The sequence below is a fragment of the Nelumbo nucifera genome, chromosome 1, assembly GCF_055504915.1.
Source record: "Nelumbo nucifera cultivar China Antique chromosome 1, China Antique-T2T, whole genome shotgun sequence".
Lineage (NCBI taxonomy): Eukaryota > Viridiplantae > Streptophyta > Magnoliopsida > Proteales > Nelumbonaceae > Nelumbo > Nelumbo nucifera.
Window position 1 is genome coordinate 100480178 of NC_142649.1, and position 144179 is coordinate 100624356.

Here is a 144179-nt window from a genome sequence, read left to right on the forward strand (position 1 = left end):
ATACAAGTCCTGAAAGTTATCATCTGGGTGGGTCGGGAATTGGATTTGGAACTGGGTGGATCGAGAATTAGTTTGGGTTGGCCTCAATCTGACCCAACCTGGTGTAGTTGCACCCCAAGTCCCAACCCCTTACTGGATGGAATGGCCAAAATATCAATGGCTCCTGCTACTGCTGGATGGTGGTGCGCTAATAGAATTGAATGGAGGACAAGTCAGTGATCAAACCAGAAGCGCATATGTCCAGCTTCACAACATTTTGACATTTTGCCGATTTGCGTCAAATAGATGCTTTGATACTTTAAGTACACCTATTTTTTTCTTTGTTTTTTTTCAAGTAAGAGAAACTCCGGTGGAGCAGAAAAGAAAGCGAACCTTTGCATCAGATGACATGAGATGAGATGGTTCATAGTGGAGTAAAGCATCGATAGCCGGCCGTGACGTGTTGGGAATTGAATGAATTGAGGGAATGAATGCTTTGAAGATTTGACGAGGTAGAACCTAGGGCTCTGGTCCCACCTCATTCTTCCATCCCATTTCCCATATGTAAAACTTGTACACTTTCCTTTCTTGTGATGACTACAAATATAAATATGTACAGTATAAATCTATATAAAATAATACAAAACTAGCAGGGCTTGCAAAAGATAAATTATTGTATAAGAAAAAATGAATTTGTAAAAAATAAATTTTTTAATTAATAGTTTTTAGGAATAAGGATTTACTTAAAATAAGTATAAACTTATGGATAATAATATATTTAATTTAATATAATAAAATAATAAATAAAAATTTTAATTTTGAAGTCAATTTAATATAAATAAATCAATTTTGTTGTTAAATAAAGAATACAAAAATATTTTTTTCTCAATTTCCTGGCTGGGCTTTGGACTTTATATGGGGGTCGAGCTTGGGCTCAAGATTTAAGCCCATTGGTTCGGTCATGCTCAGGCTTGGGCCTAAATATGTTATGTTGATATAAAGGCAAAGCCTAGCATGGCATATGAATAGGTTTAATCCCAACCCTGGGGCAAAGACAGAGGGACCCCAAGGAGCCATGACCCTCCTATGGCCCAACAAATCCCCACTCTTTATGTATATTTTCTCACTCCCCCACTCCCCACCCCAATGACCATCCATATTTATTCCCCCTACTCCCCAATCCACTTAGATTTTGGCACCCCTCATAAAGATTCCTAGCTTTGCTCTTGCCCAACCCAGACCTAACCTATTGATAGCCCTAAATTACCCCCATAATCCACTTAGATTTTAGCCCCCCTCATAAAAAGTTTCTAGCTCCACTCCTACCCAACACAAACCTAACCTATTGATAGCCCTAAATTATTAGGCTCGGGGAGAAAGAGAAACAATTTTTTGGTAAAATAAATTATTAACTAATTGAATAATTTAGTAAATTAAATAAATAAAAATCTCTAGATAATAATTTACTTAATTTTGTAAAATAAATAAATAAATTATTTATTGTAATAAAATAAATAAGTAACTATTCATTTATTATTTGGGCATGATTGGTCCAAGTTATCTAGAGCCAAACCCGACCCATTGACAATCCTAAGTATTGGGCTAATGTTGAATTAAATATATAAAAATTATGGATAATAATATATTTAATTTAATAAGATAAAATAATAATAAATAATTAAAATTTTCACTTTTGAAGTCAATTTAATATAAATAAATCAATTTTGTTGTTAAATAAAGAATACACATATTTTTTCTCAATTTCTTGGTTGAGCTTCGGGCTTTATATGGGGGTCGGGCTTGGGCTCAAGATCTAGGCTCGATGGTCCAGTCATGCTCAAACTTGGACTTCAGTATGTTCGATGGATATAAAGGCAAATCTAGATGTGACCTGTGAATAGATTTAATCCCAACCCCAGGGGTGGAGCCAAGGGGACCTAGGGAAGCCATGGCCCCCTATTCCACTTACATTTTGGCCCCCTCATAAATATTGGACTCAAACCTACCTATTGATAGATCTAAATATAGGACTATCAACAGGTTGTGTCTGGGTCGGAACCGGTTGGAACTGGAATGACCCAACATGAAATGTTGAGGACCTAGGATTTGGATCTAGACCCAATAAGGTTTGTAATTTTTGGACCATAATCGAACCAATCAGTTCTCGAGACAATCGGGTCTGACCCAATAGACCCAAAATAAATAAATAAATGTCTATTAAAATCTTTCTCTCAATGTCAAATCTTCTTTACTTTCTGATTTATAAATAATTTATTTACTTTTATTAACTAAATAAATGCTTAGATAATAATAATTAATTAATTAATTAATTAATTAAATTATTAAAATAAATAAATAAATGTCTACTAAAATCGTTCTCTCAATGTCAAATTTCTTTTATTTTATTGATTTAAAATAACTTATTTAATTTTATTAAATAAATAAATGCTTAGATAATAATAACAAATAAATAATTTAGTAAAATAAATAAATAAATGTCTATTAAAATCTTTCTCTCAATGTCAAATCTCCTTTATTTTAATAATTTATTTACTTTTATTAACTAAATAAATGCTTAGATAATAATGATAAAATAAATAAATTAAATAAATAATTTATTAAACTAAATAAATAAATGTCTATTCAAATATTTATTTTAATGTCAAATCTCTTTTATTTTATTGATTTAAAATAATTTATTTAATTTTATTAAATAAATAAATGCTTAGATAATAATAAAAAATAAATACATGAATAAATAAAATTTGAGATAAAGAATAGGAGGAGAGAGAGAAGAGGGATAACATTTTATTTTGTAGGACGGCATAATCATAAATAATATATGGCATTACTATAATTTTCGAATATCATAGAGGCATTGTTGTAAAGAGAGAAAATTTGTCTTATATGTGGCATTCCTATAATTTTTGAATGCCTTAGAGTCAATTAAATTGGAAGGTTTTATATGTAGGAATGGAAACGGGGCAAGTTCATGGCGGGGATTACATTCTCCCTCCCCAACCCCAACCCCTAAATTATCCCCCATCCCCCGTCACCGATACCTATCGGGGAAAGGAATTCTCTTCCATCCCCAACCCCGACGGGGATGAATTCCCTATTGGAGACCTGACTCCCTGATTACACGAAGAGTTTAGGAAGAGAGACTAAGACTGAGAGAAAGAGAGAGACTGAGAGGGAGAGAGAGAGAGGGGACCGTTGAGAGTAGCAGTCAGCGACGATAGACGTCTGACGGGCGATGACGACGGCGGTTGGCGATGATAGACGAAGGAAGAATTAGGGTTTTAGTTTTAGTCACCACCTCTATCTTGTAGTCTGTTCAATTCTTTCTTCTTTGAGTCTTTCTCTATCCTCTGTCAAGTGGTAGTCAGCGACGATAGACATCCGGTGTCCGACGGGCATCAACGACAATAGGCGAAGGAAGAACTAGGGCTTTAGTTTCAGCCGCCACCTCTGTTCTATGGACTGTAGTCTGTTCAGTTCCTTCTTTGAGACTCTTTCCCTGTCCTCTATTGAGTGGTAGTCAAGAGTCTAGTCTCGAGAGTTTTTTAGAATTTTAGTTTTTGTCTTTTAATCTTTTACTTTTTTAATTCTTACTTTTTTGAGTTTTTATAATTTGTATAATGTTTAATTAATTATTATTTGAAATTGTTTATTGTTATAATGTTATTTATAATTTATTAATCAAATAAATGAATAATATATAATATTATAATATATATATATATATATATATATATATATATATATATTGTTTGGGTTATGGTTGAGCTAGCCCCGAGTGCCACGTATCACCTCCATGGCCGCCTTATCACCTCGGCCACGTCAACACCACATTACCTCTGTGGCTGCCATATCACCTTGGCCATCAAGGGGTCTTTTATTTTGTAAGAAATTGTAAATAAACTTGAACCCTCCCAAACCAATAAAAAAACTGAAGAACAAAAGAAAGAAAGATAAAAATATGAAAAAAAAAAATACACGAGAAATTTGATACCGAAAATAACAAAGAAAATATGGAAAAAAATATAAGATTAGATCCAGAAAGTAAAACAAAGTGACAAAATCAAGCAAAACAAAGCATAAGGAACCATAGGTGGAATGCGAAAGATCAAAGCTTTAGAACTCCAAAGACAAATCCATACAAAACTGTGAAGAAGACCCTTTAAACAAAACAATAAACTCAGATTACAAAAGGAAAAACTCATAGACAGGGAACGAGGATACGCTTCTCGGGCTGTCCTTTTACAGCCATAGGATCACACCAGAAATCCCCAACGAAGAATCCTTGATTTCTTCCCTCCATTTCGAAAGACGGCTGAGGCAGATCTACGAGACCTCACCCGAAATCCGCTCTTAAAGGTCAACAACTGCCTCCAAAACAACCTAATCCGGAACGGAACCAAGATCATCCTATGCGAATAGACAATTTCAGGATTCAAACCCTCTGCTTTTGAGTTCAGGTCTCTGGTGAGTGGACACGGTAGATTAGGATTATTCACGGATTCTTCGGAAAATGGAGGATGCTGGGTAAATTTTTTCGAACATGGTTCTTTCGTCGTTTGGAGCTCATAGCGAGCTATCGGAGATGGCTTCATGGCTTCAAAAAATGAAGGATTTTAACATTCCCTTTTCGATACGGACGTACAATTCTTCATGCCCAACAATCACATCCTTGCTCAAAGACTTGAAATCTGTCCCCCTTTCGATAGAGGATCTGAAAGAAAGGCTACAAAAAGATGAAATCTTGTCGGTTGAACAACTAATCGGATATTCTGTACTGGTGGATCCCTTGAAATGGTGCCCTTCGGAGGGGAAGTTGGATTTACACGGAATGCACTTGGCTACTGCTTATTTGATCATGCTTCAGTGGGTACAAGTGCTAAGATCAAGGTTTAGTGCGGGAAGTTGGGTAATTCCGACAGAGTTTAGGGTGATATGTGGATCGGAAAAGCACAGCAGTGTGAGAGGGGAATCGCCAGTGAAAGCCCTGGTTAAACAGATGATGGTTCAGATGAGAAGTCCGGTGAAAATTGATCCAACCAATGTGGGATGCTTTGTTGGCAGAGGAAAGGCCGTGAGGGACTGGCTGAGATCAGGGAGAGAGAGAGAAGAGAGAGAGAGGGAGAGAGAGAAATGTGAAGGAACGGGGATTATCGTCTAGCGTAAGGTTGAGGATGAACAGTGTTTTTAAATCTCATAACGGTAGTATGGGGATTAAAAATATTGTAAAGGTTTTTTTGAACGAAGGCTAAAGGAAGGGGGTCTTTGTTACAGGGGGTCTTTGTTACAGGGGGTCTTTGTCGCAAAACAACGTATAGGGGGCTCTTTGTCACAGACTCCATAGTACAACGGGTATTTATAATTTACCCTAGTTTTTAATTCAAGAGTCTTCTTACATAGACTCATGGTTTAAAGTATATCTATACACCCAATGCACATGAACAGGGGTGTTTCACTACTTTATAACTTTCTTATTTTAAGTTTTTTTTTTTTTTCAAAATTGCATCAGGGGATCCAAAACAGCCCTTATTTGGGGTTTAAGACAGTTCCTGATACTATATAATATGATACATTCGATACGGGGCATATCGTATCGAAATTTTGAACCTTGCATAGATTCACATGGACCATTTCTCTTCTCCTTGACCATGAGCGTGTAAAAATTGAAAAAGAAAGCAAGTATTAAGAAAAATGGTAAATTACAAATTAAAACTCCCCCATACTATGGGGTCTATGATAAATACCTCTTGAACTTTAATTCACAACAAATACTACCTAAACTTTCACTTTGCAATAAATACCCCTCTGTTAGAGTCTGTTAACTTCGAAAAAGATTCTCATTCAACTATTTAAATTTTTTAATTTTCAAACTACCATTTTCTTATTTATTTGAATGATCTGTGATTTGATTAGTTTTCTAAATATAACATTGAAGCCCTCCCGGTTGCTCCAATAAATCCTTCATATTTTTGTTTGATGGATATAAATTTATAGTTTCGTTTGGTTTATCTTGATTTATTGGAGAAAGAAGTGGATAAGTTTTATATTTTAAGATGACGAAAGACATTCATTTTAGTGAAAGGAATAAAAAATTAAAAAGAAAATTCTATATCAATGAAATGGTTCTTGTTAATTTATCTAGTTTTGTTTAAACAAAATGGAGGTATTTTTGGTTAATCAGGGATTACGAGAAAATGGTGAGAAGAAGAAAATAAGAAAAGTTTAGGTGGGCATTTTGCTATTTTAATGCATTTCGTCATCTAACTTTATGGTTAGGGGGTATTTGTTGCAAAGTAAAAGTTTAAGGGGGTTTTTGTTGCAAATGAAAGTTCAGAGGGTATTTGTCACTAATCCCATAGTATAAGGTGGTCTTTTATAATTTACCTAAAAAATGAAAAAAAAAACTATCTTGCATCTCTACCCATTTCATGCCTATCATAAATCCACCTGGTAACTATGAATAGCCACTCAGCCCACTCCATGTCCTCTCTTTTTATTATGCCAATCAATGAATACATCTATGTACGTCCATAGATGGATATGCTTATTAGGGGTTGGGTTCTTCTATTCACCTAGCATGTATTTTATCCTATTGCATGAGTCTCATGATTAAGGGTGGATACGAATTGAGCTTTCACAAGTTATATATTCAAGCTTGGCTCATGTAAAGCTATATATATATATATATATATATATATATATATATATATATATAAAGGATTACACATGGACAATATTGAAACTATCCTTTCATAGTATTTTTGTTGTCTTTTTTTGTAGTTTTTATGAATCTCATTTGTAAACTATTCTCTTTTCTTTATTCTTTGTCATTATCCCGCACGGATACAAATGACCAAATTCATTAGCCTCAATCATTACATACATACATACAAGTATATAATATTTTTATTTGTATATGTATAATAATAACTAATTTTTATATGTAAAATAAAAGAACAATGCTTTATACGTATAATTTTTATTTCTATATGAAATTTGGTTCATAGTCGAGTTCAAGTTGAGCTGAGTTTGAACTTACAAACTTTTGAATCGAGACGAATTCGAGCCCAAATCTCTAGCTTGAATCGAGCTCAAGCTGGAGCTTAAGCCTCATAGTTTTTTGACGAACCAAGCTTGAATAGCCAAATATTTGACCCAACTCAACTCGAATTGACTCCTACCTATGAACTCATGTGCAAAATCATAAATGTTTGTTTTTTTAATATTACACATTGTTTAGGGATGGCAATTTGTTAGGGCGGATTTTTTGACCATTAACCAAACGTTGGGGCAAGGACGGTATTTATCCATATCCCACCCCTATACACACATACACCTAGGAATGCTATAATGTATCAAAAGCTACTTGATAATTGATAAATCAAATAATTGACAAACCCTTAAAAAATTGAAATGTAAAGATATTAGAACTTTAAGAAGAATTTAAATAGAGGCAAGTTCAAGTCCAACCCAAAATAAGAATGAAACGATGCTGGCCAACAATAGTTGGGGCAGGGCAAGGCAAATTCAGGGATCCCTATTTCTCACAAGGGCAAGGATGGGGTTGGGATTTCTAGCCGCATTGGGGTACGGGGCAGGGTATATGTGTTCAAGGTTAGGGACAAAGTATGTAAAAACTGGCCCACCTTGTCCTGCTCCATTGCCATTCCTAGCATTGTTTGTTTGTGGTGCAAATTTGATCAAATGCAAATTTTGCACCTTGGTTTGTTTCACGTCCTGTTTATTTGTAACCATAATTTGCATTCTTGCATACAAAATTTGTCTAATTGCCCTCACTATAGTGCAAATTTAGCATCCCAAAAACTGATGCAAAATTTGCACCACTTTTCTCTACCTCAATTCTCTCTCATATAAAATATAACATCGGTGGCACGCCATCAGGTAGAAACTATTGTTTCCTCTATTTTATTTCTCAAGAATAAATAATTAAATAAAACAATGTTAAATACATACAAAAGTAAACCAAAATTTACATTCAGACTTTTTTCTTTTTTTTTTTGATAAATAAGAGGGGCTACACAAGACGTATCCTTGGCAGCTAGTCTGCTAATTGATTGGCCTACCAAAAGACGTATTTGTAACGAACCTCTTTCTTCAAGCGATGAGAAACTGAAGGCAAGAAATCACGAACTTTGAATAGCCCTCTATGATGATGGAATGGTTAATGAAGTTTGCTGTCAGACTATGGGCCTCCCAACTCCCAAGCAGCCAAACTTCAGCCATATAGATGCTTGTGGAACCCAAATTGTAAGTTTTATAATCTACTACGGTACTACTTCACCAAGGTAGTTCTTTGCTAGCTATACCTTCTACCAGCACAACCCATTTCTTAAACGTAACGCATAAAAATTTATTTTTATACCCCGTTCATTTTTTGGTAAGTCATTTATCCAAGTAAATGCACTTATCTAGATAAGTGTTTTACTTGGATAAGTGTTTCTTAGGAAAGATTTATCCGGGTAAGTGCATGTACCCATGTTCTTTTATTTTCCTTGTAAATAAGGCAATGATAATCTTAGCTATAAAATTCCTTTTTTAAAGGGGCATTTTTGTTCCCATCCATGTATTGGCAACTTTCCCCTAGACGGGAAAGTGGGAAAGTTAATTTACCCACCTAGGAACAGGTAAGTGATACCGAAGAAAATAAACTTTCCCCTGATCCCCACATAAGTCTTAAAAAAGAGCATGAGCTTCTTAGTCAATGAAAACTAAAATTTCATTAACCAACTTTCCCCCTCTCAAAATCCAAAAAACAAATGCCCCTTGTTGTGCCAAAATTAGGAGGTTACTGATGAAGGGTGATTTGGCACGACATAACAGGAAGGGGACACGTAGGCGCGATCTGATTGAAGGATGACAACTCAACCAGGCATGCTCAGTTCGCAACATTTGCAGTTCGTGTACCCAGCCACCTCGGCCCAAAACCCGCCACGCATTGAGGCATCTCAGCATCCGATCTAGTTCGGGACTGAACAATCGAAGTTCCAGCTCGGAGCGAACGAAGTCGGAGCATCGTATAACCAACTCCAAAGGCCTCCCCAACAGATCCCGAATCTCTTGGAGTCACGATGAGCCAACAGATTCTTAATCTCCCGAGATCACGATAAGAACTCATCCCGGTCCCACCTGAATCGGAGGTAGACGATAAGCCTCATCCATGTACTGCTCTCCTTCAAAAATGGAACCAACCTTATCTCTACAGCCCGGAGAACCTGAAGCTCTTTCGTAAAGCCCACGGCTACTCCAATATATAAAGACTCGAAATCTAAAGGCAAAGGTACATGTGATTATTCTACTCACTAGCACTCAAGCTCTCAAACATTCAGCTCGCATTCACAGCATAATTACTGACTTAAGCATCGGAGCAACCTTGTCGGGTTAGTTACCCCGGGTTCTCTGATACATTGTTTTGCAGATCGATCCAGCTCGTCGTCCATCTAGAGTTCAGATCGCCCTCCATCTAGGAGTATCCAGATCGCGCACCATCAATTGGTGTCGTCTGTGGGAAATGATCGAAAAGTCTTCCCTATCTCTTTGCAGTTTCAAGCTTAACCTCAACCTCAATGGCATCCTCCAGCCACACCGGAAAAAGTGTCGAGATGAACACCACCGGGGGGCAAGCCCAACAGCCAACCTTGCCCCAAACTCCTATGGTGTGCATCGGCCAGTTCACCATTCCGCTCAGAGCGTCTGGAGTCTCATCACTGACTGCACCATCGAGCACCACACAAGTTGAAGGGATAAGAGATCCATCGTATGGATGCCCAAAGATTGCGGAATAAGGGGGCGAATTTCAAAAATTTCCTCTCCCTTCAACTAGGAATCGCATTCCCTATTTAGAAAATCATATTTTCAAGGATCATTCTTGAACCATAAACTGAACCAGATCTAAACCAAAAGGAGTAGGAGAGGATCATACCTGATACGGAGAAATAGTATCCCCCAACGAAGGTGTTCACGCCCAAGGAAGGATCCAAAGACTGCTCCCACAGAAGATGGCACAGTGAATGATGGAGCAGAATTAGCAGTGTTCTTCTCCAAGAACTCTGTCATTCACAAGAATCAGCAGGATGGCACATGAGCACAGCTTTCTATCAATTCTTTCTCAAAGAACTGATGTCAATATCGAATCTTGACTTCTCCCACAACTGGAGATCGAACTGGCAAACAGGAGCGGCAAGAACAGGGAGGCGGCAAGAAAGAATTATGTAGGGACGCTTAATTCTTCCTTCTGTGATTTCAGCACTCAAGAGGATGTGAATATCTCATACATCTAAAGGCTGCCGCCCCCTCCTTCTTTTGTTAGCCCAAAGGATTAGCTCCTAATCCAATTAGGAGCTGCTTATCCAAATCATATTTGGACCAGACCTCTCTTTAGCTGATAGGGATAAACCCTTATCTTATCTGCAGATTATATTAGCCTTCTCCTAATCTCATTAGGAGGTTTCTAGATCTGAATCAGGATTTTCTAAGTGGATTGGGTCAAGACCCTATCCTATCTGCTAATCCATCTCAGAATTCGCCCCATAATTAACTAATTAAATAGCCCAGTTCAAAATGGGCTTTAGGCCCATTAAGCTTATGTACTCACATAACCTTCCTAACTGCTGCCCAGTTGGACTTCCTTGTATGGCATGGGGCCCAAGCATTGATCTACACATCAGCCACATGGGTTCGGCCCAACCTTTGTTACAAGACCTGGCCGAATACACCGTTATGGACAGTGCACCCCCTGAAACCCATCAAATGGGCTCTATGGGCCCAACACTTACCCTAAGTGGTCCCTGGGCCAAACCACCTTGTAACACCCAGGGACTGTGGGCAAATGCAAGATTAGCCCATTAGGTATTATCCTCAATGGTCTTACACTTAACCTCTCAGCCCATAATGATCATACACTACCTGACAAGAAAGGACCTCTCCCTCGGCTGCAAGGAACAGTTTTGCACTCTCTGCTTATATGGATCCCGGGAATTAAAACCTTCTTGCAAACATTTTAGAAACCATAATATATATACTTTTATATCTCATATAAAATATATTTTGCAAAACAAATCTCAACGATTGAAATCGGCTGCCGGCAGTCTTGATTTCCATTAGTGAGAGTGCATCCCCGATCATTACCTTTGTCCGACAAAGGGGTTGACCTTGTCACTATGATCACCCACTCAGACGAATTCTCAGACTGTCCCAACATACCCAGGTTTTGACCCCCGCTAAGGATCTCACTGATTGATACATCAAAGACAGTCTAATCCGACACCTAGTGCAGTATCATAATCGAGTCTAGGGGTCGGGTGTAACTTTCCAGTTTTGCCCATCAATCTCCAAGGTCCATGGCAATACTAGAAATCTGGTCCAGTTCAAATATTCAATTAATCCTACATTATATGTGCCTAGGGTCTCACCCTGGCAGCTGAGACAGGCCACCCCAACCGACTTGGTGGCACCACAGTGTTAGCCTTGTCAGGATTGGTCTCCCTAGACCGACCCACTGGCTGTGAACATTCTAAACTAACACGAGTCTCATTAAGTGTCCAGTTTGAGGGTATTGCACAGAAACATATCGAGGGAACATGAATCAAATATGCACTTTTATTCATTTACAATAAACTCATAAAGTACATCATTCTGATTGAAGCTAAGGGCATACAAAACTGTCTAACACAAGTGAACGCCCCGCTTCCCCCAGTGGTAGGCGCAACTTTCTCTGAGCCCTCTGTGGTTCCTCCCAGAATCGGACATTCCTAGTTCTATGACCTCGTTCAGTGCATCCGGGCTATTCAGATCCAGATGTAGCAGGTCCAGTAGTTTCAGCAGTACCAACAATATTGCTTCTACCAGCAGTATCAACACCAGTTCCCTCCACTTCAGCCAAATCAATAACTAGTCCCACCTCAGCACCCAAAGCCCCATCATGGTCAGAACCCAAATTGCCTTGGGATTAACTAGAAGATCAGTCGATCTCCCCATTGGGGCGAAGAGACCTCACAAGTACCGATTCTTATCAGGAGTCATATCTCACCCCGTGGGAGGAGAGACGGTTAGCACACTTTGCCAGCCTCACAAGGAAATGTCAGAAGTAGGTTCGGGGATAGTCAACCTAATCCGCCTCGGTACTCACAGCGAGAGAATGATGGCTCGCGAGAAGATAACCAGTTGGGGGTTCGAGGTGCGAACTCGAGATAAGGCTTCTCCACCCCTCGTGATAGCCAGCTCCAGAATCCCTCAAGAAACCAGGATCTACCTCGTAACAAGGCCACAGTAGCAAATCAAGTTGAAGTCAGCAGCACCAATGCCGAGCCAGTGAAGAAGCAGCAGTAGCGACATCGCGAAACACGTCGTACCTCGCTCAAGAACAGCCCGCCAGCAAAGCCAGGCCAGCGAGAAGAGCAAACCAAAGGGAAGGAAGAAGTGAGTTCGGTGGCTACCAAGACTGCACCTCCACTACTTTGCAGGTCATCTCCTCTATCTCCTGAGCTCTTGGCGGCTCCAATGCGAAAAGATATCAAGATGCCCCCATTAGACAAGTATGATGGGTCGTTCGATCCTAATGACCATGTGGACTCTTTCCAGTCTCAGATGCACCTAGCTGGGGCTAATGAGTCTTGCATGTGTGTAGCCTTCTCTACTACATTTAAAGGGGTAGTTCGAACTTGGTACCGGAACCTCGCACTGGGCTCAATCAAAAGCTAGTCGCAGTTCGCCGACTTGTTCACTGCACACTTCATCACCAACAAAAAGTGTCTGAAGTCGTAGGAAAGACTTCTCAATGTGGTTCAGAGGGAAGGACAATCGATCAAAAGCTATATCAAGCGCTTCAACGACACTTGCCTGCAGATACCAGACCTCAACCCGATAGTAAGACTCACTGCAGCCAAGAAAGGAATCACCCACAATGAGTTTAAATGGCATGTGGTAGCTAACAAACCAAAGGATATCACCGAGTTCCTCAAGTTAGCATATCAATTCATTGGTACCGAGAAGGAGATCAATCAGAAGGTTGATAACCCACCACCAGAAAAGAGGAAGAGAGAGAATGAAGGGACGAGCAGTGGCGGACAGAAGAGGAAGAAAAGCAAGTCCCCGAGCAGGGGAAGAAACAACTCCAGAAGTCAGTCCCCCTTGCGATCTCGTAAATTAGGTCGGCGCTCTAGGACCCCACCTGTGGAGAGAACGAACTACACGCCCTTGAACGCTAAAAGAGGAGAGATCCTAATGGCCATTAAGGACTCCTTCGTCAAATGGCCTCCCAGGCTATGGGGAGACCCAGTAGCAAGGAACCTAAACCTTTATTGCCACTTTCACCGAGATCACGGGCACAACACAGAGAACTACAGGAATCTTCGCGACGAGATCGAGGAACTCACCCGACGCGGATACCTGAAGAACTTCATCTTATGTGAAGAAAGGGGACAAACAGATCGGCAGGCAGACCAACAGGGGGACCAGAGGAGGAATGCCCCCAAAGCCAGAAGGCAGAACGAGCAACCGCCATGATAGTTGTCAGAAGAGAGACCAATCCGCGGGGTAATTAAAATGATTACCAACGGGCCCATCATCGCGGGGTGTACATCAGCAGCCGGGCGAACCTCGGTCCACGAGCTAGAAAACGAAGAAGAAAACCCGCCAAAGTGACCTCGGCTTGAAGGACCGATATACTTCACTGAGGACGATGTACGCGGGATTCAGTATCCTCATGACGATGCTCTAGTAGTAAAGCTGCGAATCAATGACTTCAAAATAAAGCGGATATTGGTAGACTCAGGCAGCTCGGCCGATATACTCTTCAAGGAGACGTTCGATAAATTACAGTTACAGCAGAGCGACCTAAAACCGGCAGACACCCCTTTAGTAGGGTTCAGCGGTGAGGAGGTCAGACCTCTTGGGCAAGTCACAGTATCTGTAGAAGTCGGCACGTGGCCAGACATTGTGTGGTTTGAGCACACCTTCCTGGTAGTCGCGACGACCTCCCCCTACAACGCCATAGTAGGTCAGCCCATCATGCATGTTCTACGCGTGGTAGTATCCACTTACTATTTGGCGATGAAGTTCCCAATTGATTACGAAGTGGGAGTCGTGCGAGGTGACCAGCTCAAATCACGCAAATGCTAGGTAGCTGCTCTTAAAGGAAAAGCAAAACTAGTAGAAGATGTCAAGCTCGAGCGACCTGCGGAGTACACCGACGAGCAAGCTGCCCCGACAAAGGAGACGGTTCACATACCGGTCTCTGTTGACGAATCGGCCAAGACTATCCAGATCGGTGCCTCGATCAATGAACCACTCCACTCCCAGCTAGTAAGTTTCTTACTAAAAAACTTAGATATTTTTGCTTGGTCTACGGTAGAAATGCCCGGAATTGATTCAAAAATTATAACTCACAAATTGAACACCGACCCTTTAGTCAGACCAGTAAGGCAAAAGAAGCGCAACCTCACCTCGGAACGTTGGAGGGTAGTCGATGAAGAGGTTAGGAAGCTCCTAGCGGCAGACTTCATCAGGGAAGTCCATTACCCGAGCTGGGTGGCTAACCCGGTTCTGGTGAAAAAGGCCAATGGCAAGTGGCGCATGTGTGTCGATTACACCGACCTGAATAGAGTCTACCCAAAGGATTGCTTCCCGCTACCCAAGATCGACCGCCTAGTGGGCGTGACCTCAGGGCATGAGTTGTTGAGCCTCTTGGACGCCTATTCCGGTTACAACCAGATTAGGATGGATCCTATTGATGAAGAGAAGACCGCCTTCATAACCGAGCTCGGGTTATACTGTTACAAGGTCATGCCCTTCGGATTAAAAAATGTTGGGGCAACCTTTTAGCGACTTGTAAATAAGATTTTTGAGTCGTTAATTGGCAATAAAATAGAGTGTTGTGTTGATGACATGGTCGTGAAGACCCAGTTTTCGGATTTTTTATTGAATGATTTAAAGTGTTTTCTAAATTTTATGAAGATATAACATGAAGCTAAATCCAAATAAGTGCGTCTTCGGAGCCACCTCGGGTAAATTTCTAGGCTATATAGTCAACTAACATGGCATCGAGGTCAACCCGGATAAAATAAAAGCCATTCTATATATGAGACCACCCCGGAAAATAAAAGAGGTTCAGATCCTGCTCAAACCCCTGAGGCAGCCCGAAAGCTTTATCCGTATGCACTAATCATAGCAGCCCGAAAGCTTTATCCGTACTTCCAAGCCCACACTATCGTCGTTCTCACCAATAAACCCCTGAGGCAGATCCTGCTCAAACCTGAGGTATCTGGGAGATTGACGAAGTGGTCCATCGAACTGAGTGAGTACGATATCCGGTATGAGCCTCGTCCAACAATCAAAGCTCAAGTCTTGGCCAATTTTGTAGCAGAATGCACGTTTAGCACAGCGACCCCTGAGCTGACCGAGCTTGATCGCACGATGGGAGCTTCGACCAGTGCGGCACCGGTCCCGATCAGAGTAGAACCGACCTGGGACGAGGAGCCCTGGATCCTCCACGTCGACGGCTCGTCCAACCAGCAGAGGAGCGGTGCAAGACTGATACTGTACGGCCCAAGCTAGGTGAAACTAGAATATGCTCTCCAGTTTGGATTCGAGGCATCAAACAACGAGGCGGATTACAAAGCATTGGTCGCTAGGTTAACCATAGCAAGGCAAATGAAGGCCAAACACCTCATTGTATGCAGTGACTCACAACTGGTGGTCAACCAAGTCACTGGTGAGTATGAAGCCCACGACCCTACTATGGTAGCTTATTTGGACAAAGTCAGAGAGATCTTGCGTAGCTTCGTCTCCTACTTCATCAGACAAATTCTGAGGTCCGAAAACGCTGAGGCCGACACCTTGTCATGACTAGCCAGCACGAGCAGCAACACCATGTAAACTGTGTACATAGAGGACTTACCTCGGCCCAGCATTCTCGAGGGGGCAGAAGAGGTCGCTCCTGTATCACAAACGGAACCGAGCTGAATTGATCCACTCGTGAGTTATTTGCTCCACGGGACCCTACCTACATAACGTAACGCAACCCGAAGGGTAGAGCGCCAATCAGCTAAATACGTCCTCATAGACGAACAGGTGTACATCATATCTTTTACACTCCCTTACCTGCGCTGCTTGCGACCTTCAGAAGCTGAGCATGTACTTCGCGACACTCATGAAGGCTTGTGCGGCGGACACTTGGGGGGCAGAGCTCTCGCACAGAAAGCGTTAAGGCAAGGCTACTACTGGCCCACGATGAAGGCAGATGCACTCGAGCTCGTCAAAAAATGTGACAAGTGCCAGAGGCTTGACAACATTCACCATCAACCTGCTGCTGATCTGAAATACCTCACTAGCCCGTGGCCCTTTGCGTAGTAGGGAATCGACATCCTCGGTCCTTTCCCCCCAGAAACAGGGCAGAGGAGATTCTTGGTTGTAGCAGTAGATTACTTCATGAAGTGGGTGGAAGCTGAACCCTTGGTAACGATCGCAGCTCGCAACATACAGATCTTCTTCTAGAAAAACATAGTATGTCATTTCGGACTACCTCAGGTGCTGATATCCGACAATGGGAAACAGTTCGAAGATATTAAGTTTCAAAACTAGTGCTCCGAAATGGGGATCCAACAGAATTTTACCTTGGTGGCACACCCCCAAGCGAATGGACAAGCAGAGGTCACTAACAGAGCGATACTTCGTGGACTAAAAGCTCGCTTAGCTCGAGCCAAGGGGTTGTGGGTGGATGAACTACCCAATGTTCTTTGGGCCTACCAAACTACTATTAAGACCGCCACAGGTGAAACCCCTTTCAACCTCACGTATGGCACAGAAGCGATGATCCTAGCGGAAATCGAGGTGCCCACACTACGATTGGAGGCTTACGATAAGGAGACAAACGATGACGAGCTCCATACAAACCTAGACCTGATAGAAGAGGTACGAGACTTGGCTTACATTCAGACCGCAGCTTACCAACAAAAAGTAGCTCGGTACTATAACGCCTGGGTCCGAAAATGACATTTTTGCGTCGGTGACCTAGTTCTTCGGAAGGTTATGGTACCTGAGCCCAACATTGGCAAGCTCAGACCGAATTGGGAAGGTCCATACCGAGTAAAACGGGTATTCGGGGAAGGCACGTATGAGCTCGAAACTTTAGAAGAGAAGCGGTTATCGCGTGAATGGAATATAGATAACCTAAGAAGGTACTACTCGTGAACTGGCAACCCAAAAGCGAAATTTCCTCAATTGCATGTGAGCATCGAACTGGTCCAAAAAGATGATGGACTAGAGAGAGGATTGTGAGTCACTCCCGGAAGCCTACGGGCTACAGCGCCAAGCTGACAAAAGACCTCGGCACCGCGACAAGTCTTAGTCGCCTCCTCGGCATAGGCAGACAAGTCCTAGTCGCCTTCTCGGCATAGGCAAATAAGTCCTAGTCGCCTCCTCGGCATAGGCGGGCAAGTCCTAGTCACCTCCTCAGCATAGGCAGACAAGTCCTAGTTGCCTCCTCGGCATAGACGGACGAGTCTTAGTCGCCTACGAGGCATAGATAGCTCAGGTGCAAACCCTACGGTGTCTAATTCACCTCAGCGTACAGCAACGTAAGGTTAATCCCACATGGAGCCAAGATTGTTAGCTCGGCATTTAGGGATAACTGACACTTAGACAATCCGGTCGTCCTGGCATGCAACAGCAATTAGATCATTCCTAGTAGTGTCGAGATCACCAACTCGGCAGCAACCTATACATAGGAAAAGTTCACTCCTATTTGAATTAGCTCGCCAGCTCGAGAGTAATCTACACTTAGAAAATTTTTTTTGCACACGAAGATTGTCAAAACACATATTTCATTAGTGTAGAATTTTGAGTACAAAAAAAAAAAACTACTATAACCGAGTTCGGAGGCCTGGGATGTACATTGCATGTAAAGAGTCCAAGAAAAGAGGCACAGTTATACGTCCGAACTGCCAGGTAGGTCGGTTTCCATGCGATCCTCCTCTGCATCCTCTCGGCCTGCCTCTCCTGACGGCCCCGCCTCAAGGACTTCATCATCGCTTTCCTCTTCGGAGGAGTCAGGTTCTTCATTAGCCTCCTTTGCCATCTCAGGAGTGACATCCGACATGGAAATAGCTCTGAAGTCGAACTCGGGAAACTTCCACCGCATCAGCCCCTTGCAAAGTTTGAAACCGGACCGATATGAGCTTGATCCGTACTCAACCTGGAGATTGTGAAACTCCGGAGACTCCTTGAAATCTTCAACGGCACGCTCTCTCTCCTGATCCCACGCCTCCTGGACAGCGGTGTCAAAGATCTCGGTGCACTCCTTGATCATCGCCTCGAGGTTTTCGTTCTCGCGCTTAAGTTTCTCCTTCTCCTTTGTTAGTACGATGATCAGCTCCTGCTGGCTCTGAGCTCCTTTCTTAGCTCGAAGAACCTCACCCCGAGCTAAGTCCAGCTCGCGATAAAGCTTTCAAGCGTTCTCCTCGGCTTCCCGGGCTCGCTTCAAGCGGATCTCGGACTGATAGACAAGTGAATGAATGGCGGAGTTCACTTGGACAATAGAAAGCAGATGAAATTACCATTAACAGAAGAATAAGGAAATAGAACAAAAGGGCGAGCTACTCACAACCATGCAGTAACTGGTCGCCCTGCCCTCGAGTTGACTTGTGGGCATGTCAGTCCATTCTGCGACTTCTGCAGGAAAAACGACGTCTTTACTCTTGAGGAGTCCGAGCCGCAGGGTCATTATGCTCTCCTTCGAGAGCTGAGGCTAGGGCACCGAAGCACCCTCGGGCTCACGAGGCGGGGCTCCCTCGTCCTGGTCTTCGTCCAGGTCCACAACTCGAGGTTGGGGATGGACCTCCTCCACCGAGAGCTCGGCTGAGATCAGATCCGGCGCAACGACCTCAGGTTGGACGAGAACCGAAGGACCGGCCTCCCGACGAGACTTCTTTGAGGCCTTCCTCTTCTTCCCCTTCTGGACGCTCCTCAGAAGGTTTTCTACATCAACGCCTGTCATAGCCTCTACAAGAGAAAAAGGAAGAAGTTAGTCACAAACTGAAGTAAGTACAAAATAAGAAAGAGTAATATGAGCGCCGAGGTGGAGGCCTACCAGGAGGACTCAGCCCAGCTCGTACAAGCTTCTCCTCGGCCAAGAAATCTTTCATTTCCAGGCCGAGGTCCCTCTAGGAATTAACGACTACCCTGGTTTCAGCGTCTAGCCTCACCCCGGGGTCCTTGATGGCCACTCACCAGTGAGTCGGGAATGGCCACCCCTCAGGGTTTCGGACGAAAAAGTACCTCCTCTTCCAGGCCGATACTTTGTTCGGGCTACCGAACAGGATTTTGAACCCGGGGCGGGGAGAAATGTAATAACTCTGTCGGGTATCCCCACGCAGGCAAGCGGAGTTCATCTTGATTGAGCATATCAAACTAAAGGTGTGTAAGGAAAGAGGTCGGTTATACTCGTGGAACAAAGAGATCATGTCAACTATGGTTTGGATGGAGTTCGGGTGTAACTGGTCGATGGTAATGTCAAAGAACTTAATAATCTCTATGATAAAAGGGTGGAGCGGGAAGCGCAACCCAGCTACGATTTGCTCCTCAAAAACTGCGAGCTCATGGGGACCATGAACCCAAGGGTACTGACCCAAAGGAATACTAAAAGTAAGGGTGTCGGGAAGACGGTAACGAGCTACCGAGGATAGTAATCTGTCCGAGGTCATCGTGGAAAGGCCGAAGTCATCTGAATCCTGACCTCGAGAAGAAGATGGGACCCCCTCTCTGGAGGTCAATACCTCTACCCGAGCTTTAGGTTCCTCAGGCCGAGATGGCCCGACGTCGGGTAAAGGTGTTTCTCCTAAGAGGTGAAGAGAGGAACTCTCCGGCAAAGAGTTGACCTCTCCAACGGGAGCCAAGGACTGCACCTCGACACCCTCAGGCTCACTAGAATCACTAAGAAGCCTATCTATACTAGCACTAGACATACTGGAACAAGAAAAGGAAAGGAGAATAAACTAATGAAAGAAGACGAACTCACCAAAAGGACGAAAACAACCTCAGACACAAAAGAAAGAGTGGCAAGCTGAAAGACTCCGACGCGACCTCAGAAGAGCTCAATCACAAGATTTTTAGCGAAAGAAAGGGGCCCTTCGGTCCTCTATTTATAGTTCACCGCATGGCGATCAACGGTTGAGACCTACACGATCCAATGGCTCCCATGAAAATCGGCTGCATGATACCCAAGGACAAAATTGGTTGAGCGCGCTCTTTGACGTCCGCGGAATCTATAAATAGTGTGACGTCCGCGCGTGCCCAGGACGTGACCTAGGTCATTTCGTGGTTGATCCAGACGGTTGAATAGGCTCGACCAACGGTTCGCTCTCCAAATTGACTAGACCTTGCACCAAATCCACCTAGACCCTTCATGAACTCCTCGCACCGGGTTGGGACCCCTGGCACGAGGAGTAGGGGGCAATTGATGAAGGATGACAAATCAGCCAGGCAGGCTCAGTTCGCAACATTTGCAGTTCGAGTACCCAGCCACCTCGGCCCAAAACACGCTTCGCGTAGAGGCACCTCGGCATCCGATCCAGTTCGGGACTGAAGAATCGAAGTTCCAACTCGGAGCTAACGAAGCCGAAACGTTGTATAACCAACTCCAAAGGCGTCCCCAACAGATCTCGAATCTCTTGGAGTCACAATGAGCCAACAGATCCTGAATCTCCCGAGATCATGATAAGAACTCATCCCGGTCTCACCTGAATCGGAGGTAGACGATAAGCCTCATCCACGTACCACTCTCCTTAAAAATGGAACCAACCTTATCTCTACAGCCCGGAGAACCCAGAGCTCTTTCGTAAATCCCACGGCTACTCCAGTATATAAAGACTCGAAATCTCAAGGCAAAGGTACGCGTGGTTACTCTACTCACTAGCACTCAATCTCTCAAGCATTCAGCTCACATTCACAACATAATTACTGACTTAAGCATTAGAGCAACCTTGCTGGATTAGCTACCTTGGATTCTTTGATACATTATTTTGCAGATCGATCCAGCTCATTGTCCATCCGGAATTCGAATCGCCTTCCAATTAAGAATAGTAAAATCACGCGCCATCAATTACCACATGATATACTTTCACAACTTTAGTGGTCAGTCCCTAATAGGGTTGCCATAAGATATACATTCAGCCTATTTGAACATGGACCATGTGAATTGAGTATAGTCTAATGTAATGGACATCATATTCTTTTCCTTTTCTTACAAAAAAAAAGAAAAAAAAACTAATGCCATGTTCATTCATTTCGTGTACGTATTCTATTCCGTATAAACATGATTCATGTGGCCGATCCAATGTATTTGGGACAAGACTTGAATGATGATGCTGGTACGTATGTTTTTTCTTTCACCCAGCTGCCAGATATTAATGGTGCTGATTGCTAAATTCACGGGCTTCATAGGGGGACAGGGCTAGTTGTAAGGGGTTTGAAATTCAGAATTCTACATCGTGTGTTTTCGTACTTTTCCCTTTACCTCCGATTCATGGGACGTACCATAGTAATTAAGTAGGTTGCTTATGCTTTACCTCCCGCCAATATAGGGAATTCGAGCGGATTGGTTTGGGTTGGGTTGAGGGTCAATTCAGGCCAATCCTAAAGATTTTAACCTCGGGTTCGGGAGTGGTCAAATAGACGGTGGGAATGTGTTATGGGACGTTGTGGGGGCTGATTTGATCTCTGCCGCCATTTCCAATCAATTCCTAAAATCTCTTTCTAATTCATATCCACTCTCTCTGATTTAAAATATTCATATCAATTAATAAGAATTAAATACAGTTAATATTTATGATAAAATACAAAAACTTCCCCTGAAGTTTCTAACAGTCATAAAAATCTCTCCCCTAATTTCATTTTAGCAAAACCTCCCCTCCATTTTTACAAAATTAACAAATACCTCCCTACATCAAAACAAAAAACATTAAAAAGATAATTTTTTTCAAAATACCTATTTTACCCTTTCTATAACTCTTCCCCATTCGAACCCAGAAATAGAGGCAGCGGCGGATTAGTGAGAACATTCCAACTGTAATACAGGGATTGAAACCGTGTATTTTACTATTAATTAAACGAAGGTTAAGAATATTTTATTTTACTAATTTTTATGAGAAATTGATAACAGTTTTCTTGAAGGAAGAGGAACAATTGTACAGATTTTCTGCGTTTAATGAATGAATTCGTCTGGTACCCAAAAAAGAATTTCGAATCTCGTGTAAATTTACACAATGTACAGCAAGACTGTTTATTTATTTAATCATATATCTCAATCAATTTTGTTTTAAAGAACAAAAAAATTAATAAAATCTAGTCAGAATTAAAAAAAAAAATCAAAATTTTCAAATTTTAATGGACCAGAAGTCTTGAATGGTTATCAAGAAGCCAATGAAAACGTGATGTCAGTCGAAATTTTCATCTTCTCCGACCAAGTCTTCGAATCTAAATAAAGCTTTGAGATCTTGTCGGCCACTATATTCATGTTGGGTCATTTATCGGGATTTGTTGTGAATGTACTCGAGACCGTCGGCGAGATCCATTGCGATCTGCTGTGAATGTACTCGCAGGTTGCATCTCCAGGTGGCATTGGAGAGGCGCTTGGCAAAATTGTTGGTGGCGGAGCAGATTTCTGACAAGTCGTAGAATTGAGGTTTCTCGGGTAAGGTATGTTGGAGGCCTGAGAGGGAAGGTCTACTGGAAATCGAAGTTGCCGATGAAGCTTTGTAGCTAGAACCGATTGTGTAATTGCCGCTAGTGTTATAGCTGCTTGAAGGGTTCGTGAATGAGGATCTCACAGTTCTAGGGCTGTCAAAAGGTCACCAAGGGGTCTGGGAGGTTCGCAAGCTTCTGGCCGGTTCCGCTGCATCGATGTCTGTTTTCGATTTGCACATGCGGATGACCAGACTGGCAAAGGAGAGAGAGAGTGAGAGATTTGTAGATTGAAAAGGGGTTCAAAGAATTCGTCAATGGTTAGAGAGATTGTGTTTTCCTCTCTCCAGTCAGGGTCAGAGTAGAGAAGGAGCGGGAAGATGACGAAAAAGAAGTATGAATCATCTTTTGCTAAAATGCGCATGTAGAGCGGCGTATCGTAGAGAATTTGGATCGAAGTCAGAGATCTGGAGGCAGTCTCTATCTTCTTGTTCCTTCTGCTGCTGGGAAAAACCGCTCCTACAAAATATAGGGATTGACAGTTCGGGCGAAGAAGACGACGTATGCGGGTCAGTGAGACCTGTTTTCGAAAAGCCTGAATACGAAATCCGATCGTACAACCAAATCCGTGCATTATACGGGTCTAATCTGTGTATTACACGGGTTACTGGTACATGAGTCTAACGTTTTTCGTCTGGGAAGGTGACAGAAGGGAGGTTTTTGTCGAGTTTCTCAGAAGTTCAGGGAAGTATTTATTCAAATAAAATTAGAGGGGAGATTTTTATGATTATTAGAAATTTCAGGGGAGGTTTTTGTATTTTACCCTAATATTTAATTTAATATATGTTCAATGAATATTAAATAGTTTTATTATCAAAAGTTAATAAATATGGTTAGTAAATTATCAAAAATTAAATATTCTTATTAGTACAATAATAAATTATCAAAAATTAATAAATATTGTTATTAATTAACTTATCATGACTTTTTAAAGTATTTTAGGTAAATACTCTTATATTCATGTTAATTAACAACATTTTATAGAAATTGAAAACTCTTTAACTAATTTCTAGAAAATTGATAATTATTATAGTTAAGAAACGAATGCAAATGGGGGAATAAAATATTAAAATGTTGGATAATGAAATTATTAATTAATTTATATTGGAAAAATAAAAGATAAATTAGTGCAATTTTGTTAGTCAACTACATAATAAAAATAAATATTTAATAACAATTTAAAATAATTTTCAATAAATCTCCATAATTACACAAATGCAATAATTTTTTCAAAAATTTTCATAAAACTACATTTTCGTAAAATAACATTTTGGAAATTAAAAGATATAATTTTTTTTAAGTTTATTTAAAATGTATTAAATAATTATTTAAAACTATTGGAATACTTTGAAAACTTTAGGAAAATTTATTACATTTGATAGATTTTGAAAAACTATTGAAAAATTATGTAGTTTTCATTGTAAGTTATTGAAAATTATTAAAGATAAATGAGTATGAGAAAGAGAAAATTGTAATTTGAACCAATATTTACATAAATTATTAAGATAAATTTGTATAATATTGGAGAAAGGAAATTATTGGTTAGTTTATATTAGAAAATATAAGATAAATTAGTGTAATTTTGTAAGTAAACCATTTAAAAAGAAAATAAATTATTTAATAACAATTTAATAATAAATTTGAATAAATTTTCAAAATTACACAAATGTAATAAAAATTTCAAAATTTTCATAAAATTACATTTTGAAAATTAAAGACAATTTAGCGTAATTTTAGAAATTTACCATGTGGCTAATACTCAATATATCTTTTTGATCATTTTTGTCATTGAATTGAATATTGGATTGACAGGGAGTGGGTACTTTGCCTTGAACCTACCCAACACTAGGGACAGGGCAGGGAAATTCAAGGATTCCCCATCCTTGACGGGGAGTGGGTGCCTTGCCCTAAACTTACCTGACATTGAGGATGAAGCAGGAAATTTTGAGGATTCCTCTTCCCTAACGAGGAGTGGGTGCCTTGCCTTTAACCTGTCTAACACTGGGGATGGGGCGGGAAAATTTGAGGATTTCCCATCCCTAATGGGGAGTGGGTGCCTTGCCCTGAACCCGCCTGAACCAGACCTATTGCCATTCCTATATAATTGTTATTAAAATTACTACGAATGATTAATAAAATTAAATTTATTAAAAATATTTGTTCATATTAAATTAACAACAATTGTTTTCTGTAAATCAACATTAAATGAAAAATACAATTATTAAAATTTTAAATATTAACAGTAACTTTGAATACTTTTAGTTAATTAACAACAAATTTTGATTATAACTTATGAATTAATTAATAGTAAGTAAACTTATTCAATCTTTTAGATTTTCCCGTGCATCACATAGGTCCCTGCTAGTTTTCAAGGAGAATAATGGTTCAGCCCAAGGTCAGAATTTGTAGGCTCAAAGTACTGTTGGGGTAGGTGCCAACTCGGAATTGATGCCAATTCATGGATGAGCATTGGTGCATAGAGTGTGGATTGTTGACATTTTGAATGTCTATAACTCTGCAGTGAAAATAAAAAATCTGCATTGGGCCTGTTACTTTTTCGCAGTTTTTATATAAATAAAATGCATATAAATATATGTATTTATGCAAACAAACTTGGAAAATGGGTTGAATTCAAGTTACCCGATTCCTTAACCCGTCCAATCCAAACCCGGCCCATGAAAAGCTCGGGTCGGGCCCTTACAATCTCACCCAAGTTGCAACAAGAGCCTGTAGAGGGACTGTAGCCTCGACATTGGAATCCTTTTGTAGCTGAATGCATAGCGGTCTGAAAAACCCTTCATTATAGAAAAGCCCAAAATTGGATGACAGTCACTAGTTTTGAATTCTCAGAATAGAGCTGTAATGAAGATGCTAGGGGCATTAGCTGGCACTTGTTGTTTTGGATTGATAAAACTAAAGCTTTATCTCAAACTGTTTTGAATATAACTTTTGTGTATGAACATAGGTCGAATACCATATGTATAAACCATGGTTTTTAAAACCGACCCAGAGACCGAATCAGTCAGGGGTCTGGTATCGGGTTGAATGGTCCGATTGTTTGAACCGAATGGTCAATCTATTTTGAAAAAAAAAATTAAAAAAAGGTAAAAACTGTTCAAACGGTTAATCACCCGGGTCAGCAGTTTGCTGATCAAAATCAACAGTTTGCTGATCAAAATCAACAGTTTTGGGGAAAACTGAAACCGGTCACCTGATCAGTTCTCGGTTTGTCCAAGCTGACCATCCGGTCCGGTCAGGTTTTGAAAACCATGGTATAAACATAGGATTAGATCATGTTGGTGGGACACCCCATCTAAGCTGGCAGAACTCGTTTCATAATGATTTATCTTCATTATAACCTCTTTTCAATTATCTCCAAGGAAAAAAAACGACAGGCCCAATGCAGATTTCTGATTTTTATTATAGAGTTATAAACCTTTAAAAGGTCAAAAACCCACACTCTATGCATCTATACATGCCTGTGAATTGGTATCAATTTTGAATTAACACCTACCCCACATGTACTTTGAGTCTACAAATTCTGACCGTGTGCTGAACCGTCATTCTCCAAAAAAATACTATCTAAAGCACGTGTTAATCATGCCACCTCAATTTAATAAATATATAGGGAATTTTAAAAAGCAATGAACATAAATGTAATTTTGCATATGATGTATCAAATATTATGGGTGCTGATAAAAAACTAAATTGAAACCGGTAATCTGAACCAAAAACCCTGTTAATCAAACCAATCAGTTTGATTTCCATTGACCTATAGTTAATCGAATTGATCAGTATATATATTAGATATTATATTTGTAATAATCTATTAATAATATATACATTATTATATAAATAGCATTTATATTTATAATATATATTGTAAATATTATAATATATTTATAAGAATCTATATATTAAAAAAACCGAACCAATCGATTCGGTTCGGTAATTTTAAAACCGAAAGACCGGATTTCCCCGACGAATATTAAATACGACTGTCCACTGTACAGGTAACAGAAAAGTGATGTGCCAAGCGTTGTTTTATTACTAGCAGCTACGGACTCGGCACGGCAACGTATAGTGGTTGGTTGGATGAAGTCGCGCGAAAGCAGTAAACCAGTAAACAAACGAAGGCCGTGCACCAATTCCCTCCTCTAGTCATCCATCTCTTTCTCTCTCTCAAGTCTCAACTTCTTGTAAAGGTCGGAAGATCCAAATATAATATCAAGGCAACTCTTTGCTTATTTTTCTAATTTCTCTCTCTCCATAAGAATAAGAATTCGTAAAGTGATCGATTAGATTTTGGTTTTGCTTCTGAGTTCTCTAATGTTCGTTTATGCACTTAAAGAGATAACAAACTTGAACATTTTGGTTATTTTGTTTGTAATTACTTCCTTGCTTTATCGATCTTTGCTCTTAGAGTTCAAGTCGATCCTAAAACTTCACGGATGCAATTGTGCAGAAATTTGCTTTTGAAGATGGGGAAGAAGCGGGTTATATTGCCGGCGCAGTATGTTGACTTGGCTGATGTGAAGTATGAACCAGGAGAGATCAAAGGTTAACTTATTTTCGTTCATTGGTTCTCTGTCTGATTTATATAATTTGTTTCTTTTTAAGTTTGTAAATTGTTGTAATATCAGCATTTTATAGGTTAGTAGGAGATAAAGAAAAGGGAATCAATTGGTTTTACATGCTTTTAATTGGTAAATGCTTGCGTGTGCCAGCTCCTCATTTGACAGGGTTTGCATTGAAGCTCTTCGTTTGGTTGGTGGAAGTCCCACTTATTGGGTCTTTCATCATGTCTTACGTGAAGAAGCAGAACAAAATGTTTGAGGTCTTTCTCTCTTTCTCTTGCTGAAATTTGAATTGATTTTGACATGTATAATGTAAGATAAAACCATAACATGTATCCTTGACAGATATTGCGCAAAACAAAGATACCAGAAGCGCCCATGTTTAAACCTGAGTTCCCTCCTCAAGGTTTTCTTTCTTTTCCCTTTTAGATGCATCCTGTGCTAGACAGTAGACGCCATGCTAAATTCTTGATAGTCTTATTCTTAATTTCTTGGTTATTACCCAATTCTTGTGTGGATATCAATTCCTTAATTTTTCAGTTCTTTTAGAAGCCAATATCTTGAACGAGTGGTGAAAATTACGTCTTTATATTTCATACAAGGCATTCTCTTTCCAATGATCCATTTTTATGAGGTTCCTATATAGAACCCCCCAGTGATTTAAAAGGCGTGCCTAGGCGCACAGGCGAGGCGCAGTCCTAGGCACAGCCCATTCAAAAGGCGCACGCCTGGTGCGCCTTGCGCCTTAGCCCAGGCGTGTGCCTTTTGAAAATTTGCTGCTTTTTCCCTTTTCTTGAGTCTGGCCGCTAGGCCGGGGGTGGACGTGCCACGCCCCTCGAGGCCAGCCCAAACAAGTCCATGTTAGGGTCTTATATTCTTAGTTTTCACACAAAAAATAATAATTTTACAGTTTTAATTGCTTCGAGAATCCCCTATTTGGTAATGTTGTCAATTCATTCATCCTAATAAAATATCTTCTTAAAAGCAATTAAAACTGTAAAATTATTATTTTTTTGTGTGAAAACTAAGAATTTAAGACCCTAACATGGACTTGTTTGGGCTGGCCTCGAGGGGTGTGGCACAAAGGCGGCTCGTAGAATTAGGAATGTAATATGCCATATTAACTACTTGATGCAATTGAGAAAAAAAGAGATTGTGGGTTTTATATGCTTGAAAATGTTTTATATGTTTGATTTCATTTTTAAATTCTCATCTGAATATGCTTTACATATTATATTTATGTATTTTAATTTTAGATAATAGGTTTTTTAAAACTTAAGTTTATATTTTTATTAATATTATGTTTTATAATTTTTTTTTGAATTTTTAGCTTTTTTTTTAAATTGTGCACCTTGCCTCAAAAAGGCGCGTGCCTCACCTTGTGCTTTTAAAACACTGGAACCCCCCATCCTCAATCAATTAATTAATGGAAAGAAAGGCTTCTGTGGCCATGTGCATTTTAAGATAGAGAAATATATATTGAACTGTATGAAGAAATGTCATGCCATTTGTTTTCTATTTTCTCTGTATAATTATCTTGTTAAGAATGAATCAAAGAGCATCTTTAATTAGACTACAAGTGATCTTTTCTTGTATTTCTTTAATAAGAATACTATTTTCTTTTGCTTGTTTACCAGTTTGACTGTTAAAATTTTGTGGAGAAAGGATCTAGGAAGGGGGGGTGGGTGGGCACTGTAATGGAATTAAACATTAGTGTTTAATGATCTAACCAGGCATATAGGATGTATGTGTTTTTAAATTTCCTCATAGAGTATTGTCATCCATGGCATTGAACTGATAATACAGATATGTGATGCTTGTGATGTAGAGATGGAAGCTGGTGTTGTTGTCATTGAAGAAGATATTAGACCTACTGACCGTGTTGATTTAGCATTGAAGTGTCTTCCATCTTATGATCCTGCCCGCTGCTGGACTGGTGACTCGGTTCCATTTTTGTACTGGAAGATTCGTGATTACGCACATGCTTATCGGAGTAGACTTGTAACCCCTTCAATGGTAAGTCACTGCAAATTGCTTAATATTATTGTGATTTACTAATTAGATTACAAAGGAAGAAATTAACTTTCATCATCTAGGTTGCAGAAAATATCATCTCAGCTGTCGAGGAGTTGAATAATAAGAAGCCTCCAATGGCATTATTTGTCACTTTTAGTGCTGAGGAAGTAAGGAAACAAGCTGCAGCTTCTACACGAAGGTTTGAGGAAGGTACTGCCAATTCATTCTTGCATAAATTTGTAATTTTTTGTTTCTTGGTTCCTGCTAAGCTATTGTAAAAGGTACTGCTTTAATTCTCTTTGAAAAAGTTTCGTACAGAGTATTGCAGGGATACCAGATTTTTTGACCAAAACTGAGTCCTATCCATCGTCAGTCTCTTAGCCTCTCAAATATATAACTGTGAACAATGCTTTTGCAGGAAACCCATTGTCTATTTTAGATGGGATTTTTATGGCAATAAAGGATGATATAGACTGTTGCCCATATCCAACTAAGGGTAAGCTCTTAGGACCCACCACATTCTGTCTTCTTTTCCAACTAAGATACTAGCATATTCAGCTTAGTGTTGTGTGCATCAGGTGCAACAACATGGCTTCATGAGGTCCGCACGGTTGAGAAAGATGCTGTTTCTGTTTCAAGATTGCGAAGCTGTGGTGTGATTTTTGTAGGAAAAGCAAATATGCATGAATTGGGTCTTGGGACAACTGGAAATAATCCAAATTATGGGTAAAGGATGTGCTTGAAGTTCTTATTTCAACCAGCATTTTGGTTTTAAGTTATTTCAGAAATTCAGATCAGGTTTATTTTAAGTCTAAAAAATTGGTGTTTCGGTATTTTCAGGAGAAAATGGTACAAGGATGAATTTCATATTTTGAATATCGATATGTTTGGCACTCTGCTTTCATAGATGACAGATATACACTTGCATTCTCTAGAGAATCTTTATCAAATATGTTTTCTCCAACTATTTGTTTATGTGATTTTCATCCACAGTATGTGCACCTACACATGGCTTCCTTAGTAAATATTCTATTTGAGTACAACAGTATGCTTATGAACTACTTATTTCATAATATATCAAACATATTTTTTGGATGTGTTGCCTTTTGGTTTCATTGCAGTTAATTGTCCAATACTGTCATCTGACCACATAAGATGTTCTCCAAAAGTTGATTGAATTTCAGTAGAAGTTGCATAACTGCGAAGTTATATATGCATGACTATGAATTTTCCATGCATGTTATTGAAGAAAACTGAAGAGAGTAGACCTTGAGAGTTCGACAATGAGGGTTTGAGAGTGAGAGTTTCGAACCATCCTCTCTCTCAGCACCCTAACACTATTTTATTAAGATAGATTTGAATAATTACAAGGAGGCCCTTAGTTGGGCAAGAAATTACAAAGAACATAATATAGACAGGATGGGCCCAGAATAAGGCCCATTACAGAAAAACATAAATAATAAGAAAAGAATAAACAGCCTATGGGCCATTCAGCCCATCTTCTCTACACTCCCCCTCAAGCTGAGCATATATGTCAATCATGCCAAGCTTGCTAGTGTCATGCTGAAGTTTTGCCTTGGGAATGCCTTTGGTGAGAAAATCTGCCAATTGCCCTTCAGATGTGATGAAAGGAAGACATACTTCACCCGAAGAGACCCTTTCCCTAATGAAATGTCGATCAACTTCAATATGCTTAGTTCTATCATGTTGCACTGGGTTGTGAGCAATGTTGGCAGCCTGATTATCATAGTACAACATCATTGGCTTGTCATGTTCAACCCCAAGTTCCTCCATCAATGATTTTAGCCATAATAATTCAGAAACTCCATGTGCCATGGCCCTGTATTCAGCTTCAGCGGAAGACCGAGCAACAACCGATTGTTTCATGCTTCTCCAAGAAACAACATTACCAGCCACCAAGCTGCAATACCCAGAAGTAGATATTCTGTCATCATGTTTCCTGCCCAGTCAGCACCGGTGTAAGCTTCAAGTTTCATATGTCCATGCTTGGCAAACAAAATTCCCTTTCCTGGGAAGCCCTTCAAATAACATAGGATTCGCTCTGCTGCTGCCATATGAGTGTCTCGGGGAGCATGCATGAATTGGCTAATGCAACTGAATGCATATGCAATATCTGGCCGAGTCATGCATAGGTACAAAAGTTTCCCAAGAAGTCTCTGAAAAATTCCTTTGTCTTCTAACAATGTCCCATTTGAGGCAGAGAGTTTATGACTCATATCAATAGGAGTAGCAATTGCTCTAGCACCCATCTTTCCAGTTTCAGAGAGCAAGTCAAGAACATACTTCCTTTGGGAGATAAGAATCCCATCCTTGGATCGAGCCACTTCTATGCCAAGGAAGTATCTCAATTCCCCCAAATCTTTAATCTCAAACTCTGTATGGAGAAAAGATTTTAGATCATGAATTCCTAAAACATCATTACCAGTCACTACAATATCATCTACATACACAATGAGGTATACTGCCAGAGGTTCACTCCTCTTCACAAAAAGAGTATGATCGGACTGTGTCTGCACATAACCAAAGTTAACAAGTGTTGTTCTAAATCTCTCAAACCATGCTCTGGGGGACTTTTCAGTCCATAAAGGGATTTCTTCAGCCTGCATACCTTTCCTTTCATATCAGTTCCATACATCCCTGGAGGAAGAGACATATAAACATCCTCATGTAATTTACCATTCAGAAATGCATTATTCACATCCAATTGATAAAGGGGCCAGTCAAAGTGAGCAGCTAAAGATAGAAGAACCCTCACAGATGTCATCTTGGCAACAGGTGCAAAGGTCTCCAGATAATCAATCCTATATGTCTGTGTATAGCCTTTTGGAACCAGCCTAGCCTTGTACCTTTCAATGGTGCCATCGGCTCAGTATTTGATAGTAAAGACCCACTTACAACCGACTGGATCCTTCCCTTCAGGAAAATCCACCACTTCCCATGTGTCATTCTTGTGTAGGGCATCGATTTCAGATTTCATAGCATCCCTTCATTTTGGAATCTTAAGAGCTTCTGACACAGACCTGGGAATAGGGTTAGAAGCAACAGAAGAGAGATAGGCAAAGTATGAAGGAGAAAGCAATCTGTAAGAAAGGTGCTTGGAAATGCAGTGTGCAGTGCACTTCCGTTTTCCTTTCCTAACAGCAATGGGAATATCAAGGTCAGGGAAGGATGACCCCAAAGGTGTTGAAACTGTACCTGTTGTCTCATCTGTGATTGGAAGTGTATGAGGCTCATGTATTGTAGGAGAAACAACCTGCACATTTTTAGATCTTTGCCTTTGATACACCTTGGGATTGAGGATAGGACGAGGAGGTAGAGGTTGAAGAGTACTGGGATAGGGAGAATGGAACAACTGATCCACCCTTGATACATTTGAAGGAGAAGCAGACACATCAAAAAACTCAACTGGGACAGGAAGAGGAAGAGCAAACACCTGTGACAAATCCTCCCCTTGTGGACAATGTCCTTCTGGAGAGGAACCATAAAAGGGGGAAAGCTCATCAAAGGTGACACCCATTGAGACATATCGAGTGCCAGTCTTTGGATCAAAACAACAGTAACCCTTCTGTGTGGGGGAATAACCAAGGAAGATACACTTTTGAGCTTTGGGTTCAAATTTATGCCTTTGGACACTTGGGACATGTACATAACAGGTGCAGCCAAAGACACGAAGAGGAACAAGAAAAAGGTCATTGTCCAGATGAAGGAGATTGAAGGGAGACTTAAACCCCAAAACCCTGGATGGCATACGGTTTATAAGGTAGGTAGCAGTAAGAACTGCATCACCCCAAAACCTTGTAGGAACATGTGAGGCAAATAAGATACTTCTTGCAACTTCAACAATATGCCTATTTTTCCTTTCAGCAATTCTATTTTGTTCTGGGGTCCTAACACAAGAGCTTTGATGAATAACCCCCATGTCAGAGAGATAGCAGGATAGGTTCTTCTCAAAATATTCTTTTGCATTGTCAGATCTGAAAATTTTAATCTTGGTATTAAATTGAGTTAGAACAAACTCATGGAATTGTCTTACAAGCCTTGGAACTTCATCACGGGATTTCAGTAGGAATATCCAAGTGAACCGAGAAAAATCATCAATAAACAGGATAAAATATTTATAGCCACCCATGGAGGGTAAGTGGTAAGGCCCCCACACATCAGAGTGCACAATATTAAAAGGAAAAGAAGATATTTTATTACTCAAAGGATAATTGTTTCTACAATGCTTTGATAACTCACAAGACTCACAGTGAAGACTGGACAAACTAATTCCCTTAAACAGTTCAGGGAATAGATGACTCAAGGCAGAAAAAGACAGATGACCAAAACGACGATGACACAACATAATCCGACTAATAGACTCTAAAGAAACAGATCCGAGAGCAACATTCCCATGATGATCAGTGCATTGTCCCGGAGTATCAAGCAGGTATATTCCGTTTGCTTCATGGCCACTCCCAATCACCTTCTGAGACTCCAGATCCTGAAAAACACAGTAGGAAGGAAAAAATGTTACACAACAGTTTAGTGACTTGGTTAAACTACTTACAGACAACAAATTTGTATTTAGTTTAGGTACATGAAGGGCAGAAGGTAGGAACAAGGAATCCGTAGCCTTGATGGTTCCCTTACCAGAGATAGGGGCAAGTGAACCATCAGCTAAAGTGATTTTATCACGTCCAGGAAGCAAGTCATATGAAACAAACAAGGTAGAAAGGTTGGTCATATGGTCAGAAGCACCTGAGTCAATAATCCAAGGGATCTTGAGATTACCTGAAGTGGTTGCATGATTGGCAGAAGCCCTTATACCTGAGTGAGCAAATGCAGAAGAAGCTGAATTTCCTCAAGGGTTGGAAGGAGAAGTCACATCACCCAGCTGACTGATCATCTTCCCAACTTTTCATATTCTGCTCTCATGGCTGCCAACTGTGCACAAGCAAACATCTCTTCAGTATCTGGCCCGACAGCTACATTTGCACTTCCTGATCTTTTACTATCATGTTTTTTCTGAAACCAAATGGGAACAAGATTAGGATGTAATTTCCAGCACTTGTCTTTGGTGTGCTTCGGCTTCTTGCAGTACTCACATATAACTTCTTTCTTTCCTGTGCCACCAGAAGTTCCAGCACTGCCTTTAGGTTTAACCCCCATATTCGCAAAGTGATCACTAATATCAGCCCCTTGAACCTGGACAGCCCTTCTGCTCTCTTCACTACTCACCAATGCATAAGCTTGTGACAATGAGACACACTCCTTGGAAAGAATATTCTGTTTTGTGATATCATATTCTGGGTTTAGTCCGGTTAAGAACTCAAACACCCTGTTCCTTTCAACCAATTTTCTGTAGGTCTCTGCATCATTGGTGGTGTCCCAAGTTACAGCTTCTATTAGGTCAATCTCTTGCCATAGAGACTTCAGAGGGTTGAGAAATATACAGCTAGAGGTTTCTCCCGTTGCCTTAAATTCTTTACATCACTTCTCAATTTATATGCTCTGGCCACATTGAGTTTTTGGGAATAGGTTTCTGCAACACTGTCCCAAATTTCCTTTGCTGAATTCATCCATAGGTAGTGTTGACTAATTTGTGGCTGCATTGAGTTCACAAGCACCCAATGATAGTGTAATTTTCTTGCATCCACTTCTCGTAGGATGGATCATCTTCTGGGGGAGCCTTCTTGCTCCCGGAAATGAACCCCCACTTTCCTCTACTACATACATATATCTTTACTGCTTGTGACCATGCCAGATAATTAGTTCCATCTAGTTTGACTGTGGTCACAGTCAATAAAGAATCACTTGGAGTCCCCTGAACCAGTCCATATTCAGCACCATTCTTGTTTTCAAACTCTGAGGAGTACATCATGTAAACACTTCAAATATGATTTCAGATGACTTCTACAAGTATACTGAATGAGGACGAGCAAGGGCTGAGTTCAACCGTCCTCAAGAAGGCAATACACAAGGCCAAACTACACCCAAAAGTTGTGAGAACCAAGACTGAAGCAGAAACTTCTACACGAGTCCCCCAAAAACAGTTTGGTTCGGCCTTCAAGAAGTAATCAGAAACTTCTAGGCACTGTGCACTCAACCGAAATTCCTTTTCAAATCAGGGACTTCAAGGTAATCACCAAAGAAATAGCCAAGAAGAGTGAATACCAATCAGTATTGCTGAAAAGACCTTTTTACAAACACAATGAGGGCAATAGAGACAACCCCACTGTCAAAAAGAAAAAAAGGCCTCAAGAGCAGTTTGTACAGTCCCCAAAAACAGCCAAATAGAAGCAACAATCCACAGCTCTTGATACAAGGATGTTTCGGCAGTTTTGGCAGTCCAAGAAGGAGTGAAAACAGCCCAGAAATTTCTGGGTTAAACCAGATTAAAGGGCAGCCGAAAGTTGTACAGAAACAACCCAGAAATTTCGGACAATACAACAGTCCAAACACACCCAAAAATAACCAGAAATCTGAGCACAACTTACAATTTTGAGCTTCAAATCAGAACCGAGCTGTTCCCCTTCCCCTTTTTTCTTTTCTCTGATTCTTCCTGGCCACCGAACCACTTCTCCAAGAGATTCGAGTCTTGGGCACTTCCAATGACCTCCAAGAATCAGGCAACACGAGCTAAGCTTCCAGCCCTAGGATATTGAAGTTCAGGTATGCTCTGATACCATGAAGAAAACTGAAGAGAGTAGACCTTGAGAGTTCGGCAATGAGGGTTTGAGAGTGAGAGTTTCGAACCATCCTCTCTCTCAGCATCCTAACACTATTTTATTAAGATAGATTTGAATAATTACAAGGAGGCCCTTAGTTGGGCAAGAAATTACAAAGAACATAATATAGACAGGATGGGCCCAGAATAAGGCCCATTACAGAAAAACATAAATAATAAGAAAAGAATAAACAGCCTATGGGCCATTCGGCCCATCTTCTCTACAGTTATTGAATCAATTGAATTAAGTTTCCAAAATATTTGCATCTTTTCATTTTTTTTCATTTCTGTTATTTTATTATCAATTATTTCTACTAAGCATAAAGCATATGAGGGGCACTTGTGATTGAATGCAATACATATAGCCATATACTACTAATGTATGCTTTAGTTGCACAGAAGAAATACTTAAAGGGACTCAATAAGGACTGTTCTTGTTGATGCTCATGGAGATAATTCTCTGTTATTACCTTATTTTTCATTTCCCAGTAAATTTTGTAGGGTTTAGCATTAAAATAATCTCACAAAATTGGCATGCAATTCCCTAGTGAAATAAGTCAAAGAACAGATTGAGCTGTAATTCATCCTTATCCATAGCCTCTTCAACAATAATGGGTATGGTAACCTCCACTATCTTCCATCTGCAAGCTCCTTTCATGGCTTATTTGTTGAGTGTTGTAGGAAACCTTTAGGCAATGTTTATTAACTAGGACATTGGATGTAATGGAGGTGCACTTTCAGTTACCTTTTGTTGCATGGTTGCTTGGCTGAGTAAATGATTAATAGAAATAGAAGATGAGACTAAAGTATATTATGGGAAATTAGATAGAAACAATGAAGATTCTAAATTGTTATAAAAAATTATGTGTATGTGATAGATTCTTGGAGCAATAATTTGTGAATATTTGGGAGTATATTTCCTTTGGTAGAGTGAAATGGCAAAACTGGATTCTTGCATAGCTGATCCCATATACTTGGGATAAGGCTTTGTTGAGTTCATAGTACTTTGGACATGTTTTCATCTTCAATCTGACAAAGTGTCATGCTATACTCTTAAGTTGTAAGAGAAATGGAGTCTTCACCATGGTTTTCGAATCTTCGTTGACCCAAACGGTTGGACCGCTTGGCCTGGAAACCGTTCAGGCAACTGGTTCCATTTCACCCTTAACCCGTTTCTTGGCCAAAAACTGTTGACTTGGTCAGTGACCCATCGACCCGGGCAGTCAAACCGTCTTGTTCAACCCGGAATTTTTTTGGCCATTTTTTATTTTTAAATTGGAACAGGCTGGCTGTTTGAACCGGACGGTCAAACTGCTGACCTCGGAAACTGGTGGCCAAAGTGGTTCCGGTTCCAGCTCGGTTTTTAAAACATTGGCCTTCACTCCAGAAAAGAAACAAAGAAATTGGAAACATTGTCTCAAATTTTATAGTATCAGTACTGCTAATAGATGTATGTAAATTAAGTATTTTTATTTTGGTATTGATAGTTTCCTTTGGTGTAAAGATTGCCAAAATTGTATAATTACCTTTATTTCATATTTGTCTTTCTCTGCTCTGGCTGGTCATCTTGGAGCTGCATTTAGGAATTAGGACCCTATATGCTACTTTATTTCACTTCATCTTGTATACTTGGCTCTATATTTCTCCATTGCGTGATTATGTAAATTAAGTATTTTTATTTTGGTATTTGTAGTTTCCTTTGGTGTAAAGATTGCCAAAATTGTATAATTACCTTTATTTTATATTTGTCTTTCTCTGCTCTGGTTGGTCATCTTGGAGCTGCATTTAGGAATTAGGACCCTATATGCTACTTTATTTCACTTCATCTTGTATACTTGGCTCTATATTTCTCCATTGTGTGATTATGCTGATTCTATTGACAGCCTGTCTGTTTGCTGATTCCATCACTTGTTGGTATCTGACTGATAGAATTTGGAGGACATGTACATAAGATCATTTTCGTTTTAGTTTTGCTTTTGAACCTATTAGTTGATTATCTAAAACTGAAATTGTCAAAATATTAATAAGAGCTAGAAATCAGTTTATTTATTGAAATCTAATGAAGGCCTTAATTTCTGTTTTTAGTAGCACGTGTAATGGATCCATTTTATATGATGAATTTATGCTTTAAGATGTTAAAAACAAGCTTAAATGGAATATTTCATTCTATATGCTATCAAAGTGTCCCATAAGGAAGAGAAATTCATAATTGCATGGATTTCTGCCTTTCACTTTTACATTATAATGGTTTCATTTCCTGTTTCTAATGCTTCCTGGAACTCATGTGAACTTCTCAGAGTTCAAATTCTTTTTCTTTTTATAAGGTTGGTACAGAAAATTATCTTTATTCACATTTGTAGCAGAACTACTTAGCTAGCATAAGTTCTTTTCATCTCCCACCCACTTGTGCATTTTTTTTTTGTCTTTTTCTATGATATCTTTGAAATCAGTTTAGTGTCTTAATATTTTGACAAGACTGTGCTCCATAACAGAACAACAAGGAACCCGCATGATGTTGAAAGGTATACAGGTGGATCTTCCTCAGGTCCAGCAGCAATTGTAGCTTCTGGATTATGTTCAGCTGCACTGGGAACAGATGGTGGAGGTTGTAAAATTAAAATAATAGATATATAGATAAAGATTCTTTCTCTAGAAATGTTCTGATTTGGTGGTATGCACCATATGCAAAGTGCAGGTTCAGTTCGGATTCCTTCTTCACTCTGTGGTGTGGTGGGCCTGAAATCAACATACGGACGTACTGACATGAAAGGGTAAGGTCGCAAGCTATATGTACAGTGTAATAAATGACTAATATATGGTATATTTACTGTCTCTATATTATATTTATCTTGATCCCCTAAATAACAGACAGAACTGTTCGAGGCAGTGAAACTTGGTTTACTTTTAGTATGAATCACAGAGAAAGTTACATTGAATTCTCTTTGTGAACAATTTGTAGTAAATATATCTTATATTAAACTTGCTAACAACTATTGGAACTTGATTCAGGTTCATAATTCATGTAACAGAGCCCAAATAATTGTGACAAGGCTCTGTTACTGATAATGATGTATTCAGAGGCATTTAGAACATGTTATGTAAGTGTTAGAGTTAGCCGAATAAGGGTAGATTAGTCAACTCACCTTGGTTAAGTTATGAGCTTATGTGGCAGTCTTATTAGAGGTTCTCTGTCCCATACTTAAGTAGGGGCAGTTTAGTCCTTGTACATTTAATTAGAGCCTAATCACTATTAAGAGGTCGACTGATAGGGTTTAGCTATAAGGTTCGACAGTTCTTTCATCTTCTTCTTCTTCTCCTCTTTCCTCTTCTCCTTACTGGTTCGGACTACTGTAGCAACAGTAGAAACATGGTATCAGAGCAAGGTTCGTGACCTGTTTCAGTTTGTGACAACTTCAGTTCGTGCTTCAGTTCTCTCCTTTTCTTCTCTGGGCTGTCAATGGAGAAAAGTGGTTCGTCCCAGGCCTGAAACATCTCAGCTTTTTTTTTTTTCTGGTGCGCAGAATCTCCTTTCCTAAGAAAACAACTTCAGCAGTGAATGGTTGGCTGAAGCTCTCAAACGAAGGTTGGTTATCTCTTCTCTTTGTGCTGTTGGTATTTCTGGGTTGAAAATCTTCAAGAACTTGAGAGGACTGATCAGAACCTAGAGAACTAGGTTGGTTGTTGCCCTGGTTCTTGGAAAAATTCCAAGAACAGGCTGTGTCTACAGTGACCGAATGGTGTAAGGGCTGCTGCTGGTGGCCGAATGGTGTAGGGGCTACTGTAGGTGGCCGAATGGTGCAAGGTGTAATGCAATGGTACTAGTTGAATTCTTGTTGGTCTTGTGGTGCCCTCTTAAAAGCGTTAAAGCAGGTCTGTATTGTGTGTGACAGCTATGGCTGTGTGGTGGTGCTTGTGATGCACAAACTCTGTTGAGTAGTTGTAAGAGAGTTTGCATGTGGTTAGTAAGTGCTGAATTAATGTCGGTGTAGTCTGTGTTTTTTGTGAAATCAGTAGTGGTGTGGATAAGAACAAAGGCGTGTGTATCTATCATTGTGTTTAGGGACTGCTGTAGGTTCTGGAACATCAAACTCTTGACAGCAGCACTTAGTTGGTGATTGGGAATTCAGATTAGAGGCAGCATTGAAGAGAGTATCATGGCAGCAATGGGAGATGGCTGTAGTGATCAGAAACCTAGTGTGGTGGTTTCCTCTGACTATCTAGGTGTACAGATGACCTCAGTTAAACTTAATGGTGAGAACTATGTTCCATGGGCCAAGTCGGTGGAAGTTTTTCTCAAGGCAAAGAGAAAAGTGAAGCATGTGAAAGAAGATAAACCACCGGCTGACTCTCCAGGGTTTGATGATTGGGAACAGGAGGATGCTCAAATCATGACATGGCTATGGAACAGTATGGAACCCAAAATAAGTGCCAACCTCATGTTCTTAGATACAGCTAAGGACATATGGGAACATGCCAAGAAGCTGTATTCTGGGCAAGATAATACTACAAGGGTATATCAGCTCTATCAGGAGTACTTTGGTCTGCAACAAGGAAATAAAACCCTAGAAGAGTACTATGCCAGTATGAAGAACCTCAGAAATGAACTCAATGTCTATCATCCTCTCACTTCAGATGTTAAGGTTCAGCAACAACAGAGGGAACAACTAGATGTCACAAGGTTCTTAGTGGGGTTGAAATCAGAGTATGAACCAGTTAGGGCCCAAATATTGGGGGGCTCTACCCTTCCTACACTTGAGGAAGTGTTTGCTCGGCTTTGCAGGATTTCTTTGGGATAGATAGAGAATCCCACACAGTCTGATAGATCAGCTTTTGTGACAGCCAGAGGAGGTGGACGTGGTACGAAAGGGGGAGGACATGCCTCCCGAGGAGGTCGTGGTAGTTCCATATTTGGCTGTAGTGGTGGTCGTGACTCAGGAGGAGGCCGTGGCAAAGAAAAACGCAGCTCTACAAGGAAGTGTACCCACTGTGGCAGGGAAGGACATTCGGTAAATTTCTGTTATGATCTCCATGGTCGCTCTCCCTCTAAATGGGCCAATCATGTTGTTGCTGGTGGGGTTGATGTTAGTGATAATCAACAAGCAGACCTAACTCCTTCCACATCTACATCTGTTTCCGGAAGGGAGATGGTGAGTGTACCGCGTGATGAGTATGAGTGGTTCCTTTAGTCCACTTCACAGCACACTACTGCTACTCTTGCCCACTCAGGTATAGCTTGCCTGTCATCTAAACCCTCTCCTTGGATTATTGACTCTGGAGCCTCTGATCACATGACAGGGACTCCAGGTGTGTTCTCTTCTCTCTCTGAAACTTCCACATCTCAAACTGTTACCCTTGCCAATGGTTCCTCCTCTCCCATCTGTGGTGTTGGCAATGCTGACATGGCTTCTCTTTCTTTATCATTTGTTCTATATGTCCCTAAGTTTCCATTCAATTTTATGTCTGTTAGTAAATTAACCAAGACTCTTAACTGTTCTGTTACTTTTTTCCCTTCCTCTTGTGTTTTTCAGGATCTCAGGACGGGGAAGAAGATTGGTGGGGGGCATGAAGCTGGTGGATTGTATTATCTTGACGGTGGTGGATCGTCAGTTGCACTTCAGACTTCACTCACTCCTCTACAGTGGCATTGTCGACTGGGACATCCTTCTCTCAAGGCACTCAAGATACTAGTTCCGTCTTTGAGTCATTTGTCAGTGTTACAGTGTGAGTCGTGTCAGTTTGGGAAACATCGTCGTGTTTCCTTCAGTCCTAGAGTTGAAAGTCGTATGTTGAGTCCTTTTGCTTTGGTTCATTCAGATGTTTGGGGCCCGATCAAAATAGAGTCTTATAATGGTTACAAGTATTTTGTCACTTTTATTGATGATTGTTCAAGAATGACATGGATTTATTTAATGAAAGAAAGGAGTGAATTATTTTCCATTTTTCAAAAATTCCATGCTGAAATACGTACACAATTTGGTGTTCCAATCAAAGTTCTTCGTTTAGATAATGGTCGTGAATATTTTCTTACTTCCTTTCAACAGTATTTAGAACAGCATGGCATCATTCATCAAACTTCATGTGCATCCACTTCTCAACAAAATGGGGTGGCTGAACGGAAGAACCGTCATCTCCTTGAAACGGCTCGGTCTATTCTTCATCATATGAGTGTTCCTAAACGGTTTTGGAGTGATGCTGTACTTACTGCATGTTTCCTCATTAATCGGATGCCCTCCTTTATTCTTCATGGTCGGTCTCCCTTCTCTATCTTGTTCCCCACCTTGTCTCTCTTTCCATTAACACCCCGTACATTTGGCCGTGTGCTTTGTTCACAATCTGAGTCCTGGAATAGACAAGTTGGATGCATGCGCCATTAAGTGTCTTTCTTGGCTACTCTCGGACTCAAAAAGGGTACAAGTGTTACAATCCCATTACTCGGAAGTGCTATGTCTGTCCTGATGTCACATTTTTTGAGTCTGTTCCCTTCTTCTCAGGAACTGAAGCATCTTCGTCTCCACCTTTACTTCCTCTTCCTCTTCCGGTCAGTGATCCCGTTCCGGGTGTTCCTGTTGGAGTTGACTCGTCGCCTCATCCAGTGCAGATCCCTACAGAACGACCACCAATTCGGCAAGTGTATACACGTCGAACGACACCGGCCCCTCCTCCAGCTTCTACCTTGTCCGCGGATCCTGTCGTTGCTCCTGTTGCTGAACCCTCAGGACTTGATCTACCCATTGCCTTACGGAAAGGTAAACGTAGTTCTACTCTCCATCCCATTTCCAATTTTGTTTCAGTATCTCGCCTTTCCGCCTCACATCGCCAGTTTGTTTCGCTATTGTCATCTATTTCCATACCTAACAATGTCCAAGAGGCTCTTAGTTCACCTGGGTGGAGGCAGGCAATGGAGGAGGAACTCTCTGCTCTTCAGCATACTCACACATGGGAGCTCACTACTCTTCCTCCTGGTAAGCATGTTGTGGGTTGTAAATGGGTGTATACTATTAAATACTTGTCAGATGGTAGTGTGGAGCGTCTGAAAGCCATACTTGTTGCTAAAGGTTATTCACAGTTGTATGGAGTGGACTATATGGAGACCTTCTCTCCAGTGGCTAAGATTAGCTCTGTCCGTGTGTTAATTTCCCTGGCAGTTATGTATGATTGGCCCCTATTTCAACTTGACATAAAAAATGCCTTCCTTCATGGTGACCTTATAGAGGAGGTATATATGGAGCAACCACCTGGGTTTGTTGCTCAGGGGGAGGCTGGTAAGGTGTGCAGACTGAAAAAGGAAATTTATGGGTTGAAACAATCGCCTCGTGCTTGGTTCGGGAAGTTTAGTGAAGTGGTGAAGAATTTTGGAATGAAACAATGCCAGGTTGATTACTCAGTGTTCAGCTATGACTCAAAAGCTAGAAAGATTTTATTAGTGGTCTATGTGGATGATATTGTCATAACTGGCAGTGACAAATTGGGGATCGAAAAACTAAAGGTCTTTCTGCAAAATCATTTTCAAACAAAAGACCTTGGGACATTGAAGTATTTCTTGGGTATAGAAGTTGCTAGATCAAGACAAGGTGTAAACCTGTGCCAAAGAAAATATGTTCTCGATCTATTGGACGAAACAGGACTGTTAGGTGCAAAACCGGTTGAGACTCCTATGGAACCAAATGTTAAGTTGAGCAGTGATATAGGGGAAATATTTGATGATCCTGGAAGGTATAGACGACTAGTGGGGAAGCTGAACTATTTGACTATCACGAGACCAGACATCTCCTTTGCAGTCAGTGTGGTGAGCCAATTTATGCAGAACCCTCGTATATCTCACTGGGATGCAGTTCTTAGAATTGTAAGATATTTGAAGGGAGCTCCGGGCCGTGGGCTATTGTATAAACCAGGAGGAAAACTTGAAGTAGTTGGGTACACGGATGCAGATTGGGCGGGCTTTGTGTCTGATAGAAGATCTACTACAGGTTATTGCACATTTCTCGAAGGAAATCTTGTGACGTGGAAGAGTAAAAAGCAGACGGTTGTGGCTAGAAGCAGTGCTGAAGCCGAGTACAGAGCCATGGCACACACTACATGTGAATTAGTGTGGTTGAGGAATCTCCTACAAGAAATTGGGTTCCACATGGATAAACCTATGAAGTTGTACTGTGACAATCAAGCTGTGCTCCATATCTCATCCAACCCTATTTTTCATGAGAGAACAAACCACATAGAGATTGATTGCCACTTTGTGAGGGAGAAGGTTCTTGCTGGAGAGATAAGCACAAAACATGTAGGCTCAGGTGATCAGTGGGCAGATTTGTTTACAAAAGCCTTAAGCTCAGGGAGAGTGAATTATATATGTAACAAGCTGGGATTATATGACATATATTCTCCAGCTTGAGGGGGAGTGTTAGAGTTAGCCGAATAAGGGTAGATTAGTCAACTCACCTTGGTTAAGTTATGAGCTTATGTGGCAGTCTTATTAGAGGTTCTCTGTCCCGTACTTAAGTAGGGGCAGTTTAGTCCTTGTACATTTAATTAGAGCCTAATCACTATTAAGAGGTTGACTGATAGGGTTTAGCTATAAGGTTCAACAGTTCTTTCATCTTCTTCTTCTTCTCCTCTTCTTCTTCTTCTCCTTCTCTTTCCTCTTCTCCTTACTGGTTCGGACTACTGTAGCAACAGTAGAAACAGTAAGTATAAAGCATATATGCTACTAAACTCAACAATCCATTAATGCTGGGTCAAGCAGTTAGGGCACTTAAAAGAGGACAAGAGGAGTTTCCAAATGTCTGAACATAGGTATAAGTGGAATTAAAAATTATTCATTGAAAAGATTGATCTTGTTGTGCGATTATTAGAACATGAAGGTGTATGCCAAATTCCTCCTTTAACTCCATCTGTTTATACCAAAAATTTTCTTGTTCGTAATGAACTTTTGTAATTATATCACTAAAGAGCTATTTTACCAATCAAAGAAACTGATATCTAAAATTTCAAAATTTCTGCTTAGAAGCTTAAGATTGGTACTGCTTGGTTTTTATTTTTCATCTCTTTTATTAGTTTATACATTCCTATATATTGGGTAATATTGGATGGATGGAAATGTTGCTAATCCATATAACCAAAATTGCAAAATAAGCACCTTACTTGGTAAGATATCATTGTTAAAAAAGATAAAGCATTATATGTAGTCCTGTGACTTGAACTCATTTGTTTGTTTCAGCATGTAAGAAATACTGCATAGCTCCTTATCAGCCTTATTGGATCATATCATAATTCTGTTAGTGTTTTTTCTTTATGACACTTTGAAGATACTTGAATGATATCGCATATTTCTTATCACAGGAAGTGAATTGTGGTCATAAAAATGGTTCCTTAGCTAATTTTAGGCTTGCATGTTTGTATATCTTTTTGCTATTTCAGTTAGAATGGTCATGATATGATTATTTTGTTGACACCATAAGGTCAAGATTATAATCTTTCTAAGTTTGTTTCCAGGGCACTCTGTGATAGTGGGACTGTTGAAATTATTGGACCAATTGCATCCACAGTTGAGGATGTAATGCTAGTGTAAGATTTTCTTGCCTTGTAAATGGAGTTTTAGTTACATTATATTTTGTTGCTTCCATGTCGAGTACTTCTCTTTTTTTGTGGTTCAAACTGGAGAATTTAGCTGAATGGTTAGGACTGGGATGGGCTGAAGGACTTGGGTGGAAGTAGTAAGAAATGATTTAGGTGCCCATAATTTGACGATGGATATGGTACTGAACAGAATGATATGGCCAAAATGGATTCATGTAGCCAACCCCATATAGTAATGACAAAGCATAGATGATGATGATGATGATGATGATGGTTAGGACAGGGACAGGCCCTTTTACTGTAGTTTTACGCTCAGTGTTTCATTAATGTATTCTTCCATGTTATATGTGCATTTTCCTTGAACCACCAAATATTATGATATCAAGATTTGTGTAGTTGCTTTTACCTCTTTAATCTATTGTTCGAGATACAAGCTGTACTGTGTCTAGGCTATTATCCACCCTTAGTGTGAATTACCATATTATTCATTGAAAAATTATCATTTATTTGGTGAAACAGGACTAGGGGCAGACCAAAAAGGACATGGGTTGAACTACTAAGAAATGATTTAAGTGCTCATGATTTAACAATTGATATGGCACTGGACAGAATGTAATGGTGAAACAGGATTCATGTAGCTGACCCCATATGTTTGGGACCAGGCATATGATGATGATGATGATATCTGGTGAAACATGTTCTGGCATAGTTATGTTAACATGGTTTCCCAGTATATGAATTTGTTCTGGTTTATTGGTTATTAGTTGTTTTATATGACAATATCTTCCTTCAATTTAATAGCTCATTTTTTATGCTATTATTCGTTCTCAACCCGTTGCTCTGGTTAGACTCTTAAGCGTAAATGCTTGGCCTACAATTTCCCATCCCAACTATTTTGGCTTGGTAACATTTTTTGAGAGAAAAAGAGCAACTGATTTTATTAAGAAACAAAAGATAGGCTAACATGAATCCTATTTTACCATTCCACCCCATGAAGGCCATATTTTTAAATTAATTCATAAGGTTCCAAGTCTTTTCTTACAATCATAATCACATTTTCTCCCTCTCCTTGCCCTATCTAGAGCTTCAAAGTGTGCCTAATCAGTTAATCTTGTTTGCAGTCGGCTTGACAAGACCATCTCTGTTGATTTTCTTTCATCTTGACACCTATTGGAGCTAGAGCTACATGGAAGTTCCAAGAATGCTTTCATTCTTTTATTTTATTTTTTCACAAGAAACTGGAAAATAGTGGAAGAATCCTCTGTGAGCAGTCCTATATAAGTGTTGAATGGAGGCCCTCACCTCAAACATACATCAAACTTAACTTTGACAGATGCAGTATAGGTAATCCAGGAGTTTTAGGGGTGGGAGGAGTTATGAGGAAAAGTGGAGGTAATATACTAGCTCCATTTTCAATTCCCATGGGTGTTGGGGATTCAACAGCGATCGAGCTATCATTTATCAAAAAAAAAGGGTTGAGCTATGTATAGTGTAGCAGGGATTAAAAAGAGCAAAGCAACTAAACTTCAAAAACTTAATCGTAGAAGGGAACTCAAGGATTGTAACAAGGTGGTTGCAAAACAATCAAAAGGGATCATGGAAGTATGGACACAAGCTACAGGATCTCTCATGCAAGAATTGGGTTCAAAGGTTGAATGAGTTCACAGATCTGTAAACAGCCTAGCAGATGGTTTAGCAAAACAAGGGGTAGAAAGAGAGTAGTGTTTGGGGTCTAGTACCCTAAGGGGGAAATCATATCCGATGTATTTCCCGGCTCTCTTTAATGTGGCTGCAAACAGGTCAGCCTTAGTTGCAGATTCTTTTGTTGGTGGAGAACAATAGGATTATATGGCCACCTTCCTTCAGGAGAAGTTTTAATGATTGGTAACTGGATTTGGTGGCCCAACTTTTTCAAGTCCTTCAAAGTCAACAGCTGAATCTGTAAGTTCAAGATGCAAGATGTTGGAAGTGGACAAACACTGGAGAGTTTTCTGTTAAATCCTTCCATATTGGTCTTGTTTGGTGAGGCAAGGGTTTTATTCTCAAGTAAGATCATTTGGGGGAATGCAGCTCCATCAAAAGTAAAATTCTTCCTATGGGTGGCTGTTTGGAAAAATGCTTGACAAAGTCCATGCTGTTGAAGAAAGGTTTTAATGTTCCAGATTTGCTTTGTGTTTTCTGTAACCAAGAGGAGGAGACTTCTAGCCACTTGTTTCTGCATGTAGATGTTAGTGCTTCAATCTGGCACTATTTTCTTGGAGCTATAAACTTGCATTCGAGTACCCCTGGGTTGGTGAATGAACTGTTAGAAGGCTGGCAAGTCCCAGGTATGTCAAGAAAATGGAAGATCTATTGGTTCTATATTCCAGCTGCAATTTTGTGGGCCATTTGTCTCGAAGAAACTGCAGAATTTTTGAGCAGAAGTCAGCATCAGAATCAGTGGTGATTAATGCAGCAGTACGGTTTTTAAAGGGCTGTCTGTCTGTCCATAATGTATTTAGAAATTATATTTTTCTTCTTTTTTGAGGGTGGGTTTTTTGGGGAGTCCTTAATTGGATGTCATGTGCATTTCTCATTGTGCTGAGGACCATACTTTTGATATCAATACATTATTCTATACTTAACTTTTCTAAAAAAGAAAATTCATCACATATTGGGGTGTATTGGGCGTACCGTATCATTTTGATAGCACCCCAATATGCCTAAATAAAAAACATATTGGGTTTTTGGCAATTTCAGGATGTAGTCAGGCCAAAGACCAACCCCCTAGACTTTTGCAAAAAAAACTAAAGGCTTGCATGCTTTGGAAACACCCAATATGCAAGGTTTGTGCATATCAGGTGTATCAATATTTTGAACCTTGCTTGTATTTACACTTATTTATTCACTAATTAATAAAGTTTTATCAGTTACTGATAAAAAAGGTAATAATGTTTTCATTTTTAATTTTAGCCTTTCTCGTCTTTACACCTGTCCATTTCAACATTCTGATCTAAGTTATGATCCTTCTATGAGAATCTTGAGTATCTCATATTCTGTAATCTGCTTTCATTTGTATTCCTTCATTATTTCTGCTTTTCACTGTTGTATGCTTTCATTCCCCTTTCTTTTTCCATTATTACTTGAATGAAGTAGATTTATGTCAGATTTATCAAAGAAGTTATTCATGATTAAAATGGTCTGCCAATCCATTTTCTCCAATATCCCCAAAAGAAGAATAGGTAATTTGAAAAATAGTGATGGGTGCTTGTTATGTCTGCGAAGTTTTTTTATTTATTTATCTTAAAAAAAAGTACTCCCAATCACAGCTTAAAAAAGAAAGAGAGAAAAGAGCCTTTCTTTCCAAATTGATCTTTTAAACCCAGTCCTCGGTGGGCTGAAATAATTTGTTTAAGAAAATGGCCTGCAGTCCATTTTAGTGAACAACAGGCCCTAAGTTAATTGGGCCCTATTATGATGTAGTAAGCATTTAATGGACCTGCAGTAGAGCCCATTAATGGGACAGCGGGCCCTAAAAGAATTAAATTTTATATTAATTAATCATCTTTTTAGGTGCCCCATTTATTTATAAAAGGGATGCCACTTTTCTTATCCTAACAAGAGGGCTATTTTCCTTCTTCTAATCACTTTAAGTGGGATGACAGGTGTCACCCTAGGAAGAGGAAATTATTTTCCCTCTTTTAACCACTTTAAGTGAGGTGAGACATGTCACCCTAGGAAGAGGGAGTAATTTCCCCCCCTCTAACCACTTTAAGTGGGGTGACACATGTCACCCTAGGAAGAGAAGATTCTTTTCCCTTCTCTAGCCACTTTAAGTGGGGTGACACATGTCATCCTAGGAAGAGGGAGTTACTTTCCTTCCTCTAACCACTTTAAATGGGCACCCTAAGAAGAGAGGGGTGGGGAGTTACCTAACCATCTCCCTCCTCTATATAAACCCCTCTCCTTGTAGGAGAGAGAGGGATAATGCCATATTGTTGGCTAATACTACTTTGAGTAGAAATTGCTGATAACTGATTTTGATGTATGCTTTGTGAAGAAAAGTAATAGAAACTGAAAGGTTTCAGCAAGAGAGAAAGAAAGAGAAGAAAAGAGAGTTGGACGTCGCCATAATTGAATAGATTTGGCCGCCAACCCCTCTTGATTTATATACTTGAAATAAAAGAATGAAACATTACAAAAATACCCTTAGTAGGGTGGCTACTTTAAGTAGCTAAACAGTCACAACTTAAAATAACATTAACTAATGGGCCTAAGGCCCAATAACTTCCTAACTTAATAACTTAAATAAAAATAAAACAAAGCTGGGCTTAATAACTTAAAATCGGCCCAAACTCAACACTCCCCCTCAAGTTGGGAGTAAATGTCAAACATTCCCAACTTGCGTGGATCATGCTCCAACTTGTTTCTTGCAACACTTTTTGTAAGAACATCAGCAAGTTGCAAATCAGAAGCAATGTATGGGAGACAAGCTTCCCCTGAAGTCACCCTTTCTCTTATGAAATGTTTGTCCACTTCAATGTGCTTTGTCCTGTCATGCTGAACTGGGTTGTGGGCAATGTTAATTGCTGCATGATTATCACAGTACAACACCATAGGTTCTTCTGCCTCAATACCAATTTCTCCTAACAAGGAACGGATCCAGAGAAGCTCTGAAACTCCATGTGCCATGGCTCTGTATTCAACTTCTACACTTGACCTTGCCACAACTGTCTATTTCTTACTTTTCCACGAAACTAGATTGCCCCCAACAAGAGTGCAAACTCCTAATGTAGATCTCCTGTCATCAAGGCATCCTGCCTAATTAGCATCTATGTAAGCCTCTAGCTTCAACTATCCATGGTTAGCAAATAGTATGCCTCTATCTGGGTGTCCCTTCAAATAGGCAAGAATCCTATCAACAACCTCCCAATTCTAGACTCGTGGGGCATGCATGTATTGACTCACCACACTCACTACATAAGAGATGTCTAGTCTTGTCATACATAAATATAGCAGCCGCCCCACAAGTCTCTGATATCTCCCAATGTCCTTCACCAGCTTACCTTCTGATGCATTAATTCTATAGTTCTTATCAATAGGAGTATTGGTTGCCTTTGTTCCAAGTTTCCTTGTTTCTTGTAAAAGGTCCAATACATACTTCCTCTGAGAAATAAAAATTCCATGCTTTGATCTTGCAACCTCAATGCCCAAGAAATACATCAGCTCCCCAACATCCTTAATTTCAAATTCTCTATGCAGATTCTTCTTCAAACTATCAATCTCACTCAGGTCATAACCTGTAACTACACCATCCACATAAACTATCAAAACTGACACCAGGGACCCCCTTCGCTTCACAAACAAAGTATGGTCTGATTGAGTCTGAGTATAGCCAAAAGCAATCAAGGCCTTCCTGAACCTGTCAAACCATGCTCTGGGAGACTGTTTTAAACGATAAAGAGACTTCTTCAATTTGCATACCTTCCCCTTTCTAGCATCACTGTAGAAACTAGCAGGAAGATCCATATACACTTCTTCTTATAGATCCCCATTAAGAAAGGCATTTTTTACATCAAGTTGGAAAAGAGGCCAAGAGTATGTAGCAGCAAGAGAGAGAAGGATCCGAACAAAAGTCATTTTTGCAACTGGTGCAAAGGTCTCTAAGTAATTAATGCCATATGTTTGAGTGTACTCTTTTGCAACTAGTCTGGACTTATACCTTTCAATACTTCCATCTGCCTTGCATTTAACTGTATAAACCCATCTGCATCCAATAGTTTCCTTGCCCTCTAGTAGATCCACAATCTCCCATTCTGATTCTTAATTAAGGCTTCCATTTCTTCCTACATAGTTGTCTTCCACTCAGGTTTGGAGAGAGCCTCACCGACACCCTTGGGTATAGACACAGAGTCGAGGGAAGAAATGAAGGCTCGATAAGAAGGAGAAAGTCCACTATAGGAGAGATACTGTGAGATACAATGAGTAGTACACTTTCTCTTCCCTTTTCTGAGTGCAATAGGAAGGCCCAGGTCATCTGTAATGGGGTTAGTGGAATCAATAGGAACTAAAACGTTAGAGGGATCAAGAGGAATACCTGAATCCGTGTTAGCCAAATCTGGAGTCTCCAAGGAACCGATAGGAAGTGATGTGGATTCTTCTGCAGTGGAATCAACCTCCTTATGAAGTCATAGGTGCTATCGTGAGTAACACTGAGAGACAGGACGCAAGGGAGGTGGTAAGATAGGTGACATAGGAGGGTCAAACACAGGAGTGGACACAAGGACTGGAATCGGAAGAGGAAAAACACTCCCCCTGAGAAGAACCCTTCGGGAAAAAAGATGTGGACTCAAAAAATGTGATATCCATAGTAACATACCGACTCCCAGAGACTAGGTCATAGCAACAATACCCTTTTCTGATTTTCTGCATACCCAAGAAAAACACACTTCTTTGCCTTTGGATCAAGCTTCGAGCAGTGAGGACCAAGAACATGAGCAAAGCAAACACAACCAAAAACCCTGAGAGGGATGTGGAACATCTCCCCCTCAGGAAAAAGGAGGCTGAATGGGGTGCTAAATCCAAGAACACGAGAAGGCACCCTATTAATTAGAAAGACTGTTGTGAGAACTGTGTCACCCCAAAAACGAACTAGAATAGTAGATGTGATCATCATGCTCCTTGCAATCTCAACAATGTGTCTATTCTTCCTTTCTGCTACACCATTTTGTTGTGGGTTGTAAGAACAACTGCTCTGATGAATGATGAATCACTCCATACTCTAATAGATACGAAGCAAGGTTCTTCTCAAAATATTCCTTGGAATTGTCTGATCTGAACACCTTCACCCGTACCCCAAACTATGTTAGCACCATCTGATGAAACTATCGAACCAAGGACGGTAACTCATCACGGGATCTCATCAAGTAAATCCAAGAATACCGAGAAAAATCATCCACAAATAAAAAGTATCGGTAGCCATTCATAGAAGGAACATGGTATGGTCCCCACACATCAGTATGAATAACATCAAAAGCAGATGAACACCTTTTATTACTAGCTTTAAATGAATGTCTACAATGTTTTCCAAGCTGACAATTTTCACACTCTAAGCTAGACAAATTAATAGACTCAAATAACTTTGGAAACAAGAAACGCAAAGAAGGAAAAGACAAATGTCCCAAACAATTATGCCAAAGCATAATTTGACCCACAAACTCTGACTCAAAATCCTTGCTAACATGATGACTCTGATGATGAGGAAGCACATCCAGAAGGTAGATTCCATTCACCTCACGACCACTCCCAATCGTCCTCTTTGAAACTAGATCTTGCAAAACACAATTGCCAGGAGAAAAAATCATTGAGCAGTTCAAGTTCTTAATTAAACTACTAACAGATAATAAGTTAGTACTCAATCTAGGTACATGAAGGACAGAGGGTAGGGAAATGGAATCAGTAATCTTAATAGACCCCTTCCCAGCAATGGGAACATAGGATCCATCGGCTGTGGAAACTCTGTCTCTACCATAGTAGAGTTGGTAAGAAGAGAAAATAGTGGAACTATGGGTCATATGCTCTGAGGCTCTAAAATCTATAATCCAAGGAGGTCCCTCCTTACCTGTAGTAGAAACATAGTTTGTAGTGGCATGTGAACTACCTATATGAGCAAAGGAAGTAGAATGTCCACCACCAGAACCACCTGTACCTAGTTGTCCACCTGATAACGGATTAGGGCTGACTGTATCTTGCTGATTTAGTAACTGCCCATATCTCTCAAGTTCGGCCCTCATTGCAACAATTGCAATAGACTCCAAAGTAGCTGTAGTAGAGGGGCCAGGTAAGTCACCAGTGACTGCCATGTTAACATTTCCTTTCTTATTTTTGAGTCTATTCGACACAAGGTAAGGATGAAGCTTCTAGTAGGTATCTCTTGTGTGTTTAGGCTTCTTACAGTATGACAAATCAGGTCCTTCTTATCTTCCTTCCTGATTTCACTGCCACCCTGGTCTCCACTCTGTTTAGGTTTCATGGTACTGACCATAGCTGATTGTTCAAGACTCGAATTCTTCATCATCACATTCCTCCTACTCTCTTTCCCTGATACAAAGGCATATGCCTGAGAGAGAGTTACACTATCCCTGGAAAGGATATGTTGCCTTGCAATGTCATATTCGGGATTAAGACCAACAAGAAATTCAAAGACCTTATTCTTCTCTAAGAGCTTTTGGTAGGCAGTTGCATCCTTACCCCAAACCACTGTCTCCAGATGGTCAATCTCCTGCCATAGGGTTTTAAGGGCCAAAAAATAAACAGCAATAGGTTTATCTCCCTGTCTGGTAGCAATAACCCGGTTCCTCAACTGATAGGCCCTAGCAACATTTTCACTCTATGAGTAGGTTTCTACAACCCCATCCCAAATTTCCTTAGTTGTATTTGCCCACAAAAAGTTTTTACTTATATGGGGCAGCATAGAATTGCACAACCAAGTCATTACCATATAATTTTCCTGTACCCACCGGGAGTTGTTAGTCTCGGGTTTCACCTCATTGCTAGTGATATACCCCAACTTCCCGTGAGCACCAATGGCCATCTTTGCAGATTGTGACCATTCTAAATAGTTTGTACCATCTAACGTAACTTTAGGGATGGTCCCAGCCTCGAAAAGGTCTCCGACACCTCCACCTTGTCCCGTTCCACTTCTCGGTTTGTTTTCAACTTCAGGACCCTCCATTATTTCCAAAAATGGGTTAGAAAATCACTTTTAGATGAGGAAAAAGAAATAATTCCCTTCAGGCACCACACACACCCTTCTGGAACCCTAGATGGTCCTCCCACAAAAGATTCCTTTTTCGTGGGAGCGGGAGAAGAGAGAGAAGAAGCAACCACTCCGTCCAGAGGCCTTCAAAACAGGTGGGACTTGAACTGTCCCCTTCAGGAAACTCCAAGGAATCCTAAAAAATTAGGGCACCACTTCCTAGGTCAAAATTGAAGAGTCCTACAAAAACATGACTCTCCCCCTTTCTCCATTTCTTCCTAAATTTGATGGGAAACCCTAGACCAGGTACAGGGAGTTGAAAAACAGCCCACTTGATGTATGGAACTGTTTGATATTAGATGCAAACCAGAAAATGAACAAACAAGAGAGGAAGAGAAGAGAGAGCTGGCGGCAATGAGTGTTAGAGAGTAAGAGGTTCGAACATAACCTCTCTCTAACACTCTAAACATCTTATTAATAAGTTAATGTTTTACAAATTACAGAGAGGCCCTTGAGTGAGTAGGAAAATACAAAAAAACAGACTATTACAGAGTATGGGCCCAGAATAAGGCCCACAACAGAGAGAAACATAACATAACATAAAATGACAGTCTATGGGCCATTCGGCCCATCTTCTCTACACTCCCCCTCAAGCTGAGCATAGATGTTAATCATGCCCAGCTTGCCAGTGTCATGTTGAAGCCTTCCCTTGGAAATGCCCTTGGTGAGAAAATCTGCCAATTGTCCTTCAGAAGTAATGAATGGAAGACACACTTCACCGGAGGAGACTCTTTCACGAATAAAGTATCTATCAACCTCAATATGTTTGGTTCTATCATGTTGTACCGGGTTGTGAGCAATGTTGATGGCAGCCTGATTATCACAGTACAACATCATGGGTTTGTCATGATCTACCCCAAGTTCTTCCATTAAGGACCTTAGCCACAACAATTCCGAGACTCCATGTGCCATGGCTCTATATTCTGCTTCTACGGAGGATCGAGCCACAACTGTTTGTTTCTTACTCCTCCAAGAGACAACATTACCAGCCACCAGACTGCAATACCCTGAAGTAGATCTTCTATCATCAATATTTCCAGCCCAATCAGCATCAGTATAGGCTTCAAGTTTCAGATGACCATGTTTGGCAAATAGAATTCCTTTTCCTGGAGAGCCTTTCAGATAGCACAAAATCCGTTCTGCTGCTGCCATATGGGTATCTCTAGGAGCATGCATGAACTGGCTAATGCAACTGACAGCATACGCAATATCTGGCCTAGTCATGCACAGGTACAAAAGCTTCCCAAGAAGTCTCTGGAAGACCCCTTTGTCTTCCAACAAAGTTCCATCCGAAGCTGAAAGTTTGTGACTCATATCAATAGGAGTTGCAGCTGGTCTTGCACCCAATTTGCCAGTTTCAGACAACAAATCAAGGACATATTTCCTCTGGGAAATAAGAATCCCATCCCTGGATCTGGCAACTTCTATGCCAAGGAAATATCTCAACTCCATTTTGTTCAGGGGTTCTAACACAGGAGCTTTGGTGAATAACCCCCATGTCAGAGAGATACAAGGATAAGCTCTTCTCAAAATACTCTTTTGCATTGTCAGATCTGAAAACCTTAATTCTGGTACCAAATTGAGTTAAAACAAGCTCATGAAATTGCCTCACAAGTCTCGGGACTTCGTCTCGGGATTTCATTAAGTATATCCAAGTGAATCTAGAAAAGTCATCAATAAACAGGATAAAGTATTTGTAGCCCCCCATAGAGGGTAAGTGGTAAGGCCCCCACACATCAGAGTGTACAATATGAAAAAGAAAAGAGGATCTTTTATTGCTCACAGGGTAATTTTTTCTACAATGCTTTGACAACTGACATGACTCACAATTGAGACTGGACACACTGACTCCCTTAAACAGTTTTGGAAACAAATGACTTAAAGCAGAAAAAGGTAAATGACCCAACCGACAATGACTCAACATAATTTGACTGACAGACTCTGAAGAAGTAGAACCAAAAGCAACATTCTTGGGATGATCAAAGCATTGGCCAGGGGTGTCAAGCAAGTATATTCCATTCGCTTCATGGCCACTCCCAATCACCTTCCGAGACTTCAGGTCCTGAAACACACAGTGAGAAGGGAAAAAGGTTACACAACAATCCAATGACTTGGTCAAGCTACTTACAGATAACAAGTTGGTATTTAACTTAGGTACATGAAGAGTGGAAGATAAAAGTAAAGAGTCTGTAGGCTTGACAGTTCCCTTGCTAGAAATGGGGGCAAGAGAACCATCAGCTAAGGTGATTTTGTCACGGCCAGGAAGCAAATCATATGACACAAACAAAGTGGAAAGGTTGGTCATGTGATCAGAAGCACCTGAGTCAATGATCCAAGGGGTCTTGGGATTACCTGAGGTAGATGCATGGTTAGCAGAAGCCCTTATACCTGAGTGAGCAAATGCAGTAGTGGCTGGACTTCCAGAAGGGTTGGATGATGAAGTTACACCTTCAAGCTGGCTGATCATCCTTCCAAACTTCTCATATTCAGCTTTCATGGCTGCCAATTGTGCACTTGCAGACTCAAACTCTGTATCTGTACTTGTGGCAGTATGTGCACTTCCTGTCTTTCTATTGTCATTCTTCTTCTGGAATCGGATAGGAACAAGACTGGGATGCAATTTCCAGCACTTGTCCTTAGTGTGTTTCGGCTTCTTGCAATATTCACACACCACCTCCTTCTTTCCTGTGCCACTGGGAGCTCCTGTAACTCCTTTGGGTTTGATTCCCATATTTGCAAAATGATCATTGATACTGACCCCTTGAACTTGCACTTTCCTCCTACTTTCCTCACTGCTGACCAAAGCATATGCTTGAGACAATGAAACATCTTCCTTGGACAGGATGTTTTGCTTTGTAAAAGAATGAAACATTACAAAAATACCCTTAGTAGGGCGGCTACTTTAAGTAGCTGAACAGTCACAACTTAAAATAACATAAACTAATGGGCCTAAGGCCCAATAACTTCCTAACTTAATAACTTAAATAAAAATAAAACAAAGCTGGGCCCAATAACTTAAAATCAGCCCAAACTCAACACTTTGTTTGCACTGTTTCTGACACTAGAATCAAGTGAGACGACAAAAGAGAAGATTGGTGTGAAGAATATAAAAAGGAAGAAGAGGAAGGTAGGGAATCTTGTTTTCCTCCTACACCTCTTCAGTATGATGTTCCTACAACCTTCCTCATGAGAGGGAGGACCATATTCCTTCTACCCCTTTCACCCTTTTCTTTCTTCCCCCATTTTTTCTTTCTTTTCTTTCTTGTCTCATATTGAAATACATGTAAGGAGTCAACCATTTACAACCTTGTCTATGAAACTTGGCTGATTATGGTTCCTTACTTCATTTTGACCCTAAAAATCATTACTTTGTATGAGGGAAGAAACCTTCTACAACCTAGTTTATAAAACTTGGCTGATTATGGTTCATCACACCATGATAATACACATGATTATTATTTAAAGGCCACCTACAGCCTTATTCATGAAATATGGCTAATTATGATCCATATTTGCTTGTTATGCATTGAGAAAAAAAGTTTATTTATTTATATTTGCTGGTTTTCTCTCAAATAAAGAGGGAATTACACCAGAATTTTCAAAGGAAAATTCTATTTAGTTTACTCTACTCATTTGTACTTGTTGAGTAGGAGACCAAGAAGAAGAAGAAAAGAAGAAGGAGAAAAGAAGAAGAAAGAAGGAGAAGAGAAAGAAGAATAAGAGGCAACTGAGTTAAGGCCTCAACAAAACTTAGCTTCAGTCGAGTGAAGCTATCTATTTATACTGTTCTGGCCGTACATAACAATATGTATACAGAATTACGAAAATACCCCTGTGGGTACTAAGCCTGTGTACAGTACATATAATACACCTGTTAACACTCCCCCTCAAGTTGGGGCATAGATATCAATCATGCCCAACTTGTCACAGAGACCTTGATGTCTAGAATAGTTTAGCCCTTTTGTAAATAAGTCTGCAAGTTGGTCTTCAGAGCTGATGTATGGAGTTAATACTTTGCCTGTAATTATTTTCTCTCTAATAAAATGCTTGTCAACTTCAATGTGCTTTGTTCTATCATGTAGTACCGGGTTCGCAGCACAGTCATCAGTCATGAACTCGAACTTCCCTTCAGGTCAGATTGCAATAGGCAGTTCAGTCATGAACTCGAACTCCCCTTCAGGTCAGAGCCTTCCTTCGAACATCTGGGATGGATTTCTACAGTCCTCTTAGCCAAAGCAACCCAGTTACCAGCAAAAATACATGTAGCCGAACCCTTTTTCTGTGCTAGGAAGTTGAACAGTCAGCATACTTGTAGCAGAGCCCTACTCGGCAGTGGAGACTAACCGCAGCACTAGAAAAGCTTCCTCTTCCTTGTCTTCGAGCATCAGTACTATAGCTCCTTCACAGCAGAGGAGAGAGACCTCAGCTAGTTGTTTTCTAGGCCTGGACGAACCTGCTCTGATACCATGTTGAGTAGGAGACCAAGAAGAAGAAGAAAAGAAGAAGGAGAAAAGAAGAAGAAAGAAGAAGGAGAAGAGAAAGAAGAAGGAGAAGAGAAAGAAGAATAAGAGGCAGCTGAGTTAAGGCCTCAACAAAACTTAGCTTCAGTCTAGTGAAGCTATCTATTTATACTGTTCTGGCCGTACATAACAATATGTATACAGAATTACGAAAATACCCCTGTGGGTACTAAGCCTGTGTTCAGTACATATAATACACCTGTTAACAGTACTTCTAAACCAGAATCAGGAGGTTTTCTCTGCCCATAGTAGAGATGTAACTAAAGGAATATCTACGTGATTTCTTGAATGGGACTCACCCAAATATAAAAAAGCCCAGTTATTAGTTTAATTGGGTGAATTATGTTATGTGAGAAATTATACAAAAAAAAAAAAATCAACTAACAGTGTTTTACTTTTTATGTTCTTTTCTTGTTAGATAGAGAATATTGCTCAGTCTTGTTCATCCACACTGTCTTGTAATTGGCCATCTCTAAGTTTTTGCCTCTCACCTTTTCGTCAATATTTTATTTTCTGATTTTTTGCTTGTCGCATCCTTGCATCCTTATCCTTTCTTTCCTCATTTCTTTTCATTGATGGTTGATATATACATGAGCTTCTTCTTAAGCCTCACCAAAGCTGGGAGTATTCCATGCAAATTTCTCCATCACTGGAAGTTTCTGGATGCAGTGGATTATCTAACTTGGAAGAAATTAAATCTATGTTTTCTCACAGAAGTATGTTCATTGGAACACTATTCTACACCTTCAGTTTATCCAGAACTGCTGACCCGATCTCATGTCTGTCTGATCATCCTTAAACTTTTTTGGGGGATCCTCAATGTTACACGGATTTGAAGATGAGTTGGGATCTGCAATGTCTCAAGGAATCTGACTTGCAAGCTGATAAAGCATGGATTTTGGGATTCAAGAAAAAGTAAAGCATCTATTATTAGGCAGTAGGGTACTATTTTTTTTATCAGTGAAAGATAATTTTATTAATTTAAAAACAGATTACAAGTATTTTGCAGAGTAATAAAGTATAGAAAGGTCCCAGAATACAAGAATCATCAACCCTCTTTTTTAACACATTCAGCTACAGTTTTGCCCAAAATAGAAAAGGCCTATCAACTCCATGTTTTGCTAGAGTGTCTGCCAGTCCATTTGCTGTCCTTTTGGTCCACCCAAATGTAGAGCTAAAGTTCTTAGCCAGTAGCTCAATCTCCCTGAATGCAAATCTGTACTTCCATGGTGCTGAGCTCACTTGCTTAGTCCAAGAGATGACTAACAGTGAGTCCCCTTCCACTTCCAATTCTCTAGCTTCTAAATGCACTGCTAATTTCAAACCTTGCAAGAGTGCCATTGTCTCTGCCTGAACCAGTCTCCATACCCAATTGGTCCTGAGAATAACGCCACAATCTCTTCAAGATGATTTCTGAAAACTCCTCCTATTCCAGCCCTCCCTGGGTTCCCAAAGGAGCTACCATAAAAGTTCAGCTTCAATTTATTTGGCCCTGGCGGTTTCCAATCCACCTTGGTCCTTTCTTTATGCAATTCCATTTGTGCCACCTCCTTCCATTTTCTTATTATGTCATTTGTTAAAGTATATTTGAAGATATCTAATGTTTTTATCCAGTGTGCAGATCTGATTTTTATAGTTTCAATTACTTCCTCCATAGATTTTCTCTTCTCAGAGAAAATCATTTGATTTCTTTCTTCCCAGATGGCTCAAACTGCAGCTGCTCTTGTTACCCTCCATAAGCATTTTGCCCTTTTTTTCTTGTTGTCGTAGGACATTGGATCTAAAAAGGCTGACCACATCTTGTGGAGGAGTCAATCTGCATGCAAAGAGTGAGGAAAAGTAATCCCAAATACAAGACACAAAAGAGTAGGAAATTAGTAAATGAGGAAGGGTTTCACCACTAGCCAAACAGAGGATACAAACATGAGGAGAAAGGCACTTTCCTGGCCTTCTTTTCTGTAGTAAGTCACAGGTGTTAATCTTTCCGAGGAACACTTCCCAACAAAGAGTCTGCACTTTGGGAGGGATACTATTTTGTAAGCTTTCATTCTTGAACCTATATAAAATTGTGAAAATAGATACAACAATTCCTTATTTGATATTTGAAAACCTTTTATAGGAAAATAGAGCACCCGTTGTGTATAGTAGATGTTAAACTTATGGTAAATTAAACCAACATGGATGGCCTTCTTTCAAGGAATGAGATTATCCCTACAACTTGGTCTCAGAGATTTGGAAGTTGAAGGAGATTCACAACTAATCATTCATTTGACAAAGCAAGTCATATCAGCACCTTGGAAATATAGACATGCTTTCAGGGAAATTGATGTCATTGCAAAGCAAATACATTCTAGTTTCAGTTGGGTGCGAAGAACTGCAAATGGTGTGGCAGATGTTCTAGCTAAACAGGGAGTTGACAGACCTAACTTATTCTGGGCAAAAATGTAAACCCATGTGACCAGGGTGTGTTGGAAATCTCCAACAGTTGTATTAAGTTTTAACTTTTTTAGTGAAATCCTTTTGCTGATCAAAAATAAATAAATAAATAAACCAACATGGAAAAAAAAGTGAAAGAAAGACATTGTTCAGATTCAAAAGAGGTCATGTACAATCAATACTTTACCTTTTCTTCAAAAAAATCCATTGTTCAGATCCATGGTGTGTGGGAATCTGAAGTATGCCACTTGCTGCTAAGTTCCTGATGCGTCATTTATTCCATGCCTTGTATGGAAATTCCTGCAACATGGTTGAGTCACAGACTGCTATGCTTGCTAAGTTAGTTACTAATTAGTCCAAATATCATAAAACTATTAATTGTTTCAAAATTAAATAATTCTTTCAGGTTAAAGTTCCTTTTCTTTTTGGATTTTTCCCGAAATTTGAGCAAAAAAAGCATGAGAACCACTTCATCTATTATATACCACTTTGTATTATACTTGGCAGACTCAATAAACTGAGAGTTTCTACTATTTTCACTTGTTCTGATATTATTGATGGATTGTTCAGGTATGCAGCAATTTCAGGGTCGTCTCCTGCTGATAGAATCAGTTTAAAGCCAGTAATATTTTCAACTTTTAATGTTTTTATACATGCAGACCATGTTTCTTTCTTGTTTACCTTTTGGTTAGATGAACTATTTGGCTATGCCAAATTAATTGAAGTTACTACTTACTAGTATGCCTTCTTTTGCATATGATTTAATTGCTATTTCAATAGCTTGTCACCTTGGCCAATATTGAGTATTTTCAAGAATATAAACAGTCCATTTAGAAGCTTATAAAAAAGTTCTACCTACTGGGGGAATATGCATATTGGGGAGTCCACCATAGTTGGATAAAATAAGTCAAGCAACCAATCATGGATAACTTTTTAAATCTTCTGATTTCTTATGATATAGACTCCTTATTGACCTATTAATAATTATGCATGTGGAGTGGCCTGTAAATCTAAATGCTTTCAGAAATGCTTTTCCTCCCATAATAAAAAAAGGAACAAGACATAACTTGACCATATAATAGTATGCAAGGGATTCCATTATTATCTATCAAAAAAAAAGGATTCCATTATTCTACCATGAAAATTGTATGCAAGGGATTCCATTATTATCTATAAAAAAAGGGATTCCATTATTCTACCATGAAAATTGTAAAACTTAAAGTTTAAAAGGAACCCACAAGAGCCACCATTCTCCATTTAACCTCCTGAACTGTGGAGAAAAAAACTCAGAGACAACAGGAAAAATGTACAAAAAAAAAAAAAAAACTGCTTAGTCTCCAGAAACCAGAAGTGCTTCTAGTTTAAAATTCTAAAAATCAAGACTTTATTCATTGATGCTATGGATGGCTATCGATCAAATTTTTTAGATTTTACAGATTGCTCAAGATGAGAATATTACTTTATCATAGAAGAAATACAATAGGTGAAGATTGATCCACTATAATTTTAACCATCACATATTTGTGCATCCTAAACTATATTTTTCTTATCACTTCTTTTATGTGGACGCCAAAACCAACATTACACTTGAAAGAGCTTTTCTCTTTGTTAAATCCATAATATGCAACTAGAAAACCTAAAGCTCTTAAGAAAATTTCTGGACATGGACTTTAAAGTTGTAATACTCGATAGTTTAGCAGAATCAATTATAAATTCTTTTATTTGCATTTTGTTGTTTGCATTGTTTTATGCATCTACATTTAATTCTCTTTTCTTCTTCAACAACTATTCCATTATTTATATGACATAAGAGTATATCATTAGAAAATATTACTTAAAAACTGGAAGTATACCCCCAAATCCCACAGTCATATCCTTTTGGGTTAACCAAGTCCAACCCCTTGTACCCATATCAGATTCCCAATCTTGTTGTGCTGACATGGGGCCTTTTTATGGCTTTTATGCATTTCTAACCATTTACTTGTGATATGGCTTCTTTTATCATATTCCTTTCTAACATGTTAACATGCAACTCATGCATTGTATTTTGTTTCCACATCTTAAACACATTGAAATGCATTTAACTGCATGATGTAGGGCATGAATGAATGGCTTCTGATGAGAAACTTATGACTATTGATGACTGTAATGGCTTCTTGAAAGACAAAAAAGGAAAATAGAGAGAGGAAGAAGAGAGAGGATGGGAATCACTCACTAGGTACCTAGAATCCTCTCTGTATGTGCAGGGGTAATGTTGCGTACATCTGTCCCTCCCCAGACCCTGCATTAGCAGGAGCCTCATGCACTGGGCTGCCATTTTAGACTTGCAAGAATCCTAGTAGGAAATGAAAATAGAAACTTACTAAATTGCCACTATCCTATATCAATTGAAAGAAGACTTAATAATTCTTGAACTACTTATTTAATGGTTTAAACTTTAAATTTAAACCAACTATAACTAGACAAATCAAACTAATAGGCTGGATCCCACAAACATGTTAATATGACCAAAATACGCATACTGTCCAAAAAATGCAGAAATACATAAAAATTCAGAAAAATCCAATTTTGATTCTTCATCTTCTGCATCACTGTACCATGGATTTATTATTTTAAAGTTTTTATTGCACCACTTTTCTTTCTTTTTGAGCCATTGTTAAGGTAGTAGATTTTAGTATATTTTATTTTTCTACTGTAGTTTCATGGTTCTTCTATATTCAGAATTTTACCTCTTTAGAGACGGAATCTCCTGAAGGTAAAAACTCTACAAACACTCTGAAAGCAGGGGCATCTAGCTGCACATTGGGAACATCTCCCCATGAATTTAATATACATGTACTGGGAGATATTCTCGATGTGTGGCTGGATGCTGTGCTCTCGGTTTTTGCTTTCAGGAGAGCCGGGATCACCTCTTTGTGCACCCTTGTAAATGTTCAGAAACTTTTTATTAATTGCATACTGAATGAAGTAGCTTAAAAATCCTTATGAAGTCTTTCTTGTGGTTAGAGTTCTTTTACCTCTGTATAACATCTTTACTTGTAAGTGTTCATAAACTTTTTTTTTTGGTTTTCCATATCTATCTTAATAAAGCATGCCTTAAAATACTTGTAAACTTGTTTTTGTAGTCTCCACCTTGTTTGCCAAATTTATCATCGTATGATAGTTCATTTTCTTTGGGATCACTGCGACTGGGAAAGTATACAGAGGTATTGATCATTGAATTCCTTTACTTAGGTAAACCTAATTATCACATTAGATAAAATTTTACTATTATATGGTCTCTTTGGCAGTGGTTTAATGATGTATATTCAACCAATATCTCCAATAAGTGTTCAGATGTTCTGAATCTATTGTCAACAACTCATGGGTGTGAAGTAAGTATTCCTTACCATTTTGCAAGCAATGTTCATTTCTATGTACAAAAGCAATACTTATTTTCTGTCTTAGGCACAAAATTTTATTTCACTTCCAGGATCAAATGATCAACATGTGACTGATGTGAGCTCTAACATTCTATACCTAGATCCTAATATATATTTATTTACATTTGTGTTTGTGCAAGATAATAGATATTGTAATACCAGAGATACATGAAATGCGAACTGCACATGTTGTTTCCATTGGTTCTGAATCACTCTGTTCTTTGACTCCTGATTGTGAAGATGGGTATGTTTCCTTGTTAACAAATATTACTGCAAAGGCTTACCAATGTTACCATAATATTCCGGCTCTGGTGATTTGATTTAATTATGCTTTCCAAAATGCAAGCTAATGGTGCTCTCAGAAAATGTTTAGTAAGCAAAATCCAACTGTGAAGTTCACATATTTTGACAGTTTCTTCTCTGTTTTGCAGAAAAGGCACCAAATTGACTCATGATACTCGAACAAATTTGGCACTCTTCCGTTCATTCTCTGCATCAGACTATGTTGCTGCTCAATGCCTGAGGTATAGGATGATTATGCTTGTACATGTAAATCTGAAATATGTTGCTTATGTCATGTCTTTGTCTTGATTTGTTTACCCTATTGAATATTCAAACTTGTAATGGTTAATTACAGAGGGATTTTAATTTCCATACAAATTACAAGGAGATTTGTAACTGATAAAAAATATGATAGTTACCCTTACAAACTTGATTACCTTTTTTCAAAATTTGCTCTCAGACTCGAATCCATGACCTGGTGCTTGTCAGCCTGATATTTTACCATTAGACTAAACAATAGTCCTATAACTGTTCATTATAATATTTAAGAATTTTTGGTGGGTCCTGAAATGCACTGCTATTTTGTTCTCTCTGGAAAATTTCTTTTTTTAAAAAATTTTTGTGGGCTTCATCGTCTTTGATTTACATAACATGCTCTTGTTCCTTCTTTGCATCTTGATATAATATACATATTTTACCTTTTCTAAAAAATATATAATATACCTATTTTATATATGACTTGCAGAAATTGACCATAGTTTTTGTATGACACATTAAATTATCAAGTAATGTAAAACATTGAAATTCTCTCACCTTGGTAGGTTCTTGGGAAAGCTACAACAACATCTAACTATGAGTTCTGGTCTTCCATAATATAAATGTATTGTGATTATGTTTTCTTGATTGAATTTGTATAATCTGCACAAGAGTAGCAAACTAATTTTTATTTCTGACCTCGCCCTCTGAATACATGAAATCTGAAACCTTGGGTTGTTGGTTGTCTCAGCATTTTTGTTCTTGTTCAATTTAAGAGCTTTCTCCAGGCATAGTTGCCTCGGCATTCTTGTCTCTTAGGTGACACAGTATCAAAATTAATTGCAGTATGTGGGTAATGAGGATTCTAAATGTGACATTTCATTCATCTATGACATTTCCAAGCTTCTAATACAATCCTTAGGAAGATAACCTTTGACAAACTTGTATATATTTTTCTGCTTGAGATATCAGTTCCTAGTTCTTATAGGAATCTTATCAAGTAAGTGATCTATGACAATATGAATAATTATGATATTTAACAATGTTTGATTTATCTTTATTTTTTTCTCTAACTCATCTGTTTTGATTCAGGCGAAGGATGATGTATTATCATCTGGAGATCTTCAAGAAGGTTGATATCATTGTAACCCCAACGACTGGGTATGATTTTCTTAACTAGTAGCACAGAATTATGTTTCAGATTAGTACCTTTTCTTTTTTCAACTTTGGCCTGTCACTTGTGGAGGTTTTGTTATAATAATATGAGGGAGAAAGTAAGATATCTGTGATGTAGACTTTTCATTCTGATGGAGCATTTGAATAGTTACCCCTTTCTGGCTCTCCTCCAAAATAATATTGTATATATTGTAGAACAAAAGATCCTAACTTGAATGACTGGTTTCTATTTAAAGTAGGTTGTCTTTCAACTATAACTTGCATATGAGAATTTTCTTGGAGCTAAAAGCAAGATGATGTGATTTGTTTTGTATAACAGTATGACAGCACCGATGATACCTCCAAGTTCTCTCAGCTCTGGGGAGACAAATTTACATGTTTCAGGTCAGTCAGTTGATAATATTAATCTGCAGTCTGAAGTCTGAAACTGGTTTATTCTCCATTGTTCTTAATTTTCCCATAGGAAGAAGCCCGTGTCTATCAGTCTGGTAGTTATGCTTCTGAAAATGGTGGGAAATGCGTCAAGAGTAATTATTGTAGGCTTCTGTTATCTTTATCTTGCTTGACATGATGGGGAATGCATCAAGATCAATGTGCAAAATCTGAATCATTTGAATATATGGTTTTTGAATATATGCTTCTTCTGACCACCTATTCTAAATTGTCAAGATTGCATCTGATCTATAAACTAGATATGATGTTCCTTGGTCTTTGGGGGTTAATTCGAGTTTTACAAGTGATGGACCTTTCTTATGCTATTTAACACATCAACTTGTACAATGAAATTCATGGCTGAATAGATATATCATCATTACTTTCAGGTTACCTCATGCGATTTGTAATAGCAGCAAATCTTCTTGGACTTCCTGCAATTTCTGTCCCTGTAAGTAAAATATATCCTTTCCTCTGATTTTGTAATGGTAGATATGGTTTTTATGATACATGTTGATATGTCATTTCCCGTAAAGAGAATTACTCAGTTGACCGGTGCAGAAAGACCACCCTAGACTTGGAAGGGGATGATCTAGTATTGGAATTAAAAGGTGAAAAGAAAATGGAAGTATGGGCAAACACCTGGGTGTAGGTTATTTGTTGATAATGCTTTCTGATAGTGAGAACTTCCTGTCAGGAACCTCTCCCTCCAGTTCCTAATTCAGTTAAATTATAGTCTTTCTCCTTAAGTCCAGCTGTTGAAAATTTATTAGTTCTTACTCCACATGTTCAGGCATTGATTAGATACTCGGTTTTTACTTATTGGTGGACTTTATGTAATCTAATTTGGGGCCTGTTTGGGAGGGCTTCAATGTTGATTGAGCTGCATTGATTGAAAGGCTTTGAAGAAGCTACCAAAACTAGCTTCACCGGAAAGTCGATTTCTCAGCTCAATGTAAGTGTTTTTGGGATTTCTAGGTTTTTCACCAAACATAGCTTTCATGGCTTAACATGTGGGTGCCACTTTGCAACGCCAAAAGCTGCTGTGTGAAAGCCCTCCCAAATAGGTACTTGATTCCAGAACCAGTACAATGAAGTAGGCTTATTTGTTGAATATACAATCTCAAAATATGGCTTTGTCAAAGGGGAATGAAGGAGAGCACCAATTCATGGAAGTGTAGTTTTGGTCTTTTTAAAGAACTTTATTGCATCTTTTTGAAATATCGCAACAATTTTCTCGATGAACATAAGGATTGAAATTTCGCAACATATCGGCCAGTATTGGCTGATACATATCGTATAAGTGACCCACTGATATGCCATCTTAAGTTGGGTTTCGGGAGTTGATCTGTTTCATGGGGGTAGACAGGCCTTATAGCAAGTAGCAACATCCTGAACATGCTTGAAAAAAAAAAAAGAAAAGAAATTAAGAAAAAAAGCGCCCAAAGATACAGGCCTATACGCCCCATTCTGTGTTTGGCATATTTGATATTTAGAACCTTGCATGAACATATCAATTTGTCTGTTGATATTCTCCCTATTCTCTGACATATTTGATATTTAGGTTGGCCACGATAAACAAGGTCTTCCAGTAGGCTTGCAACTGATAGGCCGTCCCTGGGGTGAAGCTTCCATCCTGCGTTTGGCTTCTGCAGTGGAGGTACTAGCTCTTATCTGAATTAGACAAGGGAAAATGGAAATTTGTAGAGCATATCTTCTGATCATGCTTTATTATCGGTTTTCATTTCATCAATGAATTGATAAATGCACAACATGGTTAAAACAACATTAACCCTTCATATTTTCAGGAACTCTGTGAGAAATCCAGGAAGAAGCCTGCAATATTTTATGATATTCTGAAGAAGTAGATTGTTCTTCTGCAACATATTACTTCTTGTCTTGGGTGTATCTGTTAGTTCTAGTTCAATGTGGAACATGTGGTTTATCCAGATGAGTCAGTCCTCCGTCATGCTTTAAAAACATTGGCTTGTCTGAACAAGTTCTGGAATCCATTAGAATAACAATGGCTGGAGTTACGAGGAGGAATAGAAAAAACAAATAAGCCTGCAAATTAATGGTGTTTTCTCCCTTTTAACTTGGGATGGTCAAGCTGAACTGAAACCTGATTGTAAGGTGATCCCTGTTGAATGATACTTCCGTAGTTCCATAGTGTATCTGGTACGACAAACTGATGCAAGTGAAGCACATGGGCTTTCTGATACATGAGAGTTTGGTTCTCATTCAGAAAAGGAAAAAGAAAAGAAAAGAAAAGCAAGAAACAAAATAAAAAGAAATGTTGGTCAAGCAGAACAGTAACTGTAACTGAGAATTTGTGGCCTTATTTTAGATAGGTCACTGTCCAATTCATTTGGATCCAGGGCCATTCACCGATCACCACCATGGTTTTAAAAAACGACCTGGAAACAGAACTGTTCTGGCCACCGGTTTCTGGGTTGACGGTCTGACCATCCGGTTCAAACGGATAGCATGTTCTGACAAAACAAAATAAAAAAAATGGCCAAAAACTGTTGAACAGGTCGACGGTTCAACTGCCCGGGTCAACAGGTTGTTGACTGATTCAACAGTTTTTGGCCAAGGACCGGGTTTGGAGTAAAATGGAACCGGTTGCCTAGACGGTTCCTAGGCCAGACGGTCGGACCATTCGGGTCAACGGCGGTTCGAATGCCATGATGACCACACTCTCAAGTAACGCCAACATAACAAGACTCTCAGCCGGTATATTGTTTGTTGAGCAAACGTGATGACTAATAGAAGGCAGGATCATCTATGGATTATTAGACTATTCCACATTCTTCGCATGAATCATGAATCCAACTTTCATCATTTAGACCAAACAAACACAAATTGCTGCTCTTTTAAAATTTAAGGGGTTGTTTGCCTGTATGGTTATATTTTATTTCAATTATTTGATCTGACGGATAGCATTATGTTAATATGTTTATCCAAATTTAAGATCTTAATAGTTATTAGCATAAACATGTGCCATGCACCTGTGGCACTTGCAATAAAAGGGTAAAAACCAAGAAAGATGAAAAGGCATTTGGAATTTAAAAATTTTCTACTGTAAGAAAACAGAAAATAGTTTTAATGTTTAAATCATAGACAAAGTGCCATTTGCTAGATGAGTATTAAATTTTGTTTTTTTTATTAATTTACTATTAATTGAAGCCATTCTAAACATTAAATTTTCAAATCAGTTGTCTTTTTTGTTTTCTAAAACAAAATCATTCATATTAACAAATACCCGCTTAATTGCTTCAAAATCCTGTCATTAAGCTATTGAAAATTTAATGACGTTGCTAAGATGTATAGTCTGTAGGGGTGACAAAGTAGAATTGCTCACACGCTATACCACATTACGATGATGCGTTAAGATTTGAAGTAATATGAGTTTTAATATAATGAGATTTATATTGGCTTCTTGAAAAAAATTAAAAAAAAAAAACTTCATTAACATATCACTCTTGGCATAGGCCATTAAAGTATGTAACTCTTATGCCTTTATAACTTTTTTAGTCTTTTAGATCTTAAGCTTGATTTGTTTGCAATATGGATTTCATTTACACTTATGTAGATGCATGGTAGTGCAAATGTATTGAGCATAAATTTAGTTTGATTTTGCTTTATATTTAACTTGACCTTAGTCATTTTGGAGTTATTTGTGAGAAGTTAAAGAAGTGATCCCCATTCTATATGAAAAAAAAATAATGGAATACAAATATGCACAAATACAAATACATACAAAACAATACAAAATACAATGTTTTGCATTCTACATATTCATATTTGTACTAAGCCTTTAACTTTTTTTTGATTTATAGGGTCCATGTTTGTTTTTGTTTTGAAGCCAGGGTCCACATTTACTGAAATTCCATGATCTAAGTGACCAATCACAGGTGAACACGTTGCGGGTCCTATGTGTATTAAAATACTGGCATGTTCACTTGTGATTGGTTGCTTAACCAGGTTCACACACTTGTGCTGCTGCATTAAATCTGGACTCATGCAAAATTGGTTGAGAGTTTTCACTTGTGTTACACTAAATGAATAACAACAAATGATCGATGAACTATTTGATGATGATGATTTATATATGGTGTATGCAATCAAATCAAGTTTTAATTGAACATTTTGAGCTCAAGATGGATTAGGCTCTAAGTTTAAATCTCAAGGTAAGTTTGATTAATTATTTAAATTCGAGTTCAATTAATAAAAAAATTGACTTGAAAGAAATAAAAAATATATATTTTTATATTATATGTAATAAAAATATTAAAGATATTAATTTTAAAATTTTTGAGTTGAACTCAAACTCATTAAAATTTAGTCAAATCAAATTCAAATTAGAAAAATGGTGATTCTCGAACATAGTAACATTTTAGTTGAAACGAATCAAAACATGCTGAAATTTGGCTACGTCCAATTCAACCACACCCTAGGTGTATCCAATGTCTTTGCCAGGATGGCGGGACCATCCAACTGTGTATTTATGATGCACTAGTTATACAACATGCGGCAGGTAATGAGGGCTAGGGCTCCAAGCCTCCCACCATGGCACACCCTTTTCTATGTTATTGATCGGGGTTTGCATTTTTTTCCACTCTAGAGTTCATACTCCAAAGTCCAAATCCTACCATTCACAAGTGCAAATATTCGAATCCATCTCTCATGCTGTGTGTAATGTCAAAATAATAATTTTTTAGTTGAGTCGAGTCAAGCTTCAGCTCGATTCAGTCAGTTACACCTAAGTGTATCCTATTTTCTTTGTTGGGACCATTTGTCATGGTGCACTAATTACTCAAACATGTGGCAAGGAATGAGGGCTCCAAGCCTCCAATTAACTACAGTGCATCTAGTTCAAAATATCAATACGCCAAAGGGGGTGCGTCCATATTTTTATCTTTAATTTCCCTGTTTTCTAAATTTTAATGGGTTTGAAAACTTTTTTTAATCCTAAAACTAACTTGTTAATACCCTGTTAACATATTATTATTAAAAAAACTCTATTGATACGATAGAGTATCATGTTAGACTCAGTTTGAAAAGAGTATAATATACAAATACATATAAAATAATACAAAAATATAAAGGTTTGCACTCTATATTTATATTTGTATTTGTACTCCTTTCCAACTGAGCATTAAACAAAATTTGATCCAGCATTTATATATTTATTTTGGGTAAATTACAAAGACCCCCTGTACTGTGGGGTTTGTGACAAAGACCCCTGGTACTATGACCATGAGACAAAGACTTCCCTAAGGGAATGCATTAAATTATTTCTTTTTTTTTTTGCTCTTTTTCTCTTAAAACCTATTTAACCTATTGCTTTCCTTTTCTTCTCTTCTTTTCCCCTCCTTCACCTTCTTCTTTCATTCTTTTTCTCTCCCAACTCTTAGAAATGAAAGGTGTAGAAAACCCATTTCTCATCTCTATGGCCGTTGTCGACAATGCCGCGATCATGGGAAAGCTCATCACCTCGCTTTGTAGGTGCCCTTCAAACTGGTCAAGCAACGACCCTGCATATGGACCGGCATTACCTGTGACAACGCCAATTGTCTAAAAGATGGGCTCCACGAGTACAGTCAAAGTCAGCAATTCCTCTGCTTCCCCAACAGTCAAAGTCATCTCCACCGACGGCAAGCTCCACGAGTACACATCCCCCGTTACGGTATCCCACTATCCCAGACCCTCGAAATGGAGACATCGCCGTGCTTCATCTGCAACTCCGACAAGCTTTTCTACGACTCCCTCATTCCACCCTTGCACCCCGCCCAGCAACTCCAGTCTGGACAGCTCTACTTTTTCCTCAACCTCACCCGGATGCACTACCGCCTGACGGCTTCCGACATGGCAGCATTGGCCGTGAAAGCCAGTACAACCCATTCTTACGGCTTCCGACTCAGAGATCTCTGCCAAGCGAACTGCTCAACAGAGATCTTTGTTGAAATGGACTCAAGAGTCATGTGCTTGAACATTTGAACAGCACACAAGCGAACTTGAACATTCTTGTTCAGGCGAACTATTGAACTAGAGATCCAGTTCAAACTCCGCGAGTACACATCCCCCGTTACGGTATCCCACTATCCCAGGCCCTCGAAATGGAGACGTCGTCGTGCTTCATCTGAAACTCCGACAAGCTTTTCTACGACTCCCTCATTCCACCCTTGCACCCCGCCCAACAACTCCAGTCTGGACAGCTCTACTTCGTCCTCCCCCTCACCCGGATGCACTACCGCCTGACGGCTTCTGACATGGCAGCATTGGCCGTGAAAGCCAGTGCTGCCCATTCTTACGGCTCCCGGAGATCTCTGCCAAGCTAACTGTTCAACATCGTCCCAGAGATCTCTGGCTGTTGAAATGGGCTTATCGTCCCAGAGATCTCTGCCAAGCGAACTATTCAACAGAGATATCTGTTGAACAGAGATCTTTGTTGAAATGGACTCAAGAGTCGTGTGCTTGAACATTTCATTCAAGCGAGCTGTTTCCCATATGGGGATTACCGCCGTTGCTGTTTGTGTACACTGGGGTCGGGGAAGATCAACAGTATTTTTTTATCCGAATAGTTATTATAAGGGGTAATATGGGGATTAGAAAATATTGTAACGGCCTTTTTGGATGAAGGCTAATGGAAATGGGTCTTTGTCTCACGGTTATAGTACGGGGGCTTTTGTTGCAAAATAAGGTATAGGGGTATTTGTGGTAGACCCATAGTAGAGGGGGTCTTTGTAATTTACCCTATTTACTTTTGGATAAATTTCTTAAATTATCCTTATGGTTTAGTTAATTGACTAAGTGTACCCTTACTGTTGAAAAGTGACTAACATTACCCTTAATGTTTTTGACAATTGACTAACTCTACCCTTATCATTAACATCCGTTAAAATCCGTGCGCACATGATATCACGTGATATTTAAAAATTTTTAAAACCCAAAGCTACCCTTGTCTCCTTCCTCTTGACCCGACACACCCTTCATCCTCTAACCTCTCTCCCTTCCCTCTATCTTCCTCCCACGGTCTTCGTCAACCTTTTTCTTATGCTTTTGGTTCTTCAACCCCTCCTCGCAATGGCGAAAATCTCCTAAACTGGAAAAGAGAGAAGACAGGCTTCTTCATCTTCGTAAGACAGTAAGTTGATTCGTCTTTGTCTTCTCAAGTGCCAGTCCTTTTTCTGTTTCCTGTGATTTCTCACGTTCGATCTCCCTCAATTATCTTTCCTAGTTAATGCTCTAGATCTAGGGTTTTTTTGTAGAGCGTAAAATTTTAGGGTTTTGGTTTTATAAGAACTCATTGAACTTGAACTCAAGATTTACCAAGATAGAGAGAGGTGGAGAAGTAGCTTCCGGTTTCTTGGAATCTGCAATCGGAGTTGCCACAGGGTGTGGTGGTTCGCTACCGATGCCTTCTCAGTCTGCAAGGAAGGAATGGCGCACCATTTTCGACCATCATTCCGTCCGAAGTGCCGAAAATGAGGTAAGGATACCTTCTATTCCAAGCTAGTCCTCTTCCTTTCTACCTCTCCTTGTCTCCTATTTGTACTCTTGTTCTTTGGCGGTTGGTTAATAGAACGTAACTACTGGACAGGAGTTGGAACAGTCAAAAATGGGGCAATCCGATGAGAGAACGATATATGAGGTAAGACTCATTTTCCAACCAAGAGCAGGGCCACTTGATGTCTACTTTTGTTCAATTACCATGGATGGAGGTATAGATAGTGACATATTGCAACAACGTCTTCATAATGTCTCCAGACGGAGGGAGGACCTGCAACAGATGGAAATCAAGCTTAGAGCTCAGCTAATAGCTAGATCCGAGATAATGAAAATGCAGAACAACTTTGATGCACAGATCAAAAAACACGCTAATATTACCGCTAAACTAAAGGTTTCAGTTCTTATTTCTGTTATTAAATCAAAATTTCCATCTAATGTACTCCCTTCTCAACTGTACCACTCAATCTCAATTTGAGTTGTATCCAGTAGCGGGAGTTACAGGATTGTCTTAGATAGCACTATCATGCAACTCCACCCAGCAACAGGAGTTACATGGCTGTCTTAGAGATCTATTTGTAGGCATTTTCACACGTTTTGACGAAAGTTAACGATGTCAATTGTGAGAAATAACATGTAGCCTCAATCAATTTTCAAATAATAAGGGTATAGTTAATAAATTAGTTATAAGGATAGTTTAAGAAATTTACCCTTTTTCGGGTAAAATCAATCCCGTGTCCAGCCTACCGTTTCACAAGGGAAGATTCCAATCCATCGGTCGTACTGCGTTTGTGTAATGTTGAGCCTGGACACTTCTTTCTGTTCCCGACACGAAATATTCCAAGTCCCAGATCGTCCGAGTCCATCCCGTCCCGCGTAGGTGGAAGATTTTTTAGCTTGCTAGTTGCTACTTGCTACTTTGCTAGCTGCAACGGCAAGGCAGCGGTGGCGGCAAATCGGCCACCATAATACTTCTTTCTGAGAAATTTTAGTGAATTGTGGTTTTGCGGCGATCACTGAACCCGCAGAAACACAGCCATGGTGAAAGCTGTGGTTGGTGAAGAGACCCAACTCAACCTAGCTGAGGATCGTCTCTTCCAATCTGAAGTTCCTGCACAGGTACCCCCTCGGCCAATTTTTCCCTTGTTTAGAGCTGTTTGATGCTTCATTCAGTGAGGACCCTGATATGGATTTCCATGTTCATAGGTGGGGCTCGTTGTAGGAAAACTTAGTTCTGGTTTAGACCGAGGATTCGTGTTCGATTTGATTCTGACACCACCCAATGATAGCGGAGCGCCCGCTTGTTCGGTACCCGAGAGTGGAAAGGACGATAAGAAGAAGGGTTCGAAGGGAAAATCTCAAGTCGAACCTTCGTCTTTACTGATCGATATAGATTGGGTTGCTGAACATGCTCGTCAGGTACAATTGGAGTAGCACTTAATTTCTCTTTTGGCTTTCGATTTGTTGGTTCGGTTATTGGATCATGTTTTGCATTGTGCTGTTCAATTATTGCATTGACAATCCCTTTTTCCGACATTCGTAGACAACAAATAAGTTGCTGGAAAAAAAATCCAAGTAGGTTCTCGAATTAACTTCTGCTACATTCACGGAGAACTGCCTCTGTTACATATAATTGAACAGTTTCTTTTAGCATTAGTTGTATTCAACTACAGTATATCGGTCCTTGCCAATATTAACTGTGAAGGGATGAAATTTTCATCCTGCACATCGAGGTTGAATGTCTCGGAGACGTGAAAAATAATTCCCCAATTAAAATTTCTTGCGAACTCATTTTATGTTTCATGATCCCCAACGGTATTTCTGTTCTTAAAACTCAATAACATTTTATGTTTATAGCTGGGAATGATTATATCGTGCTTATTGATAAAAAAGAAAAGAAATGAAAGACAACTACATGGTGCTTAATTTTTTGATCATGAGATTAATTGCTTTCAGGTCTCCAGAATGTTACTAGGTGGCATGAATGTGGTTGGGATCTATGTATGGGCTACTGAGAGTTTATTCAAGGCATCAAATGTTATAATTTGGCAGGTAAACTTATAAGTTGAAATGTTAGAGCATTGACATTTTAAAAATTCACTATGGTGTACGATTGTCGTTATAAGAACTTAACATTTAATATGCCAGCATAATTCTTCATTGGTAAATGCATAGGGTAGTCTGATACACCATCTGCAAAAAAATAAAAAGCCATTTTGGATTTGTTTGTTGGACTTGGTTGGTCAACCATGCAAAATGATATGTCAATGGAGGAAAAAAATGACCATCTTTCTATCCCATTTTAATTACGTTCTTGATTTTCTTTCAAATATTCCACTTATATGTGCTTTTACTTTATTATAATGTGTATTTGGTTAAAACAAGATTTATATATCCAACTCCAACCCCATATAGTTGGGATAAGGTCTGATGATGATGATGATCTGGTTACAACGTATTTGTATGAATTAGTTATAATTTTATAGCAGGTTCATTACCTATGTGTCCCCTCAAATGCATTGTTATATCATTACTGCTTCTAGAGCACCAACTAATGGGAACCATATCTACTTGGCCCTTCAAGGGGTGGTGGACAATACCTTCCCATACTGTAAAGAAAAGAAGCTCTGATAGATGAGATTTTGACCATTGTCAACTTATATATAGACATTTGTGCTACACTGCCACTATTATTGTAGACTTTTGACCCACTTCATTGCTTTCTTTAACTAGGAATCATCATCATTGTCATCCATACATTACAGCATTATCCCAACTATATGGGGTTGGCTACATGAATCTTGTTTTGCCAATCTATTCTATTTAAAGACAGACATATAGTATCCTAAAGAACCTCTAAGAGTAAGAGCTAGTTATGCTGGTAGGTAACACTTTCTGTAGGGAATACATCCTCTGGGACACGACAAACTTTCTTTACGTTAGTACCTATGGAAAAATTGCAATTTGTGCATCTTTGAAAGGAAAAGTTCCTCCTTTTCCTGATGCCCTAATAGGGCAAAATTGAGAGTCAAATAGTGTGGTGGACATTGATATTATAGGGTTTCTAAGCCTAGCTTCAACCACTTCCATAGTTCCATTATCAATGGAACTCACTTATTTTGAATTTTCATTTTATGTTTTAAGGCTTAAACCTTATGTTGTGTACCTGATTTAATCTTATTAACCATGTAAGTTCCTGGTATATGGGACTTGGGCCCTATACTTTTTTGACCCACTATAGCTAATACAATCTTTAGCCTTTCTTTTTTTCTTTGAGAAATTAAAGTATCATGTATTAATAAAAAAAGTACAAAGTATTGCAATTACAAGTGTAATCCATGTATAACCATGAGTTGTATACAGGGCTCCATGTCAGCTAGATAATAAAATGAGCTGCATATGATGCATATAGAATAAGTTGTAATTAAAGAATTAAGAGTAAGGAATGTCCCAGAATTCTTTGATAAACAAGAAACATGAGCATGCTCTTCCAATGGTCTTGCTAAATACCATTTAATTCCCAAGTAAGTTGATCTGGAACTCCTTAGTCCCCTCCAAAATAGCCTTTTTTGTATGGTTGGTGGCTCTTTGGAAGTGTCCTTTATGGCAAGATGTTCCCGATGTACAGTTGCAATGGTTGTTGGGACCAGATCTAGACTCCTAGATAAGCTGTCCTTGGTAAGACACAAAGAAACTCTAGGATCTTCTCTGAAGTAGAGAGGTGCTGAAGAATTGAGAGAAATGATCCATATAAGGGTTGTACAGTGGCTGAAATTCTCAGAGCTGTTCACAGATTACACAGTGGATGACATGTTGAGGAAGTGGGGTGAGATTGCTAATTGCACCCAGACTAAAACAGTAATGAGTGTCTTGGACCCCCCACCTGCTGGTTTCTTAAAACTAAACTTTGACGGGAGTAGTAGAGGGAATCCTGGACACTCGGGGATTGGGGGTGTGTTTAGGGATGAGAATGGGATTGTTTCAGCCCTGTTCTTAGGCCCAATTAGAGTGGGTAACTTGTAATTCTTTCTGGATAGAGAGAGATGAGAGAGAAGATAAGAGAGAGGAGAAGAAAAGGGAGAGAGAGAGAGAGAGATTCGATTGGGAATCAAAACTATAGCTAGCGGCGCCCAACTTATCATTTATATTAACTTAATATAAAGAGTAAGAAAAAATACAATTATGCCCCTAGCGGCACTCCCTACTAACAAACAAATAAGAAGAAAATAAAAGACACTGGCTGACAACATGCCACCAACAACTGTAAAATAACAAAATACACAACTCTCACAACACTCCCCCTCAAGTTGGGCTGAATATGTCTATCATGCCTAGCTTGTCACATAACTCATTGTGTTGAGAGTATGAAAGTCCTTTTGTGAGGATATCAACAAGTTGTTTCTTGGAGTTGACATAAGGGATGCAAATTTCACTTTTTTCCAATTTTTCCCTTATGAAGTATTTGTCCACTTTAATGTGCTTGATCCTCTCACGTAGGACATGATTGCTGGCGATGTTTATGGCTGCCTTGTTGTCACAGTAAAGAGACATAGGATTATGAACAACAACTCCAAGCTCCCCTAGAAGGTTCTTTAGCTAAAGAACTTCAGCCACCCCATGTGCCATAACTCTATATTCCGCTTCAGCACTTGACCTTGCTACCACACTTTGTTTCTTGCTTTTCCAGGTCAATAGATTTCCTCCCACAAATGTGCAATACCCACTTGAGGACTTTCTGTCATCCACAACACCTGCTCAATCAGCATTTGTAAAGACTTCCACCTTTAGGTGATTATGTTTATTGAATAGTAGACCTGTCCCTGGATACTTTTTTAAGTATCTAAGGACTCTCTCTGCTGCCTCCATGTGTGGTTTCTTAGGAGAGTGCATGAATTGGCTCAGGACCCCCAACTGAATAGGCAATGTTCGGACGGGTCATGGACAAATAAATCAACTTTCCCACTAACCTTTGGAACTGTTTCACATCTTTCAGAGACTCACCATTACAGTTACCCAATTTATGATCAACATCCGTAGGAGTATCTATTGGCCTTGCGCCTAACTTGCTTGTGCCTTGTAACAGATCAAGGGTTTACTTTCTTTGAGAAATGAAGATGCCATTTTTTGAGCGGGCAACTTCAATTCCAAGAAAATACTTTGAGGGACCTCACTTCAAATTTAGATGCAAGGAATTGTTTCAACTTTTGTATTTCTGAACTTCAATTTCCTATAATGATGATATCATCCACATACACTACCAATACAACAACCCGTTCTCGATATCTCTTCACAAGGAGTGTGTGATCAGACTGACATTGCTTGAACCCTACTTGTTGAACTGCCATATGAAACTTACTGAACCAAGCCCTGGGAGATTGTTTTAAACCATAAAGAGACTTTCTCAGCTTGCACACCTTATTTTCACTTTTCTTGGCATAGAATCTAGGGGGTTGAACCATGTACACTTCCTCCTCTAGGTCACCATTTAAAAAGGCATTCTTTATGTCCAGTTAATGCAATTCCCAGTCAAGGTTAGCAGCTAATGATAGAAGAACTCGAATTGAGTTCATCTTAGCTACTGCAACAAATGTCTCGTCGTAGTCAACCCCGTACACTTGAGTGTTCCCCTTGGCTACTAATCTTGCTTTGTACCTTTCAGCTGTCCCGTTCGCTCTATGTTTAACTGTAAGCACCCACTTACACCCCACGGGGTCTTTCCCCCTTGGAAGATCCACCAATTCCCAAGTTTGATTTTTATGGAGGGCATTAATCTCCTCCTTCATAGCATCTGTTTGTTCAGAGTATTTTAAGGCCTCTATAACATTTCTGGGTACAGGGATGCAATCAACTACAAATAGGAATGCTCGGTATGAGGGGGAAATGTGATTATAGGAGACATACTGGGTAATGAGGGGGAAATGTTTGGTAGTGCATGACCTAACTCCCTTTCTTTGAGCAATAGGAATGTCAAGGTCATCCAAGTAGGTGTAGGGGTATCAATAGGTGCAACAGGGTTTGGACTTACCTCCTAGGAGTCTGACAGTGTCGGTTGCTCAATGTTTGGTAGCTCCACATCTCTGTTACATTGCTGACCTCTACGGCATGTACGTTGGAAGACATGAAAGGGGGCAAGGTCCGAAATAGAAGGAAGAGAGACTTGGTGGACCTGAACCTACTACTCTTCCACACTACTCTCCTCCTTTGGAGAAGCGGGGAAGAACAGTTCAGACTCAAAAAAAAGACACATCCATAGAGACAAAACACTTATGAATAACGGGATCAAAGCACCGGTACCCTTTCTGGGAATTGCATCAAGTTTTCACCACCCATACCAGCTGTGTAACCCCAAATGATGCTGGATCATCGTTTTCCATTGAGGGAGAGGGTCTACAGTACAAAAAAACAGAACCACAAGTGTACCAGACCTGATCCCACACAATCAGAATGCTAAACCCCCAAGAATTCTACTTCTGGAATGAGAAAAAAAACACTGATGAAATCAGTCCAGCAATAGTTCCACCATTAGAACAGCCCAGTAATTAGTCTAATTCCACTACAGCAACCAGTAATCAGTCTAGTAATGGTTCGGCCATTAGAACAGCCCAGTAATCAGTCACAGTTCAACTACAGCACATACTCCTGTCTGTGATAAAAAAAAACACCATACTCCTGTCTAACACCTGTATGAAGGTGTAAATCAAAAAACCAAGGCCTTCACTGCATTGGTCACAGAGAAAAACCTCTCCAGCACCTGTTTGAAGGTGCAAACCCAGAAACCAATTCTTACTGCATCGAACAACCTTCACAGCATTGAACAAGGAGAAGAGTGGTGTTTACAGCGTCACCCTTCTTCTACTAGGGCTTCCTTGGTGTTACGACCAAGGAGGACCCCAAAGAAAGCAGCGGCAAGTGGCCTGATCAGTCCGATTAGGTTTCTTTGTCCTCCACACGTCCAAGAGATCAAGAGAGAAAGAAACGAAAAAACTGAGAAAGATTCTTTATTGCCCAGAACCTTGCTCTGATACCATGTAATTCTTTCTGGATAGAGAAAGACGAGAGAGAAGAGAAGAGAGAGGAGAGGAGAAGAGAAGGGAGAGAGAGAGATTCGATTGGGAATCAAAACTATAGCTGGCGGCTCCCAGCTTATCATATATATTAACTTAATATAAAGAATAAGAAAAAAATACAATTATGCTCCTGGCGGCACTCCGTACTAACAAACAAAAAAGAAGAAAATAAAACACTGGCTGACAGCATGCTACCAACAACTGTAAAATAACAAAATAAACAACTCTCACAACATGACTCTCTCAGAGCCGAGATCTATGCAGTTATGGAAGGAGTCCAGAGAGCTAAGGAGATGAATATAAGAAAAATCATAATTGAAGGGGACTTGGAGGTGGTGATAGGGTGGCTGAATAAAGACAACAGTGGGTTATGGAATTACAGCAATGAGAGGAGGAAATTTAGGTGGCTGGTTCAAGAGATGGAAGTCGAGATTAGTTGGGTGAAAAGATCAGCTAACTCTTTTGCTGATGGGTTAGCTAAACAAGGGGTGGAGAGGGAGTCAATATTTTGGGCCCAGGTGTAACTCTTTTTCTTTTTTTTTTCCTTTATTGGGGGCTCAAGCTTCAGTTGGAAGATAAGAAAGTTTATCTTCCCCTTTGTAATTATTTCTGTGATTAATTAATGAAATGTGTTATTGATAAAAAAAAATTGATGGAGTTAAGCATTAATAAAAGGAGATATTGGGTGTTCATAAGTCAACTTGTAGTGATACCCTTTTTTCTTTTCTTAATTGATTTGCATAATTTGCCTTCCATCCTCAACTTTTCACTAGATCAATCAGTTATATCCATTAGACAAGCATGCTAAATAGGAAGTTTGATGTGGACAAGCAAGCAAGATATAAGCAGTACTTAAAAAAAACAACAGTAGGCTAGGAATAACAAATGTAGAAGGAACAAGATAGATTAGATGTCATAAATCTCTGAACATAACCTGATGAAGAGCTCCTCTAGAACAAGTCTGCTACAGTAGCAAAGGCGTCAAGCTGACCTCTCACGTAGACACATAGTGATGGAGGGATTGGAAGGTGACTAAAGGGGTTGAGTCCTCAAAGCCTAGCTTCCAAAACTTGAGACAACAGCTTTTACAAGAGAGACATTTTTTCAGCCAAAAGAAAATCAAAGACCACCATTGACACAGCTCCTTTCTTTATAAGACCCATAGGCTTGCTGGGGAAGCCATCTAGGATATTTACACATAAGCCCCTAGAGTGTCACCTCTTCACAAGCAACTCCTCAAGAATAAAAGTAACTTCAAACAACCCTCAAAGTAACTTTAGTTATAAAAATGCTTAAGGGACCAAAACTCAACAGAGGTGCATGTGCACCCAACTGCCCCTGACCAGAACCCAAATTATGAAACGACCAAAATATCTCTGAACCCAAACTGAATAAAGAAAATACCCAAAACAACTATTTGGGAACCGACTACAAAATAAGTTCAGAACATATTTACATCTTTATTTTATTTTATTTTTTTGGGTGCTTATCAAAGTTCCTGTCCACATGATTCTTGCAGACAGTCAAGGAAGTTGCAGAAGCAGCACCTTTTTATGAAAGTAAAGTGGATGAAAGGCTTCTTATTCACATTTCTTATAGTCCAAGGAGGTATATCCACTGATCAACTGGCAATTATTTTTATTTCAAGCAAATATTTACAACCAAATAATGTCTTCGTTCTTATCAAAATACCAACATAGAATAGTTGAACAGGTGGATCTGTAGAAATTGCACGGTGGGTTCAAGTATTACATCAAGCAGCTTACGACCTTGTGATTTCAAGATGGGAAGGGTATTATCTTCCCTCCAAACATTTAAATGCATGTACAACTTTGAAATAAGGTACATTCATATCTGCATTTGTTTTTCATTTCTGTGCTAGTGTGAATGATCCTGTATCTGTGACCATTTTTCATTTCTGTGCATCCAACTGCCCCTGACCAGAACCCAAATGTCCTCACGAAAAGCAATGGAAGCCCAAATTTTGTGGTACATATGGGATTATCCAAATAATGTGGAATAGTCAAAAGACTGATTGTGTGGGATCTTATTGAACTGCTCTTTCGCTGCTATCCATGTATGAAGATAAGCCCTTGCCTGCTGACACAACTCATCCAATACCTTGCTTCTCCCTTCAAAAACGCTCTTGTTCCTCTCCTTCCAAAATACCCAACATATTGCTGACGGGATTGTGCCTCCAAAGCAGTTTTCCCTTCTTATTTAAACCCACAATCTTCCAGGATTTCACCATGTCAGAAAGGCTTTTAGGCTGACACCAACACAAGTTCAACCTCTTGTGAAAATAGTTGTATAAGGACAACTACTTCACATTGCACAAAGAGATGGGCAATTGACTCTGTCTCTTGACCACACAAACCACAGTCCATAGAATCCAGCACCAAGTCTTTCCTGCTTTATTGTTCTTTCGATAGACATTTGCCCTTCACAGCTCTTCACATGAAGAAGCTTACCTTGGTTGGGACTTGAGGAAGCCAAATGTCCCTCCAGGGGAAGTCCCGTGGGAGAGGGGGCTCTGTATTCAAGTAGAGGGATTTCATAGAAAATTTGCCATCTCTGCTCCATCTCCAAAATCTTTCATCTTGAAGGTCTTGGGCCGGTTTGTGATTTTCAAGCAGAAGCAGTTGCAACAAACTCAACAGATCTGAAATTTCCCAATCATTTAACTGATGCTTAAAAGTAAGATTATGTTTGGATAAAGTACTTTTGTACTTTTAAAAGTACAAAAAACACTATATCACGTTTGTTTCAAGTGTTTTCTACTTTTGATTTCATACTTTTATAAAGTATGAAAAACACCAAAAGCACTAGGCTTTTCATACTTTGTGCTTTTGGCTCAAATGTATTTTTGGTCTTCTGTGAAGCAATGTCACATGTGATTGTTAAGTGACTGCTTATGTGTCACTGTTGTACATGTGACTGTCACGTGGTAGCTCCAGGCCATTCAAGTGTCATCGTTATGTGACTGCCACATGTCACTATTATACATATGTCATTGACATGTGTTGTTGTTTTCTGATTGCCACATGTCACATGCATGTGTCATTATTTTTTGGTTGCCACATGTCACTGACATGTGTCACTATTTTTTGATTGCCATGTGTCACATAACAACACAAGTTGACACGTGTCACTACTATTACATGTGTCACTGGCATGTCATTATTTTCTGACTACCATGTGTTACATAACAGCACAAGTTGACACATGTCACTATTATGTGATTGCTGCATGTCACTATTGTACATGTGTCATTGACACATGTCATTGTTTTAAGGCTGCCACGTTTCACACGATGACACACATTGGCATGTGTCACCATTATGTGACTTCCACATGACAATATAATATAGCCACATATTACATAACAACACAAGTTGACATGTGTCACCGTTATGTCTATCACATGTCACTATTATACATGTGTCACTAACATGTGACAGTCACGTGTCACATGTATTTACTATTATATTTTTGCCAAATGGTAAATGATGCTTTTATTTTGAAAAGCATAGTTTACAAATTTTTTTGTAAACGGATTTGAAAGTAAAAATACAAACGAAAAAGATATGCAAGGTTCAAAATATCAATACACCTGATACGCCCGTAGAGGCGTATCCCGAAACACCCCCTGTAGGGGCGTATTGGGAATCCCCCAATACGGCCCGATATGTATCGATATTTTGAACCTTGATTATATCTTGATTATATGTACTTTGTACTTTGATGCTTTTAGAAGTATCAAAGTAAAAGTCTACCCAAACGTAGCCTAAGACTCCAACTTCTAACACCTCCAAACCCAGTCAAACAGCTCAACTATTTTAGCATCTCTGTTTTCTGCTATCAGGAATGAGGAGGGATATTCCTCCATCGAGGGTCTGTCACTGCACCAAGCATCTTGCTAGAAACGAATCCTCCTTCCATCTCCCACTTTTAGTTTTACTCCACAGATAAACTTTGGATGGACTTTCTCAATTCCCTTCCAAACTAAACAACCAAAACTTGAAGTAGTACTGCCCGGATCCCAACCTTCTCTACTTAAGTCAAATTTATCTACTATTATAGTTCTCCGTAAGCTCTGTGGCTGAGTTTTAAACAACCAAAACCACCTGCCCGGCACGGTTTTGTTTGGCTACCTTAGTCTCTTTACACCCAAACCGCACGTGGCCAAAGGATTGCAGACAAATTCCCAACTTCATGGATTTTTTGCTCACCTTCCTTACCACACCATAGAAAGTTCTTCTTTAGCATTTTTAGCATGTCTGCTACCTGGGTTGGAATAGGGAATAAAGATAGGTAATGTATTGGAAGGTTTTCCAGCGAGCTTTTTAACAAAGTTACCTTAGCTCCTTTAGATAAAAAATTTGCTTTCTATGCGGCTAACTTCTTCTCCAATCTTTCCACTACTGGTTCTCATATGGCTTTAGAGGTACATTTCGCCCCAATAGGAAGATCCAAATACCTTGTGGGAAGCTTTTCTACTTTATGATCCAACTCAGTAGCAAGGTCTTGTATATTTTGAACTTTACCTATGAGAAAAATTTCACTTTTTTGAAGGTTAATGCGTAAACCTGACACCGCTGCAAACCAGGCCATAATCATTCAAAGATGCACCATATTCTCCTTTCTGGCTTGAAGGAAAAATAAAGTGTCATCAACATACTGTAGTAAGGCTACCTCAGTATCCCCATGACAAACTTCGAAACCTTCCAAGTAACCACCTTCCAAAGCCTTGCTTGTCAACCTTGCTAAAGCCTCCACGACACATAAGAATAACAGGGGGGACAGAGGGTCTCCTTGTCTTAGTCCCCTAGAGCTCTTAAAGAAATAAACTGAAACTCCATTAAAGAGTATAGAGAACTTTGTAGGTGAGTACAAACCTTGATCCAGTTCTGCAACTTCTGACCAAAATTCATTTTTTTTTCAGGGCCTTATCAAGAAAGTTCCAATTTACTCGGTCACAGGCTTTCTCCAGATCCATGTTACAAACTACTCCAAGACTTCCCAGTTCCCTCTTTTATCTTTGATTCTATTAATTCGTGTGCAATAACCACACCTTCCAATGTCAACCTCTTGGGATGAAGGCACCCTGTGAGGCTGAAATAATACCCGATAGAACTTTCTTCAACCTGTTTGCAAGTGTCTTTGCTAAAATTTTATAAAAACTGCCCACCTAGCTTATAGGTTTGAAATCTGTAGAGCAGCATTTTCATGGAATTCCTTCAAAACATTCATAACACCAGACTTCAAAAAATTCCAGCACTTCTTAGAGAATAGCATTGTAAAACTATCATGCCCAGGTGTTTTATCTCCTTGCAAACCCACAATTACCTCCCACTCCTCCTCCTCTGAAAAGGTTTTTCAAGTTGAAGTTTCTGAACTTCTAAGTTAGAATCAACATGAATCCCATCAAGGCCTGGTTGGCATTTCCATTCTTCCTTACGTAAGTTATTCAGCAACCCATTCCTAAGGACTAACTCACCTTCCACCTATCTGCCATTCGCTAGACACAAAGAATCAGTCCAACTGCACCAAAGTGGGGTCTTCCTGATTGTTTGTCGTGGTAAATATGGCACCAGACAGTGGTAAGTCCACCAAGCTGTTTCCATTTACAAAGTCCGCAAAAGGCCTCATCCCTGTAGAATTGCGGACATTCCCATTTTTTTCATGTGCAAATCTGATGATGTTGAAGTCTCTTCCTATGCACCAGGGAATGGACCAATTTCCTCTTATCTAGTTGAGCTCTTCCCAGAAAACTAATCTCAAAGAGTCATCATTGGGTCCATACACGCCTGTGCCAATTCCCTGGAACCCATCTTTTCCAGAAACTTCAATCGAGGCTGAGAACTCCCCTATTAAGTGGTTGTGAACTTGTAAGTTTCTGAGTTCCAAATCACCAAAATCCCTCCTGTCCTCTCAGCGTTTAAGCATCTCCTTCCACATTGGCCCTCTCCCCAGAGATACTCTTTACAACTGCTGCCTCCTGAAAAAAATGGAATTATTATTTATATAAAAATACTAAATAAATAAAAATTTTCAAAAAAAAGTTGAAAATTGTAATTATAAAAACTGAAATAGTGATAATTATTGTATGATGTATACATGTTCTAGGGTCACGATATTGTTGATTGTAATGTTTCTCTTCATATAACCTGTTAAATTGTGCATTTCTCAAGTGTTTATACCTTATTAAAAAATAATTCAACATTGGATAATGTTTTAATGTATTTATGTGATTTGTATGCATTTCCCTAGTGTATCTAAGCATTTCCATATCTTCCGTCCATATCCATGCGTTTCCAAAGTGTATCCATATCTATATCCAAACTATCAGATATGATACTCGATGTTGATACTTTGATCCTTGTGGACAAGCTTTTTTTTTTTTTTATTATTATTTTTAACTTTAGGCTGTGGGATACAAAAGTGAGCCAAAAAAAAGTTTCAAGCATTTGGTAAGAAATGCTTTTGAAAACATAACAATCTGAAGTCAAAACACTTTTAAGCTCCACAGCACAAAGCCTATTTTGGGCTTTGGGATTTTGTGCTTTAAATCCAAACACAACCTAAAATTAAATTTGAGCATTTGGTTAGATATGCTTTAGGCTGAGGGAAACAAAAACAAGCCAAAAAGTGTTTCAAGTGTTTGGTAAGAAATACTTTGAAAAACATAACAATCTAAAGTCAAAATACTTTTAAGCCCCAAAAGTGTTTCGAGTGGCAACTAAGCTAGATTGTTTCTTTTTTTTAACCAAACTAGATTTTCTCATGGTATGGTTTCTTTTAGCAAACCAATTAGTCCAAGTGAAAGAAAATGTACTTGCTTTTTGTACCTGTGAGAGAACTTATGCAGTTGTATCCTAATGTTTCTTTTCTATTCTATTTTTTCTCTCTAGGAATTCTTATATAATGCTTAATATTTCTTTTATAACATACAAAATGCAAGCTCATATGCTTTCAATGCTGAAGCTGATAATTGTTTTCTTTTCAACATTTAGTGGAAAAAATTGCATATGCACTCAAAATGTTTCATGACATTTTGTACATTTTTCAATGTTCTTTTGAAGTCCTCACTTCACTCTGGAATATTTATTTTTTGAATCATGATGGGGTTCCACTCTCATAATGGTCATTATGTTTTTCTAGACTGCCCATATTTCATGACAGTCCATCAAATGTTGGCACATTTAGAGAAGTTCTCTGCAACAGAATTTTGCAACATGCCAAAGAGCTGGGAGGTGCAAAGGCCTTAATTAATGGGAACTTGGTAAAAACACTCTTCTATGTGGATTTAAGAAGTTTATTAGGTTTACTATTTCTAGGTACCTATTGTGTTAATGCTAAAAATAAGAAATGCTCATATTATGGATATATCTTTAATATTTAACTTGAATAAAAAACTAATTTCTTCATGACAATTTGTAGAAATGTGGTGAGATTCCTCACAAAGGTGATTTGTAGTTTGCAAGGGACATGGCATTTTAATTTGATGTTTTCTTGCATTGTCCTTGTGTGTGACAAGATGTGAAGCTAGAATCTTCTGAAAATTAGTTACTTTTTTTACAATGTTTTGTCTTCTCATCCTTATTTAATTCAAACTTTTGAAAAAGATAGAAACTATTGAAGCTTATGGAAGTTTTAATTTGTCTATTGATGCTATTTGGTTAAAATAATAATTAGTTGCATGAAACCATTTTGCTTTTTCTAATGCCAAGCTAAAGGCCCCCTTTTTGATAAATAGCCAAGATAAAGGCCCTAAAAAGCAGTGTTGCATGAATAGAGACATAAGAATTAGAATACAACATGTTTCTTGGAGTCTGACTTAGCAAGATGAAAGTACAAGAACTCATGGACATATCTATTTGTTGAAGATTAATCAGTTTTATGATGTTTTTCTGAGTAGATGTTTTATGTTAGTTGTTAGATAGGAGGTGGGGACCACAGTAGTTATGTGAGTCAAATTTTATTATGTTTTTGAGTGTTATGTATGCTGTTTTATGTTTTGCCGCCCTATAAGGGTATAGTTGTCTTTGTACTGTTCTATTATTTTTAGTATAAATAATAAGTGAAGGGGGCGGCCAGATTATTTGCTCTCTTTTCTTTTCAACTTCTCTTCTTCTCTCTCCTTCTCTCTTCCTTCTCTCTTCAAGAAACTACTTTTCTTTCATATTTTTTTAATTCAGCAGATTTCTACTTGGTATCAGAGCATCGGCTAGGGTTTCTTGAAGCATTCTCATGCAGCCCTAGATCAGCCGACTGCATGAAGTAGTAAATGGCTGATCGATCTACTATAGGTTGCCCAGTTCTTGGATTTTTTGGTGGGATCTAGTCATCAGGAAGGTGATCTACTGTTTGGCATCAAAATAAGGAAGAACTGGAGTATGGGGAAGAGTCCTAGAAAAGTTGGACTCTTTGTTTTTGATCTGATCTTGGGCGCCCAGGTATTGTTAGTTTTCTTTTGATTTTCTGAAGAGGGCGGTTTGGTTTCTGGAATTTTCTGAGCTTCCTGGAGTGATCAATTCACTTTTCGCTTTGTTGGGAGGTGTGGGGAGGAGAGAGATTTCTCTCCAGCTAGGGTTTTCTTCTTCTGGAAGGGTTGGTTTCTGTGTGTGTGATATTAAATTATTTTTTGAAGGTCTCCAATCTATTTTTTTCTTATTGTTGAACTTTTTTAAATAAGATGGAGAGTTAGAATACCGAGATGAAATGTACCGGTACTGTGGGACTGGGTATTGGAAGTAGTAGTGATATTTTTGGGTCTGTGATCATTTCTACAGTAAAACTTGATAGTACAAATTATTTGGAGTGGGCACAATCAGCTAAGATGGCTATTGGTGCTTGTGGAAAATTAGGGTGTCTCACTGGGGAGTAGAAGAAACCTGATACAAACTCTTCCCGATGGGTGCAGGAGAATTACATGATAATGTCCTGGCTGTGTAATTCTATGTTACCTCATATTGCAAAAAATTTCCTATGGGCTAATACTACTAAGGAGATTTGGGATGGAGTGACTGAAACCTACTCTTAGAAGCAAAATGAAGGTAGAGCCTACCAGTTAAGAAATCAGGTGATAAGTATGAAACAGGGAGAAAAACCTCTTGCTGTGTATTTCTCCATGCTGAAAACCCTATGGCAGGAAATAGATCACTTAGAAACTGTGGTATGGGAAAGTGTAAATGATGTAGCAACTTATCACAGACTGATAGAGAGGAATAGGGTTTTTGAGTTCTTGGTAGGGTTGAACCCTGAATTTGACATTGCTAGGCAGCATATTCTTTCTAGTGAGGGTGTGACACTCTCTCAAGCCTATGTCTTTGTCTCTAGAGAGGAGAGTAGGAGGAATGTAATGCTGAGACAGCTTGGGATTGACCAGTCGGCTATGGTTGGTACAACAAAACCTAAGCCGAATGGAGACAGGGAGAGTAGTGAGACTAAAAGGGAAGATAAGAAGGACTTGGTGTATGATTATTGCAAGAAGCCTAAGTATACCAGGGACACTTGTTGGAGGCTTCATCCAAATGTTATGCTTGCTTGGATAAGAAACAAGAAGGGAAATGCAAATGTAGCCACTATAGGAGACTCTTCAGCCCCTCTTTCCCAAACTGATTGGGAATCCATTGCAGTAGCAGCAGTGAGAACAGAATTGGAGAGGTTTGGACAACTTATGAGTAAGAAAGATTCACCTAGCTCTAGCCTTCCAGATGGACAGCAGAATGCAGGAGCCAACTACACCACTTCCTTTGCACATACAGGTAGTTCATATGCAATTGCAAATCTTGCATCCACTTCAGGTAAGGAGGGACCTCCTTGGATTATAGACTCAGGAGCATTTGAGCATATGACTAATGCCCCTACCCTTTTCAGTTCCTATCATTTATGCTCTGGTAGAGACAGAGTCTCTACAACGGAGTGTTCACATATGCCCATTGCTGGGAAGGGGACAGTTAGAGTGACCAATGATATAACTTTGTCTTCTGTTTTACATGTCCCTAGACTTCATACCAACCTACTGTCTGTTAGTTCTTTGACAAAAAAATTGAATTGTTCCGTGACCTTTCTTCCTGGTAATTGTGTTTTGCAGGATCTGGAGTCAAAGAAGATGATTGGGAGTGGTCGTGAGGTGAATGGAGTCTACCTTCTGGATGAGATTCCGAGACATCGGGGCCATCATGTTAGCAGTAGCAGTAGTAGTGGGTCAGAGTCAGTGAACCAGATTATGCTTTGGCACAATCGCTTGGGACATCTTTCTTTTAGTTCTTTGAAATGTCTTGTCCCAAAGTTGTTTGAGTCTGTTCAGTTATCTACTTTGGAGTGTGAGAGTTGTTAGTTAGGAAAGCATTGTAGATAGTCTTTTAAACCAAGTAATAAAAGAAGTACTTTTACTTTTAATATTGTTCACACTGATGTATAGGGGCTATATCATATCCCTTTCATGGGAGGATTCCGTTACTTTCTCTTGTTTGTGGATGATTATACATGATGTTCTTGGATATATTTGATGAGATCACGTGATGAGGTTCCTAACTTGGTACAACAGTTCCATCAGATAGTTTCTCACACAATTTGGAGTGAGAACTAAGGCTTTTAGATCAGATAATGCCAGAGAGTACTTTGAGAAGGACTTGACCACGTATCTCTTAGAACATGGTGTAGTTCATCAGAGCAGTTGTGCATAGACACTGCAATAGAATGGAGTTGCTGAGAGGAAAAACAAACACATTGTGGAGGTGGCAAGGAGTCTTATGGTGTGTGCTTCAGTTCCTGTGCAGTTCTGGGGAGATGCAGTTCTTATAGCCGTGCATTTGATTAACCGTGTTCATTCACGGAATTTGGGGTTTAAGGTGCCATTTAGTCTTCTTTTTCTAGATGGGGAGATATTTCATATACCTCTGAGGGTTTTTGGTTGTGTTTCTTTTGTTCACATTCTTGGCCCTGATCGCAAGAAATTGGATCCTAAGGCCAAGAAATGTGTTTTTCTTGGGTATGTTCAGAACCAAAAGGGGTATTGCTGTTATGACCCAGTGTTGAGGAGGAAATTTGTCACTATGGATGTTACCTTCTTTGAATCCACCTTCTTCTTCTCGAGTGGTTCTCCTCAGGGGGAGAGTTTTGGGGAGGAGAACTCACAATCTGTTCCTCTTCCTGTTTCTTTGGTGCCTCCATCAGTTCAGCCAACACCTCCATCAATTCAGCCAACACCTCCATTAGTTCAGCTAGCATTTGCATTAGTTCAGCCAACACCTCTAGTTTCATTACCTGAGCAACTACGGGTAGCCTTACAGAAATATTAGCGCCGACAGGTGATGGTTGACTCCACACATCCTCAACCCACACCACTCTGTCAGTCCTTCTAAAACTCCAGATTTGGCAGATATAGTTCCAGGTATTCCTCTTGAGACTGAGCCTGTTATGTTTTCTGATGATAATGTTTCTGTCCCTAACACCATTGTTGCAGCTGATCCCACTGACATTGATCTTCCCATTGCACTTCGTAAGGGGAAGAGAAAGTGTACAACCCACTGCATTTCACACCATCTTCTCTACAATGCCTTATCACCCTCCTACCGTGCTTTTCTTTCTTCCTTTGATTCTATGTCTATACCCAGGAATGTTACTAAGGCTCTCTCCAAACCTGAGTGGAAAACAACCATGCAAGATGAGATGGATGCTTTGGTAAAAAACCAAACTTGGGAAATAGTTGCTCTCCCCCAAACAAGGAGACAGTCGGATGTAGATGGGTATTCACAGTGAAGTATAAGGCCAATGGCAAGATAGAGAGGTACAAGGCAAGGTTGGTAGCAAAAGGGTATACTCAGACCTATGGTGTTGATTATTTGGAAACCTTTGCACCAGTAGCTAAGATGAGTTCAGTTCGTATCCTTTTATCTCTAGCAGCCACCTATTCATGGCCCTTGTTCCAGCTTGATGTCAAAAATGCCTTCCTCAATGGTGATTTACAGGAGGAGGTATATATGGACATTCTAGCAGACTTTTATGAAAATGTTGGTAAAGGAAAGGTGTGCTGAGTCAGAAAATCTCTGTATGGACTGAAACAGTCACCTAGGGCTTGGTTTGAGTAGTTCAGAGGGGCACTCATCCGTTTTGGATACACACAGACACAATTTGATCACACCCTCTTTGTGAAGATGAGAGATGCTCTGGTGTCAATTATGATTGTGTATGTGGATGATATAGTGGTGATAGGAAATGATCTGGAGGAGATTGATGATTTCAAAAAATCATTGTAGCAAGAATTTGAGATTAAAGATCTTGGTGAGCTCAAATACTTTTTGGGGATTGAAGTTGCAAGATCCAAGCATGGGATCTTCATTTCACAGAGAAAGTATGTACTTGACCTACTGTGGGAGACTGCAAAGCTGGGGACCAAACCAACAGACACTTCTATTGATCCAAATCACAGAATTAATGGTGTGGATGGTGAGTTGGTAAAGGATGTGGGGAGATATCAAAGAATGGTGAGCCGACTGCTATATTTGTGTATGACACGACCAGATATTTCTTATGCTATCAGTGTTGTGAGTCAGTACATGCATGCACCTCGGGTTCAGCACTGGGAAGCTATTGAGAGAATACTTGCATATCTAAAAAAGCACCCTGGCAGAGGCATTCTTTTCTCAAATCATGAGAATCTGAAGCTAGAATCCTATACAGATGCAGACTGGGTAGGATGCTTAGATAATAGGAGGTCTACATCAAGAGTGTGTACCTTTGTAGGTGGAAACTTGATCTCCTGGAAGAGTAAGAAACAAGCGGTTGTGGCAAGGTCAAGTGCAGAGGTTGAGTATAGATCCATGGCTCATGGTGTCTTAGAACTTCTTTGGGTTAGATCTCTTTTGAGTGAGATTGGGGTGAAAGCAGAGGAACCTATGATGTTATACTGTGACAATCGGGCTGCAATCAATATTGCCCACAATCCAATTCAGCATGATAGGACAAAACACATTGAAGTTGATAGACACTTTATAAGAGAAAGGGTAACAATCGGAGAAGTTTGTTTGCCTTATGTCTCTTCAGAGTTGCATCCAGCTGATGTTCTCACTAAAGGGGTGGCAAAGAACAAGCTTGAACATGATCTACACAAGATGGGAATGTGTGACATTTACTCCCAACTTGAGGGGGAGTGTTGAAGATCAATCAGTTTTATGATGTTTTTCTGAGTAGATGTTTTATGTTAGTTGTTAGATAGGAGGTGGGGACAACAGTAGTTATGTGAGTCCAAATTTTATTTTGTTTTTGAGTGTTATATATGCTGTTTTATGTTTTGCCACCCTATAAGGGCATAGTTGTCTTTGTACTGTTCTATTATTTTTAGTATAAATAATAAGTGAGGGGGCAGCCAGATTATTTGCTCTCTTTTCTTTTCAACTTCTCTTCTTCTCCTTCTCTTTTCTCTCTTCAAGAAACTACTTTTCTTTCATATTTTTTAATTCAGCAGATTTCTACTCTATTGAAAAGTATATGCTATAAAGTCAACTCCTAACTGCCCCCAAAAGTAGGGATGATCGTTTCTAGCCTGGCCTGGAAATTTCCAGGCTAGGGTCTAGGTCCACATCAGGTCCAGAAATTTCTAGACACCTTAAGCCTGGCCCATGATCACCCCTACCAAAAAGTGGGCAGTAGGCCAAAGGAATACAAAGGAACAAAACCAATTCATATAATAACTACAGGGCTTTACAAATTGATACCTGGCCCTGGTAAGCCCCATGCCATATCATCCCTTAGATTATGTTTGGTTTGAAGGAAAAAGTAGGGAAAGGAAGGGAAAGATAGGGAAACTATTACAAATCCTGTATAGATTTTCTTGCCTTTCCCTTCCTTTCCCTACCTTTTCCCTCAAACCAAACATAGCCTTATAGCTTCTGTTCTTGCTAAGGAATTGGCAAAGCATTTGCACTCCTAGGATTTGTGCCTCTTACCAAAGGTCTGAAACTCCAAGGAATCTCCTCTTGTTTCTTTATCCACTGAATTCTGGTTCAGCAGTAACCTTCCACTTCAACATCTTTCTTGCCATTCATACTCATCAATTTTAAACTTGTATCAAGGCAGTAGTTTGACCCTTACAGAATTGCCTTGTCCAATTGGGCCAGAAAAAAGCTGAGCAAAATATTGCTGTTATGTTCTCTTATCACACCCTCAACACCAGACTTCCCTGGATTACCAAGACTGCAACCATCAAAATTGAATTCTAATCTTCCCATGGCCAGAACAGTCCAATCGTCCTTTGCTGATTTTTATTAGTATCCAAGGATTATTTGCCACCCCATTAGATGTTCGTTTATGGTGACTAGTTAAAGTCATCATTTACCAAAAACCAATAAGCAACCTGTACCATATTAAGATTAATCAACTTATCAACCTCGAACGTTTCATCTTAAAACATTATTACATTTCTTTTGTTCCACAAACCCCAAATCATTCTTGCCATTTTACACTGTGATAACATTTTCCCTTTTCAACTCAAATATCATACAAATATTGTTTCCCTTTTCACATATTGTTTTCTTCTAATTGCGAACTTTTTCCAAGAGAGAGTTAACAATTTGACAACTCCACTACAAGTTACAAGGAAAAAACTATTAGTTCAGGTTCTTTAGGATAAGTTATTTCCAAAAGAGATTCCATTTTTTTCCTTTCCCGTATCTTAAATCCTCCTCTCAGATTTACTCTGCATTTAGCAATATATGTCTAAGCACTAATTTGATGAATTTAGACAAGAGTTCCCTGAAAAATAGCTTAATTTAAGGACATTCTAGCATTGGTTTCTACCATGAATTATGAGAACAAACTTATGGATTCTTAGGTCACATAGATTTTAAATGGGCATTGAGAATATATCCTTTATTTTTGTTGCAGATTGTAGGCACAGGAAGTTTGGTGTATAATGCCATGTTGGTCCAAGTATTCTTGAAAAGATGAAGACAAGTATTCACGACCATTATCAGAACGGAAAATTTTGATGTGAACGCCAAATTGATTGCGGATCTCGGCATAAAATTTCTGGAAGATGGCAAATAATTCACTTCTTTCTTTCATTAAATAGAGCCACGTCATTCTTGAACAGTCATCAACAAAAATAACAAAATATATGTATCCATTATATGACATCACTTTATAAGGACCCCAAACATCTGAATGAATTAAAGAAAAAAGACTCGACACACGGTTATCGACCCTAGAACGAAAGGGAACACGATGGTGTTTCCCAAATTGACATGACTCACAATCTAAAACAGAAAGTTGACTCAATGAAGGGACTAAGGACTGCAACACTTCCAACGAAGGATGACCAAATCTACAATTCCACTGGAGAGGAGAAATGGATGACTAAAGGGTCGTTGACGTTCTTCCACCACCATCAGGATAATACAGTCCACCGGCTTCATGCCCTCCACCAATCTTCATCCCCGTCTTGAGATCCTGAAAAACACACATAGAGGGGTAAAATGTGATGGAGCACTTAAGGGACTTGGTCAGCTTACTAACAGACACAAGATTAAATGGAAGCTTAGGTACAAATAAAACAGAGGATAGGGATACAGGGTCTAGGTCAACATTACCAACACCACAGATAGATGATGTGGAGCCATTAGCAAGGGTAACAGATTGTGATGTTGAGCAATGGGTGAGAGATGAAAACACACCTGGAGTTCCCGTCATGTGATCGGAGGCTCCAGAGTCAATAATCCAGGGGTTGGGTGTGGATGCCAAACAAGCCATACCTGAGTGTGCAAAGGTAGCTGTGTTCTGCTGCGACTTGGATTGAACAAACCTTTCATACTCATCCCGAGGAACACTCACCATCTCCTTGCCTGGGCCATCTGAGGGAGTAGAAGGCATCGGATCAGCTGCCCGGTTCTCCTATCTAGAGCTGAAACTGGTGTCACTAGTCATGGCATGGTTGGCCCACGTCGAGGGAGGACCATGTAAGTCATAGCAGTAGTTAATAGTATGTCCATCCAAACCACAATGAGTAAACTTCCGTGGACCCGAGCCACGTCCTCTACCACGAGCTCCCCCTGAATCTCTGCCTCCAGTACGACCACCACCACGGATATGTGTAGGTCCACCATTACCACTCCTGCCAGGCTGGGCTCCTCGAGCCCCACTTCTGCCACCTCGACCTCTCGATACTGCAAATGCTGATTTATCTGAGACATTAGAATCCATAGATCCAATGGAAGCCCTCCGAAGACGAGCAAACACCTCCTCTAAAGATGGAAGAGCAGATCCCCCTAGTATCTGGGCTCGTACTGGTTCATACTCAGACTTCAGCCCCACCAGAAACCGTGTCACATCAAGCTGCTCTCGCTGTTGCTGTTGAACTTTGACATCAGAAGTGAGAGGATGATAGACGTTTAACTCATTACGGATATTTCTCACATTGGCATAGTACTCCTCAAGGCTCTGATTTCCCTGTTGCAGATTGAAGTATTCCTGATACAGTTGATATACCCTAGTGGTATTATCCTGACCTGAATACAGTTTCTTAGCATGATCCCACACCTCTTTGGCTGTGTCAAGAAACATGAAGTTCACATTGATTCTGAGTTCCATACTGTTCCACAACCATGTGATGATCTGTGCATCTTCCTGTTCCCAGTCTTCCTGAGAATTAGCGGGGGGTTTCTCCTCTCTTATGTGCTTCACTTTCTTCTTCACCTTCAGAAAAACCTCTACAGACTTGGCCCAAGGGACATAGTTCTCTCCATTCAGTTTAATGGAGGTCATTTGGACATTCAGGTAGTCAGTAGATATCATGACACTAGGTTTACTATCACTGTTATCTGCCATTGCCGAACTCCCTTATCACTGAATTCTGAGCACTACACACTGCACACTACACACAAACACTTCACTGAAATCTGCACACTGATTTCAATAGTAATAAATGCTGAGAACTGCAACATCACAAACCCTACTCACCGAAATCTGCACCCTGATTTCAGCAATATTAAATGCTGAAAACTGCAACACCACAAACCCTACTCACCGAAGTCTGCACACTAATTTCAGCAATATTAAATGCTGAAAACCACACTTGTAACACCACAAACCCTAATCCACAACTACCGGAAGTTTCCCCATTAAGTAGACACTATTGCCCTTCGAATCACACACAAACCAGAATAAACCCTAGCATAAACCCTAGCATACTGCAATCTGAAAACCCATCATACGAACTGTGCTACACCTCTCATGTATTCCATAACAGAAAATATGCATAAAAAGAAACTTTACCCCATCGCCTGAAGGCCAACCACACGAAGGACTGAGACACCACTGCACCACACGTACCAGCCCTAATTAGGGCTTAGAAACCACAGCAACCAATCACCAACGACACAATCGGAGGCATAGGAACCTCCAAGGGAAGAGGGCGATCACTCCTTTTCAGCCCTTTTCCCAGTCTCCAACTCACAGCTGAGAAACCCAAGAGAAACCCTAGTTCGGATGCGCAGAAGACAGAATTCTAGCAAGTCTGATTTGTTCAATGTGGCTCTGATACCATGTTGAAGTTCGACCTGCCCTAGAATTCTGTCTTGTTCGTTGACTGTAAAGTAAAGTGAACAGCAAGAAGTAGTAGGAGAGGAAAGAAGAAGAGAGAAAAGAGAGAAGGTCTGGTTCGAATTAGAGGAAAAAGTTATCCCTAGATTCGGCCAGACCTGTTATTATATTATTAACTTATTGGAAAAGACTTAAGTGCCCTTATTTAAGTAAGAGGCACTCGAACTAACATAACAGTACACATCAACATTCTCAACAAGTGCAAAGACCAAAATACCCCTTCACTAACACCACTAACACTCTCATACTTGAAATAACATTTTTTTTTCATAATATTTTATATGCTTGACTCATTTTATTTAGCTCTTGTATTCCCTGTGCATGATGGGGTTTTTCTGTCTTACATGCATATTTTAGGTGGTTGAAGATGAACCATGCACTACAGATGGTTCACATGATGTTGAACTGCTTTTACCATTCATTAAGGATGCACCGATTGAAGGTATATTATACTCTTGTAAATTACCAAATTATTTTTTACTTGTACTTTTTCAGTCTTTTTAATCCATCCAATGCCAACACTTTGAAATTGATGTTAAAGCAAGCAGCCAAAAGGAGGTTGCCGGTATTGTGATCTTTACTGGATCCATATGTTCTTTTGCATACTTGAGTCCAAAGGAACCTATTTCACAAGCTATAGCTGATATAAAGGTATTAAAATGTAATCATCCTCAGTATTAATCTTTAAATTCTACCTACGTGTTATGTGGCTTAGTTTAGGTTCAGTAGTCAAATATTGAATAAATTTACAAGCAAACATGAAGTCATTCCCTTCATTTCTTGGTACTCAACAGGTACAGATTTGTCATGGAGAATTGAAAATCCAATATGTAGTTGATATTACCACATCCCAGTGGATTCTGGCATGTCTCTACATCTAACATGATTATGCATGCCAGTGAGATAATGCTGTCTGCAATGCTGCTTATGTAATTAGTTATGAGAGTATTCTGTGTGTCTTTCATTGTTTCCTTACCAAGCCTCTAAAGCTTTTTATATGGATGGTATTACTTAGAGCAGGTCTCACATGTTCTTTTTCCTTTTTGACAACTTGGTATTGATTCTTAATTCTAAAGTTGTTAATAGCATCATGTATTTGGTGGCGGTTGTATGACTAGGTTTTTTCTTGTCTTCTGTGAGAATGTAGGACTGTAGGTGTAGAGCTAGGAAGTAGGAACAAACTTGGGTCCTCAAAAAATTTTCTTACTGTAGTGTAGTAAATGCTTTGGTCAATACTTGAACTTTATGTGTATATACCCGGGTGGTGCTTGGAAATCTGAAAAATTGCCACCTACATCAAACTAATAAGACAAGTGGTCATCCTCCTTTCCATGCAATTGGTTACACCTTTGAAAGGCCCACTTATATCAGAAATTTTACTCTGATCAGTAAGGGCCTGTTTGTTTCCTCTGATGTCTGACATTTGAAAATTGTAATAATTACTTTAAGAGGTGTATTGGAGTCGGAGAACTTTTTTCTTGGTTATATATTTGAATGTAGACAATGTTGTTCTGAAATCTGAATGCTGATCTTTGAAAAATAGCGATCGACTGTTTCAACCCTGGATATGAGAAAGTTTCTTTAACTATTTAATAAAAGGGTTAGTTACTTGTATATACCCTTTACATTTGAGAAACTACTTATATATACCCTGAACTTTCAAAAACAACTTATACATGCCTTGTTGACCGGACCCATATAACATAAACAGGACCACTATTAGTGCACCGTTTAGAGCCATTAATACCTTACTCCAAATGCTTTCATAATATCAATATTGCTCCAGATTCTATGACAAAAAACCAGAACCCAGAAATTGAATATTTCTGGGTTAGCCTACAAACGACTCTCTCTCTCTCTCTCTCTGGGGTTTAGCAACTTTGTAATTGCTCCATTATCTGAGTTTTCTCCATTCAGGGGAACCACCTTCAACACAAGAGCTGCTTCAAGTTCAAGACTACCTCTTCAGCTGGAAAGCAACCGGAGAGTCCACATGAACAGACTCTTTGCAACCCTTCAATCCATGGTTCCCAATCTCTTCCATAAGGTTACTGGGATCTCTTCTTAATTCACTCACTTTCTGGTAATTTTGTGGCTCTGTAACCCACCACCTTTTGATATATATCTATATACTACTGGTAAAGGGACACCAAGTAGTTCCGGCATCTGTTTTGCATCCATTATCGATTGATTGGATAGTACTACAATCTCAGTACAAAATGGATTAGAGAACATTGGCATTGAGGGTGTAGTGTTTGCATCATTAATCGTCTCGGAAACTAGTTTTCCTCTTGAAATTCTGGCAGTGATTGCGTCTTTCACTGAGTGCCCTTGTCATATGCCTTTTAAGAAAAAGAAGTTGAAATGATTTCAAGCAGAAGAAGAAAGAGCTTGAGGAATGCTTAGAAGAGTTAAAGCAATAAAAGGCAATGGCAGAAGTGGCGGCAGCCAGGCAGGCAGTGTGCCTGCCCACCCATCAGAATGCATCATTGCCGGTAGACGTTACAGTTTCTGGAAAGGTGTGGTTCTTTGGGTCGAGAAGAGAAAACGATTGAGAGGAAAAAAGAAAAGAGGAAAAAGAGAGGAGAGAATGGCATGCTTTGAAAATTTAATCAACAGTTTAAGGACAATTCGGTCCTTTAAGTTTTATCAGTTGGAGTTAACGTTTGAAAGGTTAACAAGATATATACAAGTTGTTTTTGAAACTAACAGGCCCTAAGTTATCAGGTTACCACTTATTATACATAAGCTTTAATTTACTTTTAACATTTTGAGACTTTTATGAAGACAAGAATCTCCCTCATATCTTTATTTAAATAGAAAAAGCTGTAATAGCCACAATAACTTCTTGGTAGCTTTACCAGACTTGTTTTTATTGTTTAGACGTAAAAATAAGCTCTTATCCCAATAAGATATAATGAGATGTAAGATTTTGAGCTGCCATGCTAAATTAATAAGATAATAGCAAGGAGTTTTCAGCAAGAGTTATTGTGGATTTTATTTATTGTATCCAAACCATGCATGATCATGCTTGGAATGTAAAAGGAGAGGGAGATTCAAAGCTGGTCATTTCTTGGGCCAAGAATAAACAGCTCATGCCATGGATCTTGAGGCATGAGTTTAGGAAAATAGAAAGCATCACACAGGGGCTGAACATTACATTCAATTGGGTGAGGACTGCAAATGGGATGGCTGATACTCTAGCAAAATAAGGGGTATATAGGCAACAGTTGTTTTGGGCGCAATTGTAACATATGTAACTTGTGGGGATTGGAACTCTGATCCTTTATGTTATCATGATTTAGCATTTCTTAATAAAAATTATCAGTTCTTGCTGATAAAAAAAAAAGTAAAAGAAGGTATGTCTGTGTCTAACACTTTAATAGGTGCTTGCGTCTCTTAAATTCTTGGCATAATATCCTCCATCAACTCCCTCAATAAGATTCTCCACAAGTAGATAGCATGAGGGAGTGTTTTCCTTTAGGTTGTGTTTGGTTTAAAGGAAAAATTAGGGAAAGGAAGGTGTTAGTAAACTCTAGCAGATTCTAGGTTGAAGTAGAGAAGAAGAAAGAAAAGAGAAAGAAGAAGAAGAAGAAGAAGAAGAAGAAGAAGAAAAAGAAAGAAAGGTTCGGCCAGACTAGAAGAGAGTCAAAATCACTCTCCCCTAGCTGACCCACTTGTATTTATTCAAAAACATAGAGTTACAGGAAAGACCATTTTGTCCCTCATAGAAGATGGGACACATAACTTAAACTCAGATACAATAGACCTTTCACTCTCAAGCAGATAATCCAGAATGGCCAAAATACCCCTGACTCGAGCATTCTAACACTCCCCCTCAAGCCGGAGAGTATATATCATATAGTCCCAGCTTGTTACAAATGTAATCTATTCTTCCCCGAGACAATCCCTTTGTGAGGAGATCTGCCCACTGATTTCCTGAGCTCACATGAGATGTGGTTATCACCCCACTTATTACTTTATCTCTTACAAAGTGACAATCAACCTCGATATGCTTAGTTCTCTCATGAAAGACGGGATTGGAAGAGATGTGAACAGCAGCTTGGTTATCACAGTATAATTTCATGGGTTTGTCAATTGAGAATCCCATCTCTTGAAGCAAGTTCTTCAGCCATACTAGCTCACATGTGGTATGGGCCATAGCCCTGTACTCTGCTTCTGCACTACTTCTTGCCACCACTGTTTGTTTCTTGCTCTTCCAAGTTACAAGATTGCCACCAAGGAAGGTACAATACCTTGTAGTTGATCTCCTGTCTAATATAGAACCAGCCCAGTCAGCATCTGTGTACCCTACTATCTCAAGAGTTCCTCCACTTTGGTATAACAAACCACGACCTGGAGCACCTTTTAGGTACCTAACAATTCTCAGAACAGCTTCCCAGTGAGGAACCCGAGGATGTTGCATAAACTGGCTCACCACACTCACAGCAAATGATATATCTGGTCGGGTAATGGTCAGGTAGTTCAATTTGCCCACCAACCTTCTGTATCTTCCAGGATCATCAAACTCTTCACCCGCATCAACACTCAGCTTGGCATTGAGTTCCATAGGAGTCTCTGCTGGTTTAGCACCTAACAACCCTGTTTCTTCAAGTAGATCAAGAACATATTTTCTCTGACATAGGTTGATCCCATGTTTTGACCTCGCAACCTCTATTCCCAGGAAATATTTCAGCTTCCCCAGATCTTTCGTATTGAAGTGATCTTGTAAGAATTTCTTCAACCTGTTGATTCCATTGCTATCACTCCCAGTTATGACAATATCATCCACGTACACGACTAGTAAGATTTTCCCATCCTTTGAGTTATAGCTGAACACAGAATGATCAACCTGACATTGTTTCATCCCAAAGGCTTCATCACTTCACTGAACCTGCCAAACCAAGCACATGGAGATTGTTTCAGTCCATAAATTGCCTTTTTGAGCCTACACACTTTGCCAGACTCCCCCTGAGCAACAAACCCTGGTGGTTGCTCCATATACACCTCCTCAACTAGATCACCATGCAGGAAGGCATTTTTGATGTCAAGTTGTACGAGAGGCCAATCATACATAGCAGCTAATGAAATCAGCACCCGAACTGAACCAATCTTAGCCACAGGAGAAAATGTCTCCATATAGTCCACACCATACATCTGAGAATAACCCTTGGCCACCAACCTCGCTTTCAATCGCTCCACATTGCCATCAGGAAGATACTTCACTATGTAGACCCATTTACACCCAACTGTGTGCTTACCGGAAGGAAGAGCGGTGAGTTCCCATGTGTGATTATGTTGTAGAGCAGAGAGTTCTTCTTCCATGACTTGCCGCCACCTTGGGGAGGCAAGAGCTTCCTGGACAGTCTTGGGAATGGGAACAGATGAGAGTAATGATATAAATTTGCAATGAGAAGCGGAAAGGTGAGTAGTAGAAACATAGTGTGAAATGGGGTGAGAAGTACAAGTACGTTTACCTTTTCGCAGAGCAATAGGAAGATTAGGATTTGAAGGAGAAGGAGCAGTAGCAGGATCTGTCGACAGGGGCTGAAGTGGAGGAGGGCCCGATGCACTTCTGCGGGTATACACTTGAGTGATTGGCGGCTTCTCAGTAGTAACAGGCATTGGATGTGCATTTGCAGTAGAAACAGGAGCTACTGGAAGGATGTCCACAACAGTTACAGGAAGGGGAACCACAGAGGGAGAGGAAGAGACCCCAACATCTGAGAAGAACGGAACTGACTCAAAGAAGGTGACATCAGAGCACATAAACGATTTATGGGATTTTGGGTTATAACACTTATACCCTTTCTAAGTCCTTGAGTAGCCAAGAAAGATACACTTAGTAGCTCGAGCATCTAGCTTGTCTAACCCAGGCCCCAAGTGTTGAACAAAACAAACACATCCAAAGATTCTTGGGGTAAGAGGAAATGGAGATAAAGTGGGAAACAACACGAAGAAAGGGGATTGACTTCCAAGGATTGACATGGGCATCCGATTGATCAGAAAACAGGATGTAAGAACAGCATCACTCCAAAAATGTTTTGGGACATTCATATTAATCATCAAGGATCGAGCAGTTTCAAGAAGATGTCGATTTTTTCGTTCAGCTACACCGTTTTGTTGTGGGGTGTAGGCACAAGAAGTTTGATGAATGATCCCATGATGTTCTAGGTATTGCTGAAATGGTGAGGAGTTGTATTTTTTGGCATTATCGGAGCGTAGAATTTTAATATGAACACCAAATTGAGTGCGTATTTCAGCATAAAATTTTTGAAAAATAGGGAACAACTCACTACGATCTTTCATAAGATAAATCCATGCCATCCTTGAAAAGTCATCAACAAAGATTACAAAATACTTATACCCATTGTATGACACTACTTTAATTGGACCCCATACATCGGAATGAACTAAAGAGAAAGGACTTGAGACACGACTATCAACTCTTGGACTAAATGAGACTCTATGATATTTACCCAATTGACATGACTCACAATCTAATGATGAAAGATGACTCAAGGAAGGAACCAGTAACTTCAAGGCCTTGAGAGAAGGATGACCAAGTCTGCAGTGCCACTGAAGAGGAGTAAGAGATGACTGAAAAGCTACTAGAGGACCACCACCATCAAGGTAATATAATCCACCTGCTTCATGCCCTCCACCAATCTTCCTCCCCGTCTTGAGATTCTGAAACACACAAGAAGAAGGGTAGAAGGTTACAGAACAATTAAGAGACTTGGTTAATCTGCTGACAGACATAAGGTTAAAAGGAAACTTAGGAACATATAAAACAGATGATAAAGGCAAGGAGGAGAGATTAACATCACCAACACCACAGATAGGAGATGTGGAGGAGTGGGAAAGGGAAGAAAATACATCATGAGTCCCAGACATATGGTCCGAGGCCCCGGAGTCAATGATCCAGTGTGAGTCTTTGGAAGCTAAGCAAGCCATACCTGAATGGGCAAGTGTAGCGGTGTTCTGCTGAGATGTTTGAATGAACTGCTCATATACTGCATGTGGTACACTCACCATTTCCTTCTCAGAAGCACAAGTAGATGTGGAGGGGATTGGGTCAGTTTGCTGACTTTCAGTAATTGTGTCACTACCCTTAGTCCTAGCATGGTTAGCCCAAGTGTTGGGTGTACCACGCAAATCATAGCAGAAATTAACTGTGTGCCCCTCTAAACCTCAATGTGTACACTTTCTCTGAGTGTAACTCCTTCCTCTTCCCCGACCTCCCCCTGAGTCTCGACCTCCAGTCCGACCACTAGCCCTGCTAAACATGTGACCACCACGGTTGCTTGGGAGTCCACTCCTAACACCACCACTTCTATTTCCACGACTACCCCCTTTAGTCACTACCAAACCAGATCTGTCAGAGAGAGAAGAATGTTCTACCGACTCAATGGATGTCCTCTTAAGACGAGCAAAAACTTCTTCAAGTGAGGGAAGAGCAGATCCTCTCAATATTTGTGCTCTGACAGGCTCATACTCAGCCTTCAACCCCACAAGAAGCCTTGTCACATCAAGCTGCTCACGTTGTTGTTGTTAGATCTGAACATCTGATGTTAGAGGATGATACACATTAAGCTCATTACGAATGTTCCTCAAACTTGCATAGTACTCTTCTAAGCTTTGACTCCCTTGCTTCAAATTGAAATACTCTTGGTACAACTGATACACCCTAGTTGTATTGTCTTGTCCAGAGTACAACTTCTTAGCATGATCCCAGATTTCCTTAGTTGTATCTAGGAACATGAAGTTCACACTAATCTTTGGTTCCATGCTGTTCCAGAGCCATGTCATTATTTGTGCATCTACTTGTTCCCAGTCACTGAACCCAGGGGAATCAGAGGGAGGTTTCTCCTCTCTTACATGTTTTACCTTTCTCTTGGCCTTCAAGAACACCTCCACAGATTTTGCCCACGGTACATAATTCTCACCATTCAACTTGATGGATGTCATTTGAACACTTAGATAGTCTGGAGAAAGCATGGCACCTGTTTTGTTATCATTCCCATTTTCAAATGAAGCCATCTTAATTATTTTACCTTCAAATATACAACACAACCTCACACTCTTTCACAAGACTTATCTCACTTATAACACCACCAATTCCAGCTTCTTTAAATACACATTACACACCACACACTAAGGCTGAAATCACTCAGTCTTCACATCAAACACCTGGGCTGCACACTGCAAAACCATTCACCATCAACACACTAAGACTGAAATCACTCAGTCTTCACATCAAACACCTGGGCTGCACACTGCAGAACCATTCACCATCAACACACTAAGACTGAAATCACTCAGTCCTCACATCAAACACTTGGGCTGCACACTGCAGAACTGATTACACACAAGGTATAGGAGATCACTTTTAAATATTTTTGAAACATAGATACACCAATCACCACGACACAACCACCACCAATCTACTGCTGTTGTGAACTTCAGCAGTCGACAACTCTTCTTTCAACATACATACGAAGAGAAATGCAGAGGAACATGACTGAGATGCATATCAGTCACACTGAGCACCACCACCACAACCAACTTTTGAAACAAAAAAAGAAACATTCACAGTCCCTTGGACAAACAACAGTAGTGTTCATACCTGTCCACATTCAGCCCTCTTCGATACTGAATAGAGGGTTTAGTATACCACTCCAACGACCACCACAGCAACGACCGGAGGCATCCTCACCTCCAGGCCCACAAAACGACAGCTCCTTTTCAGCCCCTTATCGAACCTCCACTCAGGTCAGTCGAAAAGGAAGAAGATGACTGTGAAAGTTGGCGGCGAACCCAGAAAGAGAACAGCAGCAAGAAAGAAATGAAGATACGACCTTACAGCTCTGATACCATGATAGTAAACTCTAGCAGATTCTAGGTTGAAGTAGAGAAGAAGAAGAAGAAGAAGAAGAAGAAGAAGAAGAAGAAGAAGAAGAAGAAGAAGAAAGAAAGGTTCGGCCAGACTAGAAGAGAGTCAAAATCACTCTCCCCTAGCTGACCCACTTGTATTTATTCAAAAACATAGAGTTACAGGAAAGACCATTTTGTCCCTCATAGAAGATGGGACACAACTTAAACTCAGATACAATAGACCTTTCACTCTCAAGCAGATAATCCAGAATGGCCAAAATACCCGACTCGAGCATTCTAACAGAAGGGAAAGGTAAGGAAACCTTTACAAACCTTGTATTGGTTTTCCTACATTTCCCTTCCTTTCCCTACCTTTTCCTTAAAACCAAACATAGCATTAAGTTTTTATAAGGTTCTCTGGGGTGAAGGATTAGATGTTTCTCTTGCCTAGAATTTGGGAAGCCTAGGCCCCTTGTTGCAGTTTTTATGTGATACAAGTTCTGGTTTTGATATGAAAGCATTTGGTAGATTTAAAGGGTGGAGGGTGCTTCCATCTTTTGTAATTCTTAAACCCTATGGTTTTATTTCTAATTTTCAAATTCTATAGAAAACATGTTCAAGTCTTAGAGCAGTCACTTTATGTAAAAATAAATAAATAAATAAAAATACAGCCAAAGGTTATGTCTGTATTGAGTCTACCTCTCCCTAAACCCTGGATAGCTGGGACCAAAATTGAGTACTGGCCTATTTAGATTCTAGATTGATTTATTACCACTTATTTTCTATGTACTGCCAATGATGCAGCTCTTGAAGCTCTCGTTTTTATAGAAGATGCAGCTTTTGTATGTATCCCTTTATTTCGTTTTATCTATGTCTTAAAGGACAATGGTTGGTCTTCTTTGTTTAGGGGGATATAATCATGAGTTTGCAAAGCAGATTGGATATAATATGTGATGAGGCAGAAGATGTTACTCATTCAGCTATTGATGATAGTGAGGAAGCAAGCAATGAGATATCAACTGAGAGACCCATCCCCCAACATATTTTGCAATTGTTGAGGTAAGTTGATGCTTTCTTCCAAGATTGCTATGAAGTTCACAAATATATGCCAAACTTGGTTTTTGATTGCTTGTCCTAGCCATGGATAAAGGAGGAAGTTGTAACTGGCTGGAAGCAATCATAAGATATGCCAAACCAATTTGACATGAATTCTGAACCCTTATTTCTCTTGGTAAGCCATGTTCTGCATTATCACCTGGGTGCAAATATATGGCCATAGAAGGATTTGTGCAGCTGAGTGCAAATAGGGGGATAAATCTTTGTTGGTTGACCAATTGATAGATCGCTCTAAGATTACCTACAACGATAAATGGCTTTCATCAAATTCTTCTTTCATAATCACTGACAATCTCTATATCTCAATCTCATATATATTTATATATTTGAAATTTTGGACAAACCTGAGAAGTTGTTAGATCCCAAATGTTTCTTTGCCTACTTCATTTCATCTTTTTCTTCTGTAGAACTTGTCTACCTTCTCCTAATCTTCTGAGTTTATTTGTTAACCTTTCTTATTTTGTTTGAATCTCTGTATATTTGATTTATGGTTCTTCCTACTTAATGAGACGTATAGCCCTGATATTTTCTCCCAACGACCATTGTGGTTATTAGATCCCAAACTTCAAATCCCTCCTGCTTAAGCAGGTGCCAACAAGTCTGAATATGAATCAAACTTATCCATCTCTAATTTATTCTGTGCCTGAAGTATTGGCTTCTGTTATCCAGCTGGTTTTAAGTTATTAACTGGTAAGACATGTTCTCTATTAACCAAAATTAGTTCATACTTCTCATACTTCTCAGTACTTAACTAGCCCGGAGAGGTTGCAACTCGTGCCTTTCCTTGGGGACTTTGTACTATTGTCTATTGCTGTTTAATAAAATTATTTCAATTATCAAAAAAAAATTAGTTCATACTTCTCAGTATACAGGGTGTCTGAACAATTGCCCATACATGCACAGATGCACAATGCAAAAATAGGTGCTTGCCACCTTATGCTAGAGTTACCTTTAGTTTGTTGAATGTTGTCAGCCTAGTGCCGGATGCACCAGTCATTTATAATTAGGTTTTTTTTTTGATGAATCATTTATAATTAGTTTTTAACCATATCAATTTCCAGCATACCAACTTATTGATTCTTCATGCATTTTTAGCTTGTATTGTCTTTACTAACTACTAGAGTTCATATCCCTTAGGATGAGTATCTATGTTTTTTTTTTTTTTTTTTTAATGGTAAATAATGACCTGGCACCTAGTATCCTATCAGTTTTTGCATCTGTCACTAAAACCAATATTTTCAATGTATATGACATTAAACAGACAGAATGATGAAACAGGATTCATGTAGCTGACCCCATATAGTTGGGATAAGTCTTAGATGATGACGATGAATAAAACCAATATTTTTAGGGAAAAATCCTTGAACCTCACCTGATGTTTTTAACAATACTAGTAAATGTGTATGCACGCTGCACGTGGTAATTTCAATAATAGCTAAAAAAATGGTAATTTCAGTATGCTTATCTAAACCCATTATAAAAAGATAATTAAGTAATCAAAGCATGGTGTGCTTGTGCATTTAAATTATGCATTTCCATTTCCATTGCTAATAAAAATACTGTTTATTTATGAAGTCTATATTTATTTAATATGATAAATGTATGATATTAGATGCCTGCACAATTTTTTTACAATTCTTTTGTATTTTTCTATATTTATTGTTTTTATCAATTTAGAGTTTTTATTACATAATTATGACATAATTGGTATGCAAGTAGTTGAATCATTAGGGGTGCAAGTTGTAGGAGTGCAAAATGGATCAGATCATGATTTGATTTGAATTCAAAGCTGATATGATTGAAAATAGGATCGAATTCGAATCACCTTTATATATTGCATTTTTGTAATTTGATTTTTTACATTATTTATGTTGTTTTATAAAAATAAATGTATATATAATAAAAATGGTTGAAAAATATGTGTTTTTTTTTGTTTTTCTTTGTATAGACTGTTTTATTTCTTTTCTTTTTCCTATTAATAAATTGTTAAACCTTACAGACTTATGGGTAATCAAATCGGATCAAATCAGATTCTGATGTCCAATATCCTTAATGGATTCAAATTCAAATTAATCTTTGTGAGATCCATCAAATCATTGGATCGGATATAGGATTAACATTATTGGATCGGATTCAGATATACCCCTATCCAAATTCAACCCAATCCATTTGCATCCATAGCAAGTTGGGTGGGTTAGGCCTAATTTAAGCTCAATCTAGGCCCAACCCTAAGAATTGGGTTTAAGGAGCGCAAGCCTAATCTGTCCAATCCAGGCCTAATTGCACTGGAATTTGATGCACTTGTGTTGGGTTCGGGTCAGGGGGTTGGGCTTATGTTGCTAAATCAGCCCATACTATAAGTCTATAATTTGGCATAAATGAATGTGTTTATGTATTTATATACATATTATATATGCAAATATGTCTCTATTTGTATATGGTTGGGCTGGGCTCAACCTACCCAAGGGCTAGGTTCAAGCCCAATCCCAAAAATAGAAAGGACCAACTTTGGGCCCACCCAAGCCAAGGACTGAAAATCCAAGACTAGCTTGTCTTAAATCACAATCTAAGTCAGTCCAATCTCAAGTTGGGTTGGGTTCACCTAAGTAGACCTCTATGGACCGTTGACCACTACTTAGAAAATAGTTCTCTTTACGAGTTAGTTTAACTTTCTATTCTATTTTATCATTAAGAAAAATAACTTTATTTATCACACTTATTTTTTTTTTGACATGATAAATACATATTTTTTATTCAAAATTTCTCTATTTTTTTAGTAATTCTATGCTTTTATCTTTTTTGAAATTTTTATTTTACCCATTTGGCCTAAAAGGTTGAACCATTAATCCACCACTTTAATAGGAAAATGATTTTGTTTTTGGATAGTTTTTAAATTTTATATTTCATTTCAATCATTAATAAATAATTCTTATTAATTGTCATACTTATTTTTTAATATGATAAATATGACTCCATGGGCTTACCCATTTAATCCGATGATTTTAACTACTTACCTGCCATCTGAATTGAATGATGGTTTCGCTTTCATGTCAATTTTAAATACATAGGTTTTGTATTGTTAAAATTATTAGATATTAATTTAATTAGTATAATTTATTAGTGAGAAATCAAAATATAGGACTTGGAAGAATCCCTTATGAAGTCCAATTGCATTGGATTGGAACTACTTTTTAATAGCCCTTTTATTTCAACAATGACTTATAATATTAGCTGTCTTAATTATGGTGCTTTATCAAAGTACACATTTTTCCCCAAGAAATTCAGTGATTAAGGGGTAATTTATGTCTAATGAAAATTCCAGAAACCAGACCCTATTCGCATTTTTATAAGTAGTATAGAATCTATAGATTAAATTCTCCCCTCATTTTTATTTTTGAGAAACGGGTAAAGTATTGTATTAATCAACTCAAAAAACATGTACAATGCCCTGCTCAATAAAATCTCCCCTCAGTACTATCTTTATATCCTTAAACATCCCCTATTAAATGGTTCTGTGGTTAACCTTTTATAGTGTTTTGGATTTTTTTTTGTTCATGACATATTATTAATTGATGAAACTAACGAAGGATTAAATGTAAAACTAGCTTTATGAACAACTGCATTAGAAGCAAAAGATTTTAAAATAAGCAGGACTAAAACAGAATATATGTAATGTAAATGAGAGATTGAGATAACTCAATGTGACCTCTTTCATTACCTTGGATCCGTAATTCATAACAAAGGAGAGAATGAGGAGGATGTGGCCCATAGAATTAGAGCGAGATGTGTGAAATAGAGAGTTGCATCCAGAGTCTTATGTGATAGGCAAATAAAAAGGAAAATTCTATGAAACAGTTGCACGGCCAGCTATGTTGTATTGAGCAGAGTGTCAGACGGTTAAGATACAGCATTTCCAAAATAAATGAATGTGGAAGAAATGAAAACGCTTAGATGGATGAGTAGTAAAACGAGAAAGGACAGGGTTAGAATTGAAGTTATATGAAAGAACCTAGTAGCTGCTCTAATTGGTGATAAATGAGACTGGATTGAGATGGTTTGGTTATGTGCATAGAAAAACATCTATTACACCTGTTAGAAAAAATGATTTGTTACAAGTAGACAGGGCTAGAAGAGCTAGGGGCAGACTGAAAAGGACTTGGGTGGAAGTAATAAGAAATGATTTAAGTATCCATAATTTAACAATGGATATGGAACTGAACAGAATGGAATGGCGAAACAGGATTCATGAAGCCGTTCCCATTTAGTTGTGAGAAGGCTTAGATGATGATGATGGTGATAATGATACCCTTATAGGGTTTGGATATTTGAATCTAATACCAAAAATGTCCTACATGGGAAAAATACTAAGCCTCTCCTAAATGGGGAGACTATGGGAAAACTATGGTTTTAAAAGCATGGGAAAACCTTTAAACCTCCCCTGAGGTTTCTTATAAATACTAAAACCATATTTGGCCAAAGATTTGAACCAGAAAACTGGGAAGTGGACAAGATCTTCATTCCTGGTTTTAGAGGATTTTTTCTTGTTAAGGACCATTGACTCACCTGGTTAAACCAGGAGAATGGGGAACTGGACCACTGCCCAGTTCAATGCCCAAACTAGTTTTCAAAAGATGGCTTGAGCATATTGCTCGAGTTTAATACTAACTAGACTTGTTACTTTTGGCAACAGAAAACCATGCAAGCTCTCATTTCCTCGAAGAGTTCTTATTCCTTGGGTGGCTAGTGCCTTCATTTGTGACTATTTGCAGCCATCAGACACATTTGAGGTTTGTTGTAGAACTTATAAAAATACTTTTTTTTTTCTCTAGTTTTACCAGAATAGCATATAAGAAGCAAAGGTTTATTCCCTCGATTTTGTCGTCTTAGAATAACCTATTACTTGTTTATTATCATAGGTGCGGAATTTTTCTTCTGTGGTGCAGTATGCTATATTTATACTATCAAGAGATCTCTCTGAAGTCTGAACATATTCAAAGGAAAAGGAATGAATTTATATCTCTTATGCACAGTCTTATAAATGTGCATATTGTATATATTAGTTACTATTAACTGTTCTGGGGTTTTGGTTAAAATACTAAGACCTCCCTCAGGTTTACCCATTAACTTATACCCCATTTTACTAGGAAACTACATGGGGTTTGTTGATGTAAGAGATAGGATTAAGACAAATAGTTATTTTACTAAAACACCCTTAATAAAAATATTAGTTGTGCTTTTTAAAATAGATATTATTTTGACATTGACAAAAGCAACCTCATTTATAAACACTAAATACAGTTTTTCCATCTCAAATTTCTATTATTTTATTTTTTAAACCTGTTTTCAACTTTTCATTCTCACCTTAATATTATGGCAGAAAAAAATGTCTTCAAGATAAGTTGTTTTGTTTATGTAATATACAAGATGGTGCTATTGAAGGGTAAAATAGACTTTTGAAATGTTTTAAAAGCTTTCTAAACAATTTAGTCACAAAAACTGATGGCAAGTTAATGAGGGATGGAATTAGTAACTCAAACCCCAGACTATACGGGGTAACTGTAAGTTAATAGGTGAACCTGAGAAGTAGGCTCATAGCATTTATTTCCAACTTTTATACCTGCAGTTTCACTTATTTACAATGACTAGGCAATTTCCAAATTTGTGCATATTAACCTCTTTTTTATTTCAATTTTATGTTGAAGTATCCCTTGACATTTTTGCTAAAAGAAAACTAAAAGGGATTTTGACATTGAATAAATTCTCAACAGCCACACACTTTATATAAACATAACCGGAAACTCTCATTATTTCCATTGTTATGGTTGTAAATAAGTAATTACATAAAACAGAAATTGCAATTCTCAATTCTTGGACGGATTCTTATCTATGAATATTCTCATATCAGTTCTTACATCTGGCTTATTACAAATTAGCAGCAAATGATCAGACATTTTTAACGTGCACTGTGGAGTCCACAGAGGAGATTACGTTTTAACTTTTAACATGATGGCTACGTTCAAAATGATGTTGGACCATGCTCTCTGAAAATAGTGAATAGTAAGTAAAATAAATTTTTAAGATGAGCAGTCATATTGATTGTTCAACTTTTCCTTCTCATCCTCATCAGGTTCTAAAAGAACATTGTAAGGAGTTGATGTCCATGGAAGCTCCTACAGATACCTCATCAATTTTGGAGCCAGAAACAGAAGCCACATCATTGACAACAAAATCCTTCTGGGATGCAGTACTCACTAGATATTCAACATCAGGATCTGATTACGACTCTGTAAGGAAGATGGAAAGTGATTCAGCGGGAAAAGAAATAAACAGGGAATCTTTTAAGTTGACTAATTTCAACTTTGTAGCTGCCCTTGTAATTGTCCTACTATCAATCTTAGTTGGGTTGGTGCTTCCTATTTTCAAAGCTTAAGCTGATGAAAGTTCAGGCTTGGCTGTAGTGATACTGTCTCCATTTGGTCTTTGTTGGCTGTTGTAGTCTTTATAGGAGACTTCTCTTGAGTCCACATGGTCCAATCACAAAACCAATTTTAGAGAACTTGTTTTCTTCCACAAAAATCAATGTTTAAAAGCCATTGGATTTGACAATTAGGGGCAGTTAAATTAATTTTGGCAAATATTGTATTAGTTCCTTTCACAATAAATGCATTATTTTTATGCAACAGTTGTGCTTATTCCTTTATTTATCACGTAAGCACCCAAGGTCATTCAAATTTCTATATAATCTTGGAATGCGTAGAGCATTCGCAAGATAGCACTCCATCCATTAGGATACAATATAAATCAAAGCCCGGGTGCATGTGCATCAACTTGATTTTATGGCTACTTTTGTAAAATTCGCGTACTACGTTATTGTAAAATCGACAAAATTCATCGAGTATAACCATGCGAAGGATAAGTTTTCATACTCGTTATCATTCACTGGCTCATTGGTATTTGATTTGGGATACCAGATCAAGCATCCTTAAAATTTATTTATTTATTTATTTTTGAAAATACTAAAATTTCTTCATAGGTCATAATGTCATATTCCTAAAGCCACTACAATGATCCTGGGATGGGACCTCCTAGTTATGCGGGATCTCAGTAGAGCCGACTGGATCGAATTCTCTTTAAGATCAAAGAGTGCCCCGCCCACCATTCTTCCACTAATAAGTATAGCAGGCAGCAGGAGTTGCCATTCATTTGCATTTAAAACAGCAATATTAGAAGTTAGATACTTTTCTCATTCTTATCCAAGATGAAATTCTAAAATGGACAAGAATGGGTAAAAATAGGCAGAATGAGAAAATATTGTTATGAATCAAACACTTTTTTTTCTAAAAATGAATTCTTTTTAGACTGACAAGTGTTTTATGTTGTTCATTTTCATTCTTAAAAAAAAAAAAACTGTCGGTATTCATAAACTGCTAGCTTAGGTCAACAAAACTGTAGGCGTAGATGCATACCGGTGGATGGCCGGCAGCCAATGTTTACCGGTTGGCATAGATGTTTCTTAAAAGTACTTTTGTAAAAAGTGTTTTTGTAAAAGTATTTTTATAAAAGTGTTTTAATAAAAGTATTTTTATAAAAGTGCTTTCACAAAATACTTTTGTAAAAGTGCTTTCATAAAAGTACTTTTCATAAATTTACTTTTATAAAAGTGATTTCATATAAAATTTACTTTTATAAAAGTGCTTTCATGTAAAATTACTTTTGCAAAAGTGCTTTCACAAAAGTAAACATCTATAGCAGCAGTTTTGTAGGCAAAGTTTCCTCAAAAGAATGAAAATGAGCAAGACGGGGGATGACTATTTTTCATGTTGCAGCCTTGCAGGCTACTTAATTTTTGTGCTATTGGACTGATTTTTTATTCTAAAAAGAATGTGGCCCATGGCAAGAATTTTGTAACAAAACACTAAATGTTATTCATTCTTGCCAATTCTTGTCTAGAATGAGCAAGAATTAAAAGAATGAGGCTCAGAACAGTGAACTAAACATGGCTTAAGGTGCAAATGCATAGATTTATACTCTAAGCAAGGTTCAAAGTATCAATACAAGGCAATACGCCACTAGGGCGTATCAGCCTGTATCGGCCCTTTTTTTTGAGTTTGATTTATTTTTTTACAGTACCGGTTCAGAGGGATTGGTTTAAGTGCTAGCTACCCTCTGAACCAGGCCCCGACCCGATACAACCCCTGTAGGGGCGTATTGAGAAGGGGCCAGTGCGTAATGATTTTTTGAACCTTGACTCTAAGGAAATTGCTCTATAAACACCTGAAGCAAGTGATCACGTCGCAGTCGTATTGCATCGCAAATGCAAATATCCACCACAATTCAGATGAATAAACTGCTCTGAAAGACACCCTGATTATGAATAATAAACTGAAAGCTCCTCATAGTGAAGTTCTACTCAACGGCTAAACTACAAAGAATAGATAGTAAGGTGCGACGAACTGTTCCAACTCAAAAAAAAAGGTGTGACGAACTGTTGTCACAACGCACAGCGCACAACACAATTATAGTATCCTACAATTTAATACATAAGCGTGGTAATCTCCGGCACTGCAATAACATATCACCAAATGCACTGAAACGCAGCAGTGTATACACATGCTAGCGACAACGCTCCACTTAAGCACTATAGTGCAGTTATGTGACACTCGTGAGAGTAGCAATGATAAACCAGTGCATCAAAACAAACCACAACACCCAAGACATGAGAGGTTTCTAGTAGTAGGACTATAGCCGAGTTCATGCTTGTGTGCAGATCCCAAGAAAGAAAAGGGCACAAACCCAGATCTCAAGATACCTAAAATGACACGTGATGAAACTTTACTTGTGACCGCTTTATCTCAGATTTACATGTAATTAGAAAGTCTCCTTTCTAATTATATGTTTTCCTATTTTGTTGGGAAGTTTTCCTCTATATTATAATTTATAGGGTCAAAGCTCTCCACAGGTGTTCAATATGACCCTTGTGCGTAAGCTGCGCTGAACTATACCCTAAATCCTCTTTCAGCCTATATTAAAACTTCCTGCAACCCCTTCCCTTCTTCTTCCTCTCAGGCCATCTACCGTCTTTCAGGTAAACCTACAATATTGTCTTACCTCCCACTCACATAAGGAAAAACATTCAAAAAGGTCTCTCAAAAGCAATTGAACTGAAAACATATTCAAAAAGCCCCCCCAGTGCCTAACCAAGATCCCCTTCTTTGAACAATGACGGCTAATGTTATATTGCCACGTGTTGGGAGCCATGAGCTGAAATTTGCCAATAGAGAAAGCACTTTCAACCCTTAATCTAGCAAATTCAAATCCGACCCTTTCTTTCATACCGTCCAATCCATATTGTTTTTCTAGCGTGTACATTGTTCTGACAATGTACCTTACATCTTGGGAGGCTGCAGTTTAGAAAACTGCATTTATATAATCCTTGATTTAGGAAAGCGAAGAAAATACGAGGCAGGCCTTTACATATTCCCAGGACATCAATGATTCGTAAGTCTTAAATGATGCCTGTGTAAAACAGACTTCTTTCCGCTGCTTGTGCAGAATATTTCATAGCGTAAGACATGTATTTTCTGCAATTCAATCATATAAAATCATAATTTGATTGGAGTTCTGAGATTGCTTCAATCTTTTTAAGTGCCCTAACCACCAGTAAGATATACTAAATAAAGTGCGAGTCTCATTTAAACAATTTCCCAAGAATGATATATAATTGGTACCACTGTCTAAGCCGGTGATTTGAGTACTTCTGAATTATTCTCATCTGCAGCTTCACTAGAAAGATCGGGTCCGGAAGGGATCTTTCCTGGATAATTTGTAGTTGGGGAATCTGATCCTATCATACTACAAATTGGAGAAAAGTTAGTACATTGAACCAGAAATCAATGCACACGAATAACTCTTACAATATGCTCACCTTTTGTCAACAATCACCATTGAACGGAGTTCACAATTGGCAAAGCTGCAAGAGCAAAGGTTATTGATCATTTAATAATAACAAAATACAAAGCAAGCAGGCACATAATTTTGTGTACATCAATGTCAGTAAAGATAGTGCTAATTGCTTTGGTACATAGGTAAAATCTTGGGCTGACAAGCATGAGAACATGGGTCCAAGTCTGAGAACCGCCACTTCGTATAAGAGAGGAAAGAGAGACAAAGATTAGGTCCATATCTGGTTTACCCCAGAAAACCAGGATCATTAATGGTCATAGGCTCATAGCACCTTTAATGTGTCAATTATCATTCCAGTCCCATATTAGTTAAAAAGAATCAGAAGGTTTCATTAAACCTATCTTCTCACAAATTACATGATACACAGAAAGGAAAAGATCAAGTTAAGAAAAATATCAGGAACAAAAGCATGACACTACACTCCAGTACACAAATATGCCACTTAATCATAATTGCTTGAGTAGGGGGTGCAAATTAGGTACCCTGCTTGAGAAATTTATACTGCATTGGGGCCAGGCCATTGTGTCACACCTCTTCAAAATATAGCACATAAAATGCTCAACTCAGGCTTATCCAAGTTGCACCCCTAAGAGAGAGATTAATATTCCATCTTCATTGTAAATGCACCAGATCAACAGTCAAAACAGAGAGAGATGGGGAGAGGGGAAAGGGAATAAAATAAAACCAGAAAGGGGGAAGAGGGAGACAGCTATGATTTTTATTTTATATGTTTCATTCTGAATTGCTTACTCAAGGAATATTTCTGCTCATTCTAGTATTTGTCTGAGAAACCATTTTCAAACAACTAAAACAAACTGAAGACGTACAGTTTGGAGATCTCTTTCTTCACCAATGAATTGCAGTCATTTCCATGTCTACTTAGAGTATCATATAAGAACCCACTATGGGTAACAACTGCAATCTCTTTCTCTTCTCTTGTCCACAGCCTGGTAAAAGGGAAAAAAAAAACCACCAGGAAGGGTCACTGAAAATAATATACAGTTTTGTCTAAATAGTTCTCATAAACTATTGCCTCTTCTAATTCATGGCAGATACATATGAATTACTAACTGGGAAATTTATAACTAGATTCATAGCTTAAGCTTTAAGGGCCAAAAGCAACAAAAGGATAAAATAAAACTCAAGCTTCAAAGAAAAAGTAGGATTTGAGAAGTCACTGACTAATAATGGTGGCATATTATACAATTTGCACTTCTAGTTCCTAAAACAGAACATCTATATCAACAACACCATGCCTTCCCTCTGCCTGGCCAAGTTGAAGCCCAAGTTTGCATGGTGGTTGCGTTTGCAGTTTCAGAGAAGAATCTGAGTTCCAACTTAATTTTCCATTTATAGAGGGCTAAAACATTTCTAGTTTCTACCCAAGAACTCGTATTTTAACTTGTATCTCTTACGATTCATATTATGGTGATGAAAACAGCACTTACCAGTTCATAAATTTCATTCCCCTAGCTGCAACATCTTCATTTGACTCTCTAGTGTCAGCCTCCCATAGAATGTCTTCGTCACTTTCTATCTGAAAGGAAATTCAAACATAATCTATATAACACTTTCATACAAACTTACCTAAAACCCAAGCAATCAATAACATGACAATAATATCCCTTTAATCACAATCAATTTGCGGGTTATATTCCAGGATATCAGATATACTTGCCTGTGAAAAATCAATTGCAGGAAAAAGTGGCCGATACTCACTAATTCTCCTCCTTTTATCACATGGGTGAATTCCCTGTTGTCAAAATAAACATATAAAAAAATGAGAAAGCGAAAGATAAAACAAGGGCCATTATCCAATGTTGGTCGTAGCTGTCTGGGATCTTGGGAGGAGTGGACTGGATTTCCATCTAACCTTTGGCACTGTTTACACAAAGTAGCTGCTTTCAGACTCTAATAAACATTTTCATGTTTGTCACCTAAGGTTTTACCATTGCACCAAGAAATGATCCCTAGTAATCGTGAAAAAAATTGTTTAACCAGGAAAGCTTCCATATGCCACATTTTTTTCCTTGATTCCTTTAGTGATCAGAAATGCAGGTGACAAGTACTATGATTTTTTACTTTAGTATCTCTCCCACCTATGTTTTCAAACCTGTGGTCCAGGTTCGTTTAGCCCCCAAACCATTTACTTGCAAAAGAACTTGGCCAATGACCTAATTGACCCAGTCAGTGGGTCATGGATCAGAAGTCATATTAGTGGTAGCAGTCGTAGAAGTATTATGTAGTATTGTAATAGAACCATGTGAAAACAACCTAACCCATAGTTGTCCCACCATAGGGGATTCCTGACAAAGGATGGACACCTTGTAATAGAAATGTAGAGAAGGAAAACAACCCATTGAAGAAGAAATCATATTTATCCAAATTTCTACATAGAGTGAATTTTGTAATTCGTGTATGACTCTAATTTTGGTCAATGTAAGTGTTTTAAGAGTTGTTTTAAAGTTTGTTGCTGTTGTAAGAATTGATTTTATTATTTTTAAGAGTCAAAATAGTTTAAATAGCTTTATGAAAAGGCTTTTAGAATTTTTAAAAGTTCGAAGTTAGAGATTCATCATCTATAGGTTCACTATATGCCCAAAGTATGCCTCCTTTTTTAGAAAGACACCCCAAGAAAAGTTCCTGCTGATCAGGGATTCCTAATTTATGATACCATAAAGGTACCATGTTGTGTTGGATGTTTCAATTTTTTGTGTAAATTCCATTTATGACACAGTTCCCAGCCATGCCATAGGAAGGGTATGTGTATAGTGATGCTTTGATGAGGCAGAGGGCACTTGTTGGGGGGCAGGGTGTTTGCAAAATTGAAAGAATAAACGAAGGACAGGGTGGGTAACAAGTTCTAGTGCAAAACTAAGGGCACTTTAGCATATAATGAAAATTTGATTGTTACTGATCAAAATAACTAAATAAATAAAGGGGGGGGATGTCTAGCTGTAGGGATGGGATCGTGAGAAAGATGTAGGATTTCTTTGAGGTTCCTACTCAATATGGAAAACAAGATTTCTTTAAACTTTTCTGTAGCTACAGCCAATGAACTTAGTAGATCAGGGACCCTTCCCCTCAATGCCTCAAATGATACCTTGTCAAAAGTTATCCTATTTCTTTCTTCCCACACGTCTACATCACTGCATGTATGATGACTTTCAAATAAATTTTCCCCCATACTCCCAGCCTATGTCCTTTTTGAGTTTTATGGGGGCCTACCAATATCTCCTCCCTCAATCCATCTTTCAACCCCTGCAAAATCTGAAACTAATTCTCCTTTCTTATATTTCTGATCTAAATCTGTTCCTTCCTCACAATGTACAACAATTGTAGGACACCCTTTACCTACATCACCCCTTCTTGATTGGCTTCTGAGAGAATGTTCAATTAGTTTGACTTTTTGACAAAGGTTAATAGTACATGGGTCTATCTTTCTGTTCTCTATTTTCTTTATTTGTTTATCATCTTAACCAGTTTATAGGAACAGAATTGAAAAATTATTTGCTTTTCTAAAAATAGGACTGGTAGTCTTATTTACATTCATGTTTGAAAGTGAAAATATGACAATGTCAAATGTTGTATAATCCTCCCAACCCAAAATTTGCACAATAAGAGAACTTTATCCTCAAGTTTTCTGAAATTTACCTATTTTATATCCCTGGCAACCCTAATCTTTCAAACTCATAGACCTCAAATAACCTAAATCTCTACTTAAATATCTTTTCTTTTTGATGTTTTATTTTCATCAGAATTCATATTTATCTGAAAATTAAATTCATTCAGTGATTAAAATCAGGTTGTTGGTGAGATATCAAAGAAGAATCAACTGACACTCAAAAAAGACATAATCTCTACTTTAGCTAGCCTTCTTACTTGCACTTCTATGTTGCCTCCTACTGTAAAAGACATTGAACACTTATATCATGACATACAAAATGTTCTCGACAAAGCTCCACTGCTAAGAAAGGTGGGCAATTCAAGCTTGAAATAGCGGCACGGTCACTGTTTCCAGCATTTGCCACCATAAGTGGAGGAGCATCCACTCCATCGGTATAGCCATGACCACCAAATACTCCAACCGCCGTTTGCATTGTCCTGCAATTAAGAAACAATAGCATACATTAGTTAACAATGACAATGCAAAATAAAAATATATAATACAGCTTTAGTTGTGGGGGAGAAATGAAACAAAGAGACAATAGACGGAACACATTCACTAAGTTCCAAATTTACAGATTTCAGCAGCAGACTTCACAAATTAAATTGAAAGCTATTATGACTTAGGCATCAATGTGGATAGTTAAAGACAACATTAACATAAAAATATAAGATGGATGGGAATGCAAATATTCAACCCAATATGGTGATCCTACAATTTTATTTCTTATTTTGTAGCAATATATCTTCTAGTATTCACAAAGATTCTTACTGCAAGATTATATTTTAATCACAAAACTAAAAAAAGAAATTGCCATGGTTAAATGAAATAATTGACACTTGATAGTACATCAATAAGAAATGAGAAAATTAGATCCATTCATGAAGAATCCAACATTAATAGCAGAACACATCATGAGGATACAAATCCACCTATGCTAGACATGCTAAAGTACCCAGGTGTAATAGATTGCAACCAATTGGAAGTATTGAAGAATATTCTTCTTTCTCCTTTTTTTTTGTGCTAGCATTTGTATTTGCTTAAATTATAGAACCAATAGTTACTTCTCCTTTTAAGTAAAATATTTCAATTCTTACAGCAAGGCCAAAAGAGAGATTCTCACTGTTTTCTCATACCAAATGATTACAAAGCTGAATTCCCTTACAGTAGAAAGCTTGCTGAATTAAAAAATATGAAATAAAAGGAGTTTCTTGAAGAAAGAAGGAAGAGAGAAGAAGAAGAGAAGTTGGAAAGAAAGGAGAGCAATAATCTGGCCGCCGCCTTCACTTATTATTTATATTAAAAATAATAGAGCAGTACAAAGACAACTATGCCCTTATAGGGTGGCAAGACATAAAACAACATATATAAGATGTTGAAAGTGTTAAAATAATTGATTTTATGTTTGTTAGGGTCTGTTTGGATGATTAAAGCCTTTTTTATTTTAATCTATTATTGTACTATCACTTAGTAGGGGCACAAGGGTCATTTCCCTTCTTATTTTTTCGCCCTATATATAATAATGAAGCTGGCGCCGCCAGAACTGTTCCATTGCCTCAACATTTCTTCCTTCTCTTCTCTTCTCTCCTCCTCTTCTCTTCTCTTCTCTTGCTGTAACCTTCAATCAGATTTACTGTCAAGATGGTATCAGAGTGTGGCCATTGAATCTGGGCGATCAAGTGTCTTCTCCAAGCTGCTGAATCTGGACGGAACAGAGGAGTACATCTGGGTTGTTCGAATCAGACCTGCAACTGGCACCACCCCATTTTTTTTTCTATTATTTTCTTCTCTTCCCTTGGTTGTGTACCAAGAAGAAAACGAATGGACCTGAACCACTATATGTTGGCACACCCTTGTGAGGTTTTTCCTCTGCTTATTTTGGATCGTGTGATCCTGTACCTGTGAAAGGCTTCTATAGGTCACGTATGACCTGTTTTCTCTACTTGTTGGCTTGATGCCTTGTGTGTAAGGATCTCCCCTTGTGATTATTGCTTGTAGAAGGGTGACTCTCAGAAGAGAACAGATGATAAGAGTAAGCTTTGGTGCACTCACTGCCAGAAGGCAAGACACACCATAGATACCTGCTGGGGTCTCCATGGAAAACCTAAATGGGCACATGATTTGGGTAAGAAGTCAACAACTGGTTAGGGCAAGAAACCAAGTCAGCAGAATCAGAAAAGGTAAAACTCATCTAATATGGCATCTCAAGAGACTGGTCCCATGGTAACTCAGGAAAGGCATCCCAGTTTTGACCCTAAGGAAGAGATCATCAACTCCTTCCGTGACCATTTGGAGTTATATGGTAGGACTCTTCGCCAGATGGATACTGGTCCTACTCCTACCTCTTTTGCATCTGCTTCAGGTAACACTGCCATTGCCTTCCATGTGTCATCTCGTACCTCTGATTCCCCTTGGGTAATTGACTCTGGAGCCTCAAACCACATGACCGATAAGTCAAATTTATTTCAGGCATACAATCTTCTCTCTGAGAGAGATAAGGTGAGACTAGCTGATGGCTCTTTCTCCACCATAGCCGGCCAAGGAACCATATCTCTCCCACTCGGCCTTACCCTTTCTAACGTACTACATGTTCCTAAGCTACCTATAAATCTGCTTTCCATTAGTAGTATTACTCACTCCTTGAACTGTTCAGTTACTTTCTATCCGTCTTCATGTGTGTTTCAGGATTTGGCCTCGGGGAAGACGATTGGTAGAGGAAGCATGGTGGATGGCCTCTACGTGTTGGAGAATAAAGCTGGTCTTGTGGCTACAGAGTCTTTGAGTTCGTCCAGTGAGAGTCAAGCTTATTTATGGAACAGTCGTCTTGGTCATCCTTCTTTTGAGTCGTTAAAAGTTATGTTTCCAAAGTTGTTTGAGTCTTTGTTAGTGAGTCAATTGCAGTGTCAAACATGTCAATTGAGTAAACATTGTAGAAGCTCTTTTCCTTTGAGAAATAAAAGATCTGAATTCCTGTTTCATATTGTTTATTCTGATGTTTGGGGCCCTGTTACTCTACCTACCGAGGCTGGATATAAGTACTTCATTACCTTGATCGATGATTACTCTAGATACACCTGGATTTACCCTATGCGATCTAGAGAGGAAGTGCCTAAAATTGTGAAAGACTTTCAACGCATGGTGTTCACTCAGTTCCAAACTGAAATCCATATTTTCCAGTCGGACAATGCAAAGGAATACTTCCATAGTGATCTCACAGAATTCTTTGCTTCGAGTGGATCACTTCAACGAAGCTCTTGTGCAAGGACACCTCAACAAAATGGTGTTGCTGAAAGAAAAAACCGTCATCTTTTTGAAGTAGCTCGTGGCTTGTTAATCCATATGAATGTTCCAAAGTGCTTTTGGATGGATGATTTTCTGTGTGCTACGTACATCATCAACCGTATGCCCTCTCGGTTACTAGAGTATAAGGCCCCACATCAGTTTTTGTTTACTAGAGTTCTGTTGTTCCCCATTCCAATGCGTGTTTTTGGGTGTCGTTGCTTTGTTCATAACTTGTCACCTACTCGGGGTAAACTTGATCCTCGTGCTATTCCTTGTGTCTTCCTTAGTTACCCTCTATCTCAAAAGGGGTATCGTTGCTATGATCCCGTCTCTCGTAAGTACTATGTCTCAATAGATGTGTCCTTTGAAAATCAACCTTTCTTCTCGGTTTCTCCTTAGGGGGAGAGTAGGCTTGAGGAGAAACATGCTCAGACTCAACTACCTCCTCTACCTGACCCTCCTTTATTCCGTGTCTTTCTTCGCCGCCACAAAAGCCAGCAGAGTTCAAGAGCCGTGGAACCTGACACTATGCAACCAACATCATCGGCTTCACTGGAGGTTGATCCTTCCCATCAGCCAGGTACATTGCTTCTATTGATATGCCTGCTCCTCTTAATGTTGATTCCTCTGTCATTAATGATCTTGATGTTGCTCCTCTCAGTGTTGATTCCCCTATCATTAACGATCTTGATGTTTCTATTGCTAAGAGAAAGGGTGTTAGATCTTGTACCACTAACCATCCTATCTCTCACTTTGTGTCCTATGATCATATTTCATCTTCATATCGTGCATTCCTCTCCTCTATTGACAGTATCCCCGTTCCTAAGAATGTGGTAGAAGCTTTATCCAAACCTGAATAGACAGATGCAATGAAGGAAGAGATTGATGTATTACACAAAAATGGCACTTGGGAGTTGGTGGATCTTCCTGAAGGGAAGGAACCAGTGGGGTGCAAGTGGGTGTTCACAATGAAACACAAGGCTGATGGAATTGTTGAAAGGTACAAGGCCAGACTGGTGGCAAAAGGTTTTACACAAGTATATGGAGTGGACTATGTAGAGACTTTTGCCCCAGTAGCCAAGATGAACTCTATCAAAATTCTCCTTTCACTGGCGGCAAATCTTGACTGGGAACTTCACCAATTGGACATCAAAAATGCTTTTTTGAATGGTGACTTAGAAGAGGAAGTGTACATGACCCAACCTCCAGGTTTTTGTGCTGAAGGTAGTGAACAAAAAGTGTGCAAGTGAAAAAAAAATCTTTATATGGGCTGAAACAATCTCCTCGGGCCTGGTTTAGTAAGTTCCACTCAGCAGTTCAGCAAATGGGGTTCAAACAATGCCAGTCAGATCACACACTATTTGTAAAGAAAGGTGAAGGGAAAATTGCAGCTCTAATTGTGTATGTGGATGACATAGTGATCACAGGTGATTGGGAGGCTGAAATACAGAGACTAAAAAAGTTCTTAGCCACTCAATTTGAGGTGAAAGATCTAGGCCCCTTATGTTATTTCCTTGGAATTGAAGTTGCCCGCTCTCACAAGGGCATCTTTACTTCCCAACGGAAATATGTACTAGATCTACTAGAAGATACAGGAAAACTGGGGGTGAGACCAATTGACTCACCAATTGAACCTAACCATCATCTGGGAGACAGTCAGGGAGAATTCTTGAAAGATGTGAAGAAGTTTCAGAGACTTGTAGGGAGACTCTCTTGTATTTGTCTATGACCAGGCCAAATATTGCTTATGCAGTGGGTGTCCTTAGTCAGTTCATGTACAATCCTAAGACAACTCACCTTGAAGCTGCAGAGAGGATCCTCAGATACCTCAAGAAGTTTCCTGGAGCTGGTTTGCTGTTTCAAAAACATGGACATTTAAAGGTGGAGGTATATACTGATGCTGATTGGGCAGGGGCAGTTGATGACCGAAAGTCTACCAGTGGATATTGTGCCTTTGTAGGGGAAACCTAGTCACATGGAGAAGTAAGAAGCAAAGTGTGGTGGCTAGGTCTAGTGCTAAAGCAGAATACAGAGCTATGTCTCATGGAGTTGCTGAAATCATGTGGATAAGAAATCTATTAGGAGAACTGGGTTTTACAATTAACAACCCTATGTCACTCTATTGCGACAATAAGGCTGCTATCAACATTGCAGCTAATCTAGTCCTCCATGATAGGACGAAACACATTGAAGTGGACAAGCATTTTATTAGAGAGAAACTTGTAAGTGGAGAAGTGTGCACCCCATATGTCAGCTCAGAAGAACAACTTGCAGACATCTTCACCAAAGGCCTTCATCATGTGCGGCATAATGATTTGTGTGACAAGTTGGGCATGATTGACATCTATGCTCCAACTTGAGGGGGAGTGTTGAAAGTGTTAAAATAATTGATTTTATGTTTGTTAGGATCTGTTTGGCTGATTAAAGCCTTTTTTATTTTAATCTAGTATTGTACTATCACTTAGTAGGGGCACAAGGGTCATTTCCCTTCTTATTTTTTTGCCCTATATATTATAATGAAGCTGGTGCCGCCAGAACTGTTCCATTGCCTCAACACTTCTTCCTTCCTTCTTCTCTTCTCTTAGCTTCTCTTGTTGTAACCTTCAATCAGATTTACTGTCAAGAACATCATAAAATTTGGACTCACATAACTACTGTGGTCCTCGCCTCCTATCTAACGACTAACATAAAACATCTATTTATAAAACACATCATAAAACTGATTAATCTTCAACACTCCCCCTCAAGTTGGGAGTAAATGTCATGTTCAAGCTTGTTCTTTGCCACCCCTTTCGTGAGAACATCAGCCAGTTGTAACTCTGAAGAGACATAAGGCAAACAAACTTCTCCGATTGTTACCCTTTCTCTTATAAAGTGTCTATCAACTTCAATGTGTTTTGTCCTATCATGCTGAATTGGATTGTGGTTGATTGCAACCTAATTGTCACAGTATAACATCATAGGTTCCTCTGCTTTCACCCCAATCCCACTCAAAAGAGATCTAACCCAAAGAAGTTCTGAGACACCATGAGCCATGGATCTATACTCAGCCTCTGCACTTGACCTTGCCACAACTGCTTGCTTCCTACTCTTCTAGGAGATCAAGTTTCCACCTACAAAGGTACACACTCCTGATGTAGACCTCCCGTCATCTAGGAGATCAAGTTTCCACCATGAGCCATGGATCAAGTTTCCTACTCTTCTAGGAGATCAAGTTTCCATTGCCTCAAACTGCTTGCTGCCCAGTCTGCATCTATATAGGACTCTAGCTTCAGATTCTCATGATTTGAGGAAAGAATGTCTTTGCCAGGGTGCTTTTTTAAATATGCAAGTATCCTCTCAATAGCTTCCCAGTGCTAAACCCGAGGTGCATGCATGTACTGACTCACAACACTGACAGCATAAGAAATATCTAGTCGTGTTGCAGCTATAGCCATAGGATTTGTAGAGTTAATTTTTAGAGAAGGAATTATTGTACTTAAAGATTGTCTTTATGTACCTAATTTGAGAAGAAATCTGATTTCTGTTTCAAAATTGTGTGCAGACAGATATTTTGTTCTCTTTAGTAATATGATTACTATTAAAAGAAATAAAAAATCCTTCGCACACGTAGAACTTGAGAATGGTCTCTATGTTCTCCATCCTTCTCTGGAAACTAACATAACCGATACTACGTCGGGTGACATCCCCAAGAAAAGAATCCGTGATACAGTTAATCCCACGTGTTTATGGCATTACCGACTTGGCCATATCAACATAGATCGTATCACAAGATTGGTAAAGGATGGTCCTTTGGATTTTCTAACTGTAGAAGATCTTCCAGCCTGTGAACCTTGCCTTCAGGGTAAGATGACAAAACGGCCATTTAACGATAAGCCTGAAAGATGTACAGGCACGCTTGACCTTAGACATACTGATGTATGTGGTCCCATGAGTGTTAGGACACGTAACCAGCACGTTTATTTTATAACATTCACTGATGATTACTCTCGGTATGGTTACGTGTACCTAATGAGACACAAGTCTGAATCCTTTGAAAAGTTCAGAGAGTTCAAACAAGAGGTCGAGAAACAGTTAGGGAGAGAAATTAAGACCCTTCGATCGGATCGAGGTGGCGAGTATCTCTCTAACGAATTCAGGGACTACTTGAAGGTCAATGGGATAGTATCACAGTTAGCTCCTCCTGCTACACCACAGCTAAACGGTGTGTCAGAGAGGAGGAACCAGACTTTATTGGATATGATCCGATCACTTCTCGTACACTCAGAGTTACCCACATCCTTTTGGGGTTACGCATTGGAGATTGCGATATACGTGCTGAACCGGGTTCCAACCAAATCAGTTCTAAAGACTCCCTATGAGCTTTGGACCGGTAAGAAACCAAGTGTGAGACACTTGAAGATTTGGGGTTGTCCGGCACATGTTAAAAGAACTAGTGCGGACAAATTGGAATCCAATACCAGTTGTTGCCTATTCGTAGGCTACCCCAAAAGCTCTATGGGTTGCCTATTCTATGACCCAGGAGAACAGAAAGTGTTCTATAGTTGAAATGCCCATTTCTTGGAAGATGATTACATCCTGAACAATCATCTCAAGAAGTTGTTCTTGATGAGGAGAGCTCAGGGGTAGTGGGAGATGTCCCACAAGCTCCAGGTAATGACCAACCTAGAAGATCTACCCGGATTTCCAGGCCTCCAGTTTGTTTCGGCTATGACCAGGATAATTACTTGGTGGAAGCCACGACCTGTGAGGAGGATCCCGTGACTTATAAAGAAGCTATGTTGGACATAGATTCCTTGAAGTGGGTAGATGCCATGAGAGCTGAGATGGACTCAATGGAGACCAATGGAGTCTGGACTCTGGTAGATCCGCCCCCTGGGTAAAAGTAATTGGTTGCAAATGGATCTATAAGAGGAAAAAGGGCTCCGATGGTAAGGTTGAGACCTACAAGGCTCATCTTGTGGCGAAAGGGTACACTTAGAAAGGAATCGATTATGAGAAAACCTTTTCACTGGTGGCCATGCTTAAATCCATTAGGATCCTGCTAGCTGTAGCAGCGTACCATGATTACGAGATTTGGCAAATGGATGTCAAAACTGCATTCCTGAATGGAGATCTTAGTGAAGATATCTATATGCAGCAACCGCAAGGTTTTATATCTGCGGGTCAGGAACACATGGTATGTAAATTAAATTGATCCATATATGGACTTAAGCAAGCTTCTAGGAGTTGGAACATCCGGTTTGACTCCACCGTCAAAAGGTTTGACTTTGAGGAAAATCCGTATGAGCCTTGTGTTTACAGGAAATCCAGTGGGGATAAGGTTACATTCCTGGTTCTGTATGTAGATGACATTCTACTCTTTGGGGATGATGTAGGAATGTTGACTATGGTGAAAGTATGGCTTTCACAGCAATTCTCCATGAAAGATCTTGGAGAAGCTTCATATATATTGGATCTTCGACTCTATAGAGGTAGATCGAAGAGGATAATAGGATTATCCCAATCTGCTTACATTGACAAGATAGTCAAGAGATACAACATGGAGAACTCTAAGAAAAGAAATGTTCCTTTCAGGCATGGAGTAAATCTCTCCAAGGGTATGTCTCCCAAGACTCCCGAGGAGAATGAGGGCATGAAGGACGTTCCCTATGCCTCAGCCGTAGGGAGCATCATGTATGCCATGTTGTGCACTCGTCCTAACATCGCTCAGACAGTGAGTGTGGTAAGCAGATTCCAGTCAAACCCAAGGTAGGAGCATTAGACTGCTGTGAAAAACATACTCAAGTACCTTCGAAGGACAAAAGAGTTTTGTCTGGTATTCGATGGTAGTTCACTACAGATCCAGGGGTATATTGATGTCGACTTCCAGTCAGATCCAGATGATAGAAAGTCTACATCTAGATACGTTTTCACGATAGGATCGTGTGCTGTTTGTTGGAAAAGCATCAAACAAGGGTCCACGGCGGATTCCACAACCAAAGCCGAATACATTGCCACTAGACCTGTTCATGGGCCGGGTAGCCCGACGGCCCGGCCCGCACCCCGGCCGGGCTTGGTCATATAATTAGGCCCGCGGGCCTGACCTCGGGCTTAACACAGTAAGCCCGACTGTGTTTCGGGCCGGGCTCGAGATTTGTCAAAAAAGCCCGGCCCCGAGCCCGGCCCAGCCCAATTCAGTATTATATATTTTATAAAATATATAATATGTATTTTATATATTATATAAAATATATAAATAATATAATATTTATTAAAATATATATTTATAATTTAATATATATATATATATATATTTTATTCTTTTCTTTATAATTTCAATCTATCTCTCTCTTTATTCAGGTGCTTCAACATTAATAATAATAATAATATAGGCTAAATTTCGGGCCCGGGCCCAGGCTCGGGCTTCGGGCTTTTTATGAGGGTCGGGCTCGGGCCCAAATTGTAGGCCCGATGGTCGGGCCGGGCTCGAGCTCGGGCCTTAAAAAAATTTGTTAATACACAGTAAAAGCCCGGCCCGGCCCGGCCCATGAACAGGTCTAATTGCCACAAGTGAAGCTGCCAAAGAAGCCGTTTGGATGAAGAAGTTCATTCACGAATTGGGAGTAGTTCCATCCAGCACATCACCCATTCCATTGTTGTGTGACAACACTAGAGCTATTGTTCAGGCTAAGGAGCCACGAGCCCACTCGAAGTCGAAGCACATCGAGAGGAAGTACCACGTACTGCGGGAGATAGTTGGAAGAGGGGACGTCCTAATTCAGAAGGTAGCATCAGCGGAAAATGTAGCAAACCCATTGACTAAGCTACTAACATTGACACAGAAAGTGTTTGAGAAACACGTGGAAAGCATGGGACTCCGGCTTATACCAGATTGGACCTAAGTGCAAGTGAGAGCTGTTAGACAGTGTATGCCCTTAGCTCCAATCAGAATGATGTACCTTATGACATTTAATGTAAATAAATAAAGTACATATTTGATTCATGTTATTATGGTGTGTTTCTGTGTAATACCCTTAAACTGGACACATATGAGATTCGTGTTAGTTTAGAATCTTCATAGCCGTTGGATAGATCTAGGGAGATTTATCCTGCCAAGGCCGACACTGATGTGCCGCCAAGTTGGTTGGGGTGGCTTGTCTCAGCTACCAGGGTGAGACCTGAGGTACATACAGTGTGGGTTTTCTTGAAACCCTGAACCGGGCCAGAATTCTAGCGTTGCCCTGGACCTTGGAGATAGATGGGCAAAACTGGAATGTTACACTTGACCCCTAGACTCGATTATGATACTGCACTAGGTGTCGGATTGAGTTGTCTTTGATATGCCAATCAGTGAGATCCTTAGAGGGGGTCAAAACCTGGGTATGTTGGGACAGTCCGAGAATTCATCTGAGTGGGTGATCATAGTGACAGGATCAGCCCCTTTGTCGGACAAAGTGAATGATCGGGGATGCACTCTCTCTGATGGAAACCAAGGCTATCGGCAGCCGATTTTTCAACCGTTGAAATTTGTTTTGCAAAATATATTTATATAGAGATATACACATATATATATTATGGTTTCAAAATGTTTGCAAAAGGTTTTAATTCCCGGGATCCATGTGAGTAGAGAGTGCAGCACTGTACCTTGCAACCGAGAGAGAGGTCCTCTCTTGTTGGGCAGTGTTTGATCATTATGGGCTGAGAGGTTAAGTGTAAGACCATTGAAGGTAATACCTAATGGGTTAATCTTGCATCTGCCCACAGTCCTTGGGTTTTTATAAGGTGGCTTGACCCAAGGACCATTTACTGTAAATGTTGGGCCCATTAAGAGCCCATGGTGATGGACTTAGGGGTTCACTGTCACCTACAATGAATTCGGCCAGGCCTTGTAACAGAGGCTGGGCTGAACCCATGTGGCTGATGTGTAGATTAATGTTTGGGTCCCACACCATACAAGGATATCCAACTGGGCAACAGTTTGGAGGATAAGTGAGCACATGGACTTAATGGGCCTAAAGCCCAATTCGAATTGGCTTAATTAGATTAATTAAAGAGAGGCGGTTCTGGAATTTAGATCAGTAGATAGGATAAGGGATTGTCCCTATCCACTCAGAGAGTCCAGATCCAAATAAAGATTTGGATCAGGAAACTCCTAATTAGATTAGGAGGGTTGATCTTTATCTGTTGATAAGATAAGTGATTATTCTTATCTCTTAAAGAGAGTCCAGATCCAAATACAAGATTGGATTAGGAAACTCCTAATGGGATTAGGAGATTTTCTCTTTAAGGCTATAAATAGAGGAGTAGGGCGAACCTCCAGTTCATCCTTCAGTCTTACTGATTCAAGAGACAAGACAGCATATAGTTGGACTGACGCCATCTTCTGCTCTTGCCTTCTCCTGCTATTGCCACCATTACTAGTTCAATCTCCACCTGTAGGAGCGATCAAGAAGAGTTCTTGATATTATCTTTTGGGTGAAAAGATAATCAGAAGTCGTGCTCACCTGCCTTCCGTCGAATTCTTGCTGAAGAATTCGGTTCTTGTTGAAGAACCATCCTGCTGATTCTGCTCCACCCTACGCTGTGTCATCTTCACTGGGAGTAGTCTTTGGTATTCTCCTTGGGCGTGAACACCTTCGTTAGGGGTTATTACTACTCTGTATTAGGTATATCCCTCTCCTACCTCTTGGTTTCAGATCTGGTTCGGTTTGGGTTCAAGATTGATCATTGAAAATGTAGTTCTCTAAAATAGGGAATGTGATTCCCACATGGGAAAGAGAAATTTTTGAAAATTTGCCCAACCTACCTACAGGGTTCGGCCATCCATATGATGGATCTCTCATCCCTTCAATATCATCCACATACATAATCAGAATTGACACCAGAGCATCTCTCCTCTTCACAAAGAGAGTGTGATCAGACTGTGTCTGTGTATATCCAAAACGGATGAGTTCCCTCTGAACCTTTCAAACCAAACCCTAGGTGATTGTTTCAGTCCATACAGAGATTTTCTGAGTCTGCACAACTTTCCCTTACCAACATTCTCATAAAAGCCTGCTGGAATGTTGTCCATATATACCTCCTCCTGTAAATCACCATTGAGGAAGGCATTTTTGACATCAAGCTGGAACAAAGGCCATGAATAGGTGGCTGCTAGAGATAAAAGGATATGAACTGAACTCATTTTAGCTATTGGTGCAAAGGTTTCCAGATAATCAACACCATAGGTCTGAGTATACCCTTTTGCTACCAACCTTGCCTTGTACCTCTCTATCTTGCCATCAGCTCTATACTTCACTGTGAATACCCATCTACATCCGACTACCTCCTTGACTGGGAGGAGATAAACTATTTCCCAAGTTTGGTTTTTAACCAAAGCATCCATCTCATCTTGCATGGCTGTTTTCCACTCAGGTTTGGAGAGAGCCTCAATAACATTCCTGGGTATAGACAGAGAATCTCGGGAAGAAAGAAAAGCACGGTATGAGGGTGATAAGGCACTATAAGAAAGATGGTGTGAAATGCAATGGGCTGTACACTTTCTCTTCCCCTTACGAAGTGCAATGGGAAGATCAAGGTCAGTGGGATCAGCTGCAACAATGGTGTTAGGGACATGAACATTATCAGCAGGAAACATAACAGGCTCAGGCTCAAGAGGAATACCTAGAACTGTATCTGCCAAATCTAGAGTTTTAGAAGGACTGATAAAGAGTGATGTGGGTTGAGGATGCGTGGAGTCAACCATCATCTGTCGGCGCTGATATTTCTGTGAGGCTGCCCGTAGTGGCTCAGGTATTGAAACTGGAGGTGCAGGTGCTGGCTGAACTGATGAAAGCTCCAAAGAAACAGGAAGAGGAACAGATTGTGAGTTCTCCTCCCCAAAACTCTCCCCCTGAGGAGAACTACTCGAGAAGAAGGTGGATTCAAAGAAGGTAACATCCATTGTGACAAATCTTCTCCTTGACACTGGGTCATAATAGTTATACCCCTTTTGGTTCTGAGCATACCCAAGAAAAACACATTTCTTGGCCTTAGGATCCAATTTCTTGCGATATGATATGGCCCCCATACATCAATGTGAACAATATTAAAAGCAAAAGTACTTCTTTTATTACTTGGTTTAAAAGACTATCTACAATGCTTTCCTAATTGACAACTCTCACACTCCAAAGTAGATAACTGAAGAGACTCAAACAACTTTGGGAAAAGACATTTCAAAGAACTAAAAGAAAGGTGTCCCAAGCGATTGTGCCAGAGCATAATCTGGTTCACTGACTCAGACCCACTACTACTGCTGTTGCTAACAAGATGGCCTTGATGTCTCAGAATCTCATCCAGAAGGTAGACTCCATTCACCGCACGACCACTCCCAATCATGTTCTTTGACTCTAGATCCTGCAAAACACAATTATCAGGAAGAAAGGTCAAGAAACAATTCAAATTCTTTGTCAAAGAACTAACAAACAGTAGGTTGGTATGAAGTCTAGGGACATGTAAAACAGAAGACAGAGTTATATCATTGGTTACTTTAACTGTCCCTTTCCCAGCAATGGGAATATGTAAACCATCTGCTGTAGAGGCTCTGTCTCTACCAGAACACAACTGATAGGAACTAAAAAGGGTAGGGGCATTAGTCATGTGCTCAGATGCTCCTGAGTCTATACTTTAGGGAGGTCCCTCCTTACCTAAAGTGAATGCAAGATTTATAGTTGCATATGAACTACCTATATGTGCAAAGGAAGAAGTGTAGCTAGCTCCTGCATTTTGCTGTCCATCTGGAAGGCTAGTGCTAGCTAAATCTTTCTTACTCATAAGCTGTCCAAGCCTCTCCAATTCTGTCCTCACTGTTGCTACTGCAATGGATTTCCAATCCGTTTGGGAAAGAGGGACCGAAGAGTCTCCTGTACTGCTACATTTGCATTTCCCTTCTTGTTCCTTATCCGAGCAGGTATAAGATTTGGATAAAGCTTCCAGCAAGTGCCCCTGGTATGCTTAGGCTTCTTGCAATAATAACACCAAGTCCTTCTTATCTTCCCTTTTAGTCTTACTACTCCCCCTGTCTTCATTCGGCTTAGGTTTTGTTGTACCAACCATAGCCAACTGGTCAATCCCAGGCTGTCTCAACATTACATTCCTCCCACTCTCCTCTCCAAAGACAAAGGCATAGGCTTGAGAGAGTGTCACACCCTCCCTAAAAAGAATATGCTGCCTAGCAATGTCGAATTCAGGGTTCAACCCTGCCAAGAACTCAAAAACCCTATTCCTCTCTACCGGTCTATGATAGGTTGCTGCATCATTTACACTTTCTCATACCACAGTTTCTAAGTGATCTATTTCCTGCCATAGGGTTTTCAGCATGGAGAAATACACAGCAAGAGGTTTTTCTCCCTGTTTCATACTTATCACCTGATTCCTTAACTGATAGGCTCTAACTTCATTTTGTCTTTGAGAGTAGGTTTCAGTCACTCCATCCCAAATCTCTTTAGCAGTATTAGCCCATAGGAAACTTTTTGCAATATGAGGTAACATAGAATTACACAACCAGGACATTACCATGTAATTCTCTTGCACCCATTGGGAAGAGTCTATATCAGGTTTCTTCTCCTCCCTAGTGAGATAGCCTAATTTTCCACGGGCACCAATAGCCATCTTAGCTGATTGTGCCCACTCCAAATAATTTGTACCATCAAGTTTTACTGTAGTAATGATCCCAGACCCAAAAATATCATTACTACCTCCAACACCTAGTCTCACAGTATCGGTCGATTTCATCTCGGTATTCCAACTCTCCATTTTACTTCAAACAGTTCAACAGTAAGAAAAAATGGATCGGAAACCTTCCAAAAACAATTTAATATCACACACACACAGAAACAAACCCTTCCCGGAAGAAGAAAACCCTAGCTGGAGAGAAATTTCTCTCCTCCCTACGCCTCCCAACAGAGAGAAAAGTGAATCGATCACTCCAGGAGGCTCAGAAAAATCCAGAAACTAAACTACACTCTTCAGAAAATCAAAAGAAAGCTAACAATACCTGGCTGCCCAAGATCAGATAAAAAACAAAGAGTCCAACTTTTCTAGGACTCTTCCCCGTACTCCAGTTCTTCTTGATTTTGATGTCGAATAGTAGATCACCTTCTTGATGACTAGATCCCACTAAAAAATCCAAGAACTAGGCAATCTACAGCAGATCAATCAGCCCTTTATTACTTCATGCAGTCGACTGATCTAGGGCTGCATGAGAATGCTTCTAGAAACCCTAGCCGCTGCTCTGATACCAAGTAGAAAGCTTGCTGAATTAAAAAATATGAAATAAAAGGAGTTTCTTGAAGAAAGAAGGAAAAGAGAAGAAGAGAAGTTGAAAAGAAAGGAGAGCAATAATCTGGCCGCCCCCTTCACTTATTATTTATATTAAAAATAATATAGTAGTACAAAGATAATTATGCCCTTATAGGGCGGCAAGACATAAAACAGTATATATAAGACACAAAAACATAATAATATTTGGACTCACATAACTACTGTGGTCCCCGCCTCCTATCTAACAACTAACATAAAACATCTACTCATAAAAAAACATCATAAAACTGATTAATCTTCAACACTTACTATCAATTTATGGTTTCAAGGTTATTTTTTCTTTAATAAATAAAACTAATAATACATGTATATACTAAACCTTCTATAGGTATTTGACACTGACAAAATTCCCTATCTCTGTTACATGGTTGTACAATGTAAGTTAAGAAAAAATGCTCAAAAACTAGTACAGGTAAAAGTAAAGAAAGGAATCCCAATCTTTGGAAAGAAATCATAAAGGAGTAAAGCACAAAACTATAGTCTCAGGGATGCATTCTATCCATGCTAATTAAGAATAAACTTCTCTATTAAAAATAAGACTGCGTCAGAGTCAAATCAAGAAAGAGAGAACAACAATTTGGTGGGTATGTCTAAGGCTCAATTTGAAAAGAGTACAAATACAAATATATACAATACAAGTACAAATAAAATACAAGGTTTTGCACTCCAAATATTTGTATTTGTACTCCTTTCAAACTGAGCCTAAGTGACTGTCGACACCCATTAAAAAGGTATTTATATTAAGAAGATAACAAGACAAATCTGCCCTTAATACACATGATAGTGTACAAAACAATCTATTGTACAAGAAAGATATGTCTACACTCCCCCTTGGCTAACTCTCTTTATCTCTACACTCCCCCTCAGTAATGCCTAGGAATAAGCATCACTTTGTCCATGAGAAATATATGTCATGCCCGAGTCACACCTTCGTCAATAAATCAACAAGCTGGAGGCCGAAGGACACATGTGGAAAAGAAATAGTGCCATCAAGAAGGAGATGACGAATGAAGTGGCAATCCACTTTGTTATGCTTTGTATGCTCACGGAATACAGGGTTGGATGCAATTTTGATTGCACTTGCATTGCTAGAAAAGAGAGGAACAGAGGGTGACAACTCATGTAGGATGTCATGTAGGAGAGTTAGGAGCCATATAATTTCACTGCACACTGAGGACATGGCTCTGTTTTCAACTTCAGTGGAAGATTTGGATACTATGGATTGTTTTTTGCACTTCCATGAAATGAGAGAGTTTCCCAAGAAAACACACACCAACCTGTAGTGAATCGTCGAGTGTTTGGGCAGCCAACCTAATCAGCATCCACATAGGCAATGAGGCTAATGGAGGATGAGGAGGAGAAGAATATACTATAAGATAAAGTCCCCCTTACATATCCAATAGTCTGATGGACTATAGACAAATGCAGTTGTCTTGAGGATGACACAAACTGGCTCACAAGTTGGACTGCATAAGATATATCGGACTGAGTCATGGTAAGATATTACCTACCAGCTAACAATAGAGAGTAGGATCTTTAAGAGGGGAACTATCATCCTTACTAAGTCTCAGATTAATTTCCAATGGAGTATCAATAGTCTTGGAATCATGAAGGTTAGCCATTCTAACAAGATCCACTGCAAATTTATGTTGGTTGACAAAGTAACCATTATGACTTACCTCGAGCCCCAAAAAATAAATCAAGGGACCTAAGTCCTTCATCTTGAAAGATTCGTTGAGGAGCCGCTTCAAATCAACAACTCCTGCATCATTCCCTGTAATATCATCAACATAAAGAAGGAGAACTGTCACGCCATGCTCCCGATGTAAGGTAAAAAGGGAATGGTCTAAGGATCCCTGGACAAGGCCAGCATCAGTGATAACAGACAAGATGAGGATTTGTACAATATCCAAGAGAAGGCATTATGTACACTGTCTCCTTCAATTCCCCATGTAGGAATGCATTCTTCACATTCATCTAATGAACTGTCCAATGTTTTGCTACAAATATAGCCAACATGAGTCGTATTGTAGTCATTTTTGCTATAGTAGCAAAGGTCTACTCATAATCTATCTCGTACTCTTGTTTATAACCTTGAGCAACAAGCCTAGCCTTGTGCCTATCTAGGCTTCAATTAGACTTTAACTTCACAGAGTAAATCTAGTGACTCCCAATTAGAGAGGCTTCAGGTGGAGTTTTAACCAAGTCCTAGGTGTCATTCTCAAGAAAGGTTTGAATCTCATAGTCCATGGCATCTTTTTAATGTGGAATTGCTACAACCTATTAGTAAGATTTGGGAATGTCTGTGGTGGATAAAATAGCAAAAAAAGAGCTATGGTCTGGTGAGAAACCATAGCGGTTAGGTGGACAAGAAATTCTAGAAGAATGGCACAAAGTGGGTGCAGTGGATTCAGGTGGAGGATCAAATGAACTTACAAGGATAGATGGAGTAACTGGATCAACAACTGGTGGTAGAGAGGAGAGAGGCATTGAGACTGATGTAGATTGTTGCCTCCTGAAGTAAGTCTGAAGATGTTGCAAGGGCGATGTCAGTACACTTGGAGTATTTGTAGAATCAAAGCTATGCAACAAAGAGGTAGATGGAGCAAGAAATTTAAAAACATGTTCAAAGGACACATTCTCAAGAAAGAGTACATTACGAGAAATCTGAATGTGGTGGGCTGCACGATCATAGCTAAGAAATCCCCTGTGATCAGGACTGTATCCACCAAAGGCACACAAAGTTGCATGTACAGTTAGATTAGTGCATTCATGGAGCAGAAGGTGAACATAGCAGACGCAACAAAAAACTCTAAGCATAAATAGGTCTGGGGATTTGTGAAAAAAGGACTGAAAAGGAGAAGTATTGTTTAGGATAAATGATGGAAGAAGATTTATGAAATACATAGAAGTGTTGGCCGCCTCCACCCAAAGCCAAGTGGGTACATGAGAATCCTGCAAGAGGGTTTTGACTACGCTCAAAATGTGTCTATTGTTTCTTTTTGCTACCCCTTTTTGTTGTGGAGTACCAGAACATGATTTTTGGGATTGGATTTCTTGTTATTTCAAGTAGGTTTGAAAATTCCCATCAAAGTACTCTCCCCCTAAATCAGACCGTAGAACATAAATCTTGCCTTCAAATTAGGTAGCAACATAAGCCTGAAATAGTTTGAATGTAAGGTAGACTTTGGATTTCTTGCAAAGAAAGTAAATCCCAGTAAACCAAGTGCAATCATCAATAAAAGTTACAAAATACTTGTATCCCAATCTAGAAATAACTAGAGATGACTATACATCACTATGTATTAAATAAAAAGGAACTATAGCATGTTCAGGATGAGAAAGAAATGGTAAAATATGGCTCTTGCACAAACTACAAGTAATGCATGTTTTATTACCAGAAGTAGTAGAAATTGGTAAATTACCAGAAGCAAACAACTTATCATCAAGTTTCTTAGAAAAAGGGTGACCAAGGCATCTATGCTAGAAGTTCTAGCCATTAATACAATTAAATGATTCGAAACCAGAAGTAGTAGAAAGTAAACAAGAAATAGAAATAGAGTCGGCCTTCTTCTTCTCAAACTCCAATGCAAACAACCGACCCAGTCTAAGCCCCTCTTCCCCTTCACCTCCCCAATTTGTTAGCCTTGTATCAAACAACCATCAGAGGAAAACAAGACAGTGTTACCATCTTCTACAAGATGGCCAATAGAAATCAAGTTAGTGGTTAACTTGGGTACAAATAAGGTTTTGGGAAGGTGAAAAGAAAAGGACTTAGAGGTAGATAAGTGTAAATCATCACAACCAAGTATATCTAATTTTTCACCATTTGTAGTAACAATGTGTCTATTAAGAAGATGGGGTTTGGGATATTGATCAAAGGTGGCCCCCTGTCATGTGGTTAGAGGTGCCTGAGTCAATGATCCAAAGGTAATTTGATGAAGGATAGTGGGTAGGAGACTTACCAGACAGATTGATAGCAGAAAAAGGTGTAAGAGATGACCAAGGACATGAGCCGTTGAATCCTTTCTTCAGACTACCATTGGAAGTATCATTTTGTGAAGTCACTGAAACAATAAAGGAGGAGGCATCTGAACTCTCTATGGAAGTATGATAAACTTTATAAGTTCCTTTCTTCTAATTTGACCCACCACTTTTCTATGGTCAAGTGGGGCATTCTGTAATGACGTGTCTTGATTGCTTGCAATAAGTACATGTGTTCTTGTTCTTGCAGTGTGAGACAACATGCCCAAACTCCTTGCATTCATAGCATTGCACTCGGGAAAAATCCTTCTTCCCCTTAGGTTTTGTTGCAAGGAAGACAACATCTATGTTTAACTCTTTCCTTCCATTAAGAGCGGCCTGTGTAACAAGCCTGGTTTTTGTTCTCAACATTTACCTAAGGATAGTATCCAGATTAGGAATAGTCCCTCGACTAAGAATATTGGTTATGACACCTTCAAATTCAGGTCTGAGAATTATTAAGAAATGCATAATCTTCCTTCTATGAAAATTCTCTTTCATATACTCACACAACAGTCTGAAGGATCCTTTCCCATATGCACTAGCTCATACTCTATCCAGAGATTAATAAATCCTGCATAACATTCCTAAACTTTCCTCTCCTTGATGATATGAAAATATATCAACTTCTATTTGGTATTGTTTAGAAGTGTTTGATTGTTGATATACTTTCTCAAGGTATTGGTACATCTCACATGCAATTCAGTATCCCCTCATAGAAATTGTAATATCAGTTTCAACTGGTCCGAGGATCCATGATGCAATTTTTGCATTATCAATCTTTCATTGATTAAGGGCCTTAATGTCTGAATCATCCGGTTTTTCTATAGACCCATCCAAGTATCCCCAAAGTCCCTTTACCTCAACATGAAATTGAAAATTAAACTTCCACAAAGCATAGTTTGTACCATTGAACTTGACAGGAAGAACAGCCATTCTTTTACACACCATCAAAAAGGAGAATAGCAGTACAAGCTTCCAAAAAAGTAGATAGATTTCAAATCAAAGAGTAGAAAGAAATACCTTTCAGTCGATGTCCAAAAAAGGAAACTAATTCAGTTTGCCAAACCCAGAGATGGATCAAAACCCTTCTAGATCAAATCCGATCCAAACCAGACAAAAAAGGATCAATAGTACTCTGGGTGACACCAGATCTTAAGTTTCAGGCCGATTTGATGTTCCTAAGAGGAGATCTGAGGAGAAAAGCAGTTCTAGTAGTGCAACAGTTCAGAAATCTGGCCTGTACAGATCTGATCGAAACAGCCCTAGAAAAGAGATTCAACGGAACTTAAAGGTTTTCCAAATACTATTAGGGAGGCCCCAAAAGAACTGAGAAAACACAGGTACAAAAAGAGTTTTATGCAGATCAGATCGTGACCTGCTCTAATACCATGTCAGAGTCGGATCAAGAAAGAGAAAACAACAGTTTGGTGGGTGTGTATTGTTGACACCCATGAAAAAGGTATTTATATTAAGAAGATAAAAGGACAAATCTTCCCTTAATATACATAGAATAATGTACAAAACAATCTACTGTACAATAAAGAGTAAAAGTACAAAAATAGACCTCAACTAACTCTCTTTATCTCTATAGACTGGTCAGTCATATTTGTCATTTTTCTAGATAGTTATATGAAATGGAAGAGATATCCTTCATAAATGTAAAATTATAAGAAATATACTAGAAAGAATCTGAAACACTGGAAATAATACCTTAGCAGAGGAGATGTAATTACTAAATCAATCCTCTTGATAAGGCCC

General features: G+C 39.2%; 2 protein-coding genes, 1 long non-coding RNA gene and 1 pseudogene across 7 annotated transcripts; 3 read left to right on the top strand and 1 right to left on the bottom strand.

The window, feature by feature from the left end:
- The first annotated feature begins 3235 nt into the window (after window positions 1-3235).
- On the top strand, window positions 3236-5279 carry LOC148803630 (pentatricopeptide repeat-containing protein At2g17033 pseudogene; annotated as a pseudogene).
- A 21491-nt stretch (window positions 5280-26770) lies between these two features.
- On the top strand, window positions 26771-69139 carry FAAH (fatty acid amide hydrolase). 3 transcript variants are annotated; one of them, XM_010246370.3, is made up of 21 exons: window positions 26771-26957; window positions 27218-27312; window positions 27480-27589; window positions 27675-27735; window positions 29158-29345; window positions 29426-29555; window positions 29764-29841; window positions 29924-30071; window positions 38568-38680; window positions 38771-38846; window positions 45562-45633; window positions 61969-62020; window positions 64524-64604; window positions 64689-64772; window positions 64961-65064; window positions 65252-65344; window positions 66450-66518; window positions 66853-66917; window positions 67355-67416; window positions 68530-68625; window positions 68774-69139. In XM_010246370.3, the coding sequence occupies exons 2-21, from the start codon at window positions 27234-27236 to the stop codon at window positions 68831-68833; spliced, it is 1821 nt and encodes a 606-aa protein (XP_010244672.1). In that variant the 5' UTR covers window positions 26771-26957; window positions 27218-27233; the 3' UTR covers window positions 68834-69139. The 3 variants fall into 3 exon arrangements, with proteins under 3 accessions (XP_010244672.1, XP_010244674.1, XP_010244673.1); XM_010246372.3 differs by having other exon boundaries at window positions 26845-26984; XM_010246371.2 differs by having other exon boundaries at window positions 26943-27083.
- A 6181-nt stretch (window positions 69140-75320) lies between these two features.
- LOC104588438 (oxidoreductase, zinc-binding dehydrogenase family protein) lies at window positions 75321-115821 on the top strand. 3 transcript variants are annotated; one of them, XM_010246373.3, is made up of 11 exons: window positions 75322-75596; window positions 75684-75896; window positions 76434-76529; window positions 83064-83152; window positions 83258-83386; window positions 88709-88829; window positions 99506-99590; window positions 99690-99799; window positions 108933-109084; window positions 113832-113928; window positions 115269-115821. In XM_010246373.3, exons 1-11 carry the CDS (start codon window positions 75516-75518, stop codon window positions 115569-115571), a joined length of 1476 nt encoding a protein of 491 aa, XP_010244675.1. In that variant the 5' UTR covers window positions 75322-75515; the 3' UTR covers window positions 115572-115821. The 3 variants fall into 3 exon arrangements, with proteins under 3 accessions (XP_010244677.1, XP_010244675.1, XP_010244676.1); XM_010246374.3 differs by lacking the exon at window positions 88709-88829 and having other exon boundaries at window positions 83258-83336; XM_010246375.3 differs by lacking the exons at window positions 88709-88829; window positions 99690-99799 and having other exon boundaries at window positions 75321-75596.
- A 24252-nt stretch (window positions 115822-140073) lies between these two features.
- LOC104588439 (uncharacterized) lies at window positions 140074-141580 on the bottom strand. Its single transcript, XR_733792.2, has 3 exons — window positions 141051-141580; window positions 140832-140921; window positions 140074-140169 (listed from the first exon to the last, which is right to left on the bottom strand). It is a non-coding gene; the product is annotated as an uncharacterized LOC104588439 (long non-coding RNA).
- Between the last annotated feature and the right edge of the window lie 2599 nt (window positions 141581-144179).

Bases quoted from the DNA above. Each gene is read 5' to 3' on its own strand.
- LOC104588438 (XM_010246373.3), top strand. From the start codon at position 75,516: ATGGTGAAAGCTGTGGTTGGTGAAGAGACCCAACTCAACCTAGCTGAG. The intron at 75,897-76,433 runs GTACAATTGGAG...AATTGCTTTCAG, and splicing joins TTGCTGAACATGCTCGTCAG to GTCTCCAGAATGTTACTAGG. The intron at 83,153-83,257 runs GTATATCCACTG...ATAGTTGAACAG, and splicing joins ATTTCTTATAGTCCAAGGAG to GTGGATCTGTAGAAATTGCA.
- FAAH (XM_010246370.3), top strand. From the start codon at position 27,234: ATGGGGAAGAAGCGGGTTATATTGCCGGCGCAGTATGTTGACTTGGCT. The intron at 62,021-64,523 runs GTAATATTTTCA...TTGTTTTTGTAG, and splicing joins ATAGAATCAGTTTAAAGCCA to TCTCCACCTTGTTTGCCAAA. The intron at 66,519-66,852 runs GTATGATTTTCT...TTTGTATAACAG, and splicing joins ATTGTAACCCCAACGACTGG to TATGACAGCACCGATGATAC.